This window comes from Pyrus communis, chromosome 7 (assembly GCF_963583255.1).
Source record: "Pyrus communis chromosome 7, drPyrComm1.1, whole genome shotgun sequence".
NCBI lineage: Eukaryota > Viridiplantae > Streptophyta > Magnoliopsida > Rosales > Rosaceae > Pyrus > Pyrus communis.
This window is the reverse complement of record NC_084809.1, coordinates 9097970-9237736: the sequence shown is the minus strand read 5'-3', so window position 1 is coordinate 9237736 and position 139767 is coordinate 9097970. Positions and strand designations below refer to the sequence as shown.

Below are 139767 nucleotides of genomic sequence, written 5' to 3'. Positions count from 1 at the left end.
AATAGCAGTACCTTGTTTTTTTGGTCCAAAGTGATTGTATGAAATTTATGTTATAGACACTGTTATTGTAGGATTTTTATGTCAATAATGCAATGTCATATATTATTTTCTTATGTTGTATTATAAATATAAAACGTCATAATAGTGTATCTAGATCCATCTCTTCACGTGGTGAATAAGAAAGAAACAACAAAGTTCACACTGCCCACAAACCCTTGTTACCTCTGCAGTGGAAACAAGAGAGTAGGGAAGCGAAAGCCCCCACCTTCTAGTAGAATAGTACTATAGTATACACATGGCGGCATTCCAACAAGAAAAAACGGACAGAACTTTTGAGTTCTTTTATAAAATAATAAAAGAAAACTTTCAAGCAACTTCCCAATTCCTCAATAGTTTGCAAATTGCAAATTTCCACAATTTTGATCACAATTCAGTAAGGGCAATGTATGGAACGTGATGATAAAATCGAACACAAAATCTTGTATGCATGAGTACTAGTATTGTTAACAAATTTGAGCTAGCTAAAAACATTAGGGTGCGTTTGGTTCGAGAAAAAGTGAGATTTTTTTTGTTGTTGTTGTTGTTGTTGTTGTTGTTGTTGTGAGAATGGTACGATATTCATTAAACAATGAAGGATACGTACAACCTAAGAATAGTGTGCATACTGGGCTTCCATAAAAACATTGTCGGGGATTTCAACCCGGTTGAAGGGAAAAAAAGTGTCCTGCACAACAATATGACCTATCCTCAGCTGAACAATAAAGAAATTACAATCCCTCCTCAACTAAAATATCTTGGAGTAAATCTGGAGGCTCCTTAAACCACACAAACTCTTGAGAACTCCCATTGCCCATACGAGCAAGGTGATGTGTTGCTGAATTACCCTCCCGCAACACATGGGTAAACCTTAAGTGAGCCATCCCTATGAGGAAGAACCTAACATCGTTTATTACAGGACCAAAGGATGAGCAATCTTCCCCTTGATCCTTTAATGTCGCAAGCACCAAACTAGAGTCTCTTTAAAAAATAACCTTCCAGCCGACAAGACAACTATTTTTAACCAATAAAACTACATTTCGAAGAGCAATCAACTCTATATGGAATGCAGATTGTGTCATCTCAATGGGACCTGTAGAAGCAGGCACAAACTCCCCCAAATGATTGTGAATTACCACCCCAAAACCCCATCGTGACCCATTTCGATTCCATGCCCCATCAAAATTACACTTGAACCACTCAACCTCAGGTTTCTGCCACTGTTGCACCTCTAGGCTAGTCTTCTTAACAACACTTTTATGCCACTTTTGAAACTTAATCAACTAGCCCTCAGCTCTTGTCACGATCTCTTGCGGCAGGAGCGAAGTACCGTTCCAAACCATGTTGTTCCTTTGCTTACAGAGATCCCAAATCAACATCAAACAAAACTCAAAACTAGATGACAAAATATGCATAGATAAACGAGAGATCCAGTGCACTAGAGGTAGCCCATGATCCAGCTCCACTCTCAGACCCAAACTTCGAAACCACACTGCCCTCGCCAAGCTACAATCTTGCAAAGCATGCTTAACTGACTCAACTTGCCCACCACAAACCACTCACAAATTTTCACTCATCACTCTCCATTTGCAAATATTCGAGCATGTAGGTAATGCGTATAAACACGCAATCCAAGCACAAATCTTAACCTTTCATGGAACACATGTACCCCATGATTTCTTCCAAAACTTCTCCCCCACACTACCAAAAGAAGAAGACGATGCTGCTGCATTTGCACCACTAGATACATTAAGGGCCTGTGCTACATGGTACGCACTCCGCACAGTGAACTTGCCATTTCGCTCATAGTGCCAAATTCGACGATCCTCCACGTTCCTCAAGTTAAGAAGAAGACTACAAATTAACTCCATTTCCTCCGATGAGAAAAGTTCATCCAACAACTGTATATTCTAGTGCTTCGACTCATTCCAAAAGAGACTATCCACCGTAGCTTCAATACCCCAATGAGCCGGATGAAGGGTCAAAATCCGAAAATAATGGTCTTTCGGCATGCAATTATCTTGCCATATGCGTATGCTCCTCCCATTACCCACCTACCACCGAACTCCCTTCTGAATCACCCCTCGTGATGAAGCAATGCATTTCCACACATAGGAGCTGTTGACGTTAACCGGAGCCTCTAGAAAACGTCGTAGGAAAATATCGAGCCTTGAATACTCGAAAAGCAAGTGACTCAGGTTGATGCATGAAACGCCAAGCTTGCTTTGCTAACAAAGCAAGGTTAAACGTATAAAGATCCCTAAATCTAAGGCCTCCCTCACTTTTAGGCTTACACAAACATCGCCAATTAAGCCAATGTATTTTCCGTTTGTCCGGATCATCACTTCACCAAAATTTTACAATCATCATATTTAACTCCTCACATAAAAATTTAGGGAGAAGGAAACATTACATGGAATACATCGGCAAAGCTTGGGCAACTATTTTCATCAACATCTCACGCCCCGCACAACTTAGTAGTCATTCTCTCCAACTTTGTAATTTCTTCCAAAGCCAATCTTTCACATACGCAAAAGTTTCCTTTTTTGATTTCCTGATTAGGACCGGCAAACCCAAATATTTATCATGAAACAACCTCTTCATGCAAAGGCTGTCGGCAAGCAATTGTTATAGTTTCCGTGTTTGGTAAGCCGGTGCTTGGGAAATGAGTTCCTTGGCTATAGAAATTAGGAAAATATAACCATTGTCCATTGTATCTCCAAAAGGTAGTGTTTTCTTGTTAATTTTCCATCATTACCAAGCATAGGAAATAAAATTTTCATTTCTCATTCCCCAGAAAAAGACATGGATGTTGCAGTCCTATTAGATTAGGAATGTGATTATGTAAATCCTAGTATATCTAGGGATATCTTGGAATATTCACTAGGATTAGATATTATCTTATTAGAGTGTAATCCTATTAGGGTGAGAAATTAATTTTCCCTACTACTATAAATAAAGACACAATAGGGTGGAATTGAACACACCTCACAATTACATATCTCTCTCTTCTCTCTCTATGTGCCGCACCCTCTCTTTCTCTGGCCTCCATAATTGTTCAGTAAATTATACCTACAACAATGGAAAAATTATTTTTCAATAATTCAACTTCCTGCATATTGTCAATTGATTAGAAGGGACAAACTAAGGTTCAAAGTTAAAAATTTCAAATATAAGAATCACAAAAGGATTTGGCGAGGTTCCTTTTCCTAAGGATCCTGCAATCGTGTCCATTCATCGTATATCGTGCGGTTAGTTTTCGTTAGGTACTATTTATATTTGAATTTTAAATTTTAAATTATTTATGTCCGTACGATATACAATGAACGGACACTATTACGGGATTCCTAAGATCCCCAGAAAAAGGGTCCAGCGAGGATCCTTTTCCATAAGAATCCGCGTTCGGAAATATGTTCACTTGATGGTGGCTGGTGTTGAAGAGGGGACATTGACACATTGTCAATCACAATTAGGGTCAATTCGATCCTGATGACAATGAGTCAGCCAATTTCACATTTGTATGCATGTGCATGTCCCTTTTAGTGCTGATCTTTGCTTGATTGATTATTATTTAGAGAATAGGAAAAATCTAATAATTGAGCTTTTGGGGCTAAATTTGAGAACCATATATACATATCATTACAAGAAAGTAGACAATAATCACTAATATTAGTTGTACAACATGAGATGGTTAAGACCTTAACAGTATCTAAGGGGTGGATCCTCAGCCACTGTTTATGGCTTTAGCCACCTCCTTCTGTATAATTAATGTGAATGACTATTGTTAACTTTTGTAGTGTATATTGTTTAAGTTTTTTTTATTAAAAATAAAATTACAAACGATAATGTTACTCTAAACTATATTGACAAAAGGTGTGAGGGTTTGAATGGAAACACAATGAGTGAATGCCCTATCAACCAGGATAATCTACTAATATCATATTTTGTTGATAATTTGAATTAGTAAAGTTCATTATACATGAGACAGAAATAGAGAGATCAAGCTTAAACACTATAAATATCACAAAATTTAAGCATTATATCACAAACTTTAATTAAGCATTAAATATCATTATAAAAAAACATTAACTATACAGAATGAGGTGGCTAAAACCTTGACAGTGATTAAGGGGTGGGTAAAGCCTTATCCATTACCCATCCCCTTAGCCATTGTTCAAAGCTTTAGTCACCTCATTTTGTACAATTAATATTAGTGATTATTGATAAACGAAAATCCAATAACAAAAAACATAAATTCAATCGAAAAGGGAAAAGAAAGAAAAATAAAAGAATTCTAAAAATTCTAGTTGACCAAGAAAATAGAAAAGAAATTGTAGCTATCTTTTACACGATCGCGCACTCTGTGGGATTTTCTACAGTAAAGTAATTGAAGGTATGCTCAAGTGTTGGTAGTGAATTCGATGGCATGTTCATGTTGTGGGAAACCCCGTCCCAAATTATGTATGTTCACATATTAACGGAGTACGAAATTTCCATTTTTTGCCCCTTATCCCCTACCCAATCCAGATCCCTTTTTTGGACTCTCCTAACTCTCCCATTCTCTATACCTACCACGTGGTAGCCCCCTATCCTCCCCCTCATTCTTTCTTCTCTCCCCCGAACACCATACTTTCTCTCAGCTTACTCACTCTCTCTTTTGGACCCTTCTCATTTTCCCTTTCCTGGCGACACACACACCTATGGAACCACCACCACCACCATCGTGTTGGACCTCCTTCCTCTGTGGAGCACTGAGACACCTAGAGGCCACCCAAACCTCTTCGACGAACTCGTGGCTTTTGACCCAAAAATTCGGCCGACTCTGGCCACCTTACGGCGTGAGACAGGTACAAAATCTTTCCCTCTCACCTCTATCTTCAACTTGGTAGCTAGATCATACCCTAGGGTTTAGAATCAACGTTGAACGGAGCTTGGGAAGCTCCGACCTTCCCTTCCGTCGAAATCGGGTCAAAATGACCCAAACTCGAAAACCCAGGTCATTTGGCCTAAACCTTTGGGCCGGGCTACCAAGCCCAAGAGCATTAGAGCCCGGCCCATTCTCTTCAGCCCAAAACCTAAAAAGAACCGGGTCCTCAAACCCAGAGACTTGGGCCGGGCTTTTAAGCCTAAATGCCTTTGAACTTATGCCCTTAGGCAGTGCCAACTAGGGCATTGACTCGTTGAACCCAAGCCCAAACCTAATAGGCCCAAGACCAGGAACTAAGTCTCGGCCTAGACTTGGATCCGGCCCAACCCAGTCGGATCTTAGGAACCCAGGTTGCACGTGGGCCTATGCGTACGCACGAGTGAAGGGCTGCCAGTGCGGCGACGTGTGGCTGCCGGAGCTGCCACCTTGCGGCAGCGCATGGGTGTACCATAAGTCCCCCTTATGTTTTTTGATGCCCTGAATCCATTTATGATGTCTATTTCTTGAAATTCAATCGTTATGATAGAGTTTTATTAATTGGACCCTTTATGTGCTTAGGTGCGACTATTAGCGGTGATTTCGTCATTCTTATTTCGCATGGCTCATCGACGATGAAGTATTTGTGAGGGAACCCCTTTTAAAATGCATGTTTTAATAGTAGAAATGTATACATGAAAAGCATGATTTTATAGTTACGTTTTATGAGTAAATTATATTTACACCTTATGATTATCATGCTTTACTGAGAATATTTTGGAATACCATACTTTATCAAATTTATGTTCTTGGTAGTATATATGATGGATGACTATATACTATTTATGAACATGTTTTTACACTCTTTGTAGTATATATGATGGATGACTATATACTATGAAGATGTTTTGAGATATATGTACTTATGTTGGAAAAATTATATTCAATGTTTTTGTGCGTATCTAGTGGTCACTGTCCTGCTTACAAGCGTATGTCCTACCTATGGGCGTATGTTCTACCTACAAGCGTATGTCTTGCTTACGGACGTATGTTCTACCTACGGGTGTATGTTCTACCTACGGGCGTATATCCTGCCTACAGACGCGTGATGGTTCTGCCTATGGGCGTATGTTCTGGTTACGGGTATATGTTTTGCCTACAGGCGTATGTCCTACCTACGAGCGATTTGATACTACTAGTTATCACATTATATATGATATATGTTTTATGAAAGGTTTTATGGCATGCTATTGTTTTTGGAAAACCTATCACATATTATGCTATTAGTTCTCATAAACTTTGGGGGTTAGTATGTTGTTGAATAACTGTTTCCGTTTTACATATACATCAACTTGGTTCACTCATGTTTGTTTTGCGCCTCCTCAGGACATAGGAAAGAGGCATACGATTCGAGCTACGAGGCATTTCCTTACCAATGATATCGTGTCATCCTTTCTGCTTGACATCATTTGTAATAGCACATTTCGCTTGTATTCTTAATTAGATGTATACTCTGAACATGCCATGCATCATCACTATTATATTATTTTGTTAAGTTTGTATTTGAATATTACATTGCGTAGTTATGCGCAAAATTTATATGCATGACTTTCACATATTCTCAGTATATGCATTCATTAAATGGCTTGCGTCACCCTCGGGTGTCGGCCAACACGTGGCCATCCCGTTGCCCCTCAGACATTAGGATCGGGGCGTGTCAGATTGATATCAGAGCATACTTAGGACTTCATTCTTCCATTTTGTAATCATAAGCTTTCTTGTGGCCACGATCTTTCATCCTTTTAAATCTTATTTGTCTGTTATCAGAATCATGCATCCTGCTGGTGGGAATGTACTTCGACGACCTCATTCTGGTTTAATATGAGGAATTCAACAATTGACGTATATGATACGAAATGCTTTCTTGGTAATAACAGGCCGAGTCGTACATATATGGAGATTGCTCGTAGCCATGGCATTACAGAACTTAATGTAATTGGAACCTGTGAGGAGGCTGAGGATTGGTTAGAAAATATGGAAGACACCCTAGAGAGTATGAGATGCCCATTGTTTGAATCGGCGAATACAGTTGGTTATTTCTTTCAAGGGAATGCGAGATATTAGTGGAAGTCAGTGACGGGTTTTCGCCCCCGTAACTCTCAGATGACTTGGGCTACATTCAGGAGACTCTTCAGTGTACACTTTTTGATCCCCAGTTATCAACTGAGGAAGAGACAGTAGTTTCTAGAGTTTCACCATGGTAATTTGAGTATTACCGAGTTTGATAGCATTTTTTGGCGCTTTTCGAGACACTATGAGGTAGCGGAACGTTATCGGAATGTTATGACGTCCATTATAGAAGAATACGTCTCCTCGTAATCAATCCAGGACATTGAGAGAAGCTTTGCGCTACGAGGCATGCTTTGTATTGCACTATTTCATTCTTCTCATTACGCTTCCTTATGAAAACCCACTTGTAGCCCACAGGCTTCACATGTGGTGGAGTATGAGCTACAGGCCCAAAGACCTTATGTTTCGCGAGAGAATCAAATTTGACCTGGATTGCTTGTTTCCAGTTTGACCAATCTGTTATATGTCGACATTCATCAACGGAGCGTGGTTCAATGTCATCGCTAAGCATGATGTTGGAAGCAATGGTATACGCGAATGCATCATCAACAATCATCTCATTCCGATTCCAAACCTCATCCAAAACTGCATAGTGGACTGAAATCTCGCGATTCTCGAGAGGCCAGCATGTTTCATCTAAAACATCACCGTCAACAGATGAGTAAGCAATGGTTGAATTCAGACTAGGTTCACTAATTTGTGCCGTTTTCCTCTTTTAGGGTTATGAATCTTTTGAACTAAGAGGCCTGCCACGCTTCAAGGTAGGAGCAGGTGATTGGCTAGCCGCCAGTGTACCTTGCTGTGTGGGAGGTGCGGCCGCCCCACCCTTGGGGACAGTTTGTCATTCTAAGGCAGTATTATGGCATAAGTTAGGTATGTCAATCCTTATAGGTGCGTTTGCAGCGGGTATATGTGATCTTATCACATTTTCCAGATTAGTAAAAACATCTGGCATGCTTTGAGCAATGCTCTGAAAATCTAGAATACGTCGCACTTCAGTTTTAGACTGAGGTGTGGGGGATCTAAATGAGACATAGTGGGAGTAATCCACAATAATTCGCAGCGTTCTACAAAAACATTAATGATCTTATCTCCCTTTAACGATGGGAAGACTGTCTCATCGAAGTAATAATCCATAAAACGTGTGGTAAAGAGATCTCCTATCAAGGGTTTTAAGTAGTGAATAATGGATGGCGAATCATAACCGACATAGATTCCCATTTTTCTTTGAAGACCCATTTTGGTACGTAGTGGCAGCACTATTGGCACATAGACTGTGCACCCAAACACATGTAAATGTGAGACGTTAGGCTCGTATCTAGTAACCAGCTGTAACGGTGAATGAGGTTGGGTAACGGTGGGCCTCAGGCAGACCAACATAGCTGTGTGCAATATTGCATGACCCTAGGCAGATACTGGCAAATTGGTTCGCGTAACCAAAGTCCGAGCTATCATTTGAATGTGCTTTATGAAAGCTTCTGCCAGGCCATTTTGGGTGTGAACATGGGTTACATGATTTTTAACTTTAATCCCAACGGACATGCAATAATCCTCAAAGGTCTATGATGTAAACTTTCCAACATTATCTAGTTAAATCGACTTAATTGGATAATCAGGGTGGTGAGCCCTAAGCTTAATGATTTGTGCTAGGATTTTCGTAAAAGCAGCATTGCGTGTGGACAATAAACAGACATGTGATCATCATGTCGATGCATCAACCAACACCATAAAGTATCTAAATAGTCCACACGTTGGTTGGATAGGTCCACAAATATCCCCTTGAATCTTCTGAAAAAATTTAGGGGGGTCGTGAATAATCTTTGTAATTGAGGGTTGAATGTTCAACTTCTCCTATGAACATGCTTTGCAAAGCGGATGGCCGAGATATGATTTCAAGTTATGCCCATAAGATGCTTTAAGGATATGGCGCATCATATCTCAGGTATAGGGCCAACCACATGGTGTGTCTTGATGGCTTGAATAGCTGTTATGTATAACCCATTCAGGAGACGTTCCAGCTTACCGTGAATGCGCTTCTAGCCATATTCGTAAGAAATGATACAAAGAAATTTAGAACCATTCTCTTCAGTGGTTTCAACATGATATTGATTATCTCGAATGTCTCTAAAACTTAGTAACGTTCTTCTGGAATGTGGAGAATATAGTGCATCTTTAATGGTTAATTCAGTACTATTGGACAATATTAGACGGGCTTTTTCATATCATTCTATCATGTTGGATGGGCCTGAGAGGGTTGTCAGAGTTGCATTCTTAAGTACGAAGTTAGTGAAATAGTGTTTCTCAAGCAATATGGTGTGCGTAGTTGCACTATTAGCAAAACAACTAACTTTCTCACTAGTTATACCTAGAAATAAATTAATTGAATTGGTCACATGCATAAATATAATTCCATTCATTCAACTAATCAATTCGAGAAATAATGTCCATAAAATAATATCCAAAGTTCAAAACAAACCAAACCAAACAAATAATTCAAAATACTTATAAAAATTGTCCGAAAATTAAACCATCAACCTAGAAATTAGGAGGGGGTTTCGGCCACTCCTAGTGAGTTCGGTCACTAGGGGTAAAACACCCTAAAGCATGTCTAAAATTTATTCTTCCATAGGAGCGGATGTTTCATGAAAATTTGAAACCTCCAGAGATGTAATAGCAGCTTTAGGGATTGCTACATGTGCAAAGTTGGACTCACGACGGGAATGATACTTGGCAATGGCTTGGAAGGTAGCTTGGCATACGCGTGACCAATGATCCCTTGATCCACGGTGGTAGCACATGTCCAGTTCAGTGGAATCCGATTGAACGATAGCTTTTCCCTGTTCTTGAAGTTTGGGGCCTTCGAGGCAAGGGGTTGGAGCTTCTGGGTCAAGTTTCCTCCCTTGGATGGGCCTCTATTTGGTGGACCTTGGGCCCTTGGTAGGCCTTGTTGCCCTTTTCCATGGCCAAGATGAGATCTCTGTTGATTGTGGCTACTAGAAGTTGTTGCGTGCGCTTCAGGCGCCGCATTCGAGCTTGATAATCCTTCATCAAAAGTTGGTTCTTCTTTTCAGCAAAAAGTATAATAGATATCAAATCCAAAAATTTGGTGAACTTATATGCCCTATATTGTTGCTGCAGGACAATATTGGTGGCATTTAAGGTCGAATAAGTTTTCTCCAGGAGATCCTATTCGGTTTAGTCCTCGTTACAGAACTTAAGTAGTGATCGGATTCTACAAACTTTAGAGTTGTATTCATTCACAGACTCAAAGAATTGGAAGCGTAAATGCTACCAATCGTGTCTTGCTTCAGGCAAGAACACGTCTTTCTGGTGATCAAAACGATCCGCTAGAGCTAACTAGAGGTTACGTGGATCCTCCTCTGCAAGGTACTCAGTCTGCAATGCATCATGGATGTGTCTTTGGATGAAGATCATAGCAGTAGCTTTCTGAGCTTCATCAACGGGTGCATCGTTGATTTGTTCCTAGATAGTAGCTCTAAAACTTTTTGCAGTGAGGTGAAGCTTCACGTTTTGAACCCACTTCAGGTAGTTTCTTTCGGAGACTTCCAGAGCGGTGAAATTGAGCTTGTTCAAGTTCGACATATCCCTAAATAGAGGGTACAACAAAACGTGGTTAGTCATATGGAAAACCATAGATATACATCGTAGAACATTCAGGTTCTATACATGTGTATTGGTTTAATTTAAGCATGAAAGCTACAGGTTTCATGTGGTAAGTTTTGAATGAAAACTTCGGGTTTCAAAGGCACTAAATTCGAAACTACAGGTTCGATTTAGTTATGAATGTTTAGTTCATATAAGGGTAACTGCAAGAACACATAATACAATATACATTAAAGTGTAGTAGATTCGTGGACTGCTCTAGGAACTCAAGTGTGAGTGCTTCGGGACTGTGAAAGATATTCAACGGTTCAAAGAGATGAAATAAGGCTAGTTGATGGTATTGCGGGCCGTGGCTAAGGCTAAGCCTAGCAGCAAAGCTGCTGGCATAGGCTGAGATGAAGGACCAGCCAGTATGGCTTTAGGCTTGCAAGTTTGGGCTCAGGTCTGGACCTGGGGCTTTAAGCCCGTGAAGCAGGCAACTCAGGCTAAAGCATGGTTAGGCCCGAGAATGGTAGCGAACCCAGAAAAGTTGCATGCAAGGTCTAGGGTGTCAGAATGACACTGTTTGAAGGTCAGTCGCCACACGGCTGGGCTTCAATCCAGCACGATGGTGTTGCGGCGGTGCCGTAAAAATCCTAGATTTTTTTTTTTTTTTTTCGAATTCTAGGGTTAAAAACCCTAATTGCTTCTAAATTAATTTCGATTCTTTGACTCACAATTCCACATAGCATAAATGCGTAATGCATGAACAATTATATATATTGACAAAATATATAAACATATATACGATATATATAATTGGAAGGAAAATATAAATATAAGGGGTTCATGCATCATGGGGAATGTTTTCATGCTTTAAGGCTTTTTCAAATATCTTAATTTATTTTAGAAGAACCTAATTGGCAGAAAACGATTGAAAGCCTTTGACTTTGGTAGAAGAGAACCTCCTTCTATGATCATTTAGTTTCTTAGCTTATGGTAAAAGCGTGTTGATAACATATTATAAGTCTATTTGACTGAACTGTATAAAGGACAAAGAGGGAGAGGGGCCAGCAACAACAAGAGAGAAGAGAGAGATTTAATTATGAGGTGTGTGTTGTATCACCCCCTTATGTCTTTATTTATAGCAGTAGGATAGGTAAAATCCTTACCCTTTTAGGATTACATCTCTTAATAGGTAATCTACTCCTAATAGGAATATACAAGATACTCCTAGATACACTGGGATTTACACAATCACATTCCTAATTCGATAGAACTGCAACAAGGGGTACTTTGATCCAGGTCCAAAAATTAAGCTGTTGTTGGATTTAGTCCAGTTTCCATAATTTTCAACTTTAATTATATATTTTAATTTATGCATATTTACTCAAAATTTTAATTTGATTAGAGTTACAAAATTACTAAATAAATTCTTTGTGGTCAATAAATTACCAAATAACTAGAATAAAGTCGAGATCAATTTTGTATGATAATGTTAAAAAAGGCGCTAGGCTAGTCGGACGATGGGCAGGGACCTAGGTGGTGTTACTCAGAGGGCGACGGTGTCATAGAAGGCGGCGACAAGCATAGATCACAAGTGAGAGATCCTAAAAAGCACGAGGAGAAAAAACTCCAACGAGATTCAACTGGAATCTTAACGTGATTCATCGGGGAAGACGAGGGTGTCACATAGGACGATTGCAGGTAGTCATGGGTGGTCGAAGATCATAGATCTTGACCAGAAATAGCACAGAGGCTATGAGAAGAGATCGAGGGACAAAATGGCGTCGTATAGATCTCTGTTGGGTTTGGATATTGGCTCGACAGCTCGGCTCAGCTCGGCTAATGGCTTCAGGCTATAACCTAAGCAGTGGCGCTCAGCGCATGGAGCAGCTCAACCTAGGGAGCTCGACGACGTGGCTCAATTTAGGGACTTCGGCGATGCAGCTAGGCTAAAAAAAAAAGTTTTTTCTTTTAAATTGTGCTAATAACGTGTTGTGACCTAAAATCTAGAGAGAAAGAGATAGGTGCGATAAAGAGAATATGGAGAAATGCAAGTGGAGGCCAGTTTCCTTTTGGTTTGACAAATGGTTGGATGAACCTATTATTAGCCCTTCTTTATCTCCGGTCCTTTCACCTAAGGTTCTTCCTCGGGTTTCAAATATTATTGAAGCACAAAGTTGGTTTTTGCCAGATTATTTTACAAATTCATTCCCTTCAATTGTGCAACATATTTTACGTCTGCCTTTGCCTTTAAATGTTGAAGATGACGAATTGATTTGGGAGCCCTTATCTACTGAGAAGTTTTTATTTTAATCTGGTTGTCACCTTATTCGAAGGAGACATAGTGATTGTGTTGGGTTGAGGTTATCTGGGAACTTTTATTTTGCCACGACTACTTATTTTGGCTTGGAGGTTTTTTCATGATAAACTTCCTACAGAGGGTGTGCTGCAACAATGTGGTATTTCTTTGGCATCCATTTGTTGTTTATGTCGTAATTCTGAAGAATCTACTGCTCATCTTTTCTTTGGATGTCGGATATCTAGGCAACTTTGGAGGTGGTTAGCATGTTGATTTGGTACATCTTTGCCTCTTTCAGATTCTTTGGCTATTTTTTGGAATGTTTATGTCTGTAAGCCCTTTTCCAAAACAGTTGCACAATATATGGCTTTTTGCGGGTCTTTATACTATTTCAGCTATTTAGAAGGCTCGAAATAAGTTTATTTATTAGGGTCGTACATCCAATTTATTTTCATCGTCTTTGCATGTCTATCAATTTAGTGATTGTTCATGGTGGGAAGTTTATTTTTGGTTATTTTCAAGGTGTAATGATCGGTTCCCAGTTTTATGGTTTTTATAATTGTGAACATGTGAATTTAGAAAAATGCCCTTCGAGACGAAATCATTGACTTTTGTTGACCTTCGTACCGTGCAACGTATGACTTATTCTATCAGGGGCCGTTTGTTTACCTTCTTTAGCTCTCATTGAACTGGATAGGATTAGAGATTAGTGCAATCCATGTTTGTTCGCTCGTAGGACTAACTTTAGTGGTACTAGGGATGACTCGCCTTGATTAACAATGTCACTAGCCGGTTTTGGCATGCCTTCTCCCCCAAACTATGGGACTAGCTAAGACGCATCTCTCTGTTCTTGCGCCCTGTCTTCACTCTTGTGTGCTCTCTCCACTGCTCTCGTTTGCGTCATTTCCATCTCTCATCGCCCCAAAATTAGATCACGTCATTTCCCTCTCTCTCCTCGTCCTGCTCTGCCGACGTCGGACTGCACGACCCAACCTCGAGGAGGTGAGATTTTGGACTAGTCGGTCTTGGTTCGTAACCCAGACTCAAGTCAGGACTGGAATTAGAGTGTCATTGTTGGGTATACAAGGAACGTAGCTGCGATTTCGATTTCGATTGAAACTGAATTTTTGATTATTTGTGTTTTGGGAGCTTTATCGATTCAAATGGAGGAGAACGATGTGGTTGGAAGTAGTGGAATTTGGATAGAGAGCTTTATCAATTGAAATGAAGGAAAATATATGATTTTTTTTTTGTCAAAAGGTAAGGAAAAGCTGTGATTGGAATCTATGGAGGTTGGACGGAAAAAAGGAAAGGGAAGATAGGTTTCAGGGGTGTTCTAGAACATGAAAAAGAAATAGAAAAAGAAAAGAAAAAATTTATTATCATGCTTCTTAGTTTGACACTTCACCAAATGCTTCATTAAGCTAGTCTAGCTTAGTCTAGTCTAAGTCAATCCATCTTAGTCCCTGAAGCTAGTCCAGTTCGAGACAGTTCGATGCAACAAACGCACCTTTAGTGTTTTCTTGTAATACTCGTCCCTACGAACGCGTAGGCGTGAACGAAATCGAATTTGGAGCTAAAATGGAGATATGTTTTGGGTGTGTGTGTGGGGTTTTGTAACCTGCGAGGCCCATAACCCCACTTCCCTTTCTTCCCGTGTCTCTCTATTCCCCCCAACATTCTGAGATTCTCTCGAATCTTTTATCTCTCTCCTAGTCTCTCTCATCCTAACTCTTTCCTTTCCTCTATCCGCAACCTTAGGCGTTGAGTCACATCGATGCCACCACGCAGCTCCGACGACAGCTTTGAGATTCTCTCTTCCCCATGAACCAACACCACCTTAATTTCATATCTTTTTCTCTTCCCTGTCTGTGCATGCTGCAACTGGAAGCAGAAAACTCCACTAGCCATTGTCACTATTTTTCTCCCGTGAGTTCCTTGATGTTCCGACTTGGGTAAGGTTCGAGGATGCTTAAAAGTCTCTTTTAATGATTTCTTAGTATGAATTATGAGTTCTTCATGTGTTTTGATGTTGAATTACTACCTAAATACTTTGGGGGGAACTTCCCTAGTTTTTGGCAAGGAACCCGGCGACTTTCGAGCAATTTTTCGGCTAACTCCGACCACAACCGAGGAATCTAATGGTATATTTTGATTCCTTGTTTCTCGGGCTTTAATTTGATATGTTAGATTTTTATTTTTAGTTGAAATTCAAGGTTGAACGGAGCTTTCAAATTTTGGCTTTCTTCTTCGTGGAATCCAGCCTGAATCCGAGTCGACCTAACCCGAAAACCCAAAGAACCAACCCAAAATCGGCCCACTCATTTAGGCCATACAACCTAATAACCCAAAGCCCAACTCAACTAACCAGGCCTAAACCCAATCTGAAATCAAGCCCAATCCACTAACCTGGCCCATTAATCCTAGCCCAGGCCCAACCCAGCAACCCAAGCCCAGATCTGACTTAGATCCGACCCGACCTGAGCCTTCAACCCAGATCCCATTGTTGGCGCATGGAAGGCTATCGTGGCCGGTGAGTGGAGCACACACTCCTCCGCCGAAGGTACTGTGTTTCGTTGTCGTCCACGGTGTGGCGGTGCATGCCGTGGCGCGTGGCCTTTTGGGCCACCGTCCCGTGACGGTAGCGCGTGGGGGAACTCGAGGTCCTTCCTTAGGTTTCTCGACATGCTGAATCTGAATCCGCTATTTGTTTTCCCAAATTCTATCGTATTAGTAAAGTTTTATTAAAAGTTCTCTATTTATGTTTAGGTGCATCGATGAAAGGTGACACTATCTTCTCTTGTTCGAGTGGCGCTTAGGTAGTGGAGCACTGTGAGTGAACCCCTTCTTAACTTGCATGGTTTTATAAAATATTAGCCTAACATGCATTTCATATTTCATGATTTGAGTGTGTTTTATATTATGCTTTACAGACTTTTATATTTATGATTTATCGAATATTACGTTTTAAGAATGGTTATAATTATTGGATTTGCGTATATGAATTTCTATGGATTTTGAATATGACTTATTTTACGGATTTATGAATATGAGATTCCATGGATTTACGGATATGAGTTACTATGGACTTATGAGATGAGGTTTTGAGCTTTTGAGCTTTTGAGCTTTGATGTCTATGGCCATAGGACACAGTTGAGGATATTTATGCCATACCCCCAGCTTCACTGGCAAAACCAATGTTGGTGTGAGATGTATGTGTGTATATATATATATATGTATGATTCTTCTCTGTTGTAACCCAGAGTTGTACAACTTCACCTTCAGGTGATGGGGCCTACCATGTTTCTTCATTGGCGTAATCCAGTGTCGTACAGCTTCACCTTCGAGTGATGGAAAGGTTATGCCTTCTGGCGACTATGATACCACTAGTGAGTACAACATTGATGAAATTTATGGATTTGCCTTTGGACGGTGATAGCACTTGATACGTGCATTATTTATCATATTTTCATATTAATTATCCCTAGGTTTTGTTATGGAATTGATTATAAAAGAGCCTTATTACTTTCATTTTCTTAGGTTTTGATGCAAGGCCAATTAGAGAAGGAAGTTAAGAGACTGAAGACTATTTTGTCCAAATGTCATAATTTTCCATGAAGCCATTCATTCCAGTTTCACAAATCAATCCTCGCAGAAGTTGTTTTCCTGTCAAAACTGCGCAGCTGTAGGAGAATGAAGATTTGAAGGCTTTCCCAATTTTTCCTAATGGTGTGCGATATATGCTTGGAAAGATAAGAGATAAAGCTACATTTCTGATATTTTTACAGATTTTTCCAGAAGATAAATCGATCCCAAAACTGGCATACAAGACAAATGACGTGTTTCCCAAGCCAAGAAGGATTCTTTGCTAGTTTGTGTCATTAATTGTTTAGGAGTTTGTTTTATTTAGGAAAGTTTCTCCCAGACCTTTTAGGGTTTTTCTAGTATAAATAAGGTGCCCTAAGCTCTCTTTATAGACCCCCCGCATCCCCGATACCATCACGAAAGAGAATGCTTTTGTTTTGTTTTTTGAATGTCTCTATTCATCTCTCAAGGATGGATTTAGAAGATGTTACAATCCTATCACTAAGGAAAGAAATAATTTACATAAAATCATAATAAACTACGAATCCCAAGATTACAGGAATATATACACAAAAGTCAACACTCCCCTCAAGTTGGTGCATATATATCACACATGCCCAACTTGTGTAAGAAACTTGAAAACTTATGACTTGAAACAGCCTTTGTGAGGATATCTACCAATTGATCATCTGTTCTTATTACCGGTACCTCAATTATCTTCCCTTCCAATTTTTCTTTGATGAAGAATCCGTCAACTTCAACATGCTTTGTTCTATCATGTTGTACCCGGTTATGTGCAATGTCACGGGTAGCTTTATTATCACAAAACAATTTCATGGGTTGAGCATGTTCTATAACCATATCCCTTAGCAAAAGCTTAAGCCACAAAATTTCACAAATCCCCAAGGCCATACCTCTGTATTCAGCTTCTGCACTGGAACGAGCAACCACATTTTTTTTCTTACTTTTTCATGTAACCAAGTTACCCCCAACGAATGTAAAGTAACTTGATGTTGAGTGTCTATCATCCACTGAACTTACCCAATATGCATCAGTATAACTGTCAATGCTAAGGTGGTTATTCCTTTTAAACAAAATTCTTTTTCTTGGACTTCCCTTCAATACCACAAGATTCTCATCACTTCATTCATATGTTGTTCTCCAAGATCATGCATGTATTGACTCACTACACTTAAGGCATAGGCAAGGTCCGATCTTGTGTATGCCAAGTACATTAAACGCCCTACTAACCTTTGGTATCTTCCTTTGTCTACTGGCACTTGGTTAGGATCAACGCTAAGTTTCAATCCTTCCTTTAACGGTGTAGCTACTGGCTGACAAGCTGACATTCCATTTTCGTGCAACAAATCAATAATATACTTCCTCTAAGATAAGAAAATTCCAGAACTACTTCTTGACACATCAATCCCTAAAAAATATTTCAGGGATCCAAGGTCCTTCATCTTAAATTTTGTAAACAGGTATCTTTGTAAGGCCGCACGTTCTTCCGGATCATTCCTTGTTACTACCATGTCATCTACATACACAATGAGTGTAGTAAGTTTCATATTTCGTCTTTTCAGAAATAAAGTATGATCAGAGTTACTTTGTCTGTAACCAAAGACTCTCATAGATTTTGTGAATCTTCTAAACCATGCTCGAGGAAACTGCTTCAAACCATACAAGGATTTCTTCAACCTACACACCTTTCTCTTATAATTATCTGGAGCATTACATCCTGGTGGAAGATCTATATAAATCTCTTCTATCAAATCTCCATGCAAGAAGACATTTTTCACATCAAAGTGCTGTAAAGGCCAATTAAGATTTACAGCCAAGGAGAACAAAACACAGATTGTGTTGATCTTGGCCACATAAGCAAATGTATCTGTATAATCGATTCCATATTTTTCAGTGTACCCTTTTGCTACCAGTCTTGCCTTGAAGTCATCCACCGTCCCATCAGCTTTGTATTTCATAGTATAGACCCATTTGCATCCCACAGGTTTCTTGCCAGCTGGCAAGTTTATGATCTCCCAGGTAGCATTCTTCTTCAAAGACTTCAATTCTTCATTCATTCCTGCTTGCCAACGTGGATCAGCTAAAGCCTTCTGCACACTGTGAAGAATATATGCAGTAGATAATTGATATACAAATGACTTATTTGATTCTGACAGGTGGCTTGTAGAGACATAATTACTTAACGGGTATAACACATTAGATTCTGGGTTGGGTCTATTAACTGGGTACCTAGTTTTGCATTTAGGGTTTGCTTCGTAAGTAAGTTTAGGAATACCTCAGTTAACACGGTTAGGGAGATGACATAACGGTGGTGTATCCGGGAGCGAAGACAATTGATTATGGATATTAGGGCTTAAAGATGGTGAGACCGACTGTGAGGTAGCCAGCAATACGGAGCTGTCCAACAGTGAGGAAGCTGGCAATGAGTTGTCCAACGATGAGGAAGGTAGAGAATTGTTTGGCTGTGTCGATTCATCCCTTTCGAAGTTTTCAACATTGTTTTCATGTGAATGATCACCACTTGACTCCAAGACATCACCACTTAATTCCAAGTTATTCACATCATTATTTGCTTGTGAATCATCACCACTTGTCTCCAAGACATCACCAGTTAAATCCAAATGACTCACAATATCTATATCAGGAACAGTATAATTAAAAGTTTGAACTTCTACCTGATTCTCCCCTGAAGTCCAGACTCGGAATGGGCAAAGTACGTATCGTTTTCATGAAATGTAACATCTACAGTGACAAACAACTTCTTAGTTGGAGGGTGATAGCAGAGATATCCTTTCTGATTTAAGGTATAACCCACAAACACACACCATAAAGCTCGAGGTTCAAGCTTACTCATCTGCAGTTTATGGAGATAAACAAAGGCTACACAGCTAAACACATGAGGTGGAAGATTTGGTACTGTAGGAGCTTCAACATGTGAATAGAGAGCCTGAAGTGGTGTTTGAAAATCAACTGACCGGGATGGAACACGATTAATGAAATATGCAGCTGAAGTGAGAGCTTCTCCGCAATAGGACAACGGGAGATGTGCCTCGAGTAAGGAAGCATGAATAACTTCCAGAAGGTGGCGGTTCTTGCATTCTACAACTCCATTTTGTTGTGGAGTATAAAGACATGTAGTTTGATGAACGATACCCTGATGATCCAAAAAAGTACGAAGTTCAGAGTTCACATACTCGCCACCATTATCACTTCTGAGAACCTGTATTCTTGACTTATATTACACTTGCACCATTTTGTGAAATTGCTGGAACAAGGAAGTAACTTCACTTTTGGACTTCATCATACAAACCCAGGTCATACGTGTGCAATCATCAATAAAACTAACAAATCGATAAGCACCACCAAATGTAGCAGTTTGAGATGGTCCCCAAACATCAGAATAGATTATCATAAATGGACCATAACTTTTTGTAAAACTGGACGAAAATGAAGTACGATGACTTTTAGCCAATTCACAAACACCACATTTAAAGCTAGAAACATCATTCTTAAGAAATAGGCTAGGAAACAACTTTCGTAAATAACCACAAGAAGCATGTCCGAGTCTACGATGCCACAACCAAACCTCCGAAGCTTTGTTCTGCTTCCCCTGAGGTCTTTCCATAGTAAGAGCTTGAGTCAACATCGGGGTACTGTTCAGTGTTAGCTCCAAGTAGTAAACCTTCCCCTTTCTAATACCATAACCAATCGTCTTGCGATTCGAATATCCTTAAAGACACAAAAGGAAGGCCAAAAAAATCATAACACAATGTAGGGCGACGGTTATTTGAGCACCAGATAATAAATTATAATCAAGAGAATGAACAACAAGCATGGTAACAAGACTAAGGGTATTTGAAAGAGAGACAGTTCATTCCTCGATAATAGGGGCATGATTGCCGTTGGCGACACTCACGACGGTTTTGGTGGATGGTTTTAGGGTTTGTACCTATTTAGAATCACAAGTCATATGTTCAGTAGCACCAGAATCAATTATCCATGTATTATTCGTAACAAAGGTAGAAACCTTTAAAGCCTTACCATTGATACCTGTATTAGTAGAGGCAGACACTTCTTCAACTATATTTTCAGAATCTACATTCGTATCAGCAAACATGGTACACATAGTCTTATTCTCATGTTCGATTTGGTCGGATCGATTGTGAGCGGTATGACTCCAAACTGCCATTTCCAAGCAGCTTCAATTAACACGGGCCAACAAGAAAGAAGCCCAACAACCACAAACAACCAATTAATGGTAATAAACCAAAAAAGCCAATCAATTATGTTGTGCCCGTGTGGGCCAAAAAACCAAAAAATTGTTTTCCTTTTTCCCTTTTTTCTTTCTTTTTTTAATTTTTTTAATTTTAATTTTATTTTTTTGTATCTTTTCTTTTCCCTTTTCCTCTTCTAACAAACAATTGCAGATCTTGCACAGAACAACTTCAATGCAAAGAAAAAAAACTGTAGAAATTCAGTGAACGACGGAACGAAAAACAACAGTTGGCTAGTGCGGATCTATAGCAGAGTGTGGTTAGCTATCGGGTTTGGGACTTTGAAGAAGCAGCCGTGGTAGGCAGACGGTGTGAGTTGCAAACGGCGGGTACGGTTTAGGTGCGGCGCGGCACAGTGGTACGATGGTGAGAGTGCAGATGCGACTGTTGCAGCAACAACCTGCAAGTTTGCGGGCTATTTGATCTTAGGCAGCCAGATAGCCCAGCGGGTTGTATGTGGATGCAGAGATCGGTGCGGTAGACTCGGGTCCAGCAACGATGGCGTTATTCGCTGGTCGGACGGCGCGCTGCACAGTTGGTGGTTCTGGGTTCTCGTATAGCAACGACAACATCGCTTGTTGGTCGGACGGCGCTACACAACTGACTGCGCGTTTGATTTCGTTTTTTTTTTTTTTTTTTTGTCTAACCTAGGCTCTAGTGCCAAGAAGAAGAGAATGCTTTTGTTTTGTTTTTTTGAATGTCTTTATTCATCTCTCAATGAGGGATTTATAAGAGGTTACAATCGTATAAGGAAAGAAATAATTTACATAAAATCATAATAAACTACGAATCCCAAGATTACAGCAATATATATACAAAAGTCAACAATCACAACACTACACCATTCACCATCTTTGCAAATTAGTGAAGAAGAGCTAAGGGATGTGCTTTGCCATGGACTCCGGGTTCTATCTTTCTTTTATTTTTATCTTTATGTGTAACTACGTTATTTTCTAATGTTTATGATAAGGCCATGATATGAATGTTTGCAAAGTACTTTGTTAATCATTATCCAATTATATGTCATGTTATATTCTTAATCTTTGTGGGTACTTTATTCTGGATTCGAATTTCTAATGATTGATCACCTTTAAGAATTTTGCACCTAGACAGTTATCTATGAGGATGACCAATCAAATAGGTTTATTGGAACTAAGATTAAGAAGAGTAGACAAACTAGTGAGGATGACCAATATCAAGCTAGTCCTACTTGGTTGACATGATTCTTCTACACTTAATGGGTTTTTATGTGTTTAATTGTATGCCTAACCAATATGATATAATTATCATGTAGAGATACAAGAGTTGATGCCTGACCATATATTAATTCATACTTTAAAAAGAACAAGCTTAAATATTAGCATGGTAATTGGATAGTAGTTGGCTCTAGGAAAAGTAAATAGGATTGTTATCGGTGAATTCATAACCTTAGGTTTTCTTGTGTCATGTGTTTATTTTAATGAATTGTCTTTTATTTTTCTTGTTAATTTTAGTCTTAGTCAATTACTCAATTATTCAATTCAATCTATCATTTGTTTGTTTAATTAAGTTTAGCGTGATTAATCAGTTAAATTGGTATTAAAGCAATCAATGTGGGATCGACCTTGTATTTGCATATATTACTACATTTGATTCGTGCGCTTGCGAGTTTAATTTGGTTTAAATTAATCTATTATTTAGGTTAGTTTAAATACACATCAGCACCATTGTTGAGCATTGTTTTACACGTACTTGTTTTACGAATGTTTTCATGGCAAGCTAGAGTTTTCAGAAAGCTTACTATATATAATATTATATATGTTTTCAAAACAGGGGGTTAATATGCTCAAAAAGAAAATAATTTTCTACTATTTGTATTATTATTATAAATTTTGGTCCACTCACCCTTTTGTTTTACGCCCCTCATGTGTTAGAAGGGAGGCATTCAATCCCTGCATCAGGACATTTCCGTATAGGTATCTTCGAGTCTTCTTTGAGTAGGATCCATTCTTTTGAGTAGGACCCATTTTTATTATTCTTGGTTAGTTGTATGCTCTAAACACGATTCAGCATTGGTGTATTTTTTTCTAATAACATATTTTATTGTATGCATGTTTAAATTGGCTTCGTCACCCTCGAGTGTCAGCTAGCATGTGCCCATCCTGGTATTTGGAGATATCAGGGTTGGGGCATGTCACAGGGTTTTGACACTTGGATCATTTCTTCTTTGGGGATCAAACCTATCCCTCACAAGGCACTTACTATTCTTCCTGTCCTTCGGTCTTCTCCTTGGTTTCCTTGGGTTAAGCTTAATACGGATGGTTTGTCTAAAGGAAATCCCAATCCTGCTGCTTGTGAATGAGTTATTCAGGAATTGCCATGGTTGTTTTCTTGGAGGTTTCTGTCACCGGATTGGTCATTGCAACTCTTTTGTTTTGCAGAGTTATCAGCAATTATTAGTGGTGTAGAGTTTGCATATCAGCGGTGATGGCATTGACTTTGGTTGGAAAATGATAGTTCTAGTGTTATTTCTGCTCTTCAATCATTTGATTTTCATCCTCCTTAGTCTCTTTATACGCAATGGTCTATTTGTTTGGATCGCATTCGGAAAATGACTTTCTATGCATCTAACATATATCGCGACAGAAATCTTGTTGTGGACAATTTTTCTAACATGGGCTTGTATTCTCCATCTTTAACATGACATGATTCTCCTCAGATGGCGACATGTGCTACTTTGTTTTCAGACTATGTTGGCTTACTTGGCTATCGCTTCTCAAATTAATGTGTATGTTGACATCCAGGTTTGCCTCACTTTCTTTCTTTTCTCCTAATAGGTTTGGTTTTAGAAGAGTTAGGATTCATGTCCCCCCCCCCTCTCTTTCTTCTTTTCTTTGTATCATTCTTGTTTTTGTTTCTAGAATGGTAATGTTTATGTCCCCACCCCCCTCTTTTTTGTGTATTCCTTTTTGTTGTCTCTATTTTTTTAGGGGTAAGGTTTATGTCCCTCCTTGACTAAGTGTAACTTATTTTTTTTGTTATCTATAAAATTACCCTCGTACCGTCAAGGTTTCTAAAAAAATAAAAAACAAGAGCTTCAAATATCCCGAATATTCTTAATTTATCTTTATTTAGGATTTACAAAATTATACTATGTTAATATTAACTCCAGAAAATCATGGTTTTTGATAAACAAAATTATGGATTGTAATGTGGAGGTAAGATAATTTTTGTATTATGTGTGTGCTAGCACTTAGCAGACATTTCTATGTGTTAGCACTTAGCAGATGTTATCATAGTCATAAATTATAATAATTTCGATGTGCTCATGTAATCGAGCAACTTGAGTTTAATTCCTATAACATAATTGTTAAACAATTAGAATTACTCTCATAAAATTCAAGTTTCAGCTCACCGTAGAAGTTTGATTCATTAGAATCAACTTAATATTAGGAGAAAGATAGAGTTTTAGTGTAAGGGTAATTAAGTCTTATGAAAATCAATTTCGATTAGTTTTATAAGAACTAGAAAAAAAACTAGGTTCTATTTCAATAAATGCTCTTTAAAATGGTTATATTTCCAAATTTCTCCATAAGTAAATAGAAGACAATATATTGACAAAAAAAAACAAGAGAGCAGGGAAATGTCCTGAAAGACATTGGATATGAAAAATCACACAAAGGGCATATGATGTTTTACCGTAGTGATGGAAAATAATAATACTTATGTACTATAATGTGGGTTCGAACCCTATTGATTCTCTTACTATTAACAATTTAAGTTACTAATGCTATCGTTTTTCAAAAATAAAATAGATAAATAAAAAGCCCTTGTTTATATAAATAAAAATAATCTGAAGCAATTCCAAAGTTTCTTATCTCACAATAGGCAAACCAGAAGCAGAACCAATACCACCAACTTATGAAATTATCCTAATCTATCACAGAAAAACATTTAACTTAATTAATAGGATGACACTGATGGAATGAAAGCATGAGAATAACTAAAACCCTAGCCATTTCGCACAAGATAAATAAATGACTTTTTTTTTTTTTTTTTTGGACGAAAAGTAGAGTTCACACAAGATAAATAAATAACTAAAACCCTAGGAGACGAGGTCGACTTCATGAAACACTTCAATTGCTGCGCTACCTGCAAATGTTTTCTTGTTGGGTTCAAACACGTATTTAATCAGCGATTCCTTGACCGGGAGCAGTTCAGGGAACTCTTTCTTCAGCTTAGATGCATCCACCTCACAGTTACTTCTTCCTGCAACGAGAACCTTGGCTTGTTCTTCCACAGTAAAATTAGTCCACTTGAAACTGGGGTCAATGTAGTTCTTGTACATCGCCAGAATCTCGTTGTGACTCAACACGCCGGGGTTTGTGAAGTTCCATATGCCCCTCAAGTTCCTCTTGGCCATCTCAACTGAAATGGGCAGAAGCTCGTCCAAGATGGTCATACTGTTTGGAATGTCGACCACATTATTGTACCGCGAGATCTTTGTGATGAAGTTGCGTGGGTTGCTGAGATCAGATGATATTGGCATTCGAACTCTAAGAGTGCAAACATTCTCATACTCCTTCAGAAGCTCTTCAACCTGTTACACAAATGGGAAAGAGATACCAGTTGGGAACTTAGGAGCGATTCTAAAACTTCTTTCAAAATTATCACGGTAATAAAAATGATAGTTTTCTCAAAAAAAAAAAAAAAAAAAAAAAAAAAAACCCTATAGTTTGAGAAAGTACCATGGCTTTGGTTTTGGAATAAAATGAACCCGCGAAATTGGGTGCGTCTTCCTCCTTGAACCCAATTCCTGATCTTGCAGGATGGGCATCATCATACTCGAAAATGCAACCGCTGCCATAATTCACCATTAGGAGGCCGTGATCTCTACAGACATCAGCCAAGGTTAATGTACCAACAACATTGGTCCGAATTGTTTCTGGTTTATGGGATTCACACCAATCCGCATTGGGTCTGCCCGTCACTCCAGCAGCATTAAAAACATGGGTTGGTTTAACACTTTGAATATCAGCCATGAGATGTGACCGTTCCTGAAGACGCCCTCTTCCATACTCATAGGGTATCCCTTGCTTCTCACAAATATTCCCAAGAAGGCCTCCGATATACCCTGTTTTACCATAAATCAAAAACTTCAGAGATGGCTTATCAGTGGATGCGATGTTCCTTGGAGCTGGAGCAACCATTTTGCTGTGATCAGAATCACTTGCTGACAAACGGTAAGCAGAACCGCCAGTTTCGGAACCATAAAATTGTCTTTCAATTCCAGGAACCATGATCATTCTTGGATGAGGGAGCAGTGCCCCAGAAACATCTCCCCACCATTGCGGATTTTTGACATACCATCCCATGGTCTTCCTCAAACCCTCCTTCCACAAAGTCCTTTCCGACCATCCCATTTTTTTCAGCTTCTGGTCATCCAAGAAATATCTCTGATCATTGAAGGGCCTGCTCTTTACAAACTTTACATGAGTATCAGGGTTCAGAGAAAATAGGTGGCAGATTTCCTTGGCCACATCAACCACGCTCCTTTCTTTCCTCGTTCCAATGTTGTACACATGGCCTACCTCACCTCTATGGAGGATGACTACAAATGCCTCTGCTACATCCTCACAATAGAGATAACTTCTGACACTGGATCCATCACCATGAACCGGAAGAGGCTTCCCTTGCATAGCCAAGAGAATGAATTTTGGAATCATCTTTTCAGGGAACTGGTTGGGGCCATAAACATTGTTCCCTCTGGTAGTTATCACAGGCAATCCATATGAACGGCCATATGCCATAACAAGCATCTCAGCTCCAGCTTTAGTTGCAGAGTAGGGGTTTGTCGGAAGAAGCTGGGAAGCCTCATGATTTCCCACCACAGCATCCTCATTTGTCTCTCCATAGACTTCGTCTGTGCTTACATGAACGAATCTTTTGATTTGACCAGTGACGTTGCATGCTTCTAGAAGAACATGTGTACCACAGATGTTGTTTTTGGTGAACCCAAAGCTGTTACCAAAAGAGTTGTCGACATGGGTCTGGGCTGCAAAGTGCATTATTGTATCAATGTTTTCGGTCAAAAGGATGAAGTTGACAAAATCAGCACTGCCTATGTCTCCCTTGATAAACTTGAAGTTGGCGGATGACATTGAAGGATGAAGGTTCTTCAAATTTGAACAGTAATCAAGCTTGTCAAGAACCACAATGTTGTAGTCAGGGTAGTTCCGGATAAGCCGGTTGCAAACATGGGAAGCAATGAAGCCAGCCGCTCCAGTAAGGAGGATGTTCTTCGGTTTATACTCAGTATCCATATTAATCCAAACGACTCCTGCATAATCCAGCATATAAAGTTTGATTAAGAATCAGGATAAAAACAAAGCATGCTAACAAATGCAGGAGAAAAAGGGGATATATTGCCACTGACACAAACAAAAAAAGGGAGATCCACGGACAAAACAAACTTGCTAGCCAGGCTTTCATGTGTTGATGACTTAAGGTTAAGAATTTAATAGACCTTCATTTGACTCTATTAATTTCAAGTGAGATAACAATATAAACAAAGTAGAAAGATGGAAAAGATTGAAGCTTTATGACTTACAAATCCTGGGTTGGAGTGGAACTTAAGTACAAATCGCAGCCTTTTGTCCTGTGCTCAGGTTGAAGAAGAAAGACGAGAAATGACGAGAGAAAAAGGGGAGAAGGATATTAGAGTGTCGACTGTGAGGAGGGAAGCTAAAGAGTGGGATATTAAAGGACATGATAATGCTAGGTAGCCTAAATTTGTAGATCAAATTTGCAAACTAAATTATGTATCACCAATAATTTATAAGCATGTTAATCAACACTTAAGTAATAATTCAATTATCAACTTCTATATCCTTTGGTTTACAAAATTTTTAATCTACAAATTTAGTTTCTCTAGTATTACCCTAGTTTTAACGTTTTCTTGCAGCCAGTTCCACCACCCACCCCACCCTCCTCCAGATGATATTGAAGAAGAAGATGACAATGATCCTAATACATCCCAAGTTATATGTGTGGATACACTAGTAAAAAGCACCCTTTGCATGACGAAACACACATCGTAGCGCAAGGTTGGATTTAGACGACGAAATTTTAGACTTCGTCCCACAATATGTTTTAAAAAAAATAAAAAAATAAAAAATATTTTCTAAAAACATTGCGCGACGAAATCCAAATATTTCGTCGTCTAAATCCAATTTTTTTTTATATTTAATTTTATATTTTAAATTGTAAAATAAATTATTTTCATAGTTTTTATTATTTTTGAAAAACTTTGCACGACAAATATTAATATTTCGTCGCCTAAACACTATTTATTTAATTTTTATTTTATTTTATATTTTATATTGTTAACCTAAATTATTTTCTTTGCGTGATGAATCAACATTTCGTCACCTAAACCCTATTTATTTTATTTTTTTATATTTTAAATTGTAAAATAAAATTATTTTCTTTTTTATTATTATTTTTAAATCATTGTGTGATGAACACTAATATTTCGTCGCATAAACCGTGTTTATTTTAATTTTTTTATTTAATTTTTTATTTTAAATTGTATAATAAAATTTATTTCTAAAAATTTTGCGTGATGAACCTGACAAGCCCAGATCCCGATATCCCTTTAATACCAGGATGGGCATGTGATAGCCGACACCCTAGGGTGACAAAGCCATTTTAAACATGCCTACGAATAAAATATGTCAGTAGAAAGAAAATGCTAATACATGAACATGTTCAGATTATACAACTAATTAAGAATAATATGAAAGAATTATAATAAAAGGTACAAACAAAGGAATGGGTACCTCATAGAGAAGATTTGAGGGTACTTAAGCGGAAGTGTCCTGATGTCGGGATCGTGTGCCTCGACTCTAATTCCTAAGGGGGCGCAAAAACCGAAAAGGTAAGTGGACCAATGTTTATAATAATACTAATAATAATAAGAAAACCATTTTCTTTTTTAACATACTAATCCCCTGTTTTGAAAACATATTTATATAATACTACATAGTAGTTTTCCGAAAACTCTACATGCCATGAAAACATTCGTAAAACATGTAAGTATAAAACAATGCTCAATAGTGATGCAATTGTCGCCCAAAGGCAAATCCATAAATCTAATCAATACTGTACTCTCTAGGGGTATCATAGTCGCGCAAAGTCAATACCTATCCATCACCCGAAGGTAAAGTTGTAAAATACTGGGTTACACCAGTGAAGAAACATGGTAGGCCCTATCACCTGAAGGTGAAGCTGTAAGACTCCAGGTTACGCCAGAGAAGAAATATATAACATCACACACCAACACTAGCCATGGCTAGTGAAGCTGGGGGTATAACATAAATATTTCACTCCTCATTCGCTCGAAGGCAGTACCTGTCCATCACTCGAAGGTGAAGCTGTACGACATTGGGTTACGTCAGTGAAGAAACATGGTAGGCTCCATCACCCAAAGGTAAAGCTGTACAACTCCGGGTTACGTCGGAGAAGAAATATATACATAATCATCCTCAAATGTGTCCTATGGCTATAGACGTCTCCATACTAGTGTTGTGTGGATGTGTTCTACGATAACGCACTAGATGAGCACCGAAAACATATCTCAAAATCTCATATCAAATCCGGAGCCCAAAAGCTCAAATCCTCATCTCATGAAAACATGATAATTCATATTCGTAAATCCATAGAATTCCATATATGAAAATCCCATAATTCATAACTCATATTTGGAAACCGTAATATAAATCATATTCATAATCCATAGAGTTTCATATATGAAAATATCTAATAATTCATTACCTTTTGTAAAACATAAGTGTGATAAATCATAAATAATGCATAAAACGTAAAATCATGAAATCATACTTTTCGTCAATGCAAGCCTAATATTTTATAAAATTGTGCAAGTTAAGAAGGGGTCCACTCACAAATATTTGGTTGCCCCCGCTCGAGCTATCGAGGATGTAGCCACTTTCCACCGATGCACCTAACCACAATTAGTGACCATTTAGTAAAACTCTACTAAAACATTATAATTTGGGAAAACAGACAGCATATTCAGATTCGGCACGTCGAAAAACCTAAGGAGGGACCTCAGGCTTCCCTTCACCAGCTGTCGCATGAGCTGCCACGAGGCTATGGCTTAGAAGGCCACTCGCTGCCGCACATGACGACCTACATCCTCGACTCGCCAGAAAATTCAACAACTCCAAAAATTCCCAAATTTTACAAAAATGTAGAACACAACAAGGTGAACAACTTTCATACATGGGTCGAAATCCAATTCGGTCAGGAAACGTGTGAAAATACCCTCGATCTATCGGAACCCTAAAAATATGTGTACTTTGATTCGTCTTCCCCAATGTTCTGACGCACCAACCAAAGCTTGGGACTTGTTTCTGGGTTCAAGAGAAGTGTATTGGTGGTGGCGATGGTCGGTGTAGCCTGCGAGATAGGAAGATCACCATCATAGGACTCTCGGAGCTGCCGTCGTTGCTCATCACGGAACTGGGCCAGTTCCCGTCAGGTTTGGGATTGAACGTGAAGAAGGAGGATCGTGGAGTCGTGTGCAGGTGGTGGCGATAGTCAATTCACTGGGAAAACGCCGAAATCGACATTGGGGTGTTTCTAGGAATCAGGTCTGGTTGCGGGTCGAAGGGAAGTCTAGGTTGGCGGGTTCCTCATTTCCCTCATTTCTCCTTTCTCTGATTGGTCATCACCCATCCCTTCCTTCTTAACTGGGCAGCACCCTCTCCTTTCTCTCCTATTCTTTTGTTCACAGCCGTACACGTGGCTCTAGATTAATGCTCCAACAAAATCTGGAGCCTTCTAGATTTATGGTCAAATGACCATTTTACCCTCAACTTCGTTCATTATAACTCCAAATTCGACTCCGCTTACGCCCATGCGTCCATAACGCTAAGTACTACAAGAATACGCCAAGGAAACGAATCTTATGTGACATAACAAGACGGTCAACAAATGTCAATGCATTTGCCTTGAAGGGCATTTTTGTAATTTCACATTTAAAAATTATAAAAACCGGAATATTTGGGGACGAGTTATTACAATCTACCCCCTTAAGAAAATTATGTCCCCGAAATTTTAAATAACTTGTTGTAAGTAAAATACTTGAAAGTAAGGAGAAAATATGTATATAAATATATATACAAGGAAGAAATTAAGTTAGAGCGGCTACATAAAAGAGAATGCTATTCCGCAGTGATCAGATTGCAATGATTTCTCTTTCATGCCTCCATGCCCATACCTTTTTCCTTCCCTACTATAATGGTATAGTATAGTACTCGTATAAAAATATAAAATTGAAAATACATATTATCATGTAATAACATAAAGTCAAAAATGTATATACATATAATAAGACGACAACAAAAATAGATATATAAAACATAAGATTCAAATACTTGTATTGAGTTTAAATTTGAAAATGGAAATAACTCACCCAAAATTTGTAATAACAAAAATATACATATATATATAAAATAATGCAATTTAAAATATTTGTACTGAAAATCAAAACCAAAATGAAAATGGGCATCGCCTAAACATTCGTCATGTCACGTATTTTAAGGATAGGTGTACCTTGAGTCGAGTCCTAATCATAGCTAACTAATAACTCCTGTCGTAGACAGGCCGACTTGCCCACTTGCTTAGCGAACCCAACAAATAAGCCATCGATATTACAGTTTGCAACCTATAATATCGATAACTCATTGTTTTCTCAGTAAGCAAATGAGAAGTTCCCGAGGGTGCCAAAATGCCATTTTGCTCCTCAATGTGAGAATGTGCCTAGATCGTCTGATTTACACCTCGATCGCGCTCTCGCATTACTTCAAAGCGCACCAAATAGAGCTGCTATGAGTGCTTCAACATCCACGTACATATGAATAATAAAGTCCTGAAGTGAAATGGTCAAAAGATGCGTAAAGACCAACACTTGTCGTAAAACATTTCCTCTGTGACTAACCACAATCATCGCTTTCCTGGTCGGAGGTAAAAATTTCGAAACTTATATTAGAAAAAGCATAACTCTGACCACTTCCTTTAAATGATGGTTACCATTTCGAGCCACACATAGAAATTGACGCCACAAACGCTAAGCTCAGAATCTACATTTCTACCTTCACCAATTCCATGCTAGAAGACTGCTTACTCCTCAAGACCATTTAGAATTCTTTATGGTAAGTATGGTAAGCTTACAAAAAGGTTATGCTCTTAATGTTCCTGTCAGAGTCAATGTAAGCTGGGCACACATTTCAGCCTAGTCGATTCCTCGTGAATCTTGTACGGACTTAGCGAGAAACCATGTTGAGAAGGCTAAAAGAACACTCAAGAATTTAAGGGTCAAAACAAGTCCATTAAATCTATTGAATGTACTACTCCGATGCTTGCGTACATACAAGTACCTAACTTGATTAGGTAGTAACCACTTAAAGTAATCATACCTAAAAATTGGCTAACTCAGTTTCCTGATGATCGAGAGTCATGTCGCAAAAGTATTTGAAAGTTTCGCATAAGGTGGAAATGTGACTGATTGAAGAATATTTGGGTATCAATGTATCTTTCTATTAAGGTGTATAACAACTACGCTTGCATGATTAGGGTGGTACACAATGGTGCAGTCGTAAACATTGATATGCTCTATCAATCACCGTCACCAAAGACTTAGCTCATTTCGAGTGAAGATATACTTAAGAAGTTTGCTAAGTTAAACAATAGTCAATTGAAAAATGACAAAAGGAAATTTAGATTTTTCCCTCGACCCAAAATTCACAAAATTCATTATAACGATAACTCCAAGAATATTAAATCACCAGTTGTGAAGATTCGCCCCGATTGAGTGCTGATTGGGTGGTTGAGGGACTGACGATTACAACTAACAACTTCGACGTTTGAGTGGTCCTTCTGGACAATTTGTTTACTTCAGAAATAATACGAAGGACAGTAGGGTAACCCAAGATTAACTAAGATATCTTTTAGTACCAGGAGGTGAAATTGAGATTATGAACAAAGCCGATGCAGACCAAAATGTCATAAGAGATTCTGAAAGATTCGAGAATGAGGAATTCGGCCAAATATTTAAAGGTATAGTCCTCATGGACTGATGGATAATACATCGAGTAAAATGGTCGACAAACATTGAATTATCACCAACGTCTCCACAGAAGAGTGTCATCAGGTTTTCAAGTAAGGATGGTAGTAGATGGCTCAAGGTTATAAGTATGATGATTCACTTCATGTTGTTCCAACATCAAAATGCCTAAGCGTTACCCGATCATGTTGTATTAGCGCATGACAAACCATTCAATAACCATCACCGTCAGATTTGAAATTGATCAATGTCATCGAAAGTGTAAGAACAATGGTCAGGTGGGACAATATCTTGAACAAAATTGACTTGTTTTCTACCAAAAGGAAGTAGAAATAGGACTATGGTCAAAGAATTGTTGATAACTATCGATAGAACTGACACGACCAATGGTAATCCGTAATTCTCGACACTCGAGAGGATTTTCAATTTTCCAACAGTCACAACCTTGGATTTGAGAAGAATATCTTCTACTACGCTAACATCTCCCAAGTGAGGCACGAAATCTAAGCAAGGTCAACATTTGAGGACTTTAGTAGAAAGTTGATGTTTATTAAACGGAACTCATGGTTGGAGTAGACAAGGATATTATCGGGAAAACACTCACTGAGAAATTTCCTGAGGGTCCACACGAATTCCCTCAGTGGGAACGACAAGCTAGAAGAAGCTGATTCGATCTACCTCACATTTACCTGCTAACTTCGCCTATAACTGGTGCATTCTTAATTTTCTCCTACACGAGCCTCCGATGTTTTGCATAATCTCCTAACAGTTATGCCTCTGCCCGCCATTCCAAAGGAACGCATGTCATATAGGACCATCATCGCTTTCGATTCTCAACTGATCTTAACTAGTCTTCGTCTCACTAAGATTTCTCTATTTCACGTCACTTCTATGTAATCTGACTCTGCCCGCAATTCCCAAGAAACGCATGACGCAGAGTATCGATTTGTTGTAGAAAGTCGTCCAACAATCAATTACGTCTAACTTAAGGCACAATCTCGACACGAATTTCTTATACTTTAAATAGGATGTGACTATTCAGGTAGAATGAGGATTACACAACCGTGCCGAAGGACATCAATAAATAGAAACCATGACATCCAAGTGATATCAAGGCCGACACATTACTAAAGTAGGAGAAGATCCTAAGCATGCTCTAATACCAAACTGACACACCCCAATCCCGATATCCTTTTAATACCAGGATGGGCACACGCTAGCTGACACTCGAGGGTGACGAAGCCATTTTAAATATGCCTACGAATAAAATATGTCATTAGAAAGAAAATGCTAATACATGAACATGTTTAGAGCATACAACTAATTAAGAATAATATGAAAGAATTATAATAAAAGGTACGAACAAAGGAATGGGTACCTCACAGAGAAGACTTGAGGGTACTTAAGCGGAAGTGTCCTAACACCGGGATCATGTGCCTCGACTCTAACTCCTGAGGGGGCCCAAAAATCGAAAAGGTGAGTGGACCAACATTTATAATAATAATACTAATAATAATAAGAAAACCAATTGCCTCGAAGGGCATTTTTGTAATTTCACATTTAAAAATTATAAAAACTATAATATTTGGGGACGGGTCGTTACAGAACTAATATTTCATCGTACAAAATCTTTAAATTTGGGTGGGTGCCAAAAATGGTACACGAAAAATTTAATTGTTAAATTTTTTAAAACTTTGCGCGACCAATCTTTCGTTGCGCAAAGTTTTGATCGACCAATATTTCGTAGCGCAAAACCCTAAAAATTTGGGTGGGCACCAAAAATGGGGGCGGGAAATTTTTTTTAAGACTTTGTGCGACCAATCTTTTGTCGCTCAAAATTGTATCCTTCGTCGCGCAAGGTGGTACGTTTTTTAAAATCAAAATAACTCCTCCACAATTTTCTCTATGTATCTCTCTAGTTCTCTTACCTCTCCTCTCTTTCCCTCTCCCCAAATCCGACCCCTTCTCTCAACTCAATCTCTCCTCTCTTCTCCTCTCTCTCTCCCTCTCTCACTATCTCTTCTCACTCTCTCACACTCTCTCCTCTCTCCCTATCTCTCACTTACTCCTTTCTCCTTATCTCTCACTCTCTCTCAATCTTTCCAAAAGGTATTTTCTCTCTAAATTTTAATTTATATTTCATTAATATGTGTTTTGGGGGTTAATTTTGGGTTCGGGCATAGGGTGAGGGATGGAGTTGGGTCGAATTTTGGGTATGCCGATTTTAGGGGAGGTTAAGCCCATTTTTTGGTATTATTTTATGTTATTTTTTTTGTTGTTGTTATAGGGAATCGTCAAGACTTTGACGGTGAAAGTTGAGGTGTTGAGGATTATGATGCTATCGGACTATATCTCCTGCCACCACCACAATAGACTTGTATTAGGATTTTATTATTGTAATTGTTAATTTATATGTACATTTTTAATAAAATGTATATTATGGATAATTTGATCACTATTTTTCATATGTAATTTTATTTTGAATATGTCTATTTAAATTAAAGTAATTAAAAAAAAATAAAGTCATACAATTAAATTAAATTAAAAAAGTTGTGCTACCTAATATTTTGTCGTGCAAACAATTACTATAATTAAATTAAATAATAGAAATAATAAAACAAAAAGTCAATTTAATTAAATAAAAGAATAAAAACCAAATACTTTTGTCGCGCAAAATCTTACGCTATCAAATATTTCGTCACGCATAATATTAAATTAATTTAATTAAATCAAAAAATCAAAAATAAAAAACTTTGCGCGACAAAGATTAATTTTATTCGCGTAAATCCTATTGTCACAAGCTTTGGCGACGAACCATGCACAACAAATATTTTTGTTGCGCAAGGTTTTGAGCGATGAAATCTTACTTTGTGCAACAAATATAATTTCGTCACGCAAAGTGTTTTTTTTTGTAGTAGTGATATAGATGAATCATATAAGAATGGTGGAATGAGTTTGAAGATGGCATGGATGACAACCTGGAACCTATTTATGTATCTAATTTGAAGTATATAGTATGGGCCTAATATGAAGTATATAGTCTGGCATGGATGAAAATTGGCTTATGTTTTCTATATTTATGTATCTATATCATGTGTGAACCTACATTTATGGTACCTACATATGTAGATCCATAAGTTTTTTATGTACGTATGTAACTATAAGCTTTCGTATGGTGATTTCATCTTCTTCTCATTCGTTGCGATCATGTTAGTGGTAAATGATTCTTTTGTGCGGAGAATCTCCTTAGTATTTCTCCCAATGATCATTGCTTATGGTATCAAATTGAATTAAAATGGAATATCACCTATTAATCGGTAGAGCTAGTTGTGGACGTGTTCAAATTTTCTTATGACAACATTTTTTTTTTTTTTTGTCAAACGATATATTTTGTTAGATTAACCACCAATAGGGTCTGAACCTACGCTGTTACGTAAGGGCTCAACACCTATGACAACATTTGTAAATAAGGAACTTGGTGGAGCTAATTAATATGATATGCAATTAAGAATTACGAATTAAAATAGAAATCTGAATTAAATTTATAAACCCTCCAGGTTTTAATCTATACACTTATCTTATTTAGATTCTCAAGTCTACATGCCCCTATTTAATATTATGATAAGCTTGTTCGAAAAAAAAAAAAAAAATTATGATTAAGCTTTCAGAGGATCAGATGATGCATTACTTGGAAAAACGATAAAGCTTGTGCTCTTATGAAAGTTTTTTGCCTTTTCCAAATGAGAAAGCAATGTTTTACCCACCCGCATACTATATATTGTTTCATTGCCTAATATATAAAAAAGAAAACATGCTTAATATGCCTAATAATTTACTTATGTGCATGCTTTAGCACATTATTCATTGACTAATTATATGCGTAATAATTAATTCCTTATGCCAAACCTGCCTAATACTTTAGTTATGTGCATGTTTTAGCATTATTCGTTGCCTAATATGGCTAATAATTATTTCCTTATTTCTAAGTCAGAGGCATTTTAACCTCATTCTAATAATCATCATGTGATTCACCAACACCAGAAGTCGATCCCCATGACAATGAATCAGCCAATGTCACATTTGCATGTATATATGCTGAAGTTTGCTCGATTGATTATTATTTTTAGTGGATAGGTAAATCTAATAATTGAGCTTTTGGCCCTAAATTTGAGAACCCTATATATATATATATATATATTCATTACAAGAAAATTTAAGTGAACAATAATCACTAATATTAATTGTACATAATGAGGTGACTAAAATCTTAAACAGTGACTAAGGGGATGGATTCTTAGCCAATGTTTAAGACTTTAGCCACCTTATTTTGTAACTAATGTTAGTGACTATTGTTGTTTAATTTTCTTGTTTCAAAAAGAAAAACAAAATTACAAATGATATTATTATTCTAAACTATGTTAAGGAAAGGTATAAGAGACACAATAAGTGAATATCCTATCAACTAGGGCAATCTACTACTTACATATTTTGTTGATAATTTGAACTAGCTCCTCATACATGAGACAGAAAGAGAAAGAGAGATCAAGCAACAAAATTAAACATTTTAAATACCAAAAAAATTCATTATATGACAAACTTCAAGCACTAAATATCGTCACAAAATCCAATAACAAAAAATATAAATTCAACCGAAAAGGGAAAAGAAAAAAATAAAATTCTAGAAATTCTAGCTGACCAAGAAAGTAAAAAGGAATTGTAGCTATCTTTTACATGATGGCGCACTCTGGGATTTTCTGCAGTGAAGTAGTTGAAGGTATACTCAAGTGTTGGATCCGAATTTGATGGCATGTTCATGTTGTCCGTCCGCTGATGCGGGTTTGCATACATGTGAGTTGGGTGCTCGAACATAGTACCATGCATATTATAAGCTGGGTACGCATTTGTGTTATAACTTGAATATGCATACGGGTGATAAGCTGAGTTATAACTTGGATACTCATGCATGTTGTTACTTGGGTACCCATGTGTACAATAATTAGTTGGGTACGCATGCATGTTGCCAAGCCAACCCATCTGACTTGCTTTCTGACCACCACGGCCTATCTCCTCGATCCGTCCCATTGATCATGTATTGTCTAATTGATCCTTTCGTCCCAAGACCTCACTTTTGTTGTCGGCACCACTGTCATTATCATCATCATGATATAAGCACAGGGGGTCTTGGAGGGAAGCGAAAGGTGCAATCGCACAAAATCCTAAATTTGAAGTGGCTCCTAAAATTTTGCCATCCAATATTATGTAATAATGTTCTATATTTAGAAAATGGCTCTTGTTAGCATTTTAAAATCTCATCGTATTCCTTATAAGCGTAATTTTTTTTCTTTTTAAATATAAAAGGGTAATGCTAGAAAGACTAAATTTGTAAACTAAATGATGTGTCACCAATAGGAAATAAGCACGTATATCAACTCATATGTCTAATTTACAAAATTTTATCTACAAATTTAGTCTCCCTAGCATTACTCAATATAAAAATTTAGAGTACAATGAGATATTCTGATTGTCAATAATAACACCCCAAAAAACGATGAGTTTTCAATTTTTTTATTATATAATAATGTCATATATTCAAGTGAAATTTTAAAAGTTAGAGTTTTGAAGTTTTTTTTCATGTTTGGTTGTTTAAGATTGAACTGCTTTTGATTACTTAGTGAATGTTATGTTTTGATTTAAGTAATTGTTTTCTATAACATCAATACATTGTTTTACTTTTTTTTTTTTTTTTTTTAACTAGCTTAAGGAGGGACTCTTTTATAAATTTTGCAGCCCTCAAAATCTTAGAGATGATCCTGGATATAAGTTAAGCATACCGTCATTATCCTTATTGTCATCATCATTTTATGAGTCAAGCGAACTATCACTATCATCATCATCACAAGCACTATCACCATCGACATCGTCATCTTCAATGGCATCGGCATCGTAGTCGTGGTTTTTGTTTTCAAGTTCCTCAAAACCTTTGCTTTTGTTACGGGCACGATCGCGTTTTTTACTAAAACGTTTTTTAAGCCATCTTACCAAGCCACCTTTCTTTTTGCCGCCAGTTTCTTCCTTGTCACATTGATTTTTGTAATTCCCACTGTGATCAAACTCACCACTTTCCTCCTGCGGCAGATCGAACGTGATAGTCTTTCGGCCTTTGCTACTTTTACAACCGAAATCCATGTTGTCGAACTTCTTGTTGAGGTGAGAACGAGAGATATAGGAAGTGTGATTGCTCGAGCTAGAAGTTTTGATTGCAATCGATGATCAAATACATCTCAAACAACTCCTTATATAGTGCTCATGATAACTCCAGTTGATCGAGGAATCCCACTAGATTTCCTTATTCGTAAGGAAAACTTTAGAGAGAGAGAGAGAGAGAGAGAGAGAGAGAGAGAGAGAGAGAGAAATTAAATTGCCAAAGGAAAAAAAACGAAACTAATGTGTTTAATGTTTGTGAATCGGGCAACCTGCGTCGATTTTGTTTCGATTATTACCTGTTTGAAAGAGTGACTTCCCCTTGTCTTTACTGCCTGCTTTGCCTTTTTTTCGGTTTCTTAGCCTTCCTGTTTTCCTAATACACATGGGGTTTTCTTTTAGTGCCTGTTTGCGCTCACTTCCTCAATCCTGCCTTGCACATCTCTTATTTGTTCGTTTTAATTTCTTTTTTGTCTGTTAAATAAGAGGAACCAATTAATCGGAACACAATTTCTTTCATTGCCTCCAGCAGTGAATTCCTAAAAGCTATATATTGATATGCACATGAAAGGCATTCCAAGAAGTAAAGTAACTTCTCACATCTCCCCGCCGGTCGGATTCTTACGAACCAGTCCACCATCGTCGTAAACCCATTCTACTCCGAAGTCCGTTGGGACCATCCCAACGAAAAGAAGAGATATATTGGAGGTGCAAAGACATTCATTCTCCAATTAGATACATTGGCCACCAAATACAACATTATATATATATATATATATATATATATATATATATATATATATATATAATGTAAAGTTGTAATAGCCTATTTAGGTGATCGACAGAAAGGACATCAACATTCAACCATGTTCATCTGGGAACACCTTACATTCATGGCGCGGCATATTTCACCGAGAGCCGTTTTGTCTTTCATTCAAACAATGTTACTGTTCCTGGTCTTACTTTTTGTTGAAAAAATAAGGTCTAATTGCTATATAATAACAGAAAATTTTAAATATTATCATGCAAGTAAAGACAATATGTAATGCATGATCAAACCAATGATAACACGAACACGACATAATGAAATAGAAAAATATGAAAATAACGATTGAGTCAAGAATTTGGTTCTTTCTTTAAAAACAATTGATGCTCCAGTATAGTGTTCATGATTGATCGGTGGTTGTCTCTTAAAATAGAACGACCTCCTCCTTAGGATAGTAGCACATCATATCATAATGCTCCAGCAAACCATGATTGTGTTGAACTCTTTCAAAGACTCACTTTATCTCTAAGTATGATATGACTCGTATAAACTTGTATGCCTCCACTAATTAATTAACTTATGACTAAAGATGGAAAGACCTTTTATATAGACATAGAAATGACTCTTCAGAATAAACGTGTCTTTTCTTGAAGAGTCTATAATTGCATCTCTTCCGTTAAAAGGCAAAGGGTTGCAACCTTTCTCCTTCATTGAGATATTACAAACTTATATCATGAATAGTCACAACTCATTAAATATAGTTTCCATTCACATAAAATAATTCATTTCAAATTCAAATTTTCAACCCTTTATACATATAAATATCGGTTGAAATCATTGTATCGACATGAGTATTTATAACCAAAAATAAAGTCCAGCTACTTGTTTTGAAACCATTTTTATCTTAACTTACTAGCTAACATAGCAGTAGAAAGAATAACATGCATCTGCACTCTTGTTAGCAAAAAGTTCAGAGTTTGCTATGATTGACTTGTAGTTGATCAAATGTGAATCTTACTTTGAGAGTTACGAAAATTTTATTGTGCTCCAGTTTAATTATGACATAGATAAAATGAACGAAGGGTTGAATATGCAGACTAGAAATCCAATATTGTATATTACACACCGATGCATGTTAAAGATTCATGAGAGTTCTAGTCCATCAACAACTAAGTAAACATCCACAAATGTGACTCGCGGGAGCAAAAAGTTTTTGGGATAACTTGTACAGTTACGCCTAATCAGAGTAGGATGGGTTATGCTTTAATCAGAGTGGATCATCATAATAACAAAGTGCATGAAATTTATTGACCAAAAAAACAAAGTGCATAAAATGCGAACATGATGGCAGCGTTATGCTAATGAGATGGTTAGAGCCCTTACGTATACGTCTTAAACGTACTAATGGTAGTTGTAAATTAAGATTACGGCCAACTGAGGAGTTTGAAAAGGACACCCCAACATACAATATATATAATTGACGTTTAGGTTAACACTACATAAGGAGATATATAAAGGGGATAGTTCAGTGACACAACAGATTTTCTCATATTCTGGATCATTTTACTGCTTATAAGACGGAGTCACTAATAACATATACTCTCAAAAGATTCAAATAGTTAATCACATTTTTTTACTCTATATGTTTCCTTCGTATCTTTTCTCCTTTTAGTGTTGATAGAGACGTGTACTGAAAATTAAGAGGAAAAACTTGACATTTGACACGTATGGAATGATTTGGATGTCTACTTCTAATGGTAACTTTAATTTTTTATTTTTTTTCATCTTTGGCTTATGTTAAGCGTAGTAAATAACCAACGGTTCAATGGGATTGATGGGTTTGACACTTTTTCTCTCGTTTCGTAATGTTGTTATCTGGTGGAAGTATTTACATAGCAAGATCTTAACTGATGATCTCTTGCAGCGAAGAGGTTTTGCCGTAGCATCTATGTGCTCTCTTTGTTGTGAAGGTATGAAAATTGCTTCACATATTTTCTTTGAATGCTCTTTTGCAGGTCAAATTTGGTCTACTGTTATGGAAAAATTTAGAGTTTTAGATTTTTCCATTATCCTTAACAAAAAGGTTTTGGTACCCAAGTGCAGCTACTTTTGTGGGCTATGATTGGAGTTGGTTTTTATTCTATTTGGTATGCTTGCAACGCTCTTCATTTCCACTTCCATGAGGAGGCCGTTGCCATTAATTTTGTTGTACTATCTATTAAATTGCAACTACTTGAAATTAGTTCTTTCAGTTCTGGCTTTATAACGAATTCCATGGAATAGTTTTGCATTCTTCTTTGGGTAAATTACAATTTACCATCTCAGATTTGAGGTCTATTGCAATCTCATACAATATCTTCAAAACATTTCACTTGCATACCTCAAGTACTATTTTATTTCAATATAATACATCCGTTACATTTTCCATTCATTGATCCATTAAGAACTGATGTGGCTGCCAAATTTGTATCACGTGACAAAAAAAATTAATTTTTTATACATTAAAAATATTATAATAGTTTACTCTATTTAGAAAAAAAAAAAAAAAAAAAAAAAACCTGAAAACCCATTTCCCCGACCACCTCCCCCTCCTCCACTCTCCTCACTTCCCCTCCCATCCAAAAACCCACCCCACCCCGACCTCTCCCGCAACCCCCCACCACACCTCCCTTCCCCGTTTTCTTGCACAACCGAAACCATCCGGAACAGCCTCAGTTGGGCGACTCTCGGACCCAAATACCCATCCCAAGAAGCCCGAGGCTCGTCCATTGAACCCTTGTTCTCAACCTTCTTCATCTTCTGCTTCCGTCGCCATTGCCTCACCTTCCTGCTCAAAACTGACGCCATCCCCCAAAATGTTCGCAATGTCCTTCAAATCCCTACCCGCACCCTTCTTCGTCTCCCATTCCAGATATATCAACTCCTTCATCGTCTTGAACTCCGCATCCAAATCCAAAACATTACCTTCGTCTCCACCTTCTTCTTCTCCTCATCTCTCACTTCGACATCGAACTTTCTCGGCACTCCTTTGCAGTTGTCGTCGATGTTGAAGAGCTCAGACCCGGAATGAGGGTTCTGGGTTGGGGGTTGCGGGGGCGGTGGGGGTAGGGTGGGATGGGATGGGTTTTTGGATGGGAGGGGAGGTGAAGAGAGTGAAGGATAGGAAGGTGGTCGGGGGAATGGGTTTCTGGGTTTTCAATTTTTTTTTTTAATTGGATAAATTATTATAATATTTTTTATGTATGAAAAAAAAATTGCCACGGGACACAAATGTGGAACTCATGTCAGTTTTTAACGGATCAATGAATGAAAAATGTAATATATGTATTATATTGAAATAAAATAGTAAATAAGGTATGAAAGTGAAATGTTTTGAAAATATTGTATGAGGTTGTAATAAACCTTAAACCTAAGGTGGTAAATTATAATTTACCCTTCTTCTTTCTATTGGGATTTCTGGACGTTCTGTGAAGGCTCTAAAAGTTATTGAGGTGTTGTGGCGCCCACCTTCTCTGTCTTTGATCAAATTAAATACTGATGATCCTGCAAAAGGTTCCCTTGGTTTGGTTGCATTTAGCGGTATCTGTCGGATTTTACGGGCCATTCTCTTGGTTATTTTGCAGGTTCAATAGGTTTGACCTCTTGGACCCTTAACTACACGGTTTGGTTGCATTTAGCGGTATCTGTCGGATTTTACGGGCCATTCTCTTGGTTATTTTGCAGGTTCAATAGGTTTGACCTCTTGGACCCTTAACTACACGGGTAATTCTATTGGTTGTTTTGCAATATCTGGTTTGGCCTCCTCTTTTGGGGTTTTCCTCTTGATTGTTTTGCGGAATCTGGGCATGTTCTTAATTTTTTATTTAATTTTTTACAGAACCTAACGACATGGACAAAATTTATGACTAATAACTACATAAATAGAGGACTAAATTGACAATTTTAGAACATGATGAAGGACGAAACTAATGATTTAATAAAACATTAGGCACCATTTGCAATAAAACCCAAATAATTAAGGAAACCCAAATAATTAAGGAAACCCAATAGTCCTAGAAAATTTTAACATATATAAGCATACGTGTTATGATTAACTGGGTACCTATATGGTCCAATTCATCTTTTTGGCCCAAGTCCTTAGTATTGTTGTGGCCATCGTCGTTGTTATCATCATTATGATGTAATGCAAGTCAAGCGTGTCATTACTATTACGCCATCATAACTATCGTGATGTAAGTCAAACATACTATCACCATGATCACGATCGTCGTCATCATCATTGTAATGTAAGTCAAGCTTACCATCACTATCTTATTGTGGTCGTCATCGTGAGCACATCTTTTCTTTTCACGTTCCTCATAATGCTTGCTTTCACTATGGGCGGAGCCACGTTTTTCAATTGTACTTCTTATAGGTCATCTCATCAAGCCACCTTTCTTTTTGCCTCCAATTTTTTCCTTGCGACACTGTCTTTTGTCCCCACGGTGATCAAACTCATCACTGTCCCCATCGTTTTCCTCTGCCGGCAGGTCATGTGTGTTAGTTTTTCGGGCTTTGTCGTTCCCTTGCTACTCTCGCCAATAACCATGCTGTCGAACTTGTTATGGAATTGACCTTGATTGTTTTGGGAACCCTGTTGAGCTCCCCGAAGCTCTGCCGTCACCTTCGTTAACTTGTTTAGCTCTGTGATGAGTTCTCTTGGACAGACGTAGTCTTCCACTTCCACTTCCACAACCAACTTATTTGTATATGCATCTTTCACAAAATCAAGCACGCCTTCGAATTCATACAGCACGGATTCTACTTTGGGCCAACAGTTATTGCATGGGCAGATTAAAGTCAACTGGAGAGCAATGCTATGGCACTCCATGCTTGTGTGTGAGAGAGAGAGAGAGATAGAGAGAGAGAGAGATGGCAAGTTCGATTGCTCAAGCTAAAAGTTTTGATGGTAATCGACGATTTAATTAACAAATACATCTCAAGAACTCTTTATATAGTGAGCATGCTGACTCCAGTTGATAGAGAAATCCTACTTGAAAAACGAAAATATAACACCCGAAAGACGGAAAAAAACCCTAATTCATTTGGAAAGCACAAATTGCCAAGGAAACGAAACGAAACTAGAATACTAGAGTGTCTCCTTGCGTTTAACGTAGGTGAATAGTGTTAGACAAATAAGGAATATGGTTGGAGTCCTTGTGTAATTGTATATAATATTATTATTGGAAGAATAAGTCGTCCTACAGCCGTCAAGCCGTCCTACAGCCGTCCTACCTTGTCCTACCTACACACTAGCCGTCCTACAGCCGTCAAGCCGTCCTACAGCCGTCCTACAGCCGTCAAGCCGTCCTACCTTGTCCTACCTACACACTAGGACGGCTACCTTGTCCTCTACAACCGTCCTACCTACACACTAGGACGGCTACCTTGTCCTACCTACACACTTGTATCATGTATATATATCCTTGTAATCTTGTGGAGAAACACAATGAGAAAAAAAGCATTCTCTTCCATTTCTCTTCCATTTTCTCCACATTCACGTATCAATAACAAATATATTTTTTAGCCTACATACCGTTTTCTACATGGTATCAGAGCAGGTTTATAACCCTAGCCCTATTTTTTTTTTCGGCAGCTTTCTCTGTCGTTCCCATGGCTGACTCTTCTTCTTCCGATGGTGTTTTTTCCCTTCATCGTTCCGACCACCCGAATCTTGTCCTTGTATCCAAGAAGTTGAATGGTGATAACTACACATCCTGGGCCCGTGGCATGCAGCTTTCCTTGAGTGCCAAGAATAAACTTGGTTTCATCACTGGCGATATCCAAGAACCTTCTTCCTCCGACGACCCTGATGCTCACGCGGCTTGGCGTCGTTGCAATGACATGATTCTCTCTTGGCTTCTGCATTCCTTGGAACCTGACCTTCAAGAATCTGTGTTTTTTTCCACCTCTGTCCAAGCTGTATGGGATGATCTTCGCGAACGCTTCTCTCAGAGTAATGCTCCACGCATCTTCCAACTCAACCGGGAACTTGCTACAATTTCTCAAGGTTCTTCTTCTATCTCCGCCTATTTTACTCGCCTGAAAGCTCTCTGGGATGAGCTTGCTTCTTATAATGATGGCTGCACGTGTTCTTGCAACGCCAAGCATGACCGTCAACAACTCATGCAATTTTTAATGGGCCTCAACGAATCCTTTGCTGCTGTTCGTGACCAGATTCTTTTAATGAATCCCCTTCCCACTGTTCGTCAGGCCTGTTCCTCGGTGTCTCAAGCTGAAAAACAACGCTCCCTGGGCGTCCTCCGCTCTGTCGATCAACCTGCTGCCATGGCTGTTCGTGGCCCGTCCCGTCCCTCCTCTGCTCGTCCTCCCCTCCACTGCACCTACTGCAATTTTGATTATCATACCCGAGATACCCGCCATAAACTTCATGGCTATCCCGTTGGCCATCCCCTCCATGGCCAACCGTGGCGACCACCGCGCTGTGCCACTGCTTCCAGTTCTTCCCGCAGCCATGCACCTTCTAGTCCTCCCCTGCAGCCACGGTTTTCTACTTCCCGGCCCCATAATTTCAGCCAGGCCCATCACGTGCAAGGCACCCAGGCCCCCGCCTCCTCTTCTACTCCAGCGACCCACCAAGTGCACGGGGCCCAGCCCACTTTGCATGACTTGCAGCTTGCCATGCCTGACCTCTCTGCCGAGCAGCACTCCCCTGTTCTAGCTGCTCTACGTGACACCACCACCCCTCCTCAGGCCAATGCCGTGCTCACTACTGATTTTGCCCAAGGTTTGTTACCTGTCACCTCTCGTCATGGTCAATGGATTCTTGACAGTGGTGCTACGGATCATATTACTTCTTCCGCTTCATGTTTGGTTAATCGTTCTCCTTCACATTTGCCGCCTGTTTCTTTGCCTAGTGGTGCTTCCGCTCCCATTACTTTTACCGGCACTCTTCCTTTAAATTCATCAGTTACTTTGAAGGATGTTTTATGTGTCCCTAATTTCCGAGTGGACCTTTTATCGGTTGGTAAACTTACAAATGGATTATCGTGTTCCATAACCTTCTTTCCTTCTTGGTGTGTTTTGCAGGACTTGGTTTCGAAGGCGATGATTGGTGTGGGTAAGCGACGTGGCGATCTGTATTACCTTGTGGCCCTTACCTCTTCTCTCCCCACCCGTCAACCTCTCTGCAACATCATTACCATCCCCTCCTCCCTCTGGCATAGGCGTCTAGGTCACCCCTCCTCCACTCGTTTGCAAGCTTTAGCATCTAGCTCTCTTAATTGTACTTTTGATTCTAGTCATATTTGTGATGTTTGTCCGTTGGCAAAACAAACTCGTCAACCTTTTCTTTTGAGTTCAATTTCATCAACTTTCCCTTTTGCTTTAATTCATTGTGATATTTGGGGCCCGAATCGTCAATCTTCTCTTTCTGGTGCTCATTATTTCTTAACCATTGTGGATGATTTTTCTCGCTTTACGTGGGTCTTCCTCATGAAACATAAATCTGACACTCAACAATTAATTAAGGATTTTTTTGCTTATGTCACTACCCAATTCCGCACTACCATCCAATGCATTCGTACTGACAATGGTGGTGAATTTTTATCTCTTCGTAGTTTTTTCTCTGATCATGGGGTGCTTTTACAAACTTCTTGTGTTTATACCCCCCAACAAAATGGCGTTGTTGAAAGAAAACATCGTCATCTTCTTGAAACTGCTCGCGCCCTTCGTTTTCAATCTCATCTTCCTATCAAGTTTTGGGGGGAATGTGTTCTTACCGCTACTTATCTCATCAATCGTCTCCCTACCCGTCTTCTCCATCATAAATCCCCATTTGAGGTTCTCTTTTCGAAAACCCCATCTTATGACCACTTCCGCGTCTTTGGTTGTCTGGCATATGCAACCTCTGTCACTCCCACCACCAAATTTTCGCCTCGGGCTCATCGTTGCATTTTTCTCGGTTATCCTCATGGACAAAAGGCCTATACCCTTTACGATCTCGACAATCACCGCATTTTCACTAGTCGAGACGTCATCTTTCACGAAACTACTTTCCCTTATGCCGTTTCTCACCCTCCTATCCCATCCTCTTCGCCTACCCTACCCATCTCACCCCCTCTGGACTTTACATATAACCCACCCCTTCCTGCCCCGACGCCTCACCCTCCTCCACCTTCCTCCCCTTCCACGCCTCCCACAGATTCCCTTGCTGCCCCATTACCCGTTCCTCCCCTTCCCCGCACCTCTTCCCGTGCCCATAAACCTCCATCCTATTTAAAAGACTACGTTTGCTCGCAGGTGATTCTGCCATCCCACCCATCTTCGACTTCGCAACCCGGTTCTACACAAGGTACGCGATATCCACTTTGTAATTTTCTCTCTTATCACCATTACTCTCCCAGGCATTTTTCTTACATTAACTCTGTCAATCGGACTGTGGAGCCTTCCTCCTTTGCCGAGGCTGCCACTGACCCCAATTGGCAACGTGCTATGACTGAGGAGCTTCAAGCTTTACATGCTAATGGTACTTGGACTTTAACTTCCTTGCCCCCTGGCAAAATTCCCATTGGTTGTAAGTGGGTGTACAAACTCAAGCACAATTCCGACGGCTCTATTGACCGCTACAAAGCTCGTTTGGTTGCTAAAGGCTTCACTCAGGCTGAAGGTATTGATTATCATGACACTTTTTCTCCTACTGCTAAGATGATTACGGTGCGTTGTCTTCTTGCTCTTGCTGCTAGTCAGTCTTGGTCTCTTCATCAGCTTGATGTTAATAATGCTTTCTTACATGGTGACTTACATGAAGAAATCTATATGTCTCCTCCTCCTGGTCTTCGGCGACAGGGGGAGAATCTTGTGTGTCGCCTTCACAAGTCACTTTATGGTCTTAAGCAGGCTTCTCGCCAATGGTTTGCCAAATTCACTAGTGCCATCATTTCTGCCGGTTTTCAACAATCCAAAGCTGACTATTCATTGTTCACTAAAAAGTCTGGTATTTCTTTCACAGCTTTGCTCATTTATGTGGATGATATTGTGATTACAGGCAATGATGCTAGTGCCATTAATTCTCTGAAGTCTTTTCTCCGTGATCATTTTCGGATAAAAGACCTTGGTGATTTAAAATATTTTTTGGGTATTGAGGTTTCTCGTTCCAAACAAGGGATTTATATTTCTCAACGCAAGTATGCATTAGAGATTCTCAAGGACTATGGTTTTTTGGGAGCACGACCCATTGCTTTTCCTATAGATGACACAAAATTATCTGATAAAGGAGAACTTCTCAATGATCCTGAAAAGTATCGACGATTAGTAGGTCGGTTAATATATCTCACTATCACTCGACCGGATATCACCTATTCTGTGCATGTTCTAAGCCGTTTTATGCACGAGCCAAGGATATCTCATATGGATGCTGCGCTTCGTATTGTTCGTTATTTGAAGGCTACTCCAGGTCAAGGTTTATTATTTCGTTCTGACAACCAGACCAAGTTAACTGCGTTTTGTGATTCTGATTGGGCAGGTTGCCCTATCACTCGCCGTTCGACTACTGGGTATTGTGTATTCTTGGGCGGTTCTTTGATTTCTTGGCGGACGAAACGACAGAAAACCGTTTCGCTCTCTTCAGCAGAGGCAGAATATAGGGCCATGGCAGGTGCTTGTTGCGAGATAGTTTGGCTTCGTTTTTTGTTGAAGGATTTGAACATTCCTTTGGATGGTCCTTCCATTTTATTTTGTGATAATCAAGCAGCGTTACATATAGCTGCCAATCCTGTTTTTCATGAACGAACTCGTCACATTGAGATGGATTGTCACTTTATACGAGATAAGATTGTAGATGGCACAATAGAGACCAAGCATGTGGGTACGGCACAACAGTTGGCAGACTTGTTTACCAAACCTCTTGGGAAAGAAAAGTTTTCGGGTATGTTACGCAAGTTGGGAGTTCTTGACATCCACTCTCCAACTTGAGGGGGAGTGTTAGACAAATAAGGAATATGGTTGGAGTCCTTGTGTAATTGTATATAATATTATTATTGGAAGAATAAGCCGTCCTACAGCCGTCAAGCCGTCCTACAGCCGTCCTACCTTGTCCTACCTACACACTAGCCGTCCTACAGCCGTCAAGCCGTCCTACAACCGTCCTACAGCCGTCAAGCCGTCCTACAGCCGTCCTACCTTGTCCTACCTACACACTAGGACGGCTACCTTGTCCTCTACAGCCGTCCTACCTACACACTAGGACGGCTACCTTGTCCTACCTACACACTTGTATCATGTATATATATCCTTGTAATCTTGTAGAGAAACACAATGAGAAAAAAAGCATTCTCTTCCATTTCTCTTCCATTTTCTCCACATTCACGTATCAATAACAAATATATTTTTTAGCCTACATACCGTTTTCTACAAATAGGGCTGCCAGCAGCTCGATTTGTTCTGATTACCCGTGTGAAAGAGTTACTTTCCCTCTCTCTTGGTGCCTGCAGTTTGTGTATTCTTTTCGATTCTTAGCCTTTCTGTTTTCCTAATCCATTCGTGTTTTCTGTGCCTAATTGCGTATTCTTTTCGGTCCCTAGTCTTTCTGTTTTCCTAATTCATTCGGGTTTCCTGTGCGTATTCACAACAAGCAGCTGGAGAAAACTTCCGTTGTACATGGAAAGCTCATAAATCTGAAGGCTCACTTCCTGAATCTGGCAGCTTTACCCTGCCTTGCTTTCCAAGTAACAATCATTTTATTCTCTTTGATATACACCTGACTGGCATTCCAAGAAGAAAAGAAGACAGAGAAGTTGTAATAACAGTGATATCATTAAAAAGAAAAATTTGAAGAAACTTCGCAGTTTCTCGGGCGAGCAACTAGCGTTCCAGAAACATCCCCCCACCAGTCGGGATTCTTCACGTACCAGTCCAATGTCTTCTTCAACCCATCCTCCCACGATGTCTGTTGGGACCATCCCAAGGCTTTCAGCTTCTCGTAATCTATGAAATATCTCTTATCATGAAAAGGCCTATCCTGCACAAACTTAATATGTGCATCTGGGTTCAAAGAGAAGTGTTGGCAAATTTCCCTAGCCACATCAATCAATCTCCTCTCTTTCTTCGTCCCGATGTTGTAGACACGGCCTACCTCACCCCTATGGAGAATGACTTCAAATGCCTCTGCGACATCCTCACAATAGAGATAACTTCTGACATTGGATCCATTTCCATAAATCGGAAGATGCTTCCCTTGCATAGCCAATAGAATAAATTTTGGAATCATCTTTTCAGGAAACTGATTGGGGCCGTAAACATTATTTCCTCTGGTCGTTATCACCGGCAATCCATATGAACGTCCATACGCCATAACAAGCATCTCCGCTCCAGCTTTAGTTGCAGAGTAGGGGTTTGTCGGAAGAAGCTGAGAAGCCTCATGATTTCCCACCACAGCATTCTCATCTGTCTCCCCATACACTTCGTCTGTGCTTACATGAATGAACCTTTTGATTTGACCAGTGACTTTGCATGCTTCTAAGAGAACTTGTGTACCGTAGACGTTGTTTTTAGTGAACTCAAAGCTGTTACCAAAAGAGTTGTCGACATGGGTCTGGGCTGCAAAGTGCATTATTGTATCAATGGACTCGTTGAGAAGAATTGAATTGACAAAGTCAGCACTGCAGATGTCTCCCTTGATAAACTTAAAGTTGGGTGACGAATGTGAAGGGTGAAGGTTTTTTAAATTTGAACAGTAATCAAGCTTGTCAAGGACCACAATCTTGTACTCGGGATAGTTCCGCATGAGCTGGTTGACAACATGGGAACCAATGAAGCCGGCAGCTCCAGTAATCAGGATGTTCCTTGGTTTGTACACATTCGCCATATCGATCCAAAAGTGTTCTACATAATTCAACACACAAAAGTTGACTCAGAATCCCAAAAACTTCGACTAAAAAAGAGTATGCTAACAAATGCAGGAAAAACAAGGTAATGTATTGGTAACTGACATGATTAAAAGAAACAAATCATCATCATACATGAGAAAAATGGAAATTCACGGGCATTATAAACTCGTTACTGAGGAGTTCGTGTGCTATAATTCATGACTAAGAATTTTTGAGACCTTCATCTCGCTTAGACCGCAAAGACATGTTCATTCTCCAATTGAAGCCACACAGACAAATAAAACAGGTCAACTGCTACATTATTATTTCCAGGGTAGATGAAAACACTACAAATCTAAAGTTGTTTTGCAAAGACAATGATTTAAACGAAACGAAAAACCGCCACTGATCTTCCTGACTTCATTCTCAAAGAGAAAAGAAGCATTTTACTTTCCAAACTAATTTTCCCAACAAGCAACCAGACCCAACATTGTGAACCGGATCCATGAAAAAATGCAGCACAAAACTGACCCAGATCGTAACCCAATATTCATAAAGCATAAAAATTACAACCCACATTGATTTTACTGGGCATTAACCCAATAAAGGACGATTAAATCCAAATTCTTTCATACAGTAGCAGGAGATCTGGATCTACGTTGAGGGAGTTTTCCCATAATTAACAGCTATTGACCTGTGATTAGTTAATTTAAACAACTTTAATTAGAGAAAACATGGAAACATTGAAGCTTTATTGCTTACAAGCTCTGGGTTGGAGTGGATCTTGAACTCAATTTACAGGCTTTTATCTTGTGCTGAATTTCACGACAGGGTGAAGACAAAAAGAGGGAGAGGATTTGAGGAGGCAACGGTTACTCTTTAACAAATTTTCCTACAACCTAAGAACTACTTTAACCCTTAAAGTAAATCTCAAAATTTACTTTCTATTCCCCCAAAAACACTCCAACCTTCGGCCTAAAATTGGATTACGGGCTCAAACTCAAAAATTGGCCAAATTTCGGCCAAAATTTGAATTTGGGTTAGTAGACTAGCCCATGTCTAATCGTGGATGCGCTCAATTTTTTTAAAACCACATGGGATTGATGCGCCATTTACAATTCCATGCCCCCACTTTTGGAAATAGCAAGGGGACACGCCCATGAGGGCATGTCGGGGAAGATATATGAGCCGAATGGCTCTTCATTTCATCTGACGGTGCAGAGTAACGGATTCCATCCAATGGTTCAGATTTAAACTTTGTTAATTTCTAATTTTATATTTATAAATTTATTGAATCCAATGGCTGATACGATCAAATCTAATGGTATAAAAAAAATCTAACAACCCAAACTTAAATCCGATGACTAAAGTAATTTGAAAAAATTATTTAACTCAAAATTCATCCAAATTTAGTGATTTTTTAATATTTATCAGAATTTAAATAATTTTTAGATTAAAATGTTCATAAAATTAAATTAGGATGGTGTAAATAATTTTTTTAAATTTACTTCAAAAAAATTAGCCTAAATCTATTTTTTAATAACCTTGGGATAAAAAATTTAGACCAGAAGAGTTGGAGCAGAAAAGTTGTTTCTTAGTTAAAACTTAAATTTTATGGGCTAAAAATTTTAGGTTTTACTCCAAGGGTTAGAGGTGGTCTAATAGACTTACTAATAATGTTGACATGACATTGCTGATGTGGAATATCACTCATTCATCTGAATCCTTTTGAGATCTGCCCTGGATCCCCTTTATGAGCCAACATGATCCTCACTAGATCATCTTTGTGAGGATCCTAGGAATTCGTGAATCGTGTGTGTTTGTCGTATATCGTGTAGTTAGTTTTTGTCAAATATTGTTTGTGTTTAATTTAAATAAGAAAATTTAAAATGAACGGACACGATTCACAAATTCTCAGGATCCTCACAAAGAGGATCCAGATTCCTTTACGAGGATCTTAGGTATCCTTACATCATATTTGTTCATCATACATTGTGAGACCAGTTTCAATAGTTATTTTTTGTATTTAATTTTAAATAAAAAATTTCATAATAATTTATGGCCGTACAATGTACCATGATAGGATGTGAAGAAGATCCTTCTAGATGGGATCCAAATCCCTTTTGGACTAGTTTTATTTACATGCTACCAACGCTTATGGAGAATGCTGTTGTGGGAGAACTATTTTCTGTGTTGGGAAATGACACACCCCAACCCAGATATCCAAATAACACCTGTATGGCACGTGCTGGCCGACACCCAGGGGTGACAAAAGCCATGAGTGTGTTATTATGTGAGGATATGAAAGAACGAGCAATTTAAAAATTATGCAAAATTATGCAAGAAACAACATTCACAATGAATATGCAACATTAAGAAGCAATAATAACAATACATTTAAGTTAAGCATGCACGAAACAAGGTATTCAACGATCATGAATATGTCCAAAGCATACTACTAAACGAAAGTGCTAGAGCAAGGTAAAACAACAAGTAACAATGATCATGAAAGGAATCCATACTCAAGTGGAGAGATCACGGGAAGGAGAGGAAAAAGGGTATCAGAAATGGGAAAAGGGACACCATGTGTCAACCATGTAGAGATCCAAAGTGGGGAAAAATCTTCACTTGCAAAATTACCAAATTGCCCTTATCGTTCAAAAATCATAGAAGCTTCATTTTAGCTCTAAACTCGATTCTAATCGCGCCTACGCGTTCATCTAGATGAGAGCTATGGAAATAAAATGAATGGAAAATCATAACATGTCCAAGGATGAAAGTAAATGAAAGTCACCCTTCCCGTCAATAGGGGTATTTTCATAATTTTACTAATTATAATGCAAATTTTGAAGTTGGTCGTTATAAGAAAATTGTCTGGTACATTAAGTGTAATAATATAGTTGGAAACTTAAAAAAAAAAAAATGCAACCAATTATATTATGACATTGATCCGGTACAAAATTTCTTTGGTTTGCAAGCTTAGATTATTGATTGCCATCATGCAATTGGGAAGAGGATCCTCTCTGGATCCAAATTGTGGGATCTTAGGGATTCTCACATCCTAGTCGTTCATCATACATCGTGCTGCCAGTTTTTGTCAAGTACTATTTGTACTTAATTTTAAATAAAAAAAAATATCAAATAATTTGTAACCACACAATACACAATAAATGACTAAAATATAAAGATCATTAGAATCCCCACAATTTGAATATGGATGGGATCCAAATCCATGCAATTGATTCTACAACGGCTGTTGCCGCGCAGTGTGCCACTTGTGGCGAGCTGCTAGCAAATGCTGTCCTCCAGCTTCTCAACTTCCATGGCTAATTAATCATCCATTCTCTTTCCTACTACCTCAAAAATCATTCCTTGTTCAGTCTAATTAACATATTAACAATTTCTAATGCAAATGAAATTAAGAAGAACGGTTTTGTTTCTAAAATTTCTCGGTGAAGAAATCGGGGGAAATGAGCTCCTTCCCAAATCAGTAATGAAAGAAAAGTACCACCAAATCGTAATTCTAATTAATCACAACTTACATAAGTTTGAAAATAATCCTCTCCGAATCATTTCCATTCGAATTCTGCAGACCAAATAATCTCAACTGTTCACGTAAAATTGTACGACTGAGATCACTTTTCCTCTTCAGCTGTATCACTCTTTCTCTTTCTTCCCAAATAAATTCTCTGTGGTTAATAAATTACCAAATAACTAGAATAAACGTTACTTTGAGATCAATTTTGTATGATACAATTTGTAAGTGCTAATATTTTTTTATCAAATCTTGGATATTAATAGTACCTTTCAGTGATCAAACGATAAAAGTTTAACTGAAATAGTTATGGGCCGTCATGGACTGAGACCAAAATTCGTCCCAAAAACCTATCAATCAAAGCCCATAGAAAGTGACCCACCACTCTCAGCCTTCAGGGCGGGTGTATTAACGGTGGTGTGGTATCCAACAACTGAAAAAAGCACACCAAATTCTCAGAGAAAGCTCGCTCCCAGAACTGGATCTGGACTTCTTCCCGGTACGTTTTAGCTGTTCCTTTTTCGACTTGTTTGGTTTCCGAGAAAATTCGAGGAAAACGAAATATTAGGAACAAGAATTTGTATGTTGCTTGCATGCTTTGATTCGACTCAAACAAAATGTTCTTTGTTTGGTGTTTTCCCCTGCATTTCCTCATCAAAGATTGTACCTTTAGAAAAGCATGTGATATTTCCAAGTCTATAGAAAATGTGGAATGCATAAATTTGAAGATTACTTAATTCATGATTAGTTGGACCTAATTGTGGCTTTAATCAAACTTAGGGTTAGAAAGGGGTTTATCAAGACTAGAGATTTAGCCTGTGTACCTTTAAGATAGCACTTGTACACTCGGTAAAGGATCCCGAAAAGTACTTAAGAAAAACTTTGAAGTTCCAAGATAAATGAAAACAATCGGCTTAAATGATCCTTGAAATTTTATTTACAGTATTCTATAAGGTTGCTCCATTTTTAGTTGTTTACAGTATGTGAAAGTGTGGTGACGATTTGATACGTGAAAAGTGAAAACCGGTTCTTGGTGATTTTTATGTAATGGACCTTATTTCTGTTTTCAGCTGTATATTTTCCATTGATTTAAAATGCTTTGATGGAGTAATTGTTGAGTTTGGCTTCGGTTGTTGCAGTCGTTATACTCTTAAGTTGTGGAATTGCTTATTGAATTACAATTGATTCTTATATATTCTCAACCGATGTTTTTGCTTTTAGTCAGCTTTTTGTAACTTTTGAAAACTTCATCTGAAGAATTTTCCCCAATATTTTGTATTCAGTAAGAATGTGGAAGCACGGAAACAAATCAAAGGCATGGAATGGGCCTCAAAACCGATGGGTCGCATTTCTCGCAGTATGTTTTACATTAGTTCTTCTAGTTTTCATATTGTCAGTTGGCAACACTGTCCCAAAGACCAGTTCATTACTTGGACTTCCAGAGGAAAAGTGGAATAGCTATGAGTCAGTGGTGCGGTTTTCTCCAACCTTAGAGTTTCCAAATGGAACAGAAGTAATATGGCAAATACCAGATTCGCCTAAAGCAGTTCTTTTTCTGGCGCATGGTTGCGGAGGTAGAGCTCCTCATTTTTGGGATAAATCTTCTCACTGCCCTGACTGCATTGGTTTGCCAGAGGAAAGGCTAATTGCTCTTAATTCTCTTGCCCGAAAGTTTGCTGTCATTACCATATCAAGTGTGGGGACATGCTGGACTATGGGGAAGGAGCTAATTAGAGTTAAAGATATTATCAGATGGTGGGTTGAGAAAAACAAGCTTGAAAAGCTTCCTCTTGTTGCTATGGGGGCCTCTTCTGGGGGATACTTTGTTTCTGTGCTTGCCACTGTGTTGAAGTTCAATAGTATTGCAATCATGATTGCCGAAGGGGTGTTTGATCGAGTCAAAATAGAAGAGAGCTATCCCCCAACCCTCTTCATGCACATGCCCAAAGATATAGTTAGGCAGCAAAAGATTGATGAGTACATGAAAGTTTTGAGAAATAAAGGTGTTGATGTTGCAGAGCTCAAATGCATGGAGTTCCCCTTGTCGCCACATCTCTTAGCTGATAGAATCCCAGGTCTTGATCAGTCTGTTTCTGCTAAGTTGTTTGAACTCTTCCGGCAAAAGGGTTTTATCGATGAGAATGGATATATGAAGAATGATGGCCGTAGAACACGTTGGAAAGAAGCTGTCAGAGAGAGTAAAATTATTTCTCTAGACAAGCATCTGGCCCATTACATCCAAGAGGAGTTAAATCTTGCATTTGCATATCATGAAATGACCAGCTTGCACTCTGACAGGATGTTTAAATGGTTTGAATCTCATATGAGGTAACTGCTTGCCAAATTCTCCCTTGCTTTGCCTGATTTGGTGGATCTGGCCCCAGCTTTGAAGTAATTTCAGTGCATGGCTTAGCACCAGCTTTTTGTTCAGTACTTGTTGCGGAAGGGATTTGAAAAAACACATCTTCAATTGTTCTTTTGGATTGAATCCGAAATCAATTGATTAGTTGTGAAGAAAAGGCTATGTTGAATTGGCTGATATGCTCGACAAGCTTGAGGTCGCACGATGAAGAGTATACGTGATAGATATACAGTATCGGTTAGGTCAACTGTAAACTTGGCTGCCCAATGTAATTGTAAATTAATCTTCCTATTACATTATTTGGAAGTAAGAAAGAATTATAAAAGTAGTTTTCTGTTCAATAAGATATTTGCTGGGATTCCAACATTTGTTAAGTTTTAGATGTGTAGATCTCTTCATTCACTTTGATCCTCTTTTCCTCTTATCTGAACAACCGATAACCAGTGGGAAAATAAGAGCATAAAAACTCGATAGCTGTTCTCATTACTGTACCCTGGTTGATCTTGAATGTCATTTGATTGACAAACCATGTAATCACAAGCATGAGATAGAGATGACCACCTATTTCTAGTTGTTCATGGAGAATTAGGGCTCGTTTGGGACTACTTTTGTAGGAAGTACTTTTGCTCGTTCTTTTGCTATATGTGCCTTGTTATAAACATGCCGAAATTTTTATTAAACATCCAAAGAAAATTATTATGTGCATGTTGCAACTAATGCTTGTTGTACCGAGGGAACATGTTTAGCGTTCGAATCATAGTGTCCATCTTTGTATATTGAGGCATTAGAAAGGTCTTCTGAAGCTTACCAGGAGGAACATAGAAACAGATGCATCTTGGGACAGGCATCCGTAGGTTGCACAAGGAAATATCAGAAGTACAACACTTTAAGTAAGTAGAGGATGGCATTTAGTTGTCTTGTTCCCCAGAAGATTTAAAAACTTACATACACTTTCTAGGTTGGGCAATGGATGATAACTCAACTGCTATCATAAAATCATTACTACAAGTATCACATTGCAGTTAATTGTATGTACACTTAAAACTTTCCTCATGGCATACAAAGTATTTTAACTGTCGATTTTACTTATTTCTCTATTTTCTCTCTCTGTTGTCACCCGTCCCCTCCTCCGTCACCGCTCCTCTTCCTCCACCCCTCCCCCAATCTTGACGGGAAAACTCTCCGTGGACGGTTCCATGGGCCGTTCATCTCTCTCTCTTTCTCTCTCTCTCTCTCTCTCTCTCTCTCTCTCTCTCTCTCTCTCTCTCTCTCTCTCTCTCTGTGCCACCAAACAAACACTATTAGATTTAAGGTAGTGGGTGAGTTAGAGTACGCTGTTATGGGGTAGGAAATTGAAAATATGTGGACAACAATGGTGCCACTCTTGTTTTTTGGCCCTTTAACGTATATCATACATTTCCTTTTTGTTAGTTTGGTAGGTATCCATTTATTATGATGTTTAGTCCTTCATTGTACCATTAAGTACATGTAATACCTTAGGCTTGCTTTGAGTTTGATGCATTTAACTCAAATTTCATTTATATATGATCTTTGTCACCCATTCAGCTCACACAATGTTTTGTGTTGTTTGTATTGTGTGCTTTTTCACATAATTATGTACCATAATATTTGCTTTAACTTGGACTACACATTTGACCAAGACTAGCTTTTGTAACGTTTTGTTTGTGAATTAATGAATTGTTATTTGGTTAAAAAAGAACTTACATGACACGAATATACTGCAAATGTGACATCTTGTGACAATGAAATAAAGATTTGTGTAACTTTTTACCCGCATATTCTTATTTAATTGGCACAGGACGCCATGGTGTACCTATGCCATTCCCCTAGTTCAAATACTTTTTGCTTAGTTTAGCTGGATGTGTCCTACTTTTAAACATTATATTATGCTGAGAAAAGTTTAAACATGACATTTAAGAGGGGACCAAGCAAAGCTATATCTTATCAATCTTTTTGGCCTTAACAACAGTAATTTCCCATTCAATTACCTTAATCCCAAGTTATTGGTTATCCCATCTTTAACCTCCTCAATCAAAAGTGGAGTTGGTGATATAGTTTTTGTTTGACAAAACGGGTATTCTAATCTAACCCCCATGTGGAGGGGGATTTGAACTTGGGTGACCTAACTAGCTGGCCTAACTCACGTATGCAACTTAGTGATCCATTTAGAAGGGGAAGAGAACTAGGATTTGTGCAAGATTGAAAGTTTTGTTATATTTCTTCTCCCTGTTACAGTTTCCTGGCAGTTTTATTTCTGCTATGTTCTTGTGCTTGCGTTTTCATCTTCTACAGACATCCTTCGGGTATGATTAGCATGCGAGTTAAGATGTCATTAGGATTAGGAAACTGATTACAACTTAGAGATTTCATGCTTTTACTCAACAAAAAATAGTCCGTACTGATAATTTAAACGGTGATCCTTACATATTTTCTTTTCTGCAACACGAAAGACGCGTTCAGGAGTATGAGCTGCAGAGGTAGTACTATAGTCTTATTAACTTGTAATTTTTACCTGAACTTCATCTACTTTCCATAAATTAAACATTGTCATGTCGTTTTCACATTAATTATCTAAAGTTTGGGATTCGTTTTGGCACTTGTAGCACTGTTGCCTCTATTTATGCTGCATGAGATATGAAAATAAATCTTGAATTATATTTAATTAAAAATGAATTAAGATGATATAAAATAAGAAATAAATAAATTTAAACCAAAGTATGCGTCATCTTAACATGCTGTAGCACTGCAAATTTGATTAGAAACTAAGAACGTAACGTTCAAGAACAATAACAAACACACACTCTGAAGCCTCTCTTAAGTAGTCTTAGATATAAGTATTTAAACAACTCATAAAGATCAACTTCGAAATTTAATTAAATGAAGCAAATGATGATTGTGAATGAGATCAGGCTCTTGGCTTGAGTTTTCCTTCGTTGGCAAGCTTGAAAACGCGGGCTTGAGTCGCTGCAGCCTTGTTCGATCCCAGTGCTCTGACGAAGCTGTCCCTGACTTGGTTGGTGGTGAAGTGGAACCTGTTATCCACCATGGCATTCAGCAAGGCAGCAGTTCCTTGTCTGTAGAGCTCTCCTAGCCCGTCGGTGCGGGTGTTTGAAAGGGCCTGCGGGAGGCTCATGATGCCGGATCCGATCCCTGGAAGACTAGACACACCAAAAGAGTGGCCCAAATTTCCCCACCAGCCCAACAGACCCCATATCAGTGTTGGGTGGCTCCTCCAGTAGCTGCAAAACATGGTAACAATTTTTGTGATTAGAGATGGAAGTGAAGTTATGTATATGTAACATTTTTGGATATGATCGTTTTATTATCTACAATATTTGGTACATTTTCAATATTTAGTTGATATTGAATCGAATTTTCAACCAAATATCAGTAATGTGCCAAATACTATAGTATGATATTCGTTACCAGCTAATCACTGCTTATTATGTAAATCGGTTACTTACTTGCATGTGAAGGGTGGAAGGGAGTTGGGGTCAGGAAGAAAAGGTGGAGTGGGAATAGTTGGGGTGTTCGGGTCAGTTGGTGGGGTTCCAATGACTGGGATTGGGGGGCTCACAATGACTGGGGTGGGAGGGGTACCGATTATTGGTGTGGTTGGGGGGCTGCCGCCATAAGTTGGTGGCGGAGAGTGGTAGTAGCCACCACCGCTTGGAGTGGATGGAGTAGGGTTGTGGTGTGCTGGTGGGGTGCCACAGTTGGAAGGTGGTGATGGTGTAGGGTTGTGGCTTCCGCCACCTCCATGAGAGGGCGGGCTGTGAGAGCCGCCACCGTGTGATGGTGGGCGGGAAGGAGTTCCGTGTGAACCTGCATTAGTAGGAGAGATCATGAGAACACATATTAGTGCATGCTATGACATAATATCAACTGTGAGAGAGAGAGAGAGAGAGAGAGAGACCTCCAGGGGGGCTGCCAGAGTGGGGGTCTGGTGGAGAGTAGTAGGTCTTCTGGTCTTGAACAGCGGAGGACCTGACAGGGATGATCAAGTTCTGGGAGAGCAACCCAGCAACCAAAGTCCATAGGAACAAAGAGGTTGCATTTCTTCTCACTCTCCCCATTTTTGTCTAGTTACTTGGAAGAGCAAGAAATTAGAAATTAGGGAGAAGCAGAAGGAACGAAGGATGGTGCAGTAACTGTAGGGAGGGGGAAGAGGGTGAATATATAAGGGTAGATAGGGGAGAAGTTAATATTAGCAGGTGAGGGAGTATTGTGGTTAGTTGATGTGTTGCAGGTGCATTTACTCCTATTTACTCTCTTGTGTTTCTTACACACATGGTATCAACTTCTGAAGTTGCTAGCTTACGCTTTTGAGATGCATACCAATACCATAATCTATCACTCACTCACTCACTCATGGGCAATGACATATAATATTGGTTATGATCTGGACAGATTATATTAGTTGGACTAGAGAGCTAATTGCTTTTATCTTTCTTTACATGATATTATATTTGTTCCAAGAAGAAGCATACATCTTGTGTAAACTGTAAGAGATTTAAGTACTGCAGAGAAGGAACATAAAGAAGACACAGGTTTTTGGTTGAATTTTGGATGATTTCCATTGATCTGAGTACATGGTATTTATGCAGTTTTTACAGAGGCTTTACAATCGTTGACAATTTGCACAAGGAAACAACTCAAACATTTACGTAAATCAGGAAGCATAATAAAACAAATGAATGTGATTACGAAATCATCTTTTGTACTTCATGTCCTGATGAGCATGATTCTCTCCATATCAAACTAGAGGATTTCCATAACATGAGTACACTATCATGAAGCGTCTTGTGTCACTAATACAAAGATACTAGTAAAGTTTCTTTTCATATGGCATTATCTGATTGACATAAGACGTCACAACAATAGTATACTTGTGCCAACTTTAATTGTGCCACATGAAAGTTGTTCTCCTCAAGCTGGCTTGTTTATGAATTCAAACGATATTCTTATCTAATATAAATTAAGTTGAGTGAGATTTGAACGTAGGTGTAATAGACGAGCACATTGCTCTAACCTGCTTAGCTATCCTCTAATCTTCTTACTTTGCTATTTAAGATAAAAAAAAAAAAAAAAAAAACCCTGGATAGAACTTGAACCCAATTTGAGTTAATCTCCAAAATCAATTCATCAATTTCCAATGTCATTGTCCTTGTATAAAAAACTTGAACTAGGATAAGCTCATCCTGGTCCATATTCAACGTGAATGGATATTGTGATAAATATAAGATTATGTATTTAATTACAATTTGGTCCATGAGGTTGCTTCAAAACTAGTGGAGCTCTACCTATAAATTCATGTAAATTGCGATGGGCCACATGAAAGATTGCTAAAGTGCTTTTCACATCCATCTCTACCATTTTCATATTTGTGAGTTGGAAAATTGGAAACCATTTAATTCATTTGCATGAAGATCTTTGTGATGTTGTTGGATAAGGAAATTAAAACTGGACCAACACCTTGTCGGGTATCACATTTTTGAAGAGTTGGTCATGGTTTCATGCAAATTCCCCACTTTGGTCCGCATATAAATTTTTAGCTAGCTAGCTCAACACATTGCAGTGGATGTTGTAACTAGGAAAATGTATATGTTAAAGGTATGGTACATAATATTTGTTTTCAACAAGTATGGTACATGTGTGTAATAGATGGCAATGACTAAAATTGAGAGAGAGAGAGAGAGAGAGAGAGAGAGAGAGAGAGAGATGAAATGGGCTCTGTCTCAAACTTAATGAGATCTACAGAGAAGCCGGTGAGATTGCACAAATGTGTTGGGTGGGGGGAGTAAAGAAGACAGCAAAGTAGGGTATTGTTTTAGGGTTTTGCAAATGAATTGCTCTTTCAAGTTTAAAATCCATCTTTGAGCATAAAAAGTTTGAGAAAAATTAATGAAAATAACTGGAAAATTTTGAGTTTTGACAATAAAGAACAAATAAAGGATAAAGTAAATAGTACCATGATTAACTTTTTAGTGTAAAAATATGGTTTTTCTTTAAGTGAACAGTACCGAAAACTTTTCGTTAAAGTTCCCTTAAGTTTAAGCACATGGAAGAACAAGAACCAAAATTCTATTATGCGTTTGATCTTTGGTCATTGAGAGTGATGAGATTTTATCTCAAGTTTTCAGCCAAAGTTTGATGGCCGTGTAAGATGAGAGATTTTGTAGTGTAATCAGCATACAAGGTGATACACTACGTATCATTATATAAATAGTGGGGTGTGTGTGTTAAAAAGTTAATAGCTTAAAAAATTAAATTTCCTACCACTTACATAAAAACATGTGATGTACCACTCGTGTTTCCGCCACGATAAAAAATTTCTTGTGTAAGAGAGACAGCTTGGCCAATGAGGATTCTGAGTTGTCACACATTTAGAGAAGGGTAACAGTGAACTGTGAAGAGCCCAAATTTAAATTGAGCAGCAGTGATGGATAAATGGCAAGGCCTATGAAGCTAGCTAGTAGCTACTACCTTAGCTAGAAACCGTATGAGCTTTCATGCGAATTGAAATAGTAATAGGGTTTTTGGTGGCAGTTGAAAGCATTAATCCCATAAAACTCTTCTAGCTATTTCAACACCTCTGGTTGGTTTTGCCTCACATTTTGAGACTCCCAACGGCATTTTTTAGCCATCAAACCCCAAATTTATGATTGTTTATTTCAGGTTGGAAAACACTACAAAACTTCTGTCTCTCCTTCTAGGAGAGTATATTCTCGTATGTTGAGGCTCTACATATTGAAATGGGTTGGCAAACAAGTTTGGGCGAGATAAACTTCACTAACGTTATCTGAATGGAGCAACTTTCACATTAATAATACCAAAATACATAGGTAATTTTTGTAAGAAATTCCCTACATATGACAAGAGTCGGACACCCATACCGAATTTCAAATGAGTCAAAGAACAATGGGTTTGACCAATGCTATCAATAAAACAATCAAGGTTATTGATATAACCTAATCATTTTAAGCCAAAAGACTAATTTGCTACGTTATAGAATCAGTTTTGCATGACCCAGACCTTTCCTGGAATTCCCATTACGATCCCCTTTGGTTTTCTTGTAAGAGGAGAGGGGTTTTCATTGTCCCTCTAGCATACAAGTGATACTTCTGTGGAGTTTTCTAGCTCAACACATTGCGGTGAATGTTGTAGCTAGAAAAATGTATATGTTAAAGGTATGGTATACAATATTTTTTTTCAACGAGTATGGTACATGTGTGTAACAGATGGCAATGATTAAAATTGAGCAAGAGAGAAAGAGAGAGAGAGAGAGAGCGCGCTTGGCTGCAAATATTATAAATAAACTCAGGTCCCAATTCGTTTTTGCCACGGAAATATGAATTTACTGCCGCTTCTTCTGTTCTGTGTGCAAAAGTCCAAAACTCTGAATCCCTTCAAATAAATGTGGTTAATAATTTGGGAAAAGGATCCGGATCCTCTTTGTGGAGATCCGAGGAATCAATCAATCATGTTCGTTTATCGAACATTATATGATCAGTTTTCGTTAAGTATTATTTATATTATTTTTTAAATATTAAATTTGAAATGATTTCTTACCACACAATATACGATAAACGAATATAATTGATTAATCATTCGAACCTCCACAAAGAGAATCCAAACACGATCCTTTTCCATTAATTTGTACCAGCAACTGCTACAACAACTGACACCCTCTCAAACTACATATTTGGATCTCCTCAGAACATATGTATGTGTATGCATAGTATGGATGGGTTCTTGGTTTCGGATGTGCTCAAAACCTTATTTACTAGCTACTGTACTAACACTATGGCTACACGATCAATGGAGGATCGATGCAAACTCAAACTAATCTGAATCACTGATCATGTCGGATCTTGCAAGATGCGTAACTCATATTCACAATGCGTCAACATAAACATTTTTTAAGAATGTAAATCTAGAAAGAGAACATTTCTCTCGGTTTATATACACTAGCCTTCATGCATGCTTTCACACGCGTGAAAAAGATTTTTTTTGAATTATGGCATACTATGTGTGACTTACACATTTTAAATTTATTTATATGCGTGAATTGCTTCAATATATTTTTTATGACAAAAAGAAAGTCAAATATTTGGACTAATTACAATGGGAATTAAAGAGAAATTAGAACAAAAAGTAGAGAAAAAAAATTGCTAAAATAAATTAATTATTTGATAACTAATTGAATCATATTATTATGTGCGTGCGAAAGACCTTTTTTTATAACCGACACTACATTATTATTGTTTGTTTAAAAAAACAATCATTTGATAACTAATTGAATTACATTATTATGTGTGTGCGAAAGATCTTTTTTTATTGAATCACATTATTGCTAGTCTATTGTGAGATACTAGTTATAAAATAAATAAATAAATAAACCAATGTGCAAAAAAATTAATTATTAAAAAACACTATTTATATGATAAAGATACTCCTGCATTATTTGATGCATTATATTGGGTTGCTTTTGAACTTTTTTGTCCAAAAGCTTTTGATGAAGCCGTGACATCAAATTGGGGCGTTGGCTTTATATACACAGAAGATTAACCTATCTTATCTTCCATATTGGAGGATCATGCATTCTGCATGGCTAACAAATGGGTTATATTATATCATTTCGTGGTGTGCGTGTATATATGATCCACAAATTTTAGGAATAATATTCCACACATAGATCCACAAACGTGGTCCCTAACATTTCCGTGCTTAATTTATGCATGAGGCATGCCCTTAGCACGATGATAAATAGCGTTGGTTTGACCACTCTTTGCTGCATACATATAATACGCCATATATACACAAATGAAACTAGTTATTAAATTATATTGATTATGAAGGAGACATTAAAAAGCCAATAAAAGCGCACTAAGTTGCATTTGTGTATTGCTTATTGTTGGTTTTGTGTCACTCAAATTCTATTTTTATGTAAAAGTTTGTAACAAGTTTGATTTATGCATTAATCTGACATTATTGTGAAGCAGTTCTAATGTGAAAAGTTCCAGTGTCTCTTCTTATACTTTTCTTAATATTGTTATCTAGGGTGAGAGGCTAAACTAAAATGCACAATGGTTTGTAATAATTTGGTACTGAACTCAGCATTATAAGAGTCGAACTTAAAACCGTATTGTCAATGACCAATATCTCTTGTTGTTAAAATCAACAATCATGAGAGATTGAAAGGATTCCACGGTTTCATCATGTGTTAGTCAATCTTCATCCTCGTATCAACAACCCTACCAGATTTTTTGGGATTGCTTTTCTGATTAAAAACTTAAGAAGCATGAGATTTTCTGATGATTTATTATTATCGTATGTCATTCTCTGGGCCAGTGGACTTGTGATCCTCACATGCAGCCTCTGGTCGGTCACCCATTTCGAAAATATGTGAAACTTCACGTTTATTCGACGTAACGGGAAGATCTGAGCTGTTGATTTGGGATAACATCGACCTAGGGCGGTTTACGATTTCATGATTGGTTGACTTTTCTGAAAAAAGTCATGCGGTTTGACTTTCTGGTTTTTTTTTCTTTTACAGAACAAAATCAATTTGCTCACCTGATACCACATTATTATTAGAACTAAAAAAATTTCCAACTTTTTAGTCCATGAAATCATCAATGGCTAATGAAATTAGCAGTCTTTCATTTTGTTTCTTCTGTTGCTTTGCTGCAATGGTCTTTTTCATCGTTTGCTTGCGGTGCAAGAAACACACTAACACATGTGGAGCCAAAAATAATCACAAGACGACACGTGGATTTTTGGTAAAAAGGACAAAGTTACCCCTAAAACACACCGGTTGTCTTATGCGCGAGCAATGGACAATCATTCTTTAATCAAGCCAAGAGTGTCCAAAATAGGTAACAAATTCCAAATTATCTCATCCATCCTCATCTTAGATAATTACTTCATAACCTACAAATTATTCCATGTAAATGGAGATTAAGTGGCTAATTAATGGATTAATTCCTAATTAATCCATTAATCACCAATTAAATCACCCATTTTCACACAAAAAACCTCTAAGGGCCACCTGTATTCCCTATATATATGACCCTATTTTCTCTAAAAAGTGAAGTCCACACTCTGGTAAAACTCCAAAAATTCTCCAAATAATTTTTCTCTCTAAATTCTAACGTTGGCATCGGAGGTTCTTCGGCCAACCCCCCCCCCTCCCCCAATTCATCGTGGGCGCGTGAGGCTCTTGGCCTTAAGCTAAGGTGTTAATTGTTTTGTAGGTGCAATTTTGTCCAAGATCAAGAAGGCGGAAATTTGCATCCACAACACGAACAAGAAAAGACTGCCACCAGGCAAGATGGGGCCTCCTTGGGTAGGCCAGACAATGGAGTTCTATGAAGCTCAACGGAAGAACAGTTTGTTTGATGATTTCATCCAACCCCGGATTGCGAAATATGGCAAAATCTTCACTACACATAATCACCAACTGTGATTGTAAATGGAGCCAATGCTAACAAGTCTCTGTTGTCCAATGAGTTCAAGTTGGTGGTGAGCTCGTGGCCTTCGACTTCCGTTCAGCTGATGGGAAAGGACTCCATCATGGAAAAGCAAGGGGAGAGGCACCGCTGCCTTCGCAGGCTTATAGGCGAGCCTTGGCCAAGCGGGGCTAGAGACTTTAGTGCCCAAAATATGCAACTCTGTGCAGTTGCATTTGGACATAAAGTGGAAAGGCCAGGACAAAATTAGCCTCTACCGTTCGACGAAAATCTTGACGTTTACTCTAGTGTTTGAGTGCTTCTTGGGGATCGATGTGGAGGCAGAGATGTTGGGAACATTTGAGAGAGTTTTGGAAAGGGTTTTTGCAGTGCAGGTTCAGATTCCTGGTTCAAGGTTTGGAGAGTAAAGAAAGCGAGGGTGGAGATAGACAAAATGCTGGTTGAAGTACTAAGAGAGAAGAGGGTGCAAATGGAAGGAAATCTAGAAGAAGAAGAATAGCAGGGAGTAGCGTTGCTTTCTCGATTGGTGGCTAGTACGATTCGCAGAGGAATCACCGAAGAGGAGGTTGTTGTGGCTTTGCTTGTTTTTGCAGCACATGATACTACTTCTTTTGCCATTGCCATGACCTTCAAAATGTCGGCTCAGCATCCATGTTTCCATAGTGTTCTACTCAAAGGTATGTAACATTTGATGCAGTCCAATTTCATCGATTTTAATTGCGAACATATTGGTGAGTTGCATTTTTTTTTTTATCAGAACATGCTGAGATAATGAGAAGCAAAGGGCTAGGTGAAAATCTGACACAGGATGACAAAAAGAAGATGAAGTATACCTGGCAGGTTGCTTGTGAAAGCATACGGCTCTTCCCTCCCATCTTTGGCTCTTTCAGGAAAGCCATTGCTGACATTGAGTATGAAGGATTCACCATTCCCAGAGGATGGAAGGTACACGCCGTCTGCTTTGCTCCATACAATTTTATTCCAGTTTTCACTTACAGAGCTTGGACTAATTTATATTGGTTAATTTTATGCAGGTGTTGTGGACAACGTATGGAACGCATTACAACTCCGAATATTTTCAAGATAATCTGAGTTTCAATCCAAGTCGGTTTGAAAAGTCTGTACCACCGTATGTGTTCCTTCCATTCAGGGGGAGGGCCGAGAGTGTCTGCAGGGTACCAACTGGCCAAGTTGAACATCCTCATCTTCATGCATTTCATTGTTACTCGTTATAATTGGTCTTTGCTCTATCCCGATGAGCCTATAACCATGGATCCCCTTCAATTCCCTTCCAATGGAATGCCTATAAAAATTACCCCAAAGTTGCCCTGAAGCAAAAATTTGCAAATCAATGCATAAATGCAAGCAAACTCACAGTATCCGAAGATTTAAGCGGCGAAGTCTGGTTTTCTGAATCAGTTTCCCATCCCATTAGATGTGAAGACTGCATTTTAATTTATATTTCGAAGAGCTATTGTATAGACATTAGACAGATGAAGAATTAATGTCAAAGAAGATAGCGGAGATTTCTGATCAAGATTCATGAGATAATCATTTCGAACATCTTTGGAAAAAATGGTAATTCATAATAACAATTTGCGGGAAATTTGTACCATGGTTGGTCGAGATTGTGGATTCGTTTGCAAGCACGCAAATACAAGGTTTGCAACGGTGATCACTTTTTGGACAACATGATTTCCAGGAGGCGGGAGCCTCTTGTCTAAGACATCGTTCAGTTGTGTAGGTTCGGGTGTTGATGTTAATGACCATGACAAAAAATAGGAGAGGAGGTCTCCTGGATGCTTTCCCATTATCACTTCTAGTGCTACCACTCCAAAACTATAAACATCACATTTCTCGTTCGTTTCCATCGTGTATGCTAACTCTGCAGAACAAAGACCAAGTCATGATGAGTAAAACCAGGAAATAAGTACTTACGTTAAATGGAAGAGTTCAGAAGATAAGTACCTGGAGCACTGTATCCGAATGTGCCTGCAAACGAAGTCCAATTTGAAGTCTCAAGATTCAAGAGCTTAGCTGTTCCAAAATCGGAGACATAAGCTCGATATTCCAAATCCAGCAAGATGTTCTTACTCGAAATGTCTCGATGTACTATCGGAGGTGAACAATCATGATGCATATAAGACAAGGCATTAGCAACATCCTTTACAACATTCACCCTCTCAATCCATCCAAACTTAACTGCATCATTTTCGTCGGTCAGTATGTTTTCCATGCTTCCTCCTTCTACGAAATCGTACAACAAAAGAGGGTGCTGTGGATGCGAACAGAAACCATAAAGCTTCAAAATGTTTCTGTGACGAACCTCTGAAAGAGTACGAACCTCACCCTCAAAAGCCTTGAGATTGCCACTCCACCGTCCTGCAGTATGTGATGTTTCTTCACTGCAACAATCCGGCCTGTTGGCAGCTCAGCTTTATAAACAGTTGCATTACCTCCCACCCCCACACAATATTTGGAGTTGAATTCCTCTGTAGATTCAATGATGTCTTCATACTCAAGTCTTCCGTCATAGCTCCAAACCGCAAACTGGTCTTCATTTAATTGCGCTTCCCGCGGATAGCAGACCACAAAAAGAATTCCAGTTACCACAAATGCAAAAAACAGGATGCCTAAAACAAGGAGTACAATGAAGATAACCGATTTGCTGATTTTTTCTCCCTTCTTGTTTTGGACGGGCAAATATTCAGACCTGTGGCATTGCCACACAAGCCTGTGTTATTTGCAAAAGCTAGAACAGAAGCCTCGTGGAATGCTTTGTTGTTGGGAAGAGGACCCCCCAAATGATTGTATGATATGTCAACAACTGTCAAGCTCAACATGTTATCGACTGTAGATGTGATCAAACCAGAGAGATTGTTGTGGGAGATATTCAAGGCTTCCAACTTCATCAAATTTCCAAGCTGTGGTGGGATTTCACTCATCAGTGAATTTTGACTGAGATCAAGAACCTGAAGAGAGCTTATGCTCCCAATCTGAAGAGGAATGCTCTCACTAAATCTGTTTCTGCTCAAGTTCTAGTCCAACAACTCTCTGCACCCGTCTAATTTTTCTGGAATTTGTCCACTGAAATCATTTGCTGCTAAGTTAAGATGTTGTAGATAGGTAAGCATTCCAATCTCCGAAGGCACGCTGCCCGAAAGTTTGTTATCACCTAGGTTGAGGTTGAACAAGGATGTCAAATTCCCTAGTTCCTTTGGGATTGTCCCAGTGAGATTATTCGAAGGTAGGTCAAGCACATGGAGCTGAATTGATCCCTCAAACCGAGGTATCCCCCCGGAAATTCTGTTGTTGCTGAGCCTCAAGCTTTGTAAGCTTTGGCACTGCTCCCAGTTTTCTGAAAGCTCTCCATAGAATCTGTTGTAACTCAAATCGAAATAAGTTAGTTTTGGATAAATGCCAAACTCTAGAGCTATGTTTGCTGTCAGCTGGTTCCTCTCAAACCTTAATCTAACTAAGCTGGTGCAGTTCCTCAAGCTTCTAGGCATGGGGCCTGTCAACTGATTGCTGTGTGCTGTAAACCATTCGAGTACTCCGCTGATGCATATATCGCGGGGAATATTGCCAGAAAAGTTGTTGTTGCTCAATGCCAACCACTCAAAAATGTAAAATTATTCATTTCTGAAGGAACAGAGCCATTGAGTTTGTTAGTCACCAACCCCAAGTGAGTAAGAAATTTGAGCTTTCCAACTTCAGGTGGGATATTTCCAGTTAATTGGTTGCCAATCAGATACAACTCCTTGAGGCTAATCAGGTTGCCTATAGTGGAAGGAATTGAGCTGGAGAAATTGTTGCGAGAAAGGGACAAAACCGTTAAGCTGGACAGGTTTCCGATTGCTTCTGGAATCGAACCTGTGAGACTGTTATCCGCTACATCGATCACACTGAGTGAATTCAACAGGCATATTTCTGTAGGGAGGTTTCCAGAGAGAGTGTTGTCTTGAAGGAACAGAATGGTTAAGTTGCCTAACATTCCAACTTCATGTGGAATGGACCCATTGATGTTGTTTCCAGAAAGATCAAGGATTTGAAGGCTTTTCAGAAACTCTATCTCCGATGGGATGATTCCAAAAATCGCGTTGTGGCTTAAGTTTAGGCTCATGAGACTTGGGAAAGATGAGAGATTAAAAGCATGAAGTGTACCTCCTAAGCCAGAAGTAGTGAGGTTTATTTGTGTTATGCTTCCAAAACCGTTGCAAGAAATTCCATCCCAATTGCAATTACTGTTTCCGATCCAGGAAAGCGAGGCTTGTATTGTTGTCAAGGCTAGCTTTCCAATTCAGAAGAGCTGCTTCTGCTTTTTGTCCAGCAACTTCTGCTTTTGCTGCTGAATCTGAAGAAGCCAACATAAGAAGGAGTATAACTGGGAGGAGTTGAAATGAATGCTGTGAAGAAGCAGCTTTGGTGGAAAGTGCTTTTTCTTCTTGGGATGCCATGATTTTAGGTTGTGAGGAAATCTTCATTTCTGGAGACAAGGAGATGGCTCAAGAACCATCTGCCTAATTAAGCTGGTTTGGCATTGGGAAGAGTTTTGTGCTCTAATATATGAGCTTGTACGCAGTGCAGGCACCACTTGATTATTTTATATAATATAGTGATTTATATATGCCAACATGTAGGTAGGGATATGATTGATTACATGTCTGTTAGTGTTAGTGAAGAACATATTATAATGTTGCAAGCCAAATCACGTAGCCTAATTAATTAAGAGTATTCGTCCTATACTTGAGAACCCAAAATTTAATTACTCCCTTTCTAAATGATGGTTGCATAAAATACAAAAAAGAAAAACCGGTATTTCATTTTGTCTAACTTTTTTGTAGCAAAATAAAAAATAAAAAATAAATAAAAACTAGAAATGACTTGTAATTCAAATATTTATGGACAATTTTTTTTTGCATTTTTATTATATACACGCAAAAAACAAATTTCTTAGTTTCAACTCTTCGAGAAATTTTTTATTATGTTCTAAATACAGTCGGGTATATAAGTATTATAATGCAATTGGTTGAATTTTTTTTCAAATTTCCAACTAATTGTTTATTACACTTAATGCTGACTTTTCAAGTATAGTATTGGTGGTCGTGTGAATGTTGAGGAAATTGTGAACTTATACATCAAACTCATTGGAAGACCTGAGGTAGACCAGATTCAACTGCTAGTGGTGACTTAAAATATGTGTGTTGGCTTTAGAAAAATAGAGATTATGCAAAAACGAGGTTCAAACTTTAGCCGTCTAGAAATGAATTTTGTCGTTTGATTGACTTTATGTCAAATCCGAGCTATCTGACTAATTCGAATCTTAAACTTTAGCATTTCTTGCACCATCCAAGCTACTTCTTGATGAGTGTGTGAAAAGATGATGCCAAATCTGGTTTTTCAGAGTTTATTTCATCATCAAGTCTAGAGAAATTGCTTGGAAATATAATTTTTTGCACATTCAACGTGCACATGAGCACGAGGATGACTCTCAAATTGACATCAGTAGACTATCATAATGCGGCAACAATATGTTAGGGCATAACTGGAGATTGTTGAGACTAGAGAAATTGATTTCAGAGTCCATTTCATCATCAAGACTAGAGAAATTGCTTGGGAATATAATTTTTTACACATTCAACATGCACATGAGCACGAGGATGACTCTCTCAAATTGACATCAGTAGACTATCATAACGCGGCAACAATATGTTAGGGCCTAACTAGAGATTGTTGAGACTAAAGAAATTGATTTTAGAGTCCATTTCATCATCAAGACTAGAGAAATTGCTTGGAAATATAATTTTTTGCACATTCAACATGCACATGAGCACGAGGATGAGGACGACTCTCAAATTGACATCAGTAGACTATCATAACGCGGCAACAATATGTTAGGGCATAACTGAAGATTGTTGAGACTAGAGAAATTGATTTTAGAGTCCATTTCATCATCAAGACTAGAGAAATTGCTTGGAAATATATTTTTTTGCACATTCAACATGCACATGAGCACAAGGACGACTCTCAAATTGACATCAGTAGACTATCATAACGAAGCAACAATATGTTAGCGCATAACTGAAGATTGTTGAGACTAGTTCATATTTTAGGCCTTACATGTCGGTTTTTAGAGACAAGTTTTATCGATGAAGTAAATCTTCAACATGAGCATCATGGGGTTGAACTTGTAAGGTCATCTAATAAGAAATTGTCATGTTTGTTAGCGTTAGTTAATTTTCCTATTTATTATAGATTTGTAATTGATAGGGGTTTCTCCTTGAATAGGGGTTCTATGTACCTAGACATCCTTATACTATGTATATTTCCTCCTTGAGAGAAGAATAAAACACAATAATACAAACCATGAAACTCATATATAGTTTTACACTTTTATTTTGGCATCAAAGCACATTTCGACATGTCTCTTTTTTCCCAGAAAGAAACTCCTAAATTCGAAAAACCTATTCTTGCTTGGCTACCAGCCCCCAAAACTTGTCGATTGTCTAATGTTTTGGACAGTCAATCCTACCGGAAACTAAAATTTACTCAATGTTGCTTTGTGTTTTTATAAGTAGCACAAAAAATCCTAATCCTTGTTGTGCGACTTGTTCTTGGCAATTGGCATTGAAAAGCTTAAAGCCAAGCTTGCCGAATCAATAGTTCAATACACTGCAACCATGGGAAAGAAGACAATATTGTCTCTTGTTGATCAAATATCCCTCTTTGATGATCCAGATGATTCAAGATATTTGGGAAAAATCTTAATTGCGTCTAGGGATTGTGATTTCGGTTGGATTATTGATTTTGGGATTAGTGACCACATGACGCATGACAATTCTCTCTTTCAATCCATGATTTCTCTTCCAAAAGAGAGTGTCATCACTGCCAATGGGGATGTTATCTCAGTAACAAGGGCTGGTTCTATTGCACGCGCCCATCTTTATCTTTACACAATACCTTACTTATTCTGGCATTATCAAATCATCTTTTATCAGTCGGTCAAGTTACCGAACAACTAGATTGTATCATACTAATATTTTCGTTTTTTTTTGCTTACTTCAGGATATCCACACTCGTGCTATAATTGGGTGTGGTACTAAGAGAATGAGATTGTATTATGTCGATGATGTGGCTTCCGACATAATGAATCAAGTACGTAGTGGGAATGGTGACAAAATTAAGAAGATTTGTTATGGCATCGGTGGCTTGGGCATGCCTCGTTTGGCTACTTACAAAAGTTGGTTTCATCATTATTTACTGGTATTTCAAACTTTGAACTAGAGTGTCATGTATGTACTCTAGCAAAGAGTCATCGAACCTTTTATTCATTGAGTTCCCCTTAAAGAATTGTTCCTTTTAAATGAGTGCATTTTGATGTGTCGGGTAGTGCATTTTGATGTGTCGGGTCCTTCCGTCGTTTCAACTATGCACGAAATTTGATGGTTTGTGTTATGGGTGAATGATTATACTAAGATGACTTGGCCCTATACAACAAAACACAAGAGCGATGTTATTGGAATTGTTAAGAATTTTCATCAGATGATTCAGAATCAGTTTTTGCTTCCTATTAAAGTGCTTCGCTCCGATAATGACTGCATTCTTCCTTTTCCCTTCAAATGAAAACTCAGTGTCTCTAGTAAACCATAATTTGCATGTTCCATCAAAATGATCCACAATAAAGTCACCATAAGGAGGTCCTCTCCAAGTAACAAAAAACTCATCTTGGCTAACTAAATTTCCAATCTCAACGTGTACATCAGATAACTTGAATGCAAATATCCACCCTCCTCCTATTCAAGAAAGATGGATTCTCAGGGCCTAAACTAACTTTCAATGGTTCATTGTTGTAAAAAAGTTGAGAATGCCCTGCTGCATCCATAGCACAAGCCACGGAATTAGACAAGCAAAATGTCACAAATGCATGATGCTCCACCACGGTATAATCACTTGATCTTTATATTTGAAGCATCAGTGAGACAAAAATCTGGAAATTAGTGTTGAGGGGTCAAAGAAGTTTTCAACCTGCACAAATATACAAGCCCAATGCACTCTTCCAAGTACTTTACAAGATCAGGCACAATCACATGTCTACCAAATCCACCGATACTAAGTTGAGTTACAACTGTGCTTGTTTCGCTTGCTCCAGATTCCATTTTCTCTACAAATATTTACTGCCTGACACAAAAGAAAATGAAAAACCGGATCAGTAAGCCTGATACGAATAAACAAACATGTACGTGAGCAGATACAGCAAAATAGATTAATGTTCAGACAAAAATTCAACCACCAAAGCCATCATCTGGTAACGAAAAACCAAAAAAGGGTCCTCGGCAACCATGACCAAGAAGGATGGGAACAGTTTCAACTCTTGTATGACAAAAGCTAAAGAAAAATAACACGCAAATTGTGACACTCATTCATGAAATACTTGCTGATCAGAAACACTCGAAGATTGAGGTTGTAAGATCAATCAGTAAATCAAACTGCATGGGATAATAGAAAACACAATAAAAAATGCAATGTCTGGGTGAGATAAAGTAAGGTAATGTAGACCACCAACCATGCTGCGATACAATGCAGGGTGCGGAATGGAATCGCCATCATGAGCAGACAAGCGAATAGAAGATAGAAACGGGGTGGGGCTAGGCTTTCAGAGATCCATCTTAAACTTCTTTAATAAATCTGTAGCATAGCGAGATTGAGACAAAGACATCTGATTTTCTTTTCGTGTGACTTCCATACCAAGAAAGAAAGCAAGGTCCCCAGCTCGCGACTTGCATATGTAGCACAAAATCAGTCAATAAACTGGTGAATAGCATTAGAGTTAGAGCATGTGACAATCAAGTCATCCAGATAGACAAGAACGTATAAAGGGTGTGGAGGAATGTTGAATGAACAAGGACGCATCTGATTGGCTGTGGAAGAAGCCTAGGCCACGCAATAAAAAGTGTAAACGTTAAAACCAAGCACGAGGGGCTTGTTTCAGTCCATATAGAGCTTTTGAAGATGACAAACATGCGTGCAGCATTGGGGATCGACAAAACCAAGCGGTTGTTTCAGATAGACCTCATTTTGCAAGATTCCATTTAAGAATGCATTCCGAACATCAAGTTGCTGCAAAGTCCAGTTCTTGGAAATAGCTAAGGCAAGGATGGTTTGAATGGTGCCTGTTTTGACAGATGCACTAAATATTTATGCATAATCAAGACCTTCTTGTTAATTATAACCTTTAACAGCTAGTCATGTTGTATATCGTTCAATAGAGCCATCCGCCTTTTGTTTTACCCGAATGACCCATTTGCACCCTACAATATTCATATGGGAAGTGACAGGAAGGGATTAAGTATGGTTCTGGTGAAGGGCCTCATACTCTTCCAACATGGCTTGCTGCCAATGTGGATATTTGGAGGTTTGGGTGTAGCTTGATGGCTCAAAGGACAAAGGGTCATAAAGTGCAGGTGATAATCCATGTGGAAGCAGATATCTATCGGAGCCATAAGTCAAGGTATTTACATTTCTGAATTTTTGTGGCTGAGGAGATGAGTATGGAGAGTCCGATGAAGTGATGTTGTGGTTGAAAGTCGGCAAGAAAGTAGATGGTGCCTGCGGTGCCAATGCCATAGCGGATGGGGCAGTGGAAATAGGCGTTGAAGCAGGGCTAACCCATTTCAACAATATGACAGTGCTTTCATTCCACAGTTCCATTTTACTGTGGCCTATAAGGACAAGAAAATTGTTGAGTTATACCATGTTGTTGAAGAAAGGTACAAAAAGCATGACTAGTGAGCTCACGGCCACCATCGATTTGTATGATAATAGTGTTACTAAACCTATTCTCAACCATAAATGTCACAAAGGTAGACATGACATTCGATTTTTAGGCAAGAGGAAATAACCACATAAACCGAGAGAAATCATTCACAATTGATAAGTAAAACTTGTACCCAAAATTTGATGAAATAGGGGCAGGTCCCCAAACATGAAGATGCAAAAGTCAAAATACTGGAAGATGTATGAGTGTAAGAAGTAAAGGAGTCTACAAGCTTTGCCTAAAGGGCATATATGGCATGCTGCATTTGAATTCACTGGACCACTAATAGGTTAAAGTGGTACTTACTTGCCAATACATTAAAAATACCACTTAGAAGAATGACCAAGGAGAGCATGCCATACATTGCGGGTTGTTCGTTCGCCATAGAAAGCGATTTTTGGTGTAACTTAAGATCAGCCCGAATGCAGCCTCTATAATTATGCCAAGAAGAAGCACATGTCCTGTCCTCTTCTCCTTCACACGAAAAGAAATATCATCCATCTCAAAGTAGCAGAAATTATCACGACAAAATCGACAAATGGACAACAGATTCTTTTTTATAACAGGGACGTATAATACATCAATGAGAGAGAGAACCATGTGAACATGATAATGATGATTGGCCAATACGAGAGATACTGTGTAGGGCTGAAGTAGGCTAGGAGTAGATGGATCAGATGTCATTGTAAGAAGAAATATAAACTTATAGATTAACTCATCAGCCAAGAACATAAGGATTAATCAACTAAATCACAACCCTTTGATCGTGTATGTAATGTGAATGTAAGAACAGAAGCAATTACAGCAGTACATACCTGCAGACATGTTCATAGACGAAGAAGCCATGAAAATCTGCACAAAACTTAATGCTTTCCAAGTTATAGGTAATTGGAACAAAAGAACGTTATTTGTGAGAGCAGGGGCTTGTGGTTTTATACTACTAGATTGCCCTGTAACAATCCCACAAGGATTACAAGACCAAATCATTGTGCAAGCATGAGTTCTATACCCGAGTTATCAACACAGAGTTTCAATCCAAACCACAGTCGAATTAACTCTTATAAACATATTAAGACTTCTTTATTGTAATCCGAGACAACAAGAATTATTATCAAACTATATGAATCATACTCATACTCTAACATTCTCTCACTTGAGTATGATTTCACAATAGCAAATAATCATCTCAGATTCAACATAAAGGTGATCGCATAAGTCTTACATATATGTTTCCAACAGAATACTACTCACACATATCAGTCAATGAATTCATAAACTCCTCTGCAATACATCGTACAAATTTATCTTATAAATCACAAAGTCCAATTCATACTATCAACAACATCTCACAGCTTTTGAGCAAACCAGAAGTTCACTCCCACTCATAAAGCCCAAAACAGAAAACAAAATATTATAATTCACCAACAGCTTATCAAAATGTCGAAAATATTGACTCAAGCTTTATTGAATTATCAAATTGTTTCCATTGAACAACTGATCACAGATTTATCTGGAAAGGTTGAACTATATGAAAACATTAACTAACTAGATAACATAAATAAAATCTAGCTACAAAACACGAAACAAGAAACTAGCTATAAAACTTAGCTTCCAGAAAACCTTGTGCAACATACTCCTACTTGTAAAGCACTCCACAACAGGCTTCCACAAGCTCTTGATATCGGTTATGACTACTCCCACTTATCAAGAGCATCCAGTACTCCCATTCGAGTAATATGATCTTTGAAAATTCCATTAGGCAAGACCTTAGTTAAGGGATCACCTATCATCAAATCAGTGGCCAAGTGTTCCACAATGATGGCACATTCTTTCATCTTTTCCCTAACCTTAAGGAACTTCACTTCCATCAACCGAGAAGCTGAAGTCCTTTTATTGTTTTTGGAGAAAAACACTGCTGAATTGTTGTCACAGAACATCTTCAATGGTTTTTGAATTAAATCAACAATTCTTAATTCATTGATAAAGTTTTTAAGCCACACAGCCTGTTTCATACCCTCAAAACAAGCTATAAATTCTGCTTCCATGGTAGAAGTAGACACTATAGTTTGTTTTGCACTTTTCCAAGAAATAGCACCTCCAGTGAACATGAAAACATAACCACCTGTTGATTTCCGTTCATCCAAATCTCCAGCCAAGTTTGAATCAGTGAAACCAACAACTTCTAATGTGTTGTTCTTCCCATACACTAGCAAAAAACTTTTTGTCCTCTGCAAATATCGAAGTATCTTCTTTGCAGCCACCCAATGCATCTCACCTGGATTCGATTAATATCTTCCTAATAAACCAACAATGAATGCAAGATCAGGCCGAGTGCAAATTCTTGCATACATTAGGCTTCCTACAAGAGAGGCATAGGGCCTTAACTTCATCTTCTCCTTTTCCAGATTACGTTGTGGACATTATTCTCGGGAAAAAATTTCACCTTTATTCACAGGAACATCAACACCATTGCAGTTCTCTATATTACATAGGCTAACACTCTCTCAATATACCCCTTTTGTGAAAGTCCTAGAAGCCTTTTCTTTCTGTCTCGGACAATCTCTATCCCTAACACATAGTGAGCTTCCCCCAAATCTTTCATCTCAAAATTAGAATTGAGCATGGTTTTGGTTTCTTGCAGCAACTGCTTATTTGAACTAGCAATCAAAATGTCATCTACATATAAAACCAGAAAAATAAATCTGGTTCCATTGAACTTAAAATATATGCAGCCATCCAATTTGTTCTCAATGAAGCCATGTGCAATAACCACTCTATCAAACTTGAGATACCATTGCCTACTTGCTTGCTTAAGTCCATAAATTGACTTATTGAGCTTGCAAACCATATTGTCCTTCCCTTGTTCTACAAAACCGGTTGGTTGCCTCATGTAGATGACTTCCTCCAATTCTCCATTAAGAAAAGTAGTCTTGACATCCATCTGATGTAACTCTAAATCAAAATGAGCCACTAATGCCATGATCACTCTCATGTAGTCTTTCGAAGAAACTGGGGAAGAAGTATCACTAAAATCAATACCCTATCTCTATGTAAAGCCCTTGGCAACCAATCGAGCCTTGTATTTCTCTATTCTTCCTTTAGCATCTTTTTTGGTCTTATAAACCCATTTGCAACCTATTGGCTTGATACTTGAATCAGAATTCACCAATGTCCATACATTGTTCTTTGACATAGATTCCAACTCCTCTTTCATAGCTTTCTTCCACAAGACTGATTGAGGACTAGCCATTGCCTGAGGATATGTCAATGGGTCATCTATATCACTAAAATCATATTCAGATTCCTGCAAATACACATAGTCACTTGATATTGTTGGTTTTCGAATTCTGGATGATTGTCTTAATGGCTGCTGCATAGGTTGATCATTTTGATGTAGAACTGCTTCAGTTGTAGTTTCAATTTGACCATCAATAACTGGTTGTGGAACATCATTAGCCATTGTTGTATCTTTATCCTCAACTATTGAAGATCTCTGAAAAACTAGTACTTGAATATAATTATTTGGACAATCAACAATTTGAGAATCATGTCTTCAAAAATGAATTCTTCAGCTGTTATCAAATCAGCAACATTTTGATCTTCTATAAATACTGCATTGTGAGTCTCTTGGATCCTTGAGTGTGCTTGTGGACAATAGAACTTAAAACCCTTGGATTTCTCTGAGTATCCAATGAAATAACAGGTTGTTGTTCTAGAATCCAACTTTTTCTCACTGGGATTATAGAATCTGCCTCAAATTTGCACCCCCACACATGAAAGTGTCCAAAGCGTGGCTTTTTTTTAGTCCAGACTTCAAAAGGTGTACTCTTAACAGCTTTGGTGGGAATTCTATTCAAAATATAATTTGCAGTCTTGAGTGCTTCACCCCTGAGAAAACTAGGCAACTTGGATCTTGATATCATGCTTCGAACCATTCCAATAAGAGTTATGTTCCTTCTTTTAGCATCACTGTTTTGTTGTGGTGTTCCAGGTGTGGTATATTATGCTATAATGCCTTGTTGTTGGAGATAAAGTTCAAAGGGACCCTTCTATTGTCCAGCCTCAGTGTACCTGCCAAAATACTCTCCCTCTCTTTTGGATCTATCAATCTTAATCTCCCTATTTAGTTGTTTCTCAACTTCAGTCTTAAAGATTATGAAACATTCAAGTGCTACTGATTTTTCACTAATAAGAAAGGTATAACTATATCTAGAGAAGTCATCAATGAAATTCACAAAATAGCTATTTCCATAGATAGTTTTAACTGGAAAGGGACCACAAATATCAGTATGGATAATTTCTAAGAGATTCTGACTTCTCTTGGCCTCAAAATTCCTTGTGTTGGTTAATTTTCCTTCCATACAATCAATACACTCTTTGGCATTTTTGAAATCAAGTGCAGGAATCAAATCAGTTTTAGTTAATTGCAAAATCCTATCTTTTGAAATGTGTCCCAGCCTTTTGTGCCAAAGCTCATATGAAAACTCAGAGTCATGCATTCTTTTGATGCTCGTGTTTAAAACAAAACTAGGTGTTTCCACCACTATGCAATCTAATTTCCATAGTTCTTCATACAAAACAACTATCCATAACAATATATTTTTCTTATGTTTTTGAAAAAAGTTAATATTTTGATCATCACAAGAAAAACCAAAACCTTGTTTCACTAATTTTGGTGCAGATATCAAACTCCTTCTCATTGCTGGGACATATAAAACATCATTTAATTTAAGAACAAAACCTGACTTCATTTTTAAATTCACAATTTCAAAATGAAATCTCAACAAAAGAACCAAAAGTTCTTGATTTCAATCCATTTTCACTTAACACACAATGCTTATGAACCAATTTAGTCATATATATAAATTTCTCATGAACATGAAAAACATATATAGATTAAACAACCCATCTGTGTATACAGAAATTCAATCATCACGCCAATCATAATTCCAATTGTGAGAACAACATGTCAATAAACTGCAGATATGGAATCAAACGCATTGTATAATCTTCATTCAACGTTTTTCATTAATCATGGCAGAAATTACAGAATACATCTTTATGTATTACTATATTAACACAAGATGGATTAAGAGGAAATAGAAATTACCTAATATGCATACATCATAATCAACACAGTGGATGCAATAGATATACAAGAATTTTGATTTTATGATGTTTGGGAAAGATGAAATTGCCATATCAGATTATGGATCTTTCCTTCACAGATTGAAAATTAAGAGTTGTTTTTTCCTCTTTGCTTCGATAACGGTCAAAAAATTTTAATAGTAATTGTTTTGTTTTCCGAAGCCAATGGTCATAATTTTAAAGAATACTAATCACACGACATCGTATACTTCAATTCGAATTTAAACAGACTTGTTCCTTTAGGTCAGTTTGGTTTGCAAATTTAAAGAACGATTTTAAGATTGAATTTAAATGAAAAATCCATTGGCTTTTACACCACATGTAAGAAGAAATATAAACTTATAGATTAACTCATTAGCCAAGAACATAAGGATTAATCAACTAAATGACAACCCTTTGATCGTGTATGTAATGTGAATGTAAGAACAGAAGCAATTACACCAGTACATACCTGCAGACATGTTCATAGACGAAGAAGCCATGAAAATCTGCACAAGCCTTCTCTTCTCTGCAAAACTTAATGCTTTCCAAGTTATAGGTAATTGGAACAAAAGAACATTCTTTGTGAGAGCAGGGGCTTGTGGTTTTATACTACTAGATTGCCCTATAACAATCCTACAAGGATTACAAGACCAAATCCTTGTGCAAGCATGAATTCTATACCCGAGCTTATCAACACAGAGTTTCAATCCAAACCACAGTTGAATTAACTCTTATAAACATATTAAGACTTCTTTATTGTAATCCGAGACAACAAGGATTATTATCAAACTATATGAATCATACTCATACTCTAACAGTCATATGATGGGTGGCTCCAAAATCAACCACCCAAGTAGTCTCGGCATGTCCAAGGTGTATGGTATGTAAGATTATGAGTATGAAATATATAATAGAACCGGTCATAGTGTTTGAGATTGATATGGAAAAGGCTTGATTAAAGCTATTTGGTTGTCTTCAATGTTTTAGGATAACAATATTGAGAGAAGTTCAATTGGTTTGGGAAAAGAGCTTAGTGTTGGAATTCATAATTCTTTATGGTTTGTATAGTTTAGATCCTAGTCTGATTCTGATAAGGAATAGACGGAGGAGTACTATATATATTGCTTAAACCACTGCTCTTGCGGTTACTGGCTTATTTTGTTCTAAGACCTTTGATTAGAAGAGCTGTTATTATCTCAAAAGAGGAGAAGGTTTTGAGCACAGAAGCTGCAATGGCTTCATCATTAGGATCGAATAATGCAGGTATGTTTTTAACGATTTTGTTCTTGAGTGTGTTTAATGAAAGGCTTATATAAGTTGTGATTCAATTGGATGAATTCGGGTTCCTCGGATCATAAACTTGTTCTTACATGGTAGTGGCGAAATATGTAAATTTCCTCGTTTCGAACATTCTTAGATTCCGTGATGAGGTTTACCACATAGTTGGCAGAGGACATCAAACTGATATTGAGGTGGAGTGGGCGGCGGTGTCAGAGTAGGGAGAAGAGGTGGACGGTTTTCAGTCAATGGACCGCGGGGATGCCAATTAGTGTGACGGTTCCAAGTATTGTGGGAGCAGCAACCGCCACGACCAGAACGACCACGACCTCTACTGTTGCCTGGATATCCGTTGGTGCGAGGAGAAAGGGTAGAGGTGTTGTTGTGGCTGGCATGGCCAGGGGAAGCACGATCAGCAACAAGAGCAATGCCAGAGGACAGAGAAAGAGAAGATATTGTCTTGATAAGGTGCTCCTCCTGAATCAGTAAGTCATAAAAGTCATCAAACGAAATAGAACTACGAAGATGGACAAAAGTTTTAAATGCCTTATATTCTTGCCCGAGACCAGCAAGAATATAATCAATGAGTTCAGCCTCATTTAGGGCAGCACAAATGGTGGCAAGGGAGTCAAAGAGGCTTTTGGCGTGTAGGAGGTACTCAAGTGATAGGTTTCTCTGAATCGTGTTTCAAGGTGCGGATTTGATCACGAATGGTGAGGACAAGGGTCTTGAATGTCAAGAATATCTTGAAACTGAGAGCACCACAGAGGTAGTTTTGGCTATCCAAGGGAGTATTGATCATGTGAGAGATATTGAAGATGGTGGGAAGGGACAAGGTGATGGCGGTCATGGTGGAAGAAGAAGAGAAAGATCGCCAATAGTGGAGGTGTTAGAGGCAGCTGTGATCGAGGCCATAGGGGATCGAGTTTGATGAGCGTTAGTGAGGGTTAAGGCTGATACGAGATAGAATTTGAGAATGGCACAGGAAGGAAAAGTAGCGCAGAGAATAGGAGAGGCTAAGTGTATTTGGATTAATTGACTCGATGATTGTTGTATTCTCAAAGATTATATATATATATACACACACACACACAACTAACTACGTAAAGTCATAGAAGGCAAGTAAATACAATAAAACAGTAAATAAATGAAACGAGTGAATTGTGAAAAGCAAAAGATCACGTTCTAATGACAGTTTTATCTGCTTGATTTGAGGGAACTGTATTACTCTCTTCATATTCCATTGGCTCACTTCATGGAAATCCAAAAACTTGAACGGCCCACATTTCTTTCTCTCCCTTGAATGGTTTGGATCTTCCGGCCCAGCTTTCGTCATAGCTTATGTAATTGGGTTTTAACTTAAAAAGGCAAAAATGGTCCTTCAAAATAACAACTCGCGGGAAATTTGTTGCATGGTTGGTCGAGATTGGGGATTCGTCCGCAAGCACGCAAATGCAAGGTTTGCAACGGTGATCACTTTTTCAACGACATGATTTTCTGGAAGCGGGAGCCTCTTATCTAAGATGTCGTTCAGTTTCATAGGTTCGGGTGTTGATGTTAATGACAATGACAAAAAATAGGAGAGGAGGTCTCCGGGATGCTTTCCCATGATCACTTCTAGTGCAACCACTCCAAAGCTATAAAGATCGCATTTCTCGTTCGTTTCCATTGTGTATGCTAACTCTGCAGAACAAAGAACAAGTCATGATGAGTAAAAGCAGGAAATAAGTACTTATGTTAAATGGAAGAATTCAGAAGATAAGTACCTGGAGCACTGTATCCGAATGTGCCTGCAAACGAAGTCCAATTTGAAGTCTCAAGATTCAAGAGCTTAGCTGTACCAAAATCGGAGACATAAGCTCGATATTCCAAATCCAGCAAGATGTTCTTACTCGAAATGTCTCGATGTACTATAGGAGGTGAACAATCATGATGCATATAAGACAATGCATTAGCAACATCCTTGACAACATTCACCCTCTCGATCCATCCAAACTTAACCGCATGGTTTTCATCGGTCAGTATGTTTTCCAAGCTTCCTCCTTCTACGTAATCGTACAACAAAAGAGGGTGCTGTGGATGCGAACAGAAACCATAAAGCTTCAAAATGTTTCTGTGACGAACCTCTGAAAGAGTACGAACCTCACTCTCGAAAGCCTTGAGGTTTGCCACTCCACTATCCTGCAGCATGTGAAGTTTCTTCACCGCAACAATCCGACCTGTTGGCAGCTCAGCTTTATAAACAGTTGCATTGCCTCCCACCCCCACACAATATTTGGAGTCGAATTCCTCTGTGGCTTCAATGATGTCTTCGTACTCAAGTCTTCCATCACAGCTCCAAACCGTAAACTGGTCTTCATTTGATTGCCCTTCCTGCCGACAGCAGACCACACAAAGAACCCCAGTTACCCCAATTGCAAAAAACAGGATGCTTAAAACAAGGAGTACGATGAAGATAACTGATTTTCTGCTCTTTTTCTCCCCCTTTGTTTTGGACGGGCAAACATTCAAACCGGTAGCATTGCCACACAAGCCTGTGTTATTCGCAAAAGCTAGAAACGAAGCCTCATGGAACGCTTTGTTGTTGGGAAGGGGACCCTCCAAATGGTTGTATGATATGTCAACAACTGTCAAGCTCAGCATGTTACTGAATGTAGATGGGATCGAACCAGAGAGCTCGTTGTGAGAGAGATTCAAGGCTTCCAACTTCATCAAATTCCCAAGCTGTGGTGGGATTTCACTCATCAGTTAATTTTGGCTGAGATCAAGAACTTGAAGAGTGTTTATGCTCCCCATCTGAAAAGGAATGCTCCCACCAAATCTGTTTCTGCTCAAGTTCAAGCTCAACAACTCTGTGCACCCGCCTAATTTCTCCGGAATTAGTCCACTGAAATCATTGGCTGCTAAGTTAAGATATTGTAGATTGGTTAGCATTCCAATCTCCGAGGGCACGCTGCCTGAAAGTTTGTTATCACCTAAGTTAAGGTCGAACAAGGTTGTCAACTTCCATAGTTCCTTTGGGATTGTCCCTGTGAGATTATTTGAAGATAGGTCGAGCACATTGAGCGGAACTGATCCCTCAAGCCGAGGTATCCCCCCGGAAATTCTGTTGTTCCTGAGCCTCAAGCTTTGTAAACTTTGGCACTGCTCCCAGTTTTCTGAAAGCTCTCCATAGAATCTGTTGTAACTCAAATCGGCATAAGTTAGTTTTGGATAAATGCCAAACTCTTGAGCTATGTCTGCTGTCAGCTGGTTCCTCTCAAGCCTCAGTCTAACTAAGCTGGTGCAGTTCCTCAAGCTTCTAGGCATGGGGCCTGTCAACTGATTGCTGTGTGCTGTAAACCATTCGAGTGCTCCGCTGATGCATATATCGTGGGGAATGCTGCCAGAAAAGTTGTTGTTACTCAACGCCAACCACTTTAAAAATGTAAAATTATTCAGTTCTGAAGGAAGAGAGCCATTGAGTTTGTTACCAACCAATCCCAAATGAGTAAGAAATTTGAGCTTTCCTACTTCAGGTGGGATATTTCCAATTAATTGATTTCCCATCAGATACAACTCCTTGAGGCTAATCAGGTTTCCAATTGCTTCTGGAATGGAACCCATGAGACTGTTATCTGCTACATCGATCACACTCAGTGAATTCAGCATGCATATTTCTGTAGGGAGATTTCCAGAGAGATTGTTGTCTTTAAGGGACAGAATGGTTAAGTTGCCTAACATTCCAACTTCATGTGGAATGGACCCATTGATGTTGTTTCCAGAAAGATCAAGGATTTGAAGGCTTTTCAGAAACTCTATCTCCGACGGGATGGTTCCGAAAATCGCGTTGTGGCTTAAATTTAGGCTCATGAGACTTGGGAAAGCTGAGAAATTAAAAGCATGAAGTGTACCTCTTAAGCCAGAAAAAGTGAGGTTTATTTGTGTTATGCTTCCGAAACTGTTGCAAGAAATGCCATCCCAATTGCAATTACTGTTTCCAGTCCAGGAAGACAAAAGAGAGAGTCTGCTTGTATTGTTGTCAAGGCTAGCTTTCCATTTCAGAAGAGCTTCTGCTTCTTGGCCAACAACTTCTGCTTTTGCTTCTGAATCTGAAGAAGCCAACATAAGGAGGAGTATAATTGGAATGAGTTGAAATGAATGCTGTGAAGAAGCAGCTTTGGTGGAAGGTGCTTTTTCTTCTTGGGATGCCATGATTTTCGGTTGTGAGGAAGTCTTCATTTCTGGAAACAAGGAGATGGCTCAAGAAGACCATCTGCCTAATTAATTAGCTGGTTTAGCACTGAGGAAGAGTCAGGTGCTCTAATATATGAGCTTGTACACAGTGCAGGCACCATTAGTGTATTAAATATATTTTTTTATATATGCCAACATGTAGGTAGTGATATGAATTACATATCTGCTAGTCATGAACTTATTATAACATACCAAGCCAAATACATACGCACAAAGCTCAGTTGATTAAAAACATTTATCTCATACTTGAAATCTCAAATTTAATTACTCCTTTCTCAATGACAATTACATCAGAAACAAAAGGAAAACCCGTATTTCATTTTTTTTCTAACTTATAAGTAGCCAAAAAAAAAAAAAAAAAAAAACAGTAAATGACTCATAATTTAAGCGGTTATAAATATTTTTTCTTGCATCCGAGATCGGGTGTTTAATTCTCGTTTTTCACTGTTGTTTATTGTATATGGCCCCACTGTAGACTGTAGACAACGATTCCTTGTACGTCCATGTCCATGATTGAATATTTTATTATATACACGCAAGAAAACAAATTTCGTACCTTCAACTTTTCAAGTATAGTATTGGTGGTCCTGTGAATGCTGAGAAAAGCGTGAACACAGACATCAAATTCTCATTGGAAGACCTAATGTAGACCAAATTCGAATCCACCGATGGCTTAAAATATCTGTGTTGGCTTTGAAAAAAGTAGACAGCTGCAGCAGCCTCATCGGTTCAAATTTTAGCCGTCTACAAATGGATTTTGTCGTTTGACTCTATGTCAAATCACGTGCCAAATTCGAACTGTCCACTAATTCTAATCTTAAAATTTAGCATTACTTGCACCATCCAGGCTACTTCTTGATGAGTGTGTGAAAAGATTTCAAAGTCCATTTTATAATCAACACCATAGAAATTGCTTGGAAGTTTAATTTTTTGCACATTCAACATGCACGCGAGCATGAGGAAGGGCTCTCATTTTTTACATCAGTAGACCAAAAAACATGCAAACCCGACAGCAATATGTTATGGCATAACCGGAGATTGTTGAGCAACTTTTTTCTTACATGTCGGTTTTTAGAGACAAGTTCTATGAAGTGAATCTTAAACAGGAGCATCAATGTGGTTGAACTTGTAGGGTCATCAAATAAGAAGTCATGTTGTTACGGGCGGAGTCAAATTACCAAAATGTGGGAAGAATTTGTGTTTGTGAGTAAGGCTAGAGAAAGTGTTTTGATTTAGGATAAGATTGGAGTGAATTTTTATGAGGAAAATTAAAGAATAAAAGTGCTTTAAATTTCATAAGATAAAAGGATGCAACGGTAATTTACAAATTTGATGTTTTATCTCCGTTTTAGGTGCATAATACCTTCTTAAAAAGGATGTGACGTTCTGTTCAAACATATTGGGGACAGATAATATTTTAATTAGTATGCCAAGCATATGCAATGACACCTTGGTCATTTAAGATTAAAATAAAATAAAAAAGCAGTTAATGAAAATATTATATAATCCAACTTCAAACTTAATAGGTTTTAATCATATAATCAGTGGCTGTGATGCCACTTATTAGCCTCATATTGTTGTCAAGTACTCAATCAATCTTAATCTTAATTGTATTCCAAAACCCGAAATATAAGATTGATTCAGAGGGAATCAAATTACAATCTCATCAATATTTTCCAATATTACATTCCTATTACATTGTTGACAATTTAAGGTTGATTTATATTTCAATAAATCCAACAATTAGGGTTTTGCAATCATCTTTGGCAAAAAGGTCCTTCAAGTTCGCCGGAAAATGGCCTGAAAGATGGCCAAACGACCACGGCCTGGAAATTTCCAGATTTGCACAGTGACTTCCCTTGAGCTTTTCCGAGTTCCTACCCCACCAAAATCACCCAAAAACTTACTAACCGTGAACCTAGCCATGATCTACAATGATAGGGACCAATTTCAAGGCTTACCTTCGTCGGAATTGTGAGAAACTCGACGAGGAAGACGATGAATAGTGTCGGTCGAGGGTAAGGGAAAGGTTTGGGGTGTTTTCTGGGTTCATGGATTCACCTAGAGGAGAGAGGATGGTGGTGGAGGGTTATTGTTGTTGTTGTTGTTTGTTGTGGAAGGCCCTTGGAAGGGCTGTTTTCAGAGAGAGCCGAGAGGAAGAGAGAGTTGTGAGAGGGAGAGTGAGAGAGCTCACGGAAAGGAGAGGAGAAAGAGAGGAGAGTGGGATGGGGGACTAAAGTCAGGGGTGGGCCCCACTTTGGGCACACCATTTAAGGCATAAAGCAAGTTTAAAACAAATAAAACTCATTCAAAGTGAAAATACAAAAATATTTTTTTCGTTACATAAAATTTGAAATGGATTGTTACACATTCAATAATATAGGTTGGTGCTCTCCAGCCTAGGTTCGAACCCCGAAACTGTCAAAGTGGCCAGGCACTGTGCTGCAGTGCACGGTAGGAGCATCTCACATATTCCGGAGGGATTAGTCCTTGGGCCTAGGAAGCTTTTGGGATATCCTCCTTGCCCGGCCAGGGTCGATAGAGTAGGCCAATGAGAACATCAACTTCGAAAGCATGGTGGAATATTAACATATCGTGGAATTGTATAAGTGCTCTTGTACATCGATACTTCCTATAGGTCATGTTTTTGCGTGATTGTGTCATTCCGCCTTCTGTATCTTGTGTTGTATGACTGTTGTCCAACTCGAACACAATCTATTTGACTAAAAGGCATGAGAAATAGGTACACAAATACTATACCCGTCTGTTTACGGAGAATACATGCATTAAATTGTTGACCTCAAATCAGCATTCCATACAACTTTGTCTTCTCCTATGAAACTCAAGCCAGTTTCTTTTCAGTCATTGTCTATGTTACATTAGTTGTACAAAAAAGAAAATTTGAATTTGATACATAAAGTGACGCACACTACTTTAGATTGGCAACTTTGAAGCAATGAGCCTACGCGTCGTGTCTTGTGAACTCATTTTTGGGTCGCCTGTAATAAGAAGAAAAGGAAAATAGACTTGTTCTTGCTTTCCCAATTCAGGAAGACGGAAATCGACGGTTGGGCTTGTCCAACCAAGAAAGGCATGGGGCAATCCAAGTCACAATGGCCAATTTACTAGGAACTGGTCAAGTCATTAAATCAAAGCTAGCGCAACTTTTCGAGAGTTCGATCATCATTCCGGTACTAGGGCCAATGCAATTTTTTGAGGGTCCAGTCATTTAATCTTTTTAAGTTGGAGCTAGAGTAATTTTTCGAAAGCCAACTTAAAGAGGCAAATTTAAGCCTAGTAAATCGGGCCTACGATGTGTACGTGTCGAAAAAATAATCTTAACTGATATCATGTGAAACTTTATAGGTCTAACCATAGTCCACCATCAACATTACCAATGTTATCCCAATTTAATCACTTATAATATTAGTGGTGGAAACTGCCTTATATTAATTGTACATTTTTTTTTTACCGGTATGAGATTCTATTTTTCAACAAATATGACTTGGTTTATTAGCATTGTTTCATCATTAAATATTGTAAGTGCCAACTTAACTTTAGTGGTCCAGCCAAGTCACTATTTTTGGGATTATTCCAAGTTCAATGCACGAGCTTGAAATAATGCACTCGGATCATTTATAATTTTATTTCTTCATCCACAAACTTCTGCTTATATGTGAATCCTTGTGTCGTATTTGTCAAAGTTAGTCTATAGACCAACAAGATCATCTCCGGATCATTTTTGTGAGGATCTTGAGGATCCGTAAATCGTGTCTGTTTATCGTACATCGTGTGCTCAATTTTTGTTAGGTACTATTTGTTTTTAATTTTAAATAAATAAATTTAATATGATTTTTAACTGCACGATGTACGATCAACTGACACAATTAACGGATTCCTAGAATCCTCACAATGAGGATCTGGATTCGTCTATAGACTCTTTACAAAAATCATATTCATCTTTAGTCAAAAGTTAAGAATTGGGATGGCCCAAAAATTTCTGACTTTAATTGTGTTGTTATCTTTTCACATTTGTGAAGACAGATTGTGTTAAGATATTACTCAATCTATGATGGAGGGGTGGGGCGGGGGGAATGTTGCATTTTCTCTCATTGGTTAAAAATGATAAAACCAAAAAAACAAAAAAAAAAAAAAAAAAAAAAAAAGATTGGGACTGGTAAACATTTTTATTCCAATATCCCAACAATACTACTTCTCCCCCATGGGAATTGAGAAGATATGAACAAGTTTTGAAACCGGTTACAAATTTTTAGCAATAATATAGTTGGGAGACACTACAATATATGTAAGCGTACATAAACAACGGTATAGTGCCCTCTAAGTTCTTGAGAGAAATTACTATACGGTCAGAGAAAGGTGTAGATATGTAAATTTTGGTAAAAATAAATGTTCATCAACGCATTAAATTTCGACATACGAGGATTTATGTGACATGTATCATGTATCTCATCAATCGTACACATGACATGTGACTTGTCAAAACCGGACGAGTCATCAAGAGGACACGTGTCAACTATTAGCAGAAATGAATTATTTGACTTACGTGACATGTATCATGTATCTCACACATGAGAGTCATCAAGAGGACATGTGTCAACACTTGGTAGAAATGAATTATTTGATTTTAATTTTAATTAATTAATTAATTTTAATTTAAATCAAATGAAAATATTGATTTTTTATATTTTTTTTGTTTGATTAAATCAAGTATTAATTAATAGAGCCAAATCACAAATTACGACCCAAGGTACGAACCAAGTCTTTGTTCATCCGTAGACAAAGCTTTGAGAGTCTATAACTACAAGGCTTCAAGACAAAGAAAGGTTTAGAAAATCATTCTCACACTCAGACGTTGAAGCTCTAAGGCTCCCAAACCCCTCAAATTCTCAAACACTTGGAAGATTCAAGAAGCTCTATGCATTATTCGTCACACTTGTGAAGAACCACTAGGAACCCCTACACGTGCTGGTTCTTCCATTGCCAAGATTCGAAACCTTGTGTCATCTGTTCATCCAATATCAAGTCATTACGACCTTTAAATCAACAACACACACAATTTACATCTTCGGAGATCAAACCAGAGGATTCAAGTTTTGTAAATATAGATTCTAACCCGAAATTGTAACAACCCGTCCCGGAATTTACGGAACAAATGGGTATTTTTGTAATTTCATTAAGTTTGGGATATTTTGTTAAAATATTGTTTTAGGTCTTATTTGGTGTGCCCAAGGGGTCCACCTTACTTTTTGGTCCCCCGACCTAATTGCTCTTTCTCCCTCTCCCTCACCTCTCCTAGTTTTCCCTTACCTCTCTCCCTCTCGATGCTATTCTCTTCAACAAGATCACACACACACACATCCATACTTACATACACACTATAACCCTAAGGACCTTACCTGCATTCCTAACATCTAGACCTTCTCCTTCCTCTCTCTCCTTTCCTTTCGATATATCTCGGCACTGTGCAGTCACAGTGTTTGTGACTCTCGTGAGTTTTCGAATCTTCCGACTAAGGTAAGCACCCTAGACCTCTATAGATTAGGTTTTAGAGTAGATTGGGATGTTTTAAGATATTTTGGGGTGGTTTAAATGCAGAGATAACTTTTATATTTCCAGTTTTCCGGCGAGGGTATGTGGCTTGCGAGCCATTTTCTGGTCGATCTTGACATCAACTTCATCCCATCTTGGTACGACTCAAATCCTTATTCTCTTACCTTTAATTTGGCTTTCGAATGGTAGATTTTGGTTAAGGTTTGACCCTAAATCGGAGCCAGAGAAGTTTCCCCGGCGAAAACTCAAAAACCCGGTGTTCTTCTTTGATGATTCCAGTGGCCCGCAAGGCAGTTAGGCCATGGAACCGGGCCACCCTAGGGACTAGCAAAACCCATTGACCCATATGGAATATTCCGTCAGGGAATATTCTCAAAGAATATTCTTTGTGTTGACTTTTACGAAATTTACCAAGGACTATTCTTAGGGTAATTTGACGTCATGAATCCATTTTTTACATCCGTTTTCCCAAATTCAATCATTTAATTAGAGTTTTATTAATTGAACCCTTTATGTGCTTAGGTGCATTTATTGTGGCGTTTCTATCTTCGCTAGTTTGCTTGGCTTTTTTATGGCGAAGTATATATGAGTGTACCCTTTCTAAAATGCATGTTTTAATAGTAGAAATGCATACATGAAAAGTATGATTTAATGGTTACATTTTATGAAACGTTTTATGAGTAAATTAGATTAACACTTTATGGTTATCATGCTATACTGAGAATATTTTGGAATACCATATTTTATCGAACTTATGTTCTTTGTAGTATATATGATGGATGACTATATATTGTTATGAACATGTTTTTACACTTCTTTATAGTATATATGATGGATGACTATATGCTATGAAGATGTTTTTGAGATATATGTACCTATGTTTGGAAATAGTATATTCAATGTTTTTGTGCGTCTCTAGTGGTCACGGTTTTGCCAACGGGCATAGGTTGGTGGCTTTGGCCGTGAGATACTGTTACATGATCCTACTATTTAGCACATTTTACTATATATGTTTCATGAGAAGTTTTATGGCATGCTAGGGTTTTCGGAAAAACCTATCACCTATTAAGCTATTAGTTTTCATAAAACTTTGGGGGTTAGTATGTTGAATAATTGTTTCAGTATTATTTATATATAACTTGGTCTACTCATATTTGTTTTGCGCTGCCTCAAGACTTAGAATCGAGGCATACAATCTTGGCATCAAGGCACTTCTGCATCGGCATCTTCGAGTCCTCTCGATGTAGGACCCACTCCTTTGTTCATTCGATTTTATATCATTTCTTTTCTAGTGTATAGAATTAGTTGTATATTTTGAACACGTTCCTCAATTGCATATTAATTACATTTAAATTTATAAGTATTATTTATATTTATTAGTTCTCATGCATCCTAATATAGCTTCGTCACCTTCGGGTGTCGGCCAGCACGTGCCTACCTTGGTGTTCAAGGGATATCAGGGTTGGGCGTGTCATAAACCCTAAATTCACTAATACAAATATTATTTTGTACATGTGTTTTTGTGTTATTTGTCGTAGGAATTTCATCTCTACAAATTTGGCACACCCAATGGGAAAATCTTTGCCCTTCATCTATTTCTCCATTCAAGAAATCCAAACAACCCTCGAAATCAATGGCTTCCAAGAATGGTCAAGCTGTTCTCGCAACCAAGGGAATGACCGTTATGACCTCCGCTGCAAGTGGCAAATCTGTCGGCGTCCCAACTCGGAGCAAGGCAAAGTCGATGGTCACGCTTCAACATGCAACTTCTTAGTTGGTGCCGTGATGCGAGATTTATACGCACACAAATTAAACCCTCTTTTTGTCAATTGTAGTATAAGTATAAGTAGGGATCGTTCTGGACCGGGGATTAGGAGGGATTGTTAATCACTTGGATTTGACTCAAAAACGTAAAAACACAATATAAAACACTATACTAGACTCAAAGAATGCAAAACTAAACTTTAAAACACTAAAACAAACCAAAAGACTCAAACATCACCCAAAACACTCAAAACTGCCTTAAAAACACTTTCTGGGCAGTTTTGAGCACTTTGGTGAATTTGGACGAAATTATGTAATAAATTGAATCAAAACACTTAGAAACATAAACTAAGACACTTTCTAACTAAATTGGACAATAAAGTAAAGGGGGATTGAGTTTTGACGAAATTAAACTAAATGAACAAATTGTAATTAAAGCAGAATGTAAATATGAATTTGATGAAATGGAATGAATGGAAGCTAGCCAAGGGGTTCATCTCCACACATGTTACACTTGCATAATAAAATGATTTCCAATTGCATTTCAATAAACCATGAATTCTCAATGCTCCAAGTTAATTAGATCCGCTTAAATTAACCTTCAAATCTTCCTAACGTTATTGAATTGGATGATTGCATACGACAACCCAAAACATTCCCCACTAGTCCCCTACATGATTGCATAATAGAGATACAAGCAAGAATCATTACGCTCTATGAAAATTATAAGTGTTGACGAGGCATTCGTTACCATGGAATACGCATGAAACTTATGCCAAGAATTCGTTTAACGCGATTGTTTATAAGCAATCTCCACTACTTGTGAATATAAGTTCGTAACTATTAGGTGAAACTCACTTATATTCTAGCGTCATATTCATGCATGAAAATTAAGTGTGCACTCTCAATAAACATACATAAATAAGTTATCAATCAAACAGTTAAACGAATTGAATCCACAACTTATGAAACGCAATTAGAAGTAATCAAATCAAAATGCAAGCATAAACATATATTTCGAATCCCCCCTAGCCAAGGGGGGGGGGGGGTTTAGTTCCTCATAACTTTGAAATCAAAGAAACACTTAAACATTCCAACAACTCAAACTTGAATTGTATGAACGTTTAGGCACTCTTCTCTTCCATTCCTCATACGTACAAAACAAAGAGAATTGAATTTAAACATTGAAATCAAAGAAACACCTAAACATTCCAACAACTCAAACTTGAATTGTATGAACGTTTAGGCACTCTTCTCTTCCTCTTCGTTGTAGCACAATGTCTAAGGTGAGTTTTGGGGATTATGGATGAATGGATATGTGATGGAGTGAAGTGTTGGAAGTGATGGTGTTTGGATTGGTAGGGAGACTCACGGCACAAAGGGCTCTCTTTTGTGAATTTCTGAAAATGGAAGAATGAATGTTGTGTATGAATGCATTGCATGGTTTTATAGGGAGAGAAAGGGGTGAATGTGCATGTGGCTGATTTGTGGTGCAATGATGAAAGGCAAAGTGCATGGGTTTGTGGTGCAATGATGAAAGGCAAAGTGCATGTGGCTGATTTGTGGTGAGTGAATGTGAATGCAATCTGAAATGGGAGAGCATGTGGATTAAAGGGGGAATGCATGTGGGTGAATGTGTGGCTGCATGGTTGAATGATTAAAGGGTGCATGTGGGTTGGAAATGCATGTGGAATGGCTGGAATGAAGGGTGAATGTGCATGTGCTTTGACAGCTAGGTTGAATTAATTAAAGGGAGTGCATGTGTTGGCTGTTTTATTTGTTGGGAAAGCATGTGAATTAAAGCTAGGGTGAATGATGATGAATGCATGTGGATTAAAGAGTGAATGGTGGCTGCAAAGTGAATGAATAATGAAATGGGAAAGCATGTGCAAGGTTTTGGTGTGAATGATTGAATGTGCATGTGGCTGATTTATGAAGAGTGAATGCATGTGGCTGCAAGGTGTGAATGATTATGGGTGCATGTGGCTGCAATGGATTAGGAATCCTTCAATTTCGTCCATTCCTTTTGCTCCAAACATAAGCTATCCATTCCAAGTCCAATTTTGCTCCAAAATGCTCCAAAATGCATCTTTTTGCTTCCTTAGCCATATGAACCTAAAAACACACGAAAATGGCTTAAACTACTAAAACAACTATGAATTAACAATATAAATGCACGAAAACAAGCTAAGTAAGTCGCCTAAATATGCTCCTATCATGCCGCTAAGAGTGTAGGAGGAGCGTCAGAGGCGCGAGCCTGTCATCACCCTAGGCTCACTGAGGGCACCGAAGCATGCTATTGCTTGTGTGTAATGTTGCCTGCCTGCTTGCAATGCTGCTGGAGTGCAATGCTGCCTACCTGCTTGCACTGCGGCCACTTCGATTGCTGTTGACCGGTCCCATTATATCTTCTGAATTTTACCTACAGTGGCTGCCAGCATTTCTACACCTTTGATCTCATCTATGTGCTCGCTTGTATTGAATAATTGTGATTTCATTTCTTAATGAATGAGATTATGAACTCAGGATTCAACATAGATGTGCGATTTCCAGCCGAATTGCGAAGAAATTTGGGTGGAGCAGCCACCGAGCCATCAACAATGCCAGTGAGATTGTACCGGCGAAAAATTGGAGCGAAGAGAGCACTCCAGGTAAGATAATTTGTGGTGGTGAGCTTGATTGGAACCAAAGATCCAATATTTTGAATCGTGATTGAAGAAATCAGCGAATGAGAAGAGTTAGGGTACTGATTTGTGACCGGAGAGGGATGAATTTCAAAGTCAGATGTAGAGGAATTAGCTGCCATGGTTGAAATCTAGGGTTTGGAGGAGGAAGAGGAAGAGGACGAAGAACTGTTCGTCGGTGAGGAAGCGAAGAAGATTAGAGGTGAGAGAGTCTTTAGACAGAGGCGATGGATACCATATTGAATAATTGTGATTTCATTTCTTAATGAATAAGATTACATTGTTGGTATATATACAAACCATATAAAGCCTTGTACTTAACACCTCATCTAACTGACAGAAAGGACAGCTCACCTAACTAACCAAAAGTATCCAAAACAGGTAAAACAAATATATCAGCTCTAAGTTTTATCCTTTACAGTATTATCTCTAATAGCTTGAACGGTCTGGATCTCTCAATCTGCAGGTTACGGACAGAGATCGGAGTGGCTCTCATCATGTTAATATGACCTGCTTTATTAGCATAGAGTTTCGTCATAGCTTATGTAATTAGGTGTTTCCTTAAAACATCTTTGGCAAAAATGGTCCTTCAAAATAACAACTCGCGGGAAATTTGTTGCATGGTCGGTCGAGATTGTGGATTCGTTCGCAAGCACGCAAATGCAAGGTTTGCAACGGTGATCACCTTGTTGACAACATGATTTCCAGGAGGCGGGAGGCTCTTGTCTAAGACGTCGTTCAGTTGTATAGGTTCGGGTGTTGATGTTAATGACAATGACAAAAAATAGGAGAGGAGGTCTCCGGGATGCTTTCCCATGATCACTTCTAGTGCTACCACTCCAAAGCTATAAACATCGCATTTCTCATTCACTTCCATCGTGTATGCTAACTCTGCAGAACAAAGACCAAATCATAATGAACAAAAGCAGGGACTAGTACTCATGTTAACTGGAAGAATTCGTGCAGAAAATAAGTACCTGGAGCACTATATCCAAATGTGCCTGCAAACGAAGTCCAATTTGAAGTCTCAAGATTCAAGAGCTTAGCTGTACCAAAATCAGAGACATAAGCTCCATATTCCAAATCCAGCAAGATGTTCTTACTCGAAATGTCTCGATGTACTATAGGAGGTGAACAATCATGATGCATATAAGACAATGCATTAGCAACATCCTTGACAACATTCACCCTCTCGATCCATCCAAACTTAACCGCATGGTTTTCGTCGGTTAGTATGTTTTCCAAGCTTCCTCCTTCTACAAAATCGTACAACAAAAGAGGATGCTGCGGATGCGAACAGAAACCATAAAGCTTTAAAATGTTTCTGTGACGGATTTCTGTAAGAGCACGAACCTCACTCTCGAAAGCCTTGAGATTTGCCACTCCCCTGTCCTGCAGCATGTGAAGTTTCTTCACCGCAACAATCCGGCCTGTTGGGAGCTCAGCTTTGTAAACACTTGCATTGCCTCCCACCCCCACACAATATTTGGAGTTGAATTCCTCTGTGGCTTCAATGATGTCTTCAAACTGAAGTCTTCCATCATAGCTCCAAACCGCAAATTGGTCTTCATTTAATTGTGCTTCCCGTGGATAGTAGACCACGCAAAGAATCCCAGTAACAAAAAATGCAAAAAACAGGATGCCTAAAACAAGTAGTACAATGAAGATAACCGATTTGCTGCTCTTTTTCTCCCCTCTTGTTTCGGACGGACAAACATTCAAACCGGTGGCATTGCCACACAAGCCTGCGTTATTCACAAAAGCTAGAGGCGAAGCCTCGCGGAATGCTTTGTTGTTGGGAAGAGGACCTTCCAAGTGATTGTATGATATGTCAACAACTGTCAAGCTCAACATGTTATCGAATGTGGATGGGATCGAACCAGAGAGCTCATTGTGGGAGAGATTCAAGGCTTCCAACTTCATCAAATTCCCAAGCTGCGGTGGGATGTCACTCATCAGTGAATTTTGACTCAGATCAAGAACTTGAAGAGAGTCTATGCTGCTCATTTCAGGAGGAATGCTGCCACCAAATCTGTTTCTGCTCAAATTCAAGTTCAACAATTCTCTGCACCTGTCTAATTGTTTAGGAATTGTTCCACTGAAATCATTGGCAGCTAAGTTAAGATGTTGTAGATTGGTTAGCATTCCAATCTCCACAGGCACGCTACCTGAAAGTTTGTTATCACCAAGGTTAAGGTTGAACATTAATGTCAACCTCCCTAGTTCAATCGGGACTGTCCCTGTGAGATTATTTGAAGAGAGGACAAGCACATGCAGCTGCATTGATCCCTCAAACCGTGGAACTCCCCCGGAAATTCTGTTGTTGCTGAGCCTCAAGCTTTGTAAGTTTTGGCACTGGCCCCAGTTCTCAGAAAGCTCCCCATAAAATCTGTTGTAACTCAAATCGACATAAGTTAGTTTTGGATAAATGCCAAATTCTTGCGCTATGTTTGCTGTCAGCTGGTTCCTCTCAAGCCTCAATCGAACTAAGCTGGTGCAGTTCCTCAAGCTTCCAGGCATGAGGCCTGTGAACTGATTGTTGTGTGCTGTAAACGTTTCAAGTACTCCACCGATGCATATGCCTTGTGGAATGCTGCCAGAAAAGTTGTTGTTGCTCAACCACAACTCCTTCAGAAATGTAAAATTATTCATTTCTGAAGGAAGGGAGCCATTGAGTTGGTTATCCACCAATCCTAGATCAGTAATAAATTTGAGCTTTCCTACTTCAGGTGGGATACTTCCACTTAATTGATTCGCCATCAGATATAACACCTTGAGCCTGGTCAGGTTGCCTATGGTGGAAGGAATTGAGCCGGAGAAATTGTTGCCACCCAGGGCCAGAAAAGTTAAGCTGGACAGGTTTCCGATTTCTTCTGGAATTGAACCCGTGAGATTGTTTATTCCTACATCAAGCACACTGAGCGAACTCAGCATGCATATTTCTATTGGGAAATTTCCAGATAGTTTGTTGTCATGAAGGGAAAGAAAGGTTAAGTTGCCTAACATTCCAACTTCATGGGGAATGGATCCATTAATGTTGTTTCCGGTAAGATCAAGGGTTCGAAGGCTTTTCAAAAACCCTATCTCCAATGGGATTGTTCCGAAAATCGTGTTGTGGCTCAGATTAAGGCTCATGAGACTTGGAAAAGATGAGAAACCAAAATCAAGAAGTGTACCTCTTAAGCCAGAAGAAGTGAGGTTTATTTGGGTTATGCTTCCAAAATTGTTACAAGAAATTCCTTCCCAATTGCATGTGCTGTTTCCAATCCATGAAGGCAAGAGAGAGAGGCTTTTGTTGTTGTCAAGGCTAGCTTTCCAATTCAGAAGTGCTTCTGCTTCTTGTCCTGCTGTTGCTGTTGAAGCTGAAGAAACCAACATGAGAATGAGTATAATTCGGATGACTTGAAGTGAATTCTGTGAATAAGCAGCTTTGGGAGAAAGTGCTTTTTCTTCTTTGGATGCCATAATTTTAAGTTGTGAGGATTTCTTCATATCTGGAAACCACAGGATGGATCAAGAAGCCCGTCTGCCAAATTAAGCTGGTTTTTGTTTTAAGGTGCTCTATTATATAAAAATATACTAAATATATTGTGTATATGACATGTGCATAAATTTATTATAAATTAATACGACACATATTCATTGCAATTAAGAAAGGATTTTAGTTAAGAACATTCATGTTATGAATCTGAGATCACGAGTTCTATAATCTTCCCTAATACTACTTGTATTAAAAGTAGAAAATTAAAACACGTTTCAGCATTTCAGCTTTAAAGCATCAAAAGGAAAATTGCACGCGTAATTTGTAACTCAAGTAGTTTAATCTACATATGAGGTCATGTGCTTGAGTATTGTTGATATAGTTTTTTGAGAGATGATTCACACACTCTTCTCTATTTCTAACCATCGAATTAAATAAATTAAATTGAAATAATGGACGAATAAAAATAAACAATATGTGTGAAAACTAGAAAAATTGTGTATTTTACATTGTTTTAAATTTAAAGATATCCCCAATTGAAGACAATGATAAGATCAAGGTCCACGTCCATGAGTGATTATTTTATTAATCGCAAGAAACTAGTTTGTTCGTTTCAAGCATAGTCTTGCGTTGTCCTCCTGTGAATGCTGACAAAAGTGTGAACATAAACATCAAATTCTCGTCGGAAGACCAACTGGTGACTTAAAAAATATGTGTTGCCTTTTAAAAAAACAGAGAGCTGCAGCAATAGTGGATTGAGGGAAGCACAGCAGCGTCATCCTATCAGCATACAGACAAAGATTAGGTTCAAATTTTAGCCGTCTAGGAATGGATTTTGTCATTTCACCCTTGACTTTATGTCAACTTAGGTGCCAAATTCGAATTGTCTAACTAATTATAATATAAAGTTTATTAGCATTACTTGCACCATCTAAGTTACTTCCTGAGTGTGAACTGTGAAATGATTTATGCCAATTAGGTTTTTCAAAGTCATGTTATGTTGTCAATGCCAGAGAAATTGTTTGGAAGTCTAAATTTTTAGCACATTCAACATGTTCCGCATAAGGATGACTCTCTCTTTTGACCTCAGTTCATTATAACGTGCAAACCCGGCAACAATATGTGAGGGCATAACTTGAGATTGTTTAAGAGGTAAGGCATAACTTGAGATTGTTTAAGAGCTAAGTTTCCGGTTTTTAAATATAATTTGAAGAGAAATTTGTACGAGCATCACATGATTACACTTGGAGGACAGTTGAATAAAAAATTATAATGTTGTCACACATAGAGCCGAATGAACCAACATGCAAAGGAAATGTGGGTATGTTCCTCTATCCATGAGCTCTTAACAAATGGCAGCGAAAGGGTTAAACCTAACCGTGTTCAGATAGCCCTATTAAAATTTATTTTTAAATGAACAGTGTCAAACCATAATCATATGCCTCCTCCAATCAAAGGGGCAACATAGTTCCTCAATAATTTATTAGTTTTAAGCTTATATTTTAAATTTATTAGTTAATTTAATTAAACTACCATTACATATTTTTAAATCTAACCGTATAGTTTATATTATAATGATTAAGGTTATGTTTATAATATCGAATGATTCAATACAGGTTGGTGAGAAAAGGTTTACTGCCCGGCCAGAGTCAATAGAGGAGACCAGTACAAGGGTAACGAAAGCATGGTGGAAAATATATCTTGTGTTGTGTGAACTTTTACCCAACTCGAACACAATCTATTTGACTAAAATTGTATGAGAAATACAACCACAAACACGATACCTATCTCTTTGGTGGTCCAGCGAATTCACTTTTTCTGGATTATTCCAAGTTCAACGCATGAGTTTGAAAATAATGTGATCGGATCTTTCATAATTTTATTTCTTCTTCCACAAACTTCTGCTTATATGTCAATCTTTGTGTCGTTATTTGTTAACGCTTAAAATTTGTTGGTTAACAAACTAGAACAATTGTCTCTTGATGGTTTCGTGTTTAAAGCTATGAAAATAATTGACTCAAGATTTTAAGTGGTTAAATCCTCAAATTGGGCTACATCAACCGTGGTGCTTGGAATATATATTGATTTGATGATTGCAAGAAGCACTTGGCTATAGTAAAATTTTTATCTCCCCTCAATCTTCCGATGCGATACAAGGGGCACTTACCACCACCACCCCCCCCCCCCCAAAAAAAAAAAAAAAAGCCTTCAATGAGCCCAACAAAGTCCTGGGCTCACCTACTTTACTATTCTAACATTAAATGAGCTACCTACGTAGACTGGTATGCTGACTATCCTTTCGCACATCAATTGACAAGTGGCAATGAGGTGATGGTAGCTCAGCTGGGATTACATGTTTTTTTGGGCCGACACATATTGAGCACTAAGCTAGGCCTTGACTAGTCAATGATTTTCCTTCCGAACAATGGTCCGGGAGCCTTACATCCCTTCATAGGTTTTTGTCTTCGCTGGTGACTGACATGTGGCCTAGGTTAGTGTCTGAGTAGGCTTGTTCTTGGAGTTTTGTGTCCTAAAGTTGTCAGTTTGCCCATGTGCTTGTATTAGTCGAAAAGTGTTCTATGTTATTTAGTCAGACTAGACTTATGAACAGTCGGCCATAGCGCTCATAAATGCCTCTTTTTAAATTCACTGGGCCTTGATCTTCCTCGAGCTTTTCTTAGTCTTTTTCTCAGCATGTACTATTTTAAGGGCCAAAAAGCCCCCCGCATAAACAGCCGTATTTATCAAAATTAGTATATACAAAATATTAGTCACCTTTAGTCAAAGGTTAAATTGGAATGGTCCAAAATTTTCAACTTCAACTGTGGTGTTCTCGTTTCCCATTTGTGAAGCCAGATTGTGTTAAGATTACTCAATCCATAGGGGGAAAATGTTGTATTTTCTCTCATTGGTTAAAAGATTGTAAAACCAAAAAACACGATTGGGACTGGTAAATGTTTTTATTCCAATGTATCAACAATACGCTTCACCCCATGGGAATTGGGAAAATATGAACAAATTTTAGAATTGGTTACAAACTTTTAAGCAATAATGAAGTTGAGAGACACCAATCAGACAATATATATAAGCCGTATACATACAACGGTATACTGCCCTCCAAGTTCTTGAGAGAAATTACTATACGGTCAAAGAAAGCGAAATAAGGTACGGTTCAATACACAATCTTAAGTTTGTGGGAAATATTTGATGCCGATACTGAGGAAATTAAACATTGTTCACAAGATGTCCCAACGTGATCTTATCAAATGAGATTGGTAAAGAAGCCCTTGGAATATTTGTTAGCTCCTGGGAGACTTGTTGCATGGTTGGCCGAGAATGTGGGTTGGTTTGCAGGCATGAAAATGCAATCTTCACAGCAAACGCCACTTTGTCTGCAACTTGATCTCTTGGAGTCGAAAGTCTTTGGTCCAACACATCCGTCAGCGGTGTATTAAGCACGGTTGATGTTGTCGAGGACAGAACTGCGATCATGAGATCTCCCGGATGCTTTCCCATGATCACTTCTAAAGTTAACACTCCTAAGCTATAAACATCACATTTCTCATTCACCTCCATTGTGCATGCAAACTCTGCAAACCCAATAAGCAACTCAAAACTCTAGTCCGAAAGAATAAAAAACAAAACTATGGACGCAACTGTTATTGCATTCGCCTAGATATTATATGTTTACCGTGACAAATTATAACAACCGGAAAACTACCTGGAGTAGTGTATCCAAATGTGCCTGCAAATGAAGTCCAAATGAGCAGCTTAAGTCATCTCCAACTGAAAGGGTTAAGCCTAACCGTGTTCAGAATTATAGCCCTATTGAAATTTATTTTTAAATGAACAATGTCAAACTATAAACCATAATTATATGTCTTCTCCAATCGAAAGGGGCAAAACATAGCCCCTCAATAATTATTAGTTTTACGCTTATATTTTAAATTTATTAGTTAATTTAATTAAAATACCATTAGATGTTTTTAATCTAGCCATATAATTTATATTATAATGATTAATGTTATGTATGGGTATAATATCGAATGATTCAATACAGGTTGTTGAATGAGTCACCTCAAAGTGAGAAAAGGTTTACTGCCCGGCCAGGGTCAATAGAGGAGACTAGAACATGGGTAACGAAAGCATGGTGGAAAATATATCTTGTGTTGTGTGAACTTTTACCCAACTCGAACACAATCTATTTGACTAAAATTGTATGAGAAATATAACCACAAACACGATACCTATCTCTTTGGTGGTCCAGCGAAATCACTTTTTCTGGATTATTCCAAGTTCAACGCATGAGTTTGAAAATAATGTGATCGGATCTTTCATAATTTTATTTCTTCTTCCACAAACTTCTGCTTATATGTCAATCTTTGTGTCGTTATTTGTTAACGCTTAAAATTTGTTGGTTAACAAACTAGAACAATTGTCTCTTGATGGTTTCGTGTTTAAAGCTATGAAAATAATTGACTCAAGATTTTAAGTGGTTAAATCCTCAAATTGGGCTACATCAACAGTGGTGCTTGGAATATATATTGATTTGATGATTGCAAGAAGCACTTGGCTATAGTAAAATTTTTATCTTCCCTCAATCGTCCGATGCGTTACAAGGGGCACTTACACCCCACAACACCACCACCCCCCCCCCCCCCCCCCCCCCCGCCGGCGGCAAAAAAAAAGGCCTTCAATGAGCCCAACAAAATCATGGGCTCACCTACTTTACTATTCTGACATTAAATGAGTTACCTACGTAGACTGGTATGCTGACTATCCTTTCGCACATCAATTGACAAGTGGCAATGAGGTGATGGTAGCTCAGCTGGGATTACATGTTTTTTTGGGCCAACGCATATTGAGCACTAAGCTAGGCCTTGACTAGTCAATGATTTTCCTTCCGAACAATGGTCCGGGAGCCTTACATCCCTTCATAGGTTTTTGTCTTCGCTAGTGACTGACATGTGGCCTAGGTTAGTGTCTGAGTAGGCTTGTTCTTGAAGTTTTGTGTCCTAAAGTTGTCAGTTTGCCCATGTGCTTGTACCAGTCGAAAAGTGTTTTATGCTATTTAGTCAGACTAGACTTATGAACAGTCGGTCATAGCGCTCATAAATGCCTCTTTTTAAATTCACTGGGCCTTGATCTTCCTTGAGCTTTTCTTAGTCTTTTTCTCAGCACGTACTATTTTAAGGGCCAAAAAGCCCCCCGCATAAACAGCCGTATTTATCAAAATTAGTATATACAAAATATCAGTCACCTTTAGTCAAAGGTTAAATTGGAATGGCCCAAAATTTTCAACTTCAACTGTGGTGTTCTCGTTTCCCATTTGTGAAGCCAGATTGTGTTAAGATTACTCAATCCATAGGGGGAAAATGTTGTATTTTCTCTCATTGGTTAAAAGATTGTAAAACCAAAAAACACGATTGGGACTGGTAAATGTTTTTATTCCAATGTATCAACAATACGCTTCACCCCATGGGAATTGGGAAAATATGAACAAATTTTAGAACTGGTTACAAACTTTTAAGCAATAATGAAGTTGAGAGACACCAATCAGACAATATATATAAGCCGTATACATACAACGGTATACTGCCCTCCAAGTTCTTGAGAGAAATTACTATACGGTCAAAGAAAGCAAAATAAGGTACGGTTCAATACACAATCTTAAATTTGTGGGAAATATTTGATGCAGATACTGAGGAAATTAAACATTGTTCACAAGATGTCCCAACGTGATCTTATCAAATGAGATTGGTAAAGAAGCCCTTGGAATATTTGTTAGCTCCTGGGAGACTTGTTGCATGGTTGGCCGAGAATGTGGGTTGGTTTGCAGGCATGAAAATGCAATCTTCACAACAAACGCCACTTTGTCTGCAACTTGATCTCTTGGAGTCGAAAGTCTTTGGTCCAACACATCCGTCAGCGGTGTATTAAGCACGGTTGATGTTGTCGAGGACAGAACTGCGATCATGAGATCTCCCGGATGCTTTCCCATGATCACTTCTAAAGTTAACACTCCTAAGCTATAAACATCACATTTCTCATTCACCTCCATTGTGCATGCAAACTCTGCAAACCCAATACGCAACTCAAAACTCTAGTCCGAAAGAAAAAAAACAAAACTATGGACGCAACTGTTATTGCATTCGCCTAGATATTATATGGTTACCGTGACAAATTATAACAACCGGAAAACTACCTGGAGTAGTGTATCCAAATGTGCCTGCAAATGAAGTCCAAATGAGCAGCTTAAGTCATCTCCAACTGAAAGGGTTAAGCCTAACCGTGTTCAGAATTATAGCCCTATTGAAATTTATTTTTAAATGAACAATATCAAACTATAAACCATAATTATATGTCTTCTCCAATCGAAATAGGCAAAACATAGCCCCTCAATAATTATTAGTTTTACGCTTATATTTTAAATTTATTAGTTAATTTAATTAAAATACCATTAGATGTTTTTAATCTAGCCATATAATTTATATTATAATGATTAATGTTATGTATGGGTATAATATCGAATGATTCAATACAGGTTGTTGAATGAGTCACCTCAAAGTGAGAAAAGGTTTACTGCCCGGCCAGGGTCAATAGAGGAGACTAGAACATGGGTAACGAAAGCATGGTGGAAAATATATCTTGTGTTGTGTGAACTTTTACCCAACTCGAACACAATCTATTTGACTAAAATTGTATGAGAAATATAACCACAAACACGATACCTATCTCTTTGGTGGTCCAGCGAAATCACTTTTTCTGGATTATTCCAAGTTCAACGCATGAGTTTGAAAATAATGTGATCGGATCTTTCATAATTTTATTTCTTCTTCCACAAACTTCTGCTTATATGTCAATCTTTGTGTCGTTATTTGTTAACGCTTAAAATTTGTTGGTTAACAAACTAGAACAATTGTCTCTTGATGGTTTCGTGTTTAAAGCTATGAAAATAATTGACTCAAGATTTTAAGTGGTTAAATCCTCAAATTGGGCTACATCAACAGTGGTGCTTGGAATATATATTGATTTGATGATTGCAAGAAGCACTTGGCTATAGTAAAATTTTTATCTTCCCTCAATCGTCCGATGCATTACAAGGGGCACTTACACCCCACACCAAACACCCCCCCCCCCCCAAAAAAAAAAAAGGCCTTCAATGAGCCCAACAAAATCCTGGACTCACCTACTTTACTATTCTGACATTAAATGAGCTACCTACGTAGACTGATATGCTGACTATCCTTTCGCACATCAATTGACAAGTGGCAATGAGGTGATGGTAGCTCAGCTGGGATTACATGTTTTTTTGGGCCAACGCATATTGAGCACTAAGCTAGGCCTTGACTAGTCAATGATTTTCCTTCCGAACAATGGTCCGGGAGCCTTACATCCCTTCATAGGTTTTTGTCTTCGCTGGTGACTGACATGTGGCCTAGGTTAGTGTCTGAGTAGGCTTGTTCTTGGAGTTTTGTGTCCTAAAGTTGTCAGTTTGCCCATGTGCTTGTACCAGTCGAAAAGTGTTTTATGCTATTTAGTCAGACTAGACTTATGAACAGTCGGCCATAGCGCTCATAAATGCCTCTTTTTAAATTCACTGGGCCTTGATCTTCCTTGAGCTTTTCTTAGTCTTTTTCTCAGCATGTACTATTTTAAGGGCCAAAAAGCCCCCCGCATAAACAGCCGTATTTATCAAAATTAGTATATACAAAATATCAGTCACCTTTAGTCGAAGGTTAAATTGGAATGGCCCAAAATTTTCAACTTCAACTGTGGTGTTCTCGTTTCCCATTTATGAAGCCAGATTGTGTTAAGATTACTCAATCCATAGGGGGAAAATGTTGTATTTTCTCTCATTGGTTAAAAGATTGTAAAACCAAAAAACACGATTGGGACTGGTAAATGTTTTTATTCCAATGTATCAACAATACGCTTCACCCCATGGGAATTGGGAAAATATGAACAAATTTTAGAACTGGTTACAAACTTTTAAGCAATAATGAAGTTGAGAGACACCAATCAGACAATATATATAAGCCGTATACATACAACGGTATACTGCCCTCCAAGTTCTTGAGAGAAATTACTATACGGTCAAAGAAAGCGAAATAAGGTACGGTTCGATACACAATCTTAAGTTTGTGGGAAATATTTGATGCAGATACTGAGGAAATTAAACATTGTTCACAAGATGTCCCAACGTGATCTTATCAAATGAGATTGGTAAAGAAGCCCTTGGAATATTTGTTAGCTCCTGGGAGACTTGTTGCATGGTTGGCCGAGATTGTGGGTTGGTTTGCAGGCATGAAAATGCAATCTTCACAACAAACGCCACTTTGTCTGCAACTTGATCTCTTGGAGTCGAAAGTCTTTGGTCCAACACATCCGTCAGCGGTGTATTAAGCACGGTTGATGTTGTCGAGGACAGAACTGCGATCATGAGATCTCCCGGATGCTTTCCCATGATCACTTCTAAAGTTAACACTCCAAAGCTATAAGCATCACATTTCTCATTCACCTCCGTTGTGTATGCAGACTCTGCAAACCCAACAAGCAACTATGGACGCAACTGTTATTGCATTCGCCTAGATATTATATGGTTACCGTGACAAATTATAACAACCGGAAAACTACCTGGAGTAGTGTATCCAAATGTGCCTGCAAATGAAGTCCAATTGGAAGAGTCAGGCTTCAAAATTCTAGCTGTGCCGAAATCAGAGACGTAAGCAGCATGTTCCAAATCCAGCAAGATGTTCTTGCTTGACATGTCTTGGTGAACAATTGGAGGCAAGCAGTCATGGTGCATGTAGGATAAAGCATTCACCATGCTTTTGACAAGGTTAATCCTTGAAATCCATTCAAACATAGTTGCTTCGTTGTCATTGTTGAGTACCCTTTCTAAGCTTCCCCCTTCCAGAAACTGGTAAACCAAGAATGAGTGCCGTGGATGTGTGCAAAAGCCATAGAGCTTGACAATGTTGCGATGGCGAATTTCTGAGAGAGCACGAATCTCACTCTCAAAAGCCTTCAGATTTGCTATCCCACCCTCCTGCAGAGTATGAAGTTTCTTCACCGCAACAATCTGGCCTGTTTGCAGCTTAGCTTTATAAACACTTGCACGGCCCCCTGCTCCTACACAATGTTTAGAGTCAAATTCCTCTGTAGCTGCAACGATGTCCTCATACACCAATCTTCCATCATAACTCCAAATTGTAAAGAGATTTTCTGTTTGTGTTTCTCTTGGCATTTGCTGTTCTTCTACAATCTGGTGTGGGCGCCGAATGTAGAGAATCCGAACTACAATGAACCCAAGAAACAGAATTCCTGAAATGAGGGCTGCAATCATAATGATGTTATTATTGTTATTTTTTGTGTTTCTTATGGTAGATTGGCACGGCTTCAGGCCAGTGGCATTACCACACAAGCCTTTGTTATTTTCTAAAGCTTCGACTGGAGCCTCGTTGAAGGCTTTGATGTTCGGAAGAGGAGCCTCCAGTTGATTGTAGGATATGTCAATAGCAGTCAAGTGTAACATATTACCAAAACTAGATGGGAAGGAACCAGAGAGCTCATTGTGAGACAGATTCATTGCTTCTAAGCTTTCCAGTTCTCCAAACTGCGGCGGTATCTCTCCTCTAAGTGAATTATGACTGAGATCAAGAACCTGAAGAGATTGTAAGCTCCCAATCTGAAAAGGAAGACTCTCTATGAATCCATTTACGCTCAAATTTATGTTCAGTAACTTTGAGCACTGATATGGTTGCTCAGGAAACAATCCAGTGAGATTGTTTGCTGCCACGTTAATTTCTTCAAGATTGGATAGCATTCCAATTTCCCACGGAATACTGCCTGAAAGTTCATTACCACCCAGGTTAAGGTCAAACAGTGATACTGATCTCCCCAGTTCCTTTGGAATAGTCCCAACTAGATAATTTGAGGAGAGGTCAAGTACTCGCAGCTGCACCGCTTCCCCAAGCTGAGGAGGAATCCCTCCGGAAATTCTGTTGTGGGAGATTTTCAAGCTTTGCAGACTTTGGCACTGCCCCCAGTTCTGAGAAAGTTCCCCATAGAAATTGTTATGGCTCAAATCAATGTAATTTAAGTTTGGATAAACACCAAGGTCTTCGGATAGGTTTCCTGATAACCGGTTTCCATCAAGCCTCACTCTGTACAAACTGGAGCAATTTCTTAAACCTTTCGGGCAGAGCCAATGAAATAATTGTCATTTGCTGTAAAATTTACAAGTAGTCCACTAGAGCAAATGTCTTGGGGAAGATAGCCAGACAACATATTGCTGGACACCCCTAAGTTTTTCAGATTTGTAAGATTCTGTAGTTCTCGAGGAATGGTGCCACTAAGATGGTTCATGAACAATCCTAGTTTGGTAAGCAATTTGAGCTTTCCAATTTCTGGTGGTATGTGGCCAGTCAATTGGTTTTGCTGTACATCTAATAAGGTAAGCTTGGTCAGGTTTCCAAAAGTTGAAGGAATGGATCCATAAAAATTATTCAGAAGAAGCGCTAAAATCGTCAAATTGACGAGGTTCCCTATGGATGGAGGAATCAAACCTTCATTTGCAAGTGCAGCTGGTTAAGAGATTTAAGATTTCCTGCTTCTTGTGGAATTGTTCCGGTGTGTTTATTTTGGTACAAGTATGGTGCGGACAAGTTGCCCAACTTCCATAGGGAGGCTGGGATTGGACCTGTGAGGCTGTTTCTGCCCAACCCTAGCTTTTGGAGTGAGCTGAGTGATCCTATTTCTTGAGGAATTGATCCATTTATGCCATTATCATGCAGATAAAGCACGTGAAGACTTGTCATCAGGCCTAATTCAGATGGTAATATTCCAGCGAGTTGATTTCTACTCAAATCAAGGTAGATGAGACTAGAAAGGCTAGCTACACCGGAGGGAATACGTCCATAGAAAGAGTTGTGGCTGAGATCAAAACTTAGGAGAGAAGGGAATGACGAAAAGCTGAAAGCATGGAGTGTACCTCTTAAGCCGCTCCTCGTAAGATTAATATCAGTAATGCTTCTGAATTCCTTGCAGGCTATTCCTCTCCAGCTGCTAGGACTTTTTTCCGAACCACGAAGACATAAGAGATCAGCTTTGGTTGTCAAGGCTATCCTTCCATTTTAGAAGAGCCACCGCTTCTCGTCCCTCTGTTGCTGTTAAAGACACAGAAGTTGCTATTTCCACAGAAGAAATCGAAACAAGGGTCATGACGACAGGGATGAACAAGATTCGGAACATATTGATATTACGATGGAGAATTTTATCTACCATAGACATGATCATCTGTTTTTGTAGATTTTTCGGTTTTAAATTGTAATGTATTTCATATATATTCAATGTACAAGAGGCCAAGTATGTATGAAACAGGGGAGGAGAAGGAGAGATGGAGATGGCTACAAGCAGCCGACAGGAACCATGTGACCAGACAAACTTAGGTGCCTAATCTAATTCTTAAATCAAGTCAACTCCCTTAAATCAAGGGAAGAGAGCTGTTTACAAGTTGGCCTTGATAGCTGACCCAAGAGAAGACAACCTGGTTTTTAAGGTCTGAGGATGGTTTTGTTATCGCATACATACAACACAAAGATGAACAGTGACATTGGTCTGAGGATGGTTTTGTTCTTGGACGTTCCTGATATTCGAGTTGAAGACACGGAGGACTGAGCAACAATGAGGTTCGATATCCAGTTATGACCACAGCACCAACGAGGAATTGCATTCTTTCAAATCCGTCGTTCAACCATCCTCCTCTTGCACGCTCCAGTGATGGCTCCAGACACCGCCATGCTCACTATATATGCTCTTCAATTTATTTCACAACCCCCAGCACTTTTTTTTTTTTTTAACAAACGATAGCATTAGTGGGTTGAATTGTTAATTGTTAGTTCTTTTTTTCACAAAGCAAAGGTTAAAATATTACTCAATTTACTGGAGAAAGAAAATAAATATTTTCATTGCTTTGAATCAAACTAACAAGATCACTAGGACTGATGGAAGAACTTTGTTTTTGAATTATATCGATAATAATTCTTACAGTGGTGGCGGATGTTTCACACACTGCTTGCCGTCAGGCAACAGCCCATGACTGGTGGGCTTTAACCCTCTCTTAAACCTATGATTCACAAGGGCTGTTTCTAGTTTCCTCACCTGCAATTGTTACAAGTAAATGTTCAGAGACAACTAACAGAAACTTTAGACCTTTAATTCCGAAAACATAAAAACATAAACTATAGCGTAGATACAGTCCAAAGTATCTAATACAAAAATAAGTCTAAATTCTGAAGAAAAAAAATATATTTCATGTATTTTGCATCATCCTTGCCCAAGGTACAAATCTAAAACAACGCAACAGCCTAGCCACTTTACTAAGATGGTGACCGTTGCTGTACCATATTCCAAAGGGGTTCCCATGTCAAGATTGGTAGTTTTATAAGATGTCTTTGGAGTTTGTGTGTGATTACAAGTCTGAAACGGAGATGGCAGAAAACTTGGTCGGAATGTATCTCAGGCAACACCGGTGTTAGATGAATCCGTCTAGGCAGTTTTTTAAGGCCTTTGCGCCATTGTTATTTCTAAAGAACAAGATTCAGAGTCCTTGATTCCCAAAGAGGGATGCTTTTCCATTATTTGAAGTGGCTTTCTGTTTGCATGGTCTGTTTTCAAATCACTCTCAAATTGACACAAATTGGGCAGAATGACTCATGACAAGTTTGGAAATTTGGGAGCTGCTCATTTGTGCTTGTTTGAGTGAACTTAGACAGAACCTAAAAGTCAAACTTTTGAAAGGTGAGACCGCAAGAAATTCTAGTAGAGTCCGAAGAATCATTTTTTTTTTTTTCCTTTTGAAGTCTACACTCTTGGATGCTCCTTTTTATTCTTTCTTTGGGGTGATTGTTTAGTTTGATTTCCCCTCCTTATCTTCTTTATATTTGGTTTGCGACAACCGGGGTTTTTCCACCATCCTTACCCTACAAGACAGCTCATAAGAGGATTCTGTACTATCCTAAATCACAAGGATAAAAGTATGGACAAATGAAGGATAGCTACTGACACCACAAACTAGGCATTTCCCAAATTAGGCATAGCAGACTGATTTTTCGTTCCCTCAATTCAGGAAGAGCCAACCATTTGCACCAACTGCCTTATCAGATATTATACCATTTTTTGTTTGGAAAAGAGAAAATGACACAGCATTCACTTTCAGAGTATGAAAAGTATTTTGAGAAGAAACAAAAACTAACCTGCCTAACAATGAACGGTTCCTCGTTGAGACTCAACGGTTCGGTTAAAATAGTTAGAAATCCATTTTGATTACCATAGACAATATCAGTTAAGGGCCGATCACCCACCTGCAACAGACAAAAATATCCCATGAGTCATTTATTCATTGTAATCCAGACAAAGATCAAATAAAACAATCCAAGATGTCTATGAATCTTATCTACCATAATAAGGTGTGACGATTTACAACCAAAATGCTTCTCGATCTCTTCAGCTGTTCCGGCTGGTTTCTTCACTCCTATAACATGAGATAAAAATACCCACATCAATACTACATAAGCTCTATAATTCCTATGGAAAACTTGTATTTAACCAACCTGCTCTTTTCAAATGTAGTTCGGTATGCAAAAAATGAAAAATTCAAAAACTTTGCAGCAGAAATAAAGAAATAACAAAAACTTACTGTGTCTTATGACTTTAATTCCAATAGCCCCTTCAAGCTCCCTAGCTTTTGAACCATCATGGTCATACTCATAAAGCCCTAACCATGAAACCAAAATCTTTACTTCGACAAATAAACATAACCAACAACAAAAAATCATATTTTCCAAATGGGTTCTGCCAAAAATTACCTGCCGAGTTACTGAACACCGCGATATGGGGTCCAAAAACTGATTTGCACTGCTCCAATGAAGACCCAAGAGGACCCCAAAGCGTCAAGGAATAAGGTGCGGTGATAGTATTATCCTTATCGAACACAACACCCTTGAAACCCCTTCTATGCAACTCAGGCCAATCAATGTACCTTATATCAGGCACAGAAACATGAGGCAGCACCAAGTGCTTGTCTTTCGTGAGCACCATGGCTGAACGAACTAATGCTCCAAAGTTGAAGCTTTGTCCCAATGCGGCTTTCACGTCTGCCCACCACATGTTTGTCGAAAGTCCCTCGGAATTATCGGCTTCGCTCTCTCTTTGATCTCGCCCTCGTTCGTCGTTTGGGGCTTCTGGGCTTTGGTTACCGGCGTCTTCGGTGTCTCCTGAGGGGTTCAATTGCAGAAACAACATATCGTTCTGATAGGGGTCGGAATCGCCATTGATGTGATTCTGGCTCTGGTTCTGGTGCTCTCTGCTGCAACCGTGGGTGTGAGAGATGGAAAGGGCGCAGTGGTTGGTGAAGTGGGTTTGGGGTTTTGGGGGGAGGAGAAGGAAGTTGAGGGTTTTGCGAGGGTGTCGATAGTGGAAGTGGTTAAGGGAGAGAGGGTAAGAGCATTTTGGCAATGGAGTTGTTGAGGTCGACTGCATTCTATTTGTTAGTTTTTAGGGATAACACGGATGTGTGCCATTCTTAATGGATCTTAGGGAGACTTGGTTAGCCACAAAAGCCCAAAAGGCTGTGCTGCCGAACAATGTGAGAGCCCATACAATGCTACCAACTTCTTTTCTTTTATTTTTAAAATTTATATTTTTTATTTTTTATTTTTTTTGTCAAACGATCGATTTTGTTAGATTAGATGTTATATTAGTTACCGATGGGATTTAAACCCACATTGTCATGCAGGGCTTAACTCCTTTCTAGTATTGTTGTAAAAAGCCACTTGCTTTGATGATTTTAACCTTTGATGATTAACTTTTTATTTTATTTTGTTCCAAGTTACTCCCAATATGCCATTTGAAATGAAACTTTTAGAAAGGACCACACAATGTTGATTATATATATCATTAACGAAACTTTTCAAAGAAACATCAAAGTGCCTAAAACCATTAAGAGACGAGATATAATGAAAATAAGATGTTTTTTTAACGAATATAACACGTCCCTAAACGACCATTTACGGATTGAGTGAATTGGATCCTATCCGGATTCAAATTGTGAGGATTCTGGAGATCCTAGAAGTCCTCACATCTTAGTTATTTATTGTGTATCGTACAGTCATAAATCATTTGACTTTTTTTAATTTAAAATTAAATGCAAATAGTACTTGACGAAAGCTAACCATACGATGTACGATAAATGGCTAGAATATGGGAATCCAAAGATGATCCTCTTCATGGATTGAGTACGCGAAAAAAAAAATATATATATATATATATATATATATATATATATTTGAAACATATTTTAGTAAAGTCAATAACCACCAATTTTCTTGAGATGGAAAGGCAATTTTAGTGCCAATTAAGAAAACAACTGCAAACGAGATCGACAATTTTGGTTTGGTTGATTTGTTCATTTTTCAGCATGAAAAAAATAAATAAATAAAAAATAAAAAATAAACCTACTATTGGTTGTGTAAACCCGCTAATGAACACTTCCTCGATATTGTTTGGAGAAAACTCAAATATTATCAATTTATCGATTAATATGAAGTACTTTATTCCATAATCTTAATTCAGTTCACAATGAAAAGGAAAAAAAAAAAAAAAAAAAAAAAAGCGAAAATAATGTCACATTAGACAATCTTTATTTGCAAAAGGAAGAAAGAATGTATCATAAATTAAAGCTAATTACACAAATGAATGCTGCACATCAGAGAGGGGAATATGTGATGATCTGTGGGAAGATATTTGGATCTTTAGAACCTTGATCTTCTGCATTCAGCTGGGAGGCCTTGTGGGAAGCGTTTAAGGTCACTGCAGTAGTTGTAGACCATGAACTTCTGTTGCACCCATCGAAGCCGGTTACGGCCGGCTGCATCGAGCCCTTGAGTCTGCCATGCACTGTCCCCTACTGAATTGGTAGATGCAGTAGAGGCACAGGAGGATGATGAGCCAGCAGTACAAGCATCGGCCTTGAAGTTTCTGTAAGAGGCGGTGAAAGGAGCTTGAGTCCAATCAGTCTTGACAAGGCCACCTCTTGTTGCCCAGTCATCTGCATTCCACAGGCTTGAGTAAATCCTCATGGGCTGGTTTTTAGGGAATGGGATACCAACTGATTCCAAGTTGTTGAACACTCTAATTGGAATTTTATCCACCAAAAATCTGCATAATATTTGCACATGTATTAGAAAGTGTCTAAAAATAACAAGTGATATTCTCAGCACACTCCCCCATTGAGTGTATGCATGTAGTACTTACATAATACGTTGTGCGTTCCAAACAATGGAGTAGGTGTGGAAGGCCTTTGTGGGATCAAACCAAAGATGGAATTGTTGTTCTCTGTTTCCTTTTCCTTGGCTGAACACATTGGTATGGAGAGTGTAGGGATCCCCAGATAGGTTTCCCAAAAACTCAAAGTCGATTTCGTCATGAGTAGGACCTTCAGAAGATAACTGAAAAATATACATTTTTGTTTCACAAATTAGCAAAGCAACTATACAGAATATATCTATACAATTACAAGCATACAAATTAATAAGAGGGTATATATGTAGTGTAGTACGACTTACATAGTAGGCAGTGACAGTTCCCGCTGAGTTGCCTGAGACGAGCTTGATCTGCATGTCAATCCTTCCAAATAAGTACTCGTTCTTGGATTTGAAACCGGAGCCGGAAGTCTGATCAAGGTTAAGAGTGAGGAGTTGTCCTCCGTTGAGTATCTTGGCACGTCCATCGCCGAATGTAACGTCAAAATCTTGATAGAAATTGCCAGCCGAGGCAGCCATGGCCATGACACAAGTTATGAACAAAGAAAGAAGCACGGCCATTGAGAGCTTAGAAGAATAAGACATTTTGATTGCTTTAGAGACGAATATGAAACTGTGTGTGTTTTGATGATATAAATTTGAGTTGTGACGCCCTCTATATATATGTTGGAGACCTTCGAGAGCAAGTAGAATAAAGTATGCCGCGTGAATAAAGCTGGCATTGTTTAATAATTCAAAGTTTGTATGTTGGCAAATTATTAGGTATGGGGTAATATGATATGATTTTGTTCTCCGAAAATTGACTTGTTGCAAAAGCCCCCAGCTTGTGTTAAAGCTGGACACAGGTTTGCAAATTCAGGCAATATGCATGGGAACAAAAAAGAAATAAATTAGCGTAGGAACTAGGAAGTAGCATAGGAAAGGAAATAGGAATCTTTGTGAGTTTATAGCTTGTGAGGCATGTTATTAATTAGTTGGTCACGTTGAAGCTAAAACGTGCACGCATGCGATGAGTAATTTTTCGGTTTATCCACTTCTGTCATAATGCATATATATTTAACAATACTATACCTTAAAATATAAACTAGTTATACATACAAAGAAAACCGTCTAGGGCAGTTAAAATTACAAAAGCCTCCATGTTGTTCTTGCCTCTTTAGCAGGGTTTGCAACTAAATAGAATTAGTGGGAGCAGAGTGATCCACATCTCAAAGAACATTTGTCGCAAAATTAATCTTACGAACGGGATATCTTGAAATCTACAAGCAAGATCATACACTAGAAGTGAGATATCAACCTCGTCATGATCAAGTGACTTTTTGGATTTCCTTTTTCGTTTTGCAGCTTGTCTTACAGGTTCTTACCTTTTAAGGTTTATAGAGGGGTTTGGGTATATGTCCACCCAATCTTTTTCTTGTATTTTCTTTTTCAAGAGGGGTGTGGTCTATGTCCCCCCCCCCCCCCCCTCTCTTTTTCCTGTATTTTCTTTTTTAAAATGGGTAAGGTGTATGTCTCCCCTCTTTGTATTTCATTTTTCTTGTTCTATGAGGGGTAAGGTTTATGTTCTCCCTGACTAGGTGTAACTTCTTTTTTTTCTATCAATAAATTTACCTCGTCCCGCCGAGGTTTTCAAAAAAATAAAAAATAAATTATTGACAAAGTAAAAGCGGAAAATGCAAAAGGCCACAAAGCACATAAATCACTTCTCTTTCTTTAAACCATACATTAATGGCGATGTTTGTGTATGTGTTTCAGTGTTTAAATTTTTGAAATCCACATACATAGAGTGCATTAGATGGTGAAGATAAAGATACGTTATTTATCTTCAATATCAAATGAACCATTTTAGTCCTCTCACGACTCTTTTGACCTATATATTTGAAAGATTATAAGATCTGACTAAATAATGTGAACTTTAAAAGCTTGGACAGCTTTTACGTTCGATTATTAACCAAAAACAAAAACTTTTATGTTTGATAATTTCCTGGTCATTTCTTGTGACCCGAATCACAACTTTACTTTGCATCAAAATAAAAGTCACGTGACCATGCAGATATATCATGATTTATCTAGAAACCTTTAGCATTTGATGATTTGAAATTTGAAAGGAGCAAATCCAGCCCACGCATTACTGCATATTTCACTTGTAGCAACAGCTAGCAGTATTTGTAACTACTGAAATTGGATGCAGTCCCTAACTATGAATATTCTTTGACTGAAATCTTGTTAGCTTTCAATTTTTAATCGAAATCCCTGAAATTAATGAGATAATTTATTTCTAGGTATGTTACTATATTTTTTAAATTAAAAATTGAAATTTATAATTGTTTATACGAATGAGATTTTAAATAAAAACCCATAATTTGTGGGATTAAAAAATTTAGAATATAAATTATACTATTGTGTGTGTATATATAAACATGGGTACATTCATCAAAATTAACCAAAAAATTATTGTACCAAAACATGGGTACATTCTTCAAACCCGCAAAAAAAAAAAAAAATATATGTTAGGCTTAATTACATTAGTAAATTTCTTCAATTAAACTTGACATAGATACATTCTCAAATCAAAGAAAAAAGAATGTACCCATATAAGTTTAAAAATGGATTAGAAAAAAATTGAATAGATTTTATATATAAAAAAGGGTACATTTTACATATAACAAATTGGTATATTTAAGAATGAGTACATTTTAATATTAAAATTTTGAAAAAATTACATGAATGGGTACATATAAGATTAAAAAATTGAAAACATTTTTTCAAAAAGCTAATGGGTACAAACTTATTCTAATTTTTATTTATTTTTGGAAATGATTTGAATTGAAAATTAGTTAGGAGTTTAATAAAGGTGTGAGTATTAAAATTCTAAATCAATTATTAATTTTTATTTTAAAAAATTATGTAACTGACATGTAAATCCATTATTACATTAATGCTAGGGACTTAAATCAAAATCTGCAAACTAATAAGATTTCAATCAATGAACATTAGTAACTAAGGATCAGATACTAATTTTTCCTTGTAACTATAAGTGATGTGGCTTAGTTTGCCGCAACCTAAACTCTTACGTTCGCCATGCAGGTACTAGTTTTAGTCGCTCCATATATATATACCTACAATTTGAGTATTTTGATTCTGCATGTTATTCACAAATCTGAACTCATTGTTCGGTGCACAACCCTATTGTTCGGTGCACAACCCTGTAGGTTGGTAGCTTAAAAAACAGAGAGAGAGAGAGAGAGAGAGAGAGAGAGAGCGCGTACGCGTAGTCGCAAACATTACCACCGAACGCGCTTATACTTTTTAGTCCATATGTTCCAAAAAGAATTTGGTTGTTATGGTGCTGGTGTTGTTTTGTTTATTTTAATGTGATAATATACAACATTGTTAATTTTTTATGAAATGTACGGGGTGGCTCAGGTGGGGGACGAATTTCAGGCTGTATTTCACACAACACGTCATGTGTTCGACTTTTGACATTGGTGATTCACATGATGGTGGTCAGTTAAGGCTGAAATGCCTCTGTGAGTCTTCCCGGCTCCTAGAAGGGTGGACTGCCCATGGCAAAACCATTAGTTGGTCCTTTTTAAAAATATATATATATATTTATGGATTGGAGTATATTCTAATTACATCAATGAATATATAACATGTTTGACAACTATCTAACGAACAATTAATATATTATTTGAATACCGTCAAGTGGTGCAACTAAGACAATATATTGGTTACATCAGAGTTTCTATCCATTGACTTAATTGTAAGTGTGACTCCAACGTTACCAACTTAAATGCTTCACAAAGCTATCATATAAACCTGATCGTTTTCGTATGCTGCTTCCTGCCTACCTTAGTCAGACAGAAATAACCTGTGTCCAGCTCTAAAGTTGGGCACCACCGAACGCAAAATCAAATAAAGTTCGCATACCGAATCAGCTGCCAGCTGCTCTTTTTGTTCAACGCGGCATAAGGTCCCCCACCACACACACACACACACACATATATATAGGACATTAAAACTTGAATTACACCATCAAAACAACTTCTTCACAATATCATCTCTCTCTGTCTCTGTCTCTGTCTCTCTCTCTCTCTCTCTGCGCGATTTTCACCAAATTATTAGAATGTCTTCTTGTAAGGTACCAATGAATATGGTGTTTCTTCTTTCTCTGTTCACAACTTCTCTAATGGCCATGACTGCCTCAGCTGGTAATTTCTTTCAAGACTTTGACATTACATTTGGCGACGGACGTGCCAAGATACTCAACGGAGGACAGCTTCTCACACTCAACCTTGATAAGGCCTCTGGGTCTGGCTTCAAGTCCAAGAATGAGTACTTATTTGGAAGGATTGACATGCAGATCAAGCTCGTCTCCGGCAACTCAGCCGGAACCGTTACTGCCTACTATGTAAGTACTAGTACTGCCCTCATAATTATACCCTTTAATTCTAAATATATATTCCATAATTGCATTGCTAATTTGTTAAACAAATTGCATATTTTCAGTTATCTTCTGAAGGTCCAACCCATGACGAGATTGATTTCGAGTTTTTGGGCAACTCAACTGGTGAACCCTACACTCTCCATACCAATGTCTTCAGCCAAGGAAAAGGGAACAGAGAACAACAATTCCAGCTTTGGTTTGACCCCACAAAAACCTTCCACACATACTCCATTGTTTGGAACTCGCAGCGCATTATGTAAGTACTACATGCATGCCTTCATCTTTAACTAATTTCTTCAGGTCAGAATCCATGTCACACACAAGGGGGCGTGTGGAGAGTAGCACCAGTTATTTGCAAACACTTTCTAATACATGCGTGTGCAAATTTTATGCAGATTCTTGGTGGATAACATTCCAATCAGAGTGTTCAACAACTTGGAATCAGCTGGAGTCCCATTCCCTAAAAACCAGCCCATGAGGATTTATTCAAGTTTGTGGAATGCAGATGACTGGGCAACAAGAGGTGGCCTTGTCAAGACTGACTGGACTCAAGCTCCTTTCACCGCCTCTTACAGAAACTTCAAGGCCAATGCTTGTACTGCTAGCTCACCATCCTCCTGTGCCTCCAGTACATCTACTAATTCATTGACAGAGCAGAGTGCATGGAAAACTCAGGGGCTTGATGCCGCTGGCCGAAACAGGCTTCGTTGGGTGCAACAGAAGTTCATGGTTTACAACTACTGCTCTGATCTTAAACGCTTCCCACAAGGCCTCCCAGCTGAATGCAAGCGATCGAGGTTCTAGTTTGAAACCGAGACGAGAAACCCAGATGATCATATATCCGCTCGTCTCATGTGCAGCATATTAATTCATTTAATTGTATTCCAAATTCATTTATTAAATATTATTCTTTCATTCATTGAGCAAATATAAACTTTGTATCACCATAGTCTGTGCGTTCTTGAACCGAATTCAGTTCCTGAATCAAATAATTTATACTTACCAAATGATAATTGTCTAATTTCTTCAACAAGATCAATAATCCTTTGACAACAGCATCAATGTGGAAAACTTGTAGTTGTTTAGCTTTCTTATATTCATTATTCATATATAGCTAAATACATGATTTGTGGGATTAAAAAATTTAGAATATAAATTATACTGTTGTGTGTATATATAGATAAACATGGTTACATTCATCAAAATTAACCAAAAAATTATTGTACCAAAACATGGGTACATTCTTCAAACCTGCAAAAAAAAAAAAAAATGTTAGGCTTAATAACATTAGTAAATTTATTCGATTAAACTTGACATAAATACATTCTCAAATCAAAGAAAAAAGAATGTATCCATATAAGTTTAAAAATGGATTAGAAAAAAAAATTGAATAGATTTTATATATTAAAAAAGGGTACATTTTACATATAACAAATTGGTATATTTAAGAATGAGTAAATTTTAATATTAAAAATTTGAAAAAATTACATGAATGGGTACATATAAGATTAAAAACTTGAAAACATTTTTTTAAAAAACTAATGGGTACAAACTTATTCTAATTTTTATTTATTTTTGGAAATGATTTGAATTGAAAATTAGTTAAGAGTTTAATAAAGGTGTGAGTATTAAAATTCTAAATCAATTATTAATTTTTATTTTAAAAAATTATGTAACTGACATGTAAATTCATTATTACATTAATGCTAGGGACTTGAATCAAAATCTAAAAACTAATAAGGTTTCAATCAATGAATATTAGTAACTAAGGACCGGATACTAATCTTTTCCTGTAATTATAAGTGATGTGGCTTAGTTTGTCGCAACCTAAACATTTACGTTTGCCATGCAGGTGCTAGTTTTAGTCGCTATATATATACGCATACCTACAATTTGAGTATTTTGATTCTGCATGTTATTCACAAATGTGAACTCGTTGTTAGGTGCACAACCCTGTAGGTTGGCAGCTTAAAAAACACAGAGAGAGAGAGAGAGAGAGCGTACGCGTAGTCGCAAACATTACCACCGAACGCGCATATACTTTTTAGTCCATATGTTCCAAAAAGAATTTGGATGTTATGGTGCTGGTGTTGTTTTGTTTATTTTAATGTGATAATATACATCATTGTTAATTTTTTATGAATTGAACGGGGTGGTCAGGTGGTGGGGGACGAATTTCAGACCTGTATTTCATACAGCACGTCATGTGTTCGACTTTTAGCACTGGTGAATCACACGATGGTGGTCAATGGAGGTTGAAATGCCTCTAAGTCTTCCCGGCCCATAGAAGGGTGGACTGCCCGTGGCAAAACCACTAGCTGGTCCCTTTTAAAAAACAATATATATTTATGAATTGGAATATATTCTAATTACATCAATGAATATATAACATATTTGACAACTATCTAACGAACAATTAATATATTATTTGAATGCCGTCAAGTGGTGTAACTATGACAATATATTGGTTACAACAGAGTTTCTATCCATTGACTTAATTGTAAGTGTGACTCCAACGTTACCAACTTAAATGCTTCACAAAGCTATCATATAAACCTGACCGTTTTCGTATGCTGCTTCCTGCCTACCTTAGTCAGACAGAAATTGCAAACCTGTGTCCAGCTCTGAAGTTGGGCACCACCGAACGCAAAATCAAATAAAGTTCGCATACCGAATCAGCCGCCAGCTGCTCTTTTTGTTCAACGCGGCATAAGGTCTCCCACCACACACACACACGCATATATATATATAGGACATTAAAACTTGAATTACACCATCAAAACAACTTCTTCACAATATCATCTCTCTCTCTCTCTCTCTCTCTCTCTGCGCGATTTTCACCAAATTATTAGAATGTCTTCTTGTAAGGTACCAATGAATATGGTGTTTCTTCTTTCTCTGTTCACAACTTCTCTAATGGCCATGACTGCCTCAGCTGGTAATTTCTTTCAAGACTTTGACATTACATTTGGCGACGGACGTGCCAAGATACTCAACGGAGGACAGCTTCTCACACTCAACCTTGATAAGGCCTCTGGGTCTGGCTTCAAGTCCAAGAATGAGTACCTATTTGGAAGGATTGACATGCAGATCAAGCTCGTCTCTGGCAACTCAGCTGGAACCGTTACTGCCTACTATGTAAGTACTAGTACTGCCCTCGTAATTATATCCTTTAATTCTAAATATATATTCCATAATTGCATTGCTAATTTATTAAACAAATTGCATATTTTCAGTTATCTTCTGAAGGTCCAACCCATGACGAGATTGATTTCGAGTTTTTGGGCAACTCAACTGGTGAACCCTACACTCTCCATACCAATGTCTTCAGCCAAGGAAAAGGGAACAGAGAACAACAATTCCAGCTTTGGTTTGACCCCACAAAAACCTTCCACACATACTCCATTGTTTGGAACTCGCAGCGCATTATGTAAGTACTACATGCATGCCTTCATCTTTAACTAATTTCTTTAGGTCAGAATCCATGTCACGCACAAGGGGGCGTGTGGAGAGTATCACCAGTTATTTGCAAACACTTTCTAATACATGCGTGTGCAAATTTTATGCAGATTCTTGGTGGATAACATTCCAATCAGAGTGTTCAACAACTTGGAATCAGCTGGAGTCCCATTCCCTAAAAACCAGCCCATGAGGATTTATTCAAGTTTGTGGAATGCAGATGACTGGGCAACAAGAGGTGGCCTTGTCAAGACTGACTGGACTCAAGCTCCTTTCACCGCCTCTTACAGAAACTTCAAGGCCAATGCTTGTACTGCTAGCTCACCATCCTCCTGTGCCTCCACTACATCTACTAATTCATTGACAGAGCAGAGTGCATGGAAAACTCAAGGGCTTGATGCCGCAGGCCGAAACAGGCTTCGTTGGGTGCAACAAAAGTTCATGGTTTACAACTACTGCTCTGATCTTAAACGCTTCCCACAAGGCCTCCCAGCTGAATGCAAGCGATCGAGGTTCTAGTTTGAAACCGAGACGAGAAACCCAGATGATCATATATCCGCTCGTCTCTTGTGCAGCATATTAATTCATTTATTTGTATTCCAAATTCATTTATTAAATATTATTCTTTCATTCATTGAGCAAATATAAACTTGGTATCCCCATAGTCTGTGCGTTCTTGAACCAAATTCAGTTCCTGAATCAAATAATTTATACTTACCAAATGATAATTGTCTAATTTCTTCAACAAGATCAATAATCCCTTGACTTCAGCATCAATGTGGAAAATTTGTAGTTGTTTAGCTTTCTTATATTCATTATTCATATATAGCTAAATATGACAGGACCAGTTCTTATATTCATTATTCATATAGGAAGGTCTTTGTTGGATCAAACCAAAGATGGAACTGCTGTTATCTGTTCCCTTTTCCTTGGCTGAACACATTTGTATGGAGAGTGTAGGGTTCACCAGTTGAATTACCCAAAAACTCAAAGTCAATCTCGTCATGAGTCAAACCTTCAGAAGATAACTGCATATATATGCATTTTTGTTTCACAAATTAGCAATGCAATTTCATATATAACAAAAATGGAACAACAAAATTGAGACTGCATAAATAATGGAAGAGTTTAAATTAGGGCCAATATCCGTGTTCGTTAGCAGTGGCCAATTAGTCTGTCTCTCTAAAATCTTTACAGTAAGGATTGAGAGTACTTACATAGTAGGTAGTGACAGTTCCAGCTGAGTTTCCAGACACCAACTTGATTTGCATGTCAATTCTTCCAAATAAATACTCATTCTTAGATCTGAAACCAGACCCAGAAACCTGATCAAGGTTGAGTGTGAGAAACTTTCCTCCGTCAAGTATCTTAGCACGTCCATCGCCAAATGTAATGTCAAAGTCTTGATGGAAATTTCCAGCTGGGGCACCCATGGCCATCAAAGAATTTATGAACAAAGAAAGAAAAAGTATCATCGAAACCTTAGATGAATAAGACATTTCTAGTAGTAGAACAAAAGATAAAGAGAGAGGTAGCAAGAGAAGAATAAGCTGCTTTGAAGGGAAATATGATGGGGAGTGGGGAGACTGTTTTGGTTTTGATTCTATAATTTGAGTTCTGAAGCCCTTTATATATATAACTAGCATGCCGCGTTGAATAGAGCTGGCAGTAATTAAAAAATTAAAACCCTAATTATCTTAAGCTCCCTTTGCAGAACTGGGGGAGGTGCCTGAGGTTTTGACTTACTAGCAGTGCCGAAGTTGATGCAATAGTATATTAACTTGTACAACATAATACAAACTATATTGGTGGCTGGCTGGAGACAGATTTGCATGTTGATCAGTTTATTAATCATTTTTAATTAGTTTTTGCAGTTTCGTGATTTTGGGGCTACAACACATTTTGGTTGTGCCCATATCATTTTTAACTGTGCTTGTACTGCTGGCTCATCATCCTCCTGTGCCTTCACTAGTACTAATTTATTGACAGAATAGAGTGCATGGAAAACGCAAGGGCTTGATGCCGCAGGCCGAAACAGGCTTCGTTGGGTGCAACAAAAGTTTCATGGTCTTCAACTACTGCTCTGATCTTAAACGCTTAACACAAGGCCTCCCAGCCGAATGCATGCAATCGAGGTTCTTGGTTGAAGGTTCGATCTTAATACAATGGTGGAAAAAAAAGTACAACAAAAAAGTTAAATGAAATACCTATCGTTGGATTGACTAAACGGTGGGTGACTACAATTAATTTCTTGAACCAGGGAGGATTAAAAATTTAGAACGGAACTACATGTTTATGTAGCATACATGCATTTATGTATCTTGTAGCTTTATAAGGGTGGCTTGTACCCTTAGTTTCTCAATTCTCCGCTATCAATCAACACTTTTTCATAAGTTATTTCAGTGTTTTATTTAACAATACTATACCTTAAAATATAAACTAGTTATACATACAAAGAAAACCGTCTAGGGCAGTTAAAATTACAAAAGCCTCCATGTTGATCTTGCCTCTTTAGCAGGGTTTGCAACTAAATAGAATTAGTGGGAGCAGAGTGACCCACATCTCAAAGAACATTTGTCGCAAAATTAATCATACGAACGGGATATCTTGAAATCTACAAGCAAGATCATACACTAGAAGTGAGATATCAACCTCGTCATGATCAAGTGACTTTTTGGAGGATGTTACTACACCATAACCTAAAATTTCCAATCAACACATAAATTTATCGATCGCATTAATGTAGTGTGCATGTCAAAGTCCCACGTATAGAAGTTGGAAAATAAATAAAATAAAAATTAGGCTTCATCTAGCAATTTCTTTATGGGATAAAATAAAAATTAGGCTTCATCTAGCAATTTCTTTATCGGCAATGATTTATGCATTTAACTTAATTTGTGAGAGGATCTGAAGTTATAATAGTTTCATATCGAAAGAGGTAAAATATTGCATGTATGTGTATAAGAAGATAGACTACTCATTTCTATTGCTAAATCATTTTGCACATTCTCTATTTTCGAATCATTAGATTGAATACAGGGTTTTCTGAGATTATGCGGGCTATTTTGTTGGTTGTTTCTCCCTAAGTTTGGGGCATCGTACTTCTTTCTATGCAGAGCTCCATGCTATCATCCTTGCTATGGAATTGGCTCACTCGCGGGGTTGGCAAAATTTATGGCTTGAATGTGACTCTTCTAGCGTGATATCTTGTTTCGCTTCTGGATCTTTCTCTCCTCCTTGGTCGCTCCAGACACGCTGGAACAATTGAATTCTCCGATTGCAAAACATGGTTTTCCGTTGCTCCTATACATTTCGAGAAGTGAATGTTGTTGCTGACAAATTAGCCAATTTAGGGCTTCTCTCATCTTCACTTGTTTGGCATTCCACTCCTTCTATAGAGGTTCTTCCTCTTCTACACTCAGATTTCTTAGGCATGCCAGCTTACAGGTTTGTCTCCTCTTCTTGATGTGTGATTTCCCTTTTTTACCTAATCTTTTTGGATTTCCTTTTTTGTTTTGCAGCTTGTCTTGCAGGTTCTTACCTTTTAAGGTTTATAGAGGGGTTTGGGTATATGTCCACCCAATCTTTTTCTTGTATTTTCTTTTTCAAGAGGGGTGTGGTCTATGTCCCCCCCCCCCCCCCTCTTTTTCCTGTATTTTCTTTTTTTAAATGGGTAAAGTGTATGTCTCCCCTCTTTGTATTTCGTTTTTCTTGTTCTATGAGGGGTAAGGTTTATGTCCCCCCTGACTAGGTGTAACTTCTTTTTTTTCTATCAATAAATTTACCTCGTCCCGCCGAGGTTTTCCAAAAAAAATAAAAAATAAATTATTGACAAAATAAAAGCGGAAAATGCATAAGGCCGTGCATTAGAGAGGGTGAAGATAACCAAAAACAAAAACTTTTATGTTTGATAATTTCCTGGTCATTTCTTGTGACCCGAATCACAACTTTACTTTGCATCAAAATAAAAGTCACGTGACCATGCATATGTATCATGATTTATCTAGAAACCTTTAGCATTTGATGATTTGAAATTTGAAAGGAGCAAATCCAGCCCATGCATTACTGCGTATTTCACTTGTAGCAACAGCTAGCAGTATTTGTAACTACAGAAACTTTGCATGCAGTCCCTAACTATAAATATTTTTTGACTGAAATCTTATGTATTAGTTTTAATTTTTAATCGAAATCTCTGAAATTAATGAGATAATTTATTTCTATGTATGTTACTATATTTTTTAAATTAAAAATTGAAATTTATAATTGTTTATACGAATGAGATTTTAAATAAAAACCCATAATTTGGGGGATTAAAAAATTTAGAATATAAATTATACTGTTGTGTGTATATATATAAACATGGTTACATTCATCAAAATTAACCAAAAAATTATTGTACCAAAACATGGGTACATTCTTCAAACCTGCAAAAAAAAAAAAAAAATGTTAGACTTAATAACATTAGTAAATTTATTCGATTAAACTTGACATTAATACATTCTCAAATCAAAGAAAAAAGAATGTATCCATATAAGTTTAAAAATGGATTAGAAAAAAATTGAATAGATTTTATATATTAAAAAAGGGTACATTTTACATATAACAAATTGGTATATTTAAGAATGAGTAAATTTTAATATTAAAAATTTGAAAAAATTACATGAATGGGTACATATAAGATTAAAAAATTGAAAACATTTTTTTAAAAAAACTAATGGGTACAAACTTATTCTAATTTTTATTTATTTTTGGAAATGATTTGAATTGAAAATTAGTTAAGAGTTTAATAAAGGTGTGAGTATTAAAATTCTAAATCAATTATTAATTTTTATTTTAAAAAATTATGTAACTGACATGTAAATTCATTATTACATTAATGTTAGGGACTTGAATCAAAATCTAAAAACTAATAAGGTTTTAATTAATGAACATTAGTAACTAAGGACCGGATACTAATCTTTTCCTGTAATTATAAGTGATGTGGCTTAGTTTGTCGCAACCTAAACTTTTAGGTTTGCCATGCAGGTGCTAGTTTTAGTCGCTATATATATACACATACCTACAATTTGAGTATTTTGATTCTGCATGTTATTCACAAATGTGAACTCGTTGTTAGGTGCACAACCCTGTAGGTTGGCAGCTTAAAAAACAGAGAGAGAGAGAGAGAGAGAGAGAGAGAGAGAGAGAGAGAGAGAGAGAGAGAGCGTACGCGTAGTCGCAAACATTACCACCGAACGCGCATATACTTTTTAGTCCATATGTTCCAAAAAGAATTTGGATGTTATGGTGCTGGTGTTGTTTTGTTTATTTTAATGTGATAATATACAACATTGTTAATTTTTTATGAATTGAACGGGGTGGCTCTGGGGGACGAATTTCAGATCTGTATTTCATACGGCACGTCATGTGTTCGACTCTTAGCACTGGTGAATCACACGATGGTGGTCAATGGAGGTTGAAATGCCTCTGAGTCTTCCCGGCCCCTAGAAGGGTGGACTGCCCGTGGCAAAACCACTAGCTGGTCCCTTTTAAAAAACAATATATAATTATGAATTCGAATATATTCTAATTACATCAATGAATATATAACATATTTGACAACTATCTAACGAACAATTAATATATTATTTGAATGCCGTCAAGTGGTGTAACTATGACAATATATTGGTTACAACAGAGTTTCTATCCATTGACTTAATTGTAAGTGTGACTCCAACGTTACCAACTTAAATGCTTCACAAAGCTATCATATAAACCTGACCGTTTTCGTATGCTGCTTCCTTCCTACCTTAGTCAGACAGAAATTGCAAACCTGTGTCCAGCTCTGAAGTTGGGCACCACCGAACGCAAAATCAAATAAAGTTCGCATACCGAATCAGCCGCCAGCTGCTCTTTTTGTTCAACGCGGCATAAGGTCTCCCACCACACACACACACGCATATATATATATAGGACATTAAAACTTGAATTACACCATCAAAACAACTTCTTCACAATATCATCTCTCTCTCTCTCTCTCTCTCTCTCTGCGCGATTTTCACCAAATTATTAGAATGTCTTCTTGTAAGGTACCAATGAATATGGTGTTTCTTCTTTCTCTGTTCACAACTTCTCTAATGGCCATGACTGCCTCAGCTGGTAATTTCTTTCAAGACTTTGACATTACTTTTGGCGACGGACGTGCCAAGATACTCAACGGAGGACAGCTTCTCACACTCAACCTTGATAAGGCCTCTGGGTCTGGCTTCAAGTCCAAGAATGAGTACTTATTTGGAAGGATTGACATGCAGATCAAGCTCGTCTCTGGCAACTCAGCTGGAACCGTTACTGCCTACTATGTAAGTACTAGTACTGCCCTCGTAATTATATCCTTTAATTCTAAATATATATTCCATAATTGCGTTGCTAATTTGTTAAACAAATTGCATATTTTCAGTTATCTTCTGAAGGTCTAACCCATGACGAGATTGATTTCGAGTTTTTGGGCAACTCAACTGGTGAACCCTACACTCTCCATACCAATGTCTTCAGCCAAGGAAAAGGGAACAGAGAACAACAATTCCAGCTTTGGTTTGACCCCACAAAAACCTTCCACACATACTCCATTGTTTGGAACTCGCAGCGCATTATGTAAGTACTACATGCATGCCTTCATCTTTAACTAATTTCTTTAGGTCAGAATCCATGTCACACACAAGGGGGCGTGTGGAGAGTATCACCAGTTATTTGCAAACACTTTCTAATACATGCGTGTGCAAATTTTATGCAGATTCTTGGTGGATAACATTCCAATCAGAGTGTTCAACAACTTGGAATCAGCTGGAGTCCCATTCCCTAAAAACCAGCCCATGAGGATTTATTCAAGTTTGTGGAATGCAGATGACTGGGCAACAAGAGGTGGCCTTGTCAAGACTGATTGGACTCAAGCTCCTTTCACCGCCTCTTACAGAAACTTCAAGGCCAATGCTTGTACTGCTAGCTCACCATCCTCCTGTGCCTCCACTACATCTACTAATTCATTGACAGAGCAGAGTGCATGGAAAACTCAGGGGCTTGATGCCGCAGGCCGAAACAGGCTTCGTTGGGTGCAACAGAAGTTCATGGTTTACAACTACTGCTCTGATCTTAAACGCTTCCCACAAGGCCTCCCAGCTGAATGCAAGCGATCAAGGTTCTAGTTTGAAAGCGAGACGAGAAACCCAGATGATCATATATCCGCTCGTCTCATGTGCAGCATATTAATTCATTTATTTGTATTCCAAATTCATTTATTAAATATTATTCTTTCATTCATTGAGCAAATATGAACTTCGTATCACCATAGTCTCTGCATTCTTGAACTGAATTGAGTTCTTGAATCAAATAATTTATACTTACCAAATGATAATTGTCTAATTTCTTCAACAAGATCAGTAATCATTATTCATATATAGCTAAATATGACAGGACTAGTTCTTTCTGTTGTACGAACACTTTTTTAACAGAATATTGTTATCTATGGACTATAAGGAACTATTGAATTTTTGAGTGTCTATATTTTGTATTATGTAAAACCAATGTACAAGGGAAGCTCATATAAATGAGCTTTGGAAGAAAGGAAAAGAAAAACAAAAGCCGAAAGAAAGGGAGGACAAGCATAAAACATGGAGCATAAAACATGGAAAAGTAAAGGTGAGGAAAACATGGAAAAGTAAAGGTGAGTAAAACATGGAAAAGTAAAGATCTTCCAATACTCCCCCTCAAGCTGGATCAAAGGGATTAATTGATCCAAGCTTGAACAAAAGACGTTGAAAATCAGCAGAGGGTAATCCTTTTGTGAAAATATCCGCAAGTTGATCATGACTGCGCGTGTAGTGAGTGTCGATCACCTTGGACTGAACTTGATTTCTGACGTAGTGACAATCAACTTCAATATGTTTAGTTCGCTCTTGGAAAACAGGATTCGATGCAATGTGCATCGCGGCCTGATTATCACAGTGTAGGGACATGGGTTGTTGATGAGGAAAACCTAAAGTCAACAGAAGGCTTTTGAGCCAAATAAGTTCACAAGCAGTGGACGCCATAGCACGATACTCTGCCTCTGCACTAGAGCGTGCAACAACACTTTGTTTCTTGCTTTTCCAGGTAACTAGGTTGCCTCCCACAAACGTACAAAACCCAGTGGTAGACTTGCGATCGAGAGAATTGCCTGCCCAGTCAGCATCGGTATAGCCTGAGATTTGAGTGTGACTATTGTTGCGCATAAGAATTCCTCTACCAATGGAACCCTTAAGATAACGTAGCACACAATGAACAATCTTCAAATGATCCATGCTTGGAGAGTGCATAAACTGGCTAACAATGCTGACAGCATATGATATATCAGGACGTGTGATAGTAAGATAAATGAGTTTGCCAACCATTCTTTGATAGTAACTTAAATTGGGAACTGGATCACCGTGAGTTTTCAGCTTCAAGTTGCTATCCAAGGGGGTACGAGCAGGCTTGCAATCTGTCATTTTTGCTTTGTGAAGAAGATCCATGACATACTTGCGTTGGTTGAGGAAGAAACCCTTGTGAGAGTGTGCCATCTCGATGCCCAGAAAGTATTTGAGAGTGCCAAGATCCTTGATAGCAAACTTGTTGTTGAGATACTGTTTAAGAGCAATAATCTCTGACATATTATCACCTGTCACAATTAGATCATCAACATAAATGAGCACAACTAGTTTACCCACTAAGCTGGAACGAACAAATAGGGAAGAATCCGCAATACTTCGACAAAAACCAACCCTTTCCAGAACATGACTGAGCTTGGCATACCATGCACGTGGACTTTGCTTGAGACCATAAATGGATTTATGGAGTTTGCACACCATTTCTGGATTGTTTGATTGAGGATGACCTGGGGGTAGCTTCATGTAAACCTCTTCTTCAAGTTCACCATGCAGGAAAGCATTTTTAACATCCATTTGAAAGAGAGGCCATGCATTGTTAATTGCAACCGACAACAATACTCTAACAGTGTTCATTTTTGCCACCGGAGCAAATGTCTCTTTATAATCGACGCCATAGGTTTGTGTAAAACCTCGAGCAACCAAGCGAGCCTTATTCCTTTCGATTGTGCCATCTGAATGAAACTTAGTTTTGTACACCCAACGACTCCCCACTGCCTTCTTTCCTTTTGGAAGTTTCACTATAGTCCATGTGTTATTTTCATGGAGGGCTTGAAGCTCCTCTGCCATAGCATTTCTCCACTCACTGTGAAGATTGGCTTCTTGAAAACTTTGAGGTTCTCGAGCTTCATTAATGGCACTTAGGAATGTAGCAAAAGAAGATGAGACTTTGCTATAATCAATAACATCAGTCACGGGATACCTGGCAGTGTAGGTCACATAATCATGCAACTTGGATGGAAGTTTCCTCTCTCGTGCAGGATTGCGACGAACTGTAGGAGATTGAACTACGGGTATTTGAACAACATCATGGTTGGAAGGATCACTGGAGGGTGCAGTGTGAATCTCTGATGAGGAAGGGTTTTCATCTTCAAGATGTTCCACCGAGTGAAGGTTAACATCATCCGGCACATGATCACTAGGAGTGCATGTTGCATCTTCTCCGTTTGGATATGGAAAAGGAAATAAGTCCATCAAATGCTCCCCCTGTCTAGAGTAATCCAGTGATTGTGAGAAGTAAGGAACATGTTCTTCAAATTTAACATCCCTTGAAACAACCATTTTTCTAGTTGTTGAATTATAGCACTTGTAACCTTTTTGGGTAGATGAATAACCTAGAAAGACACATTTGGCAGCCCTTGGGTCTAGCTTGTCACGATTTTGAGTTTGAATGTGAACAAAGCATGTACACCCAAAGACTCTCAAATGGGAAAAGTTGATCTTTCTATTTTTCAAGACCTCATAAGGTGATTTAAAATTCAACACTTTACTAGGCAATCTATTGATGAGATATGCCGCAGTAAGGACTCCTTGAGACCAAAACTTTTTAGGCACATTCATGTGAAACATAAGAGCTCTAGTCTTCTCAAGTAGATCTCTATTCTTCCTCTCGGCCACCCCATTTTGTTGAGGTGTTCCAACACAGCTTGTTTGGTGTAATATACCATGCATGCTCAAGTAGTGTGACATGTTATGAGACATATATTCTGTGCCGTTATCTGATCGTAAAATATGAATTTTTGAAGCAAATTGGGTGGCCACAAGTCTATGAAAATCTTGAAAAACTTCCATCACTTCACTTTTAAATTTCAAAAGATACAACCAAGTAATCCTTGTGAAATCATCCACAAAAGTTACAAAATATTTGTATCCATCAAAAGACTCTATAGTTGGTCCCCAAACATCGGAATGCACAATTTCAAAAGGGTTACTAGCCCTACACAAAGAGGAAGTAAATGGTAATCTAGTAAACTTAGAAAAATGACAAACATCACAAGGACTTGTAACTTTGCACATATTTGGGAACAAGGTGGATAGAACTTTTTCAGAAGGATGTGCTAGGCGTTGGTGCCAAAGTTGTTGTTCTTGAGCTAAGCTTGAAGTGACTTGAAAAACCTTGGGAACTTGAATATGCTTGGAAAGATAGTAGAGACCATTTAAGAAAAATCCTTCACCAATCGTCTTCTTGGTGACTACATCCTGAAAGATCACATTTTTGGGAGAGAAAATGGCAAGACAATTTAATGAGTTTGTGATCTTGCTAACAGATAAAAGTTGAAAAGGGAATGAGGGAACATAAAGAGCCTCAGACTCGACATCACTTGAGATCAAATGTATTTTTCCTTTTCCCACAACCATAGCATTTTTTCCATTGGCAACTGACACTTGGGATGGAATAGAAAATTTTTCAAATTTATGCAAGTTTGTAGACTTGTTAGTCATATGATCAGTGGCTCCAGAATCTATAATCCAATAATCATGCACATTACCAATGTTGAGAGCAGTTGAGAAGGAGTGTAAGATACCTGGGATGTCCCTTTGTACCACGCCTTCATTTCCAGCCAGGAAGCCAGCAAACTGTCCTAGTAGTGCAGTTTGATTGTTGTCACACTGATTTAGTGGTCCTTCACTATCTCCAAGACCTTGTTTCTTGTGAAGAAACATAGCAAACTCGTTGATCAGTGCAGCTGGATTAGTGGTGAACTTCAGTGCTCCATCAGAAGAAGTTGTGGCAACATGATTTGCCTTGTAAGAAGGGTTGTACGAGCCTTTCGAGACACCTTTGTTATCCCTAAGAAACTTTGGTTTTAACTCTGGATGAAGAATCCAGCATCGATCTCTTGAGTGCCCACCAGCATCACAATGGCTACATTTTAAGCCAGTTTTCTTTCCTTTGTAGCCTCTCTCCTCACCAAGTTTTTGGTTAGAGAAGTAAGCCCTAGCTTCTGGTATATTTGCCTTCATGTCCAAGGTCATGACTTTCCTTCGAACCTCTTCTCTTTGAATTGTGGCACACACACTTGAAAAAGAAGGTAGGTCGGGATTCATGAGGATATGACTTCGAAGATCTTCGAATTCAGGACTCAGGCTTGCTAGGAGTTGGAATATTTTGTCTTCCTCGGCTCTTTTAGTTAGCACAGCAGCGTCGATGGTGTGTGGTCGATACACATTCAGCTCGTTCCACATAGTGGTCAGCTTTCCAAGATGTTGCACAAATGGCTTCCCTTCCTGTTGCAAACCAGCAATGTCCTTCTTTAACTGAAACACTCTAGCCGCATTGTTTTGATTTCCATACATTTCCTTGAGATTTTTCCAAAGAGTCATGGAGGATTCAGCATAGCTAAAAATTTCTGCAATCTTACGATCCATGGAATTGAGTAGCCACGACATGACCAACTGGTCTTTGCATAGCCAAGCATCATACTCCGGTGAGGTAGTCTCAGGCATTGGAATAGCACCATTAACATAACCAAGCTTTGATCGTCCTCCCAGAGCAAGAGAAACTGCTCTCTCCCATGGAAGATAGTTAAACTCATTTAGCAAGACAGAACTAAGACGTTGATTTGGGTTGATATCAATATCTGAGTGTGGTGATGGTGGAGTAGCATGAAAGCCGTCTCCTTCCAAATTTTCTAAGCTTTCTTCAGCCATGATTGAAGGACAAGAAGCTCACAAATCTCTCAAGAGAACATCACAGAGACAGGCCGGTTAGGGTCACTGCTCTGATACCATATTGAATTTTTGAGTGTCTATATTTTGTATTATGTAAAACCAATGTACAAGGGAAGCTCATATAAATGAGCTTTGGAAGAAAGGAAAAGAAAAACAAAAGCCGAAAGAAAGGGAGGACAAGCATAAAACATGGAGCATAAAACATGGAAAAGTAAAGGTGAGGAAAACATGGAAAAGTAAAGGTGAGTAAAACATGGAAAAGTAAAGATCTTCCAATAGGAACACACAAACAATCAACCAAACACAGAGTAAACATACATGAAGACAAAAATTTATAGAGGTTAGACAACAAGCGTGCGTCTTGTCTTGTGTTCACCTAGATCCTATGGTCCATGAAAATTGTGGTCACCACTGTTCGATCTAATACAATGGTGGAGAAGAAAGTACATCAACAAAGTTAAATGAACACCTACAATTGGATTAAGATCGAACGTTGGGTGACAACAATTTCTTCAAACATGGAGGTCTAGGAGAAGGGAACTGCACGTTTATGTGCTGTACCACACATGCATTTATGTATCATAAGCTCTATAATTAAGGGTGGTTTATACCCTTAGTTTCTCAATTCTCAGGTATCAGTCAACACTTTCTCATAAGTTTCCTTTATTCAGAGTGTTTTTCATTGCCGATTCAAGGCTTCCTAGTTGAATACGTAGTTTCTTCTAGTTTCGCTTCCGTCCTGCATCAAGTGCCTCCCTTATGATTTTATTTATGTTTAATAACGATTCCAAAGTCCTATTTGTAAACAATAAGAAAACCTTGAAAAACCACCCAAAACCCGCATAACAAATTTAAATTTGCTCGTGCACCTTGAGAGTCACTCGAGCGGGATTTTCACTATGCAGTAGCTACTCGTGACAAGGGAGGGATTTCTTAAAATTTCCCATTTTCTCGTTGGAGTTCTTAGGTAGGAGCTCTTGTTTGTTCGCTTATTAGCTAGTCTTTCCTCACAAGTAAGCAAACCTTTCTTTCTATCAAATTCACAATGCTTTTTTTCATTTAGTTTTTACATACATGTACAGGCGAAAGAAAATATATTACGTTTTGAAGTTGTTCTAGTTAATAGTAGTCAAGATAAGAAGAGTTCTGAATAATAAATAAGAGAAAATGCGGAGAACCGCAATTATTTTACATTTCACACGGCGTATGTCATTTGACACAATATAAACTTCAACTAGGAAGGACTAGTCATCTGAATTA

The 139767-nt window shown here is 38.1% G+C and overlaps 13 protein-coding genes and 3 pseudogenes across 14 annotated transcripts; 5 read left to right on the top strand and 11 right to left on the bottom strand.

Moving 5' to 3' along the window:
• Positions 1 to 24941: 24941 nt before the first annotated feature.
• LOC137740516 (trifunctional UDP-glucose 4,6-dehydratase/UDP-4-keto-6-deoxy-D-glucose 3,5-epimerase/UDP-4-keto-L-rhamnose-reductase RHM1-like) lies at positions 24942 to 29187 on the bottom strand. The gene is made up of 3 exons (XM_068480367.1): positions 29179 to 29187; positions 25585 to 27147; positions 24942 to 25436 (listed from the first exon to the last, which is right to left on the bottom strand). The coding sequence occupies exons 1-3, from the start codon at positions 29185 to 29187 to the stop codon at positions 24942 to 24944; spliced, it is 2067 nt and encodes a 688-aa protein (XP_068336468.1).
• Positions 29188 to 50369: 21182 nt separating this feature from the next.
• Positions 50370 to 52699, bottom strand: LOC137741040 (trifunctional UDP-glucose 4,6-dehydratase/UDP-4-keto-6-deoxy-D-glucose 3,5-epimerase/UDP-4-keto-L-rhamnose-reductase RHM2-like). The gene is made up of 2 exons (XM_068480847.1): positions 52578 to 52699; positions 50370 to 51831 (listed from the first exon to the last, which is right to left on the bottom strand). The coding sequence occupies exon 2, from the start codon at positions 51812 to 51814 to the stop codon at positions 50765 to 50767; it is 1050 nt and encodes a 349-aa protein (XP_068336948.1). The 5' UTR covers positions 51815 to 51831; positions 52578 to 52699; the 3' UTR covers positions 50370 to 50764.
• A 3065-nt stretch (positions 52700 to 55764) lies between these two features.
• On the top strand, positions 55765 to 58078 carry LOC137740303 (uncharacterized). Its single transcript, XM_068480164.1, has 2 exons — positions 55765 to 55849; positions 56634 to 58078. Exon 2 carries the CDS (start codon positions 56639 to 56641, stop codon positions 57680 to 57682), a length of 1044 nt encoding a protein of 347 aa, XP_068336265.1. The 5' UTR covers positions 55765 to 55849; positions 56634 to 56638; the 3' UTR covers positions 57683 to 58078.
• A 2380-nt stretch (positions 58079 to 60458) lies between these two features.
• LOC137741056 (protodermal factor 1-like) lies at positions 60459 to 61886 on the bottom strand. Its single transcript, XM_068480864.1, has 3 exons — positions 61650 to 61886; positions 61198 to 61558; positions 60459 to 60972 (listed from the first exon to the last, which is right to left on the bottom strand). Exons 1-3 carry the CDS (start codon positions 61807 to 61809, stop codon positions 60639 to 60641), a joined length of 855 nt encoding a protein of 284 aa, XP_068336965.1. The 5' UTR covers positions 61810 to 61886; the 3' UTR covers positions 60459 to 60638.
• A 5685-nt stretch (positions 61887 to 67571) lies between these two features.
• Positions 67572 to 69540, top strand: LOC137740515 (taxadiene 5-alpha hydroxylase-like; annotated as a pseudogene).
• Positions 69541 to 69791: 251 nt separating this feature from the next.
• On the bottom strand, positions 69792 to 72665 carry LOC137740514 (MDIS1-interacting receptor like kinase 2-like; annotated as a pseudogene).
• A 12886-nt stretch (positions 72666 to 85551) lies between these two features.
• On the bottom strand, positions 85552 to 88805 carry LOC137740923 (MDIS1-interacting receptor like kinase 2-like). Of its 2 annotated transcripts, none has more exons than XM_068480728.1 (2): positions 86197 to 88805; positions 85552 to 86113 (listed from the first exon to the last, which is right to left on the bottom strand). In XM_068480728.1, the coding sequence occupies exons 1-2, from the start codon at positions 87173 to 87175 to the stop codon at positions 85812 to 85814; spliced, it is 1281 nt and encodes a 426-aa protein (XP_068336829.1). In that variant the 5' UTR covers positions 87176 to 88805; the 3' UTR covers positions 85552 to 85811. Both variants share the same exon structure in this region; 1 of them encodes a protein (XP_068336829.1).
• A 10086-nt stretch (positions 88806 to 98891) lies between these two features.
• On the bottom strand, positions 98892 to 102235 carry LOC137740383 (MDIS1-interacting receptor like kinase 2-like). The gene is made up of 2 exons (XM_068480259.1): positions 99663 to 102235; positions 98892 to 99576 (listed from the first exon to the last, which is right to left on the bottom strand). The coding sequence occupies exons 1-2, from the start codon at positions 102175 to 102177 to the stop codon at positions 99275 to 99277; spliced, it is 2817 nt and encodes a 938-aa protein (XP_068336360.1). The 5' UTR covers positions 102178 to 102235; the 3' UTR covers positions 98892 to 99274.
• An 8028-nt stretch (positions 102236 to 110263) lies between these two features.
• Positions 110264 to 113598, bottom strand: LOC137739946 (MDIS1-interacting receptor like kinase 2-like; annotated as a pseudogene).
• Positions 113599 to 114092: 494 nt separating this feature from the next.
• LOC137740513 (phosphatidylglycerophosphate phosphatase 1, chloroplastic/mitochondrial-like) lies at positions 114093 to 116710 on the bottom strand. Its single transcript, XM_068480366.1, has 5 exons — positions 116038 to 116710; positions 115869 to 115946; positions 115630 to 115703; positions 115426 to 115533; positions 114093 to 114331 (listed from the first exon to the last, which is right to left on the bottom strand). Exons 1-5 carry the CDS (start codon positions 116708 to 116710, stop codon positions 114215 to 114217), a joined length of 1050 nt encoding a protein of 349 aa, XP_068336467.1. The 3' UTR covers positions 114093 to 114214.
• Positions 116711 to 117838: 1128 nt separating this feature from the next.
• LOC137739945 (xyloglucan endotransglucosylase protein 1-like) lies at positions 117839 to 119107 on the bottom strand. Its single transcript, XM_068479702.1, has 3 exons — positions 118795 to 119107; positions 118484 to 118677; positions 117839 to 118387 (listed from the first exon to the last, which is right to left on the bottom strand). Exons 1-3 carry the CDS (start codon positions 119074 to 119076, stop codon positions 117982 to 117984), a joined length of 882 nt encoding a protein of 293 aa, XP_068335803.1. The 5' UTR covers positions 119077 to 119107; the 3' UTR covers positions 117839 to 117981.
• Positions 119108 to 122544: 3437 nt separating this feature from the next.
• On the top strand, positions 122545 to 123856 carry LOC137739943 (xyloglucan endotransglucosylase protein 1-like). Its single transcript, XM_068479700.1, has 3 exons — positions 122545 to 122905; positions 123004 to 123197; positions 123337 to 123856. The coding sequence occupies exons 1-3, from the start codon at positions 122621 to 122623 to the stop codon at positions 123743 to 123745; spliced, it is 888 nt and encodes a 295-aa protein (XP_068335801.1). The 5' UTR covers positions 122545 to 122620; the 3' UTR covers positions 123746 to 123856.
• A 1880-nt stretch (positions 123857 to 125736) lies between these two features.
• Positions 125737 to 127034, top strand: LOC137739944 (xyloglucan endotransglucosylase protein 1-like). Its single transcript, XM_068479701.1, has 3 exons — positions 125737 to 126079; positions 126178 to 126371; positions 126511 to 127034. The coding sequence occupies exons 1-3, from the start codon at positions 125795 to 125797 to the stop codon at positions 126917 to 126919; spliced, it is 888 nt and encodes a 295-aa protein (XP_068335802.1). The 5' UTR covers positions 125737 to 125794; the 3' UTR covers positions 126920 to 127034.
• Positions 127035 to 127311: 277 nt separating this feature from the next.
• Positions 127312 to 127833, bottom strand: LOC137740512 (xyloglucan endotransglucosylase protein 7-like). Its single transcript, XM_068480365.1, has 2 exons — positions 127618 to 127833; positions 127312 to 127428 (listed from the first exon to the last, which is right to left on the bottom strand). The coding sequence occupies exons 1-2, from the start codon at positions 127831 to 127833 to the stop codon at positions 127312 to 127314; spliced, it is 333 nt and encodes a 110-aa protein (XP_068336466.1).
• A 4558-nt stretch (positions 127834 to 132391) lies between these two features.
• On the top strand, positions 132392 to 133704 carry LOC137739755 (xyloglucan endotransglucosylase protein 1-like). The gene is made up of 3 exons (XM_068479451.1): positions 132392 to 132738; positions 132837 to 133030; positions 133170 to 133704. The coding sequence occupies exons 1-3, from the start codon at positions 132454 to 132456 to the stop codon at positions 133576 to 133578; spliced, it is 888 nt and encodes a 295-aa protein (XP_068335552.1). The 5' UTR covers positions 132392 to 132453; the 3' UTR covers positions 133579 to 133704.
• A 3569-nt stretch (positions 133705 to 137273) lies between these two features.
• LOC137740511 (uncharacterized) lies at positions 137274 to 138486 on the bottom strand. The gene is made up of 2 exons (XM_068480364.1): positions 137380 to 138486; positions 137274 to 137297 (listed from the first exon to the last, which is right to left on the bottom strand). Exons 1-2 carry the CDS (start codon positions 138484 to 138486, stop codon positions 137274 to 137276), a joined length of 1131 nt encoding a protein of 376 aa, XP_068336465.1.
• Positions 138487 to 139767: the final 1281 nt, after the last annotated feature.

Bases quoted from the DNA above. Each gene is read 5' to 3' on its own strand.
- LOC137740511 (XM_068480364.1), bottom strand. From the start codon at position 138,486: ATGGCTGAAGAAAGCTTAGAAAATTTGGAAGGAGACGGCTTTCATGCT. The intron at 137,298-137,379 runs GTACAAAGGGAC...ATTGGATTATAG, and splicing joins TGGCTGGAAATGAAGGCGTG to ATTCTGGAGCCACTGATCAT.
- LOC137739943 (XM_068479700.1), top strand. From the start codon at position 122,621: ATGTCTTCTTGTAAGGTACCAATGAATATGGTGTTTCTTCTTTCTCTG. The intron at 122,906-123,003 runs GTAAGTACTAGT...GCATATTTTCAG, and splicing joins GAACCGTTACTGCCTACTAT to TTATCTTCTGAAGGTCCAAC. The intron at 123,198-123,336 runs GTAAGTACTACA...AATTTTATGCAG, and splicing joins TGGAACTCGCAGCGCATTAT to ATTCTTGGTGGATAACATTC.
- LOC137740513 (XM_068480366.1), bottom strand. From the start codon at position 116,710: ATGCAGTCGACCTCAACAACTCCATTGCCAAAATGCTCTTACCCTCTC. The intron at 115,704-115,868 runs GTAAGTTTTTGT...CTCATGTTATAG, and splicing joins AATTAAAGTCATAAGACACA to GAGTGAAGAAACCAGCCGGA. The intron at 114,332-115,425 runs GTTAGTTTTTGT...TAACAATTGCAG, and splicing joins AACCGTTCATTGTTAGGCAG to GTGAGGAAACTAGAAACAGC.
- LOC137740512 (XM_068480365.1), bottom strand. From the start codon at position 127,833: ATGGGTGCCCCAGCTGGAAATTTCCATCAAGACTTTGACATTACATTT. The intron at 127,429-127,617 runs GTAAGTACTCTC...ATATATATGCAG, and splicing joins GAACTGTCACTACCTACTAT to TTATCTTCTGAAGGTTTGAC.
- LOC137739755 (XM_068479451.1), top strand. From the start codon at position 132,454: ATGTCTTCTTGTAAGGTACCAATGAATATGGTGTTTCTTCTTTCTCTG. The intron at 132,739-132,836 runs GTAAGTACTAGT...GCATATTTTCAG, and splicing joins GAACCGTTACTGCCTACTAT to TTATCTTCTGAAGGTCTAAC. The intron at 133,031-133,169 runs GTAAGTACTACA...AATTTTATGCAG, and splicing joins TGGAACTCGCAGCGCATTAT to ATTCTTGGTGGATAACATTC.
- LOC137739945 (XM_068479702.1), bottom strand. From the start codon at position 119,076: ATGTCTTATTCTTCTAAGCTCTCAATGGCCGTGCTTCTTTCTTTGTTC. The intron at 118,678-118,794 runs GTAAGTCGTACT...TATATTTTTCAG, and splicing joins GAACTGTCACTGCCTACTAT to TTATCTTCTGAAGGTCCTAC. The intron at 118,388-118,483 runs GTAAGTACTACA...AATATTATGCAG, and splicing joins TGGAACGCACAACGTATTAT to ATTTTTGGTGGATAAAATTC.
- LOC137739944 (XM_068479701.1), top strand. From the start codon at position 125,795: ATGTCTTCTTGTAAGGTACCAATGAATATGGTGTTTCTTCTTTCTCTG. The intron at 126,080-126,177 runs GTAAGTACTAGT...GCATATTTTCAG, and splicing joins GAACCGTTACTGCCTACTAT to TTATCTTCTGAAGGTCCAAC. The intron at 126,372-126,510 runs GTAAGTACTACA...AATTTTATGCAG, and splicing joins TGGAACTCGCAGCGCATTAT to ATTCTTGGTGGATAACATTC.
- LOC137740923 (XM_068480728.1), bottom strand. From the start codon at position 87,175: ATGAGTGAAATCCCACCACAGCTTGGGAATTTGATGAAGTTGGAAGCC. The intron at 86,114-86,196 runs GTACTTATCTTC...TTTGTTCTGCAG, and splicing joins ATTCGGATACAGTGCTCCAG to AGTTAGCATACACAATGGAA.
- LOC137741056 (XM_068480864.1), bottom strand. From the start codon at position 61,809: ATGGGGAGAGTGAGAAGAAATGCAACCTCTTTGTTCCTATGGACTTTG. The intron at 61,559-61,649 runs GTCTCTCTCTCT...CTACTAATGCAG, and splicing joins CTCTGGCAGCCCCCCTGGAG to GTTCACACGGAACTCCTTCC. The intron at 60,973-61,197 runs GTAAGTAACCGA...CATGTTTTGCAG, and splicing joins CTTCCACCCTTCACATGCAA to CTACTGGAGGAGCCACCCAA.
- LOC137740383 (XM_068480259.1), bottom strand. From the start codon at position 102,177: ATGAAGAAATCCTCACAACTTAAAATTATGGCATCCAAAGAAGAAAAA. The intron at 99,577-99,662 runs GTACTTATTTTC...TTTGTTCTGCAG, and splicing joins ATTTGGATATAGTGCTCCAG to AGTTAGCATACACGATGGAA.
- LOC137740303 (XM_068480164.1), top strand. From the start codon at position 56,639: ATGTGGAAGCACGGAAACAAATCAAAGGCATGGAATGGGCCTCAAAAC.
- LOC137741040 (XM_068480847.1), bottom strand. From the start codon at position 51,814: ATGGCGAATGTGTACAAACCAAGGAACATCCTGATTACTGGAGCTGCC.
- LOC137740516 (XM_068480367.1), bottom strand. The intron at 25,437-25,584 runs GTACTTTCTCAA...TTTGTGTAACAG, and splicing joins ATTCCAAAACCAAAGCCATG to GTTGAAGAGCTTCTGAAGGA.